Genomic DNA, 144,179 nt, shown 5'->3' with positions numbered 1-144,179 from the left:
AAATGTTATATCAGCATTAAATACTTGATTTGTCAGATTATGTGTTTGATATATGGTATATTATAAAAAAGTAGTAATAATTATTCTCATTTATGAATAGTAAAAGATATCAAAATACTATAATAATTAAATATGATAATAATTACTGATTCAACTGGCATAGTAACAACACTACACACAGACTGAATGACTTCAGATGAATTATAATGACTATAAAAATCTAGTCAATACAATAATTACAAGAAAGAAAGACATATTTAAGACATATTTGAGATTCCATCACAAATAAATGTAAAGAGGATAAAGGATGTTTTTAACTAATTATTTGAACCATCTACACAAATTTATTTCTAAGAACAAAAAAAGATTATCTAATCAACTGTCAGTATATAAAAACATTAAATAGTTATTATTAATATATCATTGTGAAATTGCTGATGAAGTTTATTGAGAAGATCATTTTGACAGTGTCTGAGAAAAGATTTGGTGGAAAGAAAATATACTTTAACTGATTTTTTTCTAATATTCTTGGTCTTAACTTTAATAACAATCAACATTGGGTTTCCACGTTTGTGAATGGACATTTATAAACAGATAAAAGTTATTGACGATGCTTGTTATTATTTTGTATGGTTTCTAGTTTATATGTTAGACTCCTCTGACTTAGAGTTTAAGGCATACTTCCTCTGAGATACATAGTCATAGCTGCACAATTAATTTTTGTTTAAATGAAGGTGAAGAGCTGACCTTAAACTTTCTCACTTCACTGTGTATCAGAAACACCGAGGTCTGTCTGTGTCCAGTGCATTGGAAAGTTCTTGGACTAGCCCTCTGTTCTCTAAAGGACATGTTAAGGAATGCATGTAAGTACTTGTGTTGGTAATCAGTAGGAATGAAATAGTGTATGATCTTACAAATGCTGTGAAATCCCACATTGTTTGCATAAACAGAAAGAAGAAAAAGGGAGAGATACTGTTTATGAGTAAGAATAATTATTTAGACTTCATTGCCGTCAGAAACCCACTTTAGAGCTTTCAGTCGAGGACTTTTCCAGGGCAACTGCAATGGCAGGAAGGGGGATGAGTACAGGGAGGGGGATGAGTACTGGGAGTACTCCCAGAGGACCGCGAGTGGGACACAATCCAAGTGTCCCTGGAAGTGCTATGAGATGTCTAATTATTCAGTGAAAATTGAAGTGCATTTTACGTTCAACTCTATTCTATGTATAGCAGCATTATGATGGTATTCCTTTAAAATTGCTCACTATTTAGTAAGTTGCCATATTAGGAAAATTTTGCCATGTTATTCTATGTTCATGTACTTACCACCATACCCCTCTTCTTCTGGTGGGATTCATGACTCATTTTGAGACATATGGGCTTATTTCTGTTAAGACTTTAAGTCTTGGGCACTGGTGGGATAGTGCAGTTGGTCAGCTGTTGTCCTAACCAACTAAATATGTCAAGGGTGAGGGCTGGATCTTTGATTAGGGCATATACAAGAGTCAATCAATCAAGGCATAAATGAGTAGAACAGCAAATTGATTTTTTTTCCTCTCTCTCTTCTCTTCTCTCTCTCTAAAATAAACTAAAAAATTAAAACCAAGAAATAAAAGGACTGAAGTCATGTTCCTAAGGAGAGTACTTTAAATCTTAACCTAAATACATAAACGCTAAAATGGTGAAATTATAGGCATTGTGGCAGGGAGATCCTTCCACTGCAGCCGTTTAAAGAAAGTCCTAATTATTTTATTCACTTTTTTCTAAATAACTACGTATCTTTAATTTATCATTAAGTACTCAAAGAATGCTAAATACTAGCTCCGAATGGTTCTCGAAGAGGGGTTAAAAACCACATTGCCAGAGATAATATGTAAGTAATATGACATTTCAGAAAGCAGCTCTCATTACAGAAAAAGGTGATCAAATTATTCAGTAATAACACTCTAAGTTTCTATATGAAAATAGGCATCTATCAAAAGAAAACTAGAGTTAAGTTCTAATATACAGTCCTAAGCAACTATGTAAAAAAATTTTAAAGCCTGAGTCAAAAATATATACTTCCACTTTGGGGGGCTAAGAAATTTACCCCTGGCTGGTGTGGTTCAGTGGACTGAGTGACACCCTGTAAACCAGTATTGCCAGTTTGATTCCCAGTCAGGGCACATGCCTGGGTTGCTGGTCAGGTCCCCAGTAGGAGGTGTACGAGAGGCAACCACCCATGGGTGCTTCTCTCCCTCTTTTTTTCCCTCTGTTTCCTCTCTAAAAATAAATACATAAAACCCTTTATTAAAAAAGAAAGAAATTTGAATAGAAATAATGTTACAAAACAAATAAACTATTGGTAGTATGTGCACCTTTGAATAGGAACCCTTTAAAATGCAAAACAGATGGGAATGCAATGTAGCATATTTTTAATTGACCAGGGTAAAGTTTAAATGAAATGTATATGCTATTGCAGATGCAAATCTGAAGCCTGGGTGTTTGACAGTTCAAAGGTGCATAATCCAACCGGACAGGAGCCAAAAGGTGGAAAAACTGACCTTGTTATTCCTACCATTTGTCCTACCAGTGTAAAGAACTTCATGCACTTTTTGTTTATTATAGCTATGCCTCTCAGTACACCTTTTGAAGCTTGGGATACACAACATTAAGCTTAATACTAAAAGAAGAAAAATTGCTTTCCTCAAACAAACTCACTATAGACAATGGGAAATCAATCCCAAAATGAATTGTACTTTGCGGTTCTGCTTTCTGTGATAGTTACAGAATTGCTATTGAGTACAAACACATTGATTACAGCTGCTCATCATCTCTCTCTATGCCACCAGCGCTCTCTACCTTATTTGTCACCTGCTAACCCCCTATTGATTTATATAGGGCTAGAAAATTTGAGACTATTTTGTAAGGTCTGAGTTATGTAAGGAGCTATGACCACATTCACTTAACCAAGAAGAGAAAAAGGCTCACTCAACTAGATTTACAAGGTTAATCACCTGGTTACTTAGTCAATAAGTCAATTAGAGAACACAATGAGTGTTTCTCCTGGGATGCAGAAAGATCTGCTAGCAATATCTAGAATATGTTGCAAGCGGATTTTTTTCTGGCTTACTCTCCAGTCCTCAGTTAATTTTATGAATATGCAATCCAGTTTACACTGGGTTAAGCACCGAAGCCTTTTCCTCAAGCATGAGGAGAAAATGACATGCACCAGCAAAACAAAGGACCAGAGTTTGTCCATTTGCCTTATGGTATTCAAGGTGTGCAGCTGGACAGCAAGATGGGTCTAGCTCTTCTGGAAATGCTAAAATGATATTTACAAACAACTAATATTTTGTTAATATTTTGGTTTCATACTTTAGCCTTCTTAACAGATGACTAGTGGGAATAAGAAAATAAAAGGTAATAGTAAATTATAAAGTATATACTTTGAGGGCAACGAACCATGATCTTCCTTGCTTTGAAAAGGAAAGATCCTTTTCCTTGATCTGAAAAGACTCTTGGAATATAACTCCAAAACTTCCCAAGAAAGTCACACATTATAAGCATTGGTATGAAATCTGTATATTACATCTTTAACTTCTAAATTGATAAATATGAAATTGATCTCCTAGTGTTTCTCTAATTATCAAGTTTTAGATATCAAATCACATACCCACTCTGCCATGTTATGTCAAAAAGAGATGTGACGGTTGACATGGTAACCATCCTGCACGGCAGCGTGTGAAGAGGGATGTATCATTCTGTAAATTGTAGATTAGGACCTTTAATTTTTGAGGCAAAGGGTCAAATAATTATAAAATGCATTAATACTTATTATTTAGCTCATAACTTTTAAATAATTAATATTATTTAGATAATAATTTTTGAAGGGGAATAATAAACTTAAAAAAACACAGAATAGAATTTTACTGAGGAAGAAAACAGGTTTTTCCCCATGAACCCTGTTGGTGAATTATAGGACAACTGAGATATATTTGTGATACTTGCTGACATGGACAATGAAAATCAGGTCCTCTGATTACCCAAAATATAAGAACTCAGAAAACACTAGGCAATCATTTGTTACTACAGAATTGTCTATTACACACTAGCCAGATTCTTCAAAAAGTTTTGATATTGCTAAGTTATTTCATTTCAATCTTTGTGTTTCTTAATAAAAGTGCAAAAATTTAATTGTCTATTTTTAAAACTTCTACAAATCAGTCAAAAGATTTTCATATTGTCCAGAGAAGTGTTTAGTACAGAAATCGTGTCTGTGGAGTAGACAGCTGTGAGCATATCTGTTGCTCCAGGCGGCGACTCACGAAGCATCGGAGGCCCGGAAGCAAACGCACTGACCTTACATCTGTTTGGATTTGGCCTCGCCTCTTTCGGGTTCTTGAGTGAGGACTTTGGGTTCACAGAAGTGGTTCCTGTCTTGAAGATGTCAAACTGACTCCCCAGGATTCCTCCAAAATTTATATTTTTATTAAAAACTGTTTAATATTTGATGACAACCAAACTATTTACTTTTCAAAAACTTTACATGTCAAAGGAATACACGTAAAAGACAGTTTCCAAAACATACAGAATATTATTGTATATAATTTATTAGTCCTAATCAATGTTTTTGAAGTATTTGAATTTCACAATAAACAGTGCCAGGTGCTAGTGCTACAAACATGAAATATATAGATACAGATGGAAGTCAATATATATCTTTATCTATATATCAGTATTTACATGTAGATGTGTATCTATATATCCATGTACTCATTATCCATTAGTTTGCAGGTTATCAATGTAACCTGACAGCCAAGGAGAGTGGACTAGAATGCACATGCATGAACAATTCACTGTTTAGTCAGTGGGGGCAGTAGACAACTGTGGGGTGAGCATGTGTACCGTGTAGCTGTAACCTTCAAAATGACTTAGTGACCCCTGGCTGGTATAGCTCAGTGGATTGAACGTGGGCCTGTGAACCAAAGGATCACAGTTCGATTCCCAGTCAGGGCACATGCCTGGGTTGCAGGCCAATTCCAAGCAGGGGGTGCATGAGAGGCAACCATACATTGATATTTCTCTCTCCTTCCCTTCCCCTCTAAAGATAAATAAGTAAAATCTTTTAAAAAATGACCGAGTGAGTAGAGCAACAAATCTGCATCATATTTTGTGTTAAGCTTAAACACTCCTCTGGGGAAAATATTTGGATGATTCAGAAAGCTGTGGCTGTGGGCAACTGGTGATTGGCAGCTTCATCACCACAATGCACCTGCCCACTCATGCATCACATCTCATGCAGAGTTTTTTTGGGAAACATCAAATCACCCAGGTGACTTTGCCCTTCTACATCCTAGATTTGGTGCCCTGAGACTTCTAGTTTTTCCCAAACTAAAATCACTTTTGAAAGGGAAGAGATTTCTGACTGTTGATGAGATTCAGGAAAATAAGCTGGGACAGTTAATGGTGATTGGGAGAACTGTGTGAGGTCCCCAGGTGCCTACTTGAAGAGGACTGAGGTGCCATTGTCCTATGTATAATGTTTCTTTTTTCTTGTATCATCTTCAATAAATGTCTCTATTTTTGTATTACATTGCCAGATACTTTCTGGACACACCTAGTACGTGTATGTTTGTGTGTAGATGCTATTTGCTATTTCATACTACGTTGGGAACGGCTTTGCTTTTGCTATTTCAGGAGTTGTGGCTGCCCCCAAATGGCTAGGACTGAGTGAATGACCTCCGGAATTTAAGCCACTAAGGAGACAAAGCTTGCCCCCTGCCTCCAATGCTTGGTTAGTTAGTCTATCATGAGTATGACCCCTCAGAAGAGGGGCCACCTAAGCCAGACACAATCACTTGAGAGACCATCATGGAAGGACTGGGGTGGGGGGGGCTGCAGGAAAGAGGGATGATGGACCCTCACCCCTGGCTATTCTGACATAGCCCGAGTCCCTACTTCCATCTGGGAGAAGAGCTTCTGGTCTCGAATCCACTTAAGCCTAAAAACCTATGATGGGAAAGGCAGTTGCAGCCTTTTGCCAGCTGGAGCAGGATCCTGGGTGATCAGGCCTAAGAAAGAATATGTGAAATCCTGTGAAACTTGCTTTGTTTAGAATGCCCTCATTTAAATGATAAGGGTCCAAGCAAGAAGTTTGGTCCTTAAAGTTTTATGGCTCTTTACCTATCGGACCCTGACTGAGAATGATCCCTCATAGTTTTTTGAATGCTATCTATTGTTTGATCCTTACCTGTATTCTTTTGCAAATGAACCCAATAAAAGCCCCTGGAGAAAAAGACTCTTGGCTTTTCTCCTCTGAGAGAGTGACCACCTTTCCTCCCCAAGCAGATCTTATCTTGGTAGTTTCACTTTTACCCGTGGTGGATTGGGGGGGGAGGGTGGGCACCACACGACTTTGCAGGCAAAGTTGCCCCCACAATACTACTCAAGAATGTGAATATTTTATTTCCCATAAGAATAAAAAAGGTCACAAATTAGTCCTCGGTTAATAACATGTATTGTTACCGAACAAAGGGTCCGAGGTGGGGGGCAATACTTGGCCCACCGAGGGATGCCAAAAACTGCTACAGAAAACAGGGGCCCCTCCCAAGGATGATACACTAATATCTATAGGGCTCTTCTGTCCGCCGCCAATTGGAAAGACATCTCTTAATGCCAGAGATTTGTGAAAAGGAAACAAAATGTTTATTTAATGCTATTCAGGCCTAATGCTTTCCTTAAAATATTAAAGCCTTTAAGGGTATACACCTACACACACACACACAGCGCTCCCTTCTCCCACTGTCCCAATTCCGGGTACCATAAATCAGGAAAAGAGCACACGTCCGTTTTTCAGGTCACTGGCACGTGAGCTGTGTCGCCTGCCTGTCCAGGCAGAATCTCCAAGTAATCCAAAGTCATGCGGCACCTTCCACTGGCAAGAGTTCTTTGTACCAAGTCCCAGTCAAAGTCTCTCCTGCTTTCCAGGCCACTCAGCCAAATGGAGCACGCCAAAGCTGCGTGGGCCTCTTCTACCAAAGCCGCACTCCACCAAAAGCACCCATCTTTCTTCTTCACCTGACCACAGGGATCTCCATTCTGGCAAAGCTGCATGGTCTTCCCTTTCACCTGGCCAAGAGGGGGTCTGCACTCTGCTGAAACCGCATGGCTCTCCCTCCTAATGGCTACAGGGGTCTACATCTTTCCAAAACAGCGTGGCTCTCCCCCTCACCTGGCCAAGAGGGGGTCCTCACTCTGCTAAAGCCACATGGCTCTCTCGCAGGCACTCTCTCTGAGAAGCAGCCCCAGTTCCAGCCTGCGTAGCCCCCAATCACTTCTCCCTGGCCCAAAACTTGGCCACAGCTCTTTAACATATCTATGAAACCAGTTAAAGGTTGTAGATATGTTAAATGACCATTCCAGAGGTTAGCTGCAAAACTGTTGCTATGCAAAACAGCTCTCAATGGCCCTGCTCCATTCGTCCCTTCCCCCAACCGACACGGGGGGGGGGGNTCCCTTCCCCCCTGGGGGGGGGGGGGGGGGGTGAGGACATCCTAATATTTCCTCCAATATTCCTGTACACTTTGAGTTCTGGACACCATTCTAAATCTTTTCTGCCCCCACCCCCTTGGCTGCACCCTGTATCAGTATCACTTTGAGACACATTCACATACAGCAGTTATTATACTTCATGTCTAAAACAAGTTTATTTTAATATGTTTTAATAAAACTGGTATCGCAAGATACCTTTATTTGAATAAAACTTAATTAAAGGTATATGTAACATGATATTCAGTTTCTAGTGTATTTATTTCTGAGTCTTTTGGAGTTTCTAATGTTATTTTCTAAGACATTATTTTTTCATCATATATGGACATTTTTATTTGTTGCAACAAAGTGTATTTTTACTACAGCCACTGTTTTCTCATTGGTGAACTTGGTCTTATGTCATGGAGTGTTTGTATTGTTTTTGTCCCTCTGAGTAAATAAGAGAAGCACTTCATCTTAAGAAAACTCATAAAGCTGACTCCTTTTAAAGTGAGCTCATCCTATAAATCTCTTCTAGTCCATTGCAATTTCTTATACTGTTCTTTTAGATTGATAACTGTTCACCCTCAATGTAAGTGAAAAATATTGCAACGTGTACTTCTAAAAAAGTGTGTTTTTGAGAGATTAAGTCCCAAAATTTATATTCATCTCATATTGTTCAACAAAATAAATGCTATGAGAAATGTCATTTCTACCATTACAAGCACACTCGGAGAGTTCTTAATAAAGTTAAAGTGACCAGATGAAGTGCTTTGTCCTCTGTGCTTTTGCCAGAGGAAAAGTGCTTTAAACTGTTTTCTACCATCCCTGTATTTAGGTTAGACAACAGTTAAATAAATTTTAAAAGATATGGGTTATAACAATCCCAGTGAAGGAAAGCTTGCCATGAACTAAGCCACACTTGAGGCTAGCTGTGACGCACATGGATTAGTGAATCCAGGGAACAACCTCAGCTCGACTCACGCAGAACTTCGAACATTAATGTTCTGATGAGGCAACACTTTTGCCTTTGGGCTTAAGTATCTGGATTTCAATTATAATGACAATATGAAAGAAATTATTGCATCAGGAGGACCCTGAAATCTATGGTCATTGCCGAAGTCATTGCTCAATTGACAGCAAGAAATCATGGATAGTCCCTTCTGAGTATCCCAAGGCATTGAAGTCAAGTGTAAAATATATCCCTCTTTATCATCAATGTTTTAAAAGACAGGTGCAACCTACCCAAGAGACAGGAGAGATACTCAAAGATGTCTAAGGGAAGTTTGTGCCAACATCTATCTGAAACTAGTAGAGAGATTATTCCCAGAACAAATAATTTATGCTCAGGTAAGTCACTGCAACTTGATTTCCTCCCTTTAAAACTGAAATATGAATCATCAGTGATTTGTATTGGATTTCTTCACTGCAACAGAAGAACTTGACTTTTTAATCCTATTTACAAGGTTAACCTGAGTATGCTGCTCAAACTTTTATTGATGTATTGCTGAATTAAAGAATGAATTAATGGATGTGCATGTGTGTATTTGTGTAATGTAATTAAACTGAATCTTGGGCCTCCAATTATTGGGGTCCTCTATATTACTTCCTACACATTCCATTACAATTATGTTAATAAATGTATTATAATTAAATGATGCCTCCTAAAAATAGCAATATCTATATGTATGAGGTCTGTCCAGAAAGTGCCCAGCTATGTAATATGAAAGATAGAGACACTTATTGAAGAAGATACAAGCGACAAGAAACGTTGTACATAGGGCAATGGCACCTCAGTTCCCTTCAAGTAGGCACCTTGGGATTTCAAATCTTTTTCCCAATCACTATCAGCTATCCCAGCTTATTTTCCTGAATCTCATCAACAGAAATCTCTTCCCTTTCAAAGGTGATTTTAGTTTGGGAAAGTCTTAGGGTACCAAATCTGGGCTGTAAGGGGGCTGAGTTACTTGGGTGATTTGATGTTTTGCAAACAACTGCACAAGACATGAGGCATGAGGGGGCAGGCACATGGTGGTGATGAAGCTGCCAATCACCAGTTGCCCACAGCCACAGCCTTCTGAACCATCCAAATATTTTCCCCAGAAGACCGTTCAAGCTTAACACAAAATGTGATCCAGATTTGCTGCTCTACTCAGTCATTTTGAATGTGACAGCCACACAGTACACATACTCACTCAAGGGCATCTACTGTCCCCACTGACTCGTACAGTGAAATCATCATTGTTCACACATGTGCATTCCAGTCCACTCTCTTTGTATGCCAGGTTACATTGATGTAACCATTGATGTAAACCACTCTTGTTATGTTAACAGTGGCTGAACTTTTTCCACACAGACCTCATATATCAAATAATCATGTCATATATATATATATATATATATATAATATTTTACTATTTTACTACAAAAAGGTGAAAGTAATTTTCAGAATTTTGTATGTGACGTTGGATTAGGTATATTTTAGAAAGTTCTCACTTTTAGAATTTAACTTGTTAAATTTTTATTTATTGATTTAAAATACTATTATTAATGACTTGAGAGAGAGGGAGAAACATTGATTTGTTATTACATTTATTCATGAATTCATTTGCTGACTCTTTCATTTTCTCTGACCAGGGACTGAACACAATGTTGTCATATTAAGATGATGCTCAACTAACTAAGCCATCTGGCCATGGCTCTTGCTTTATTTTTAAATAAATGAAAGTCATCAATCTTATACACAAATCTCTTCCTTAAAACAAAACACATTTTTATGTTCTTCCTTCCAAGAGTTAACCATGACAATATTCTTCTTTAAATTTCGTTGTTAGTTCAGCAATCACAGAAGAATGATTAAACTGCTTAAAAGTTATGAATTGTTTCCTTCTTTCAAAAGTAAAATAAACCCCCTTTCACCAAGAGAGGTTGTCTCTTAATTGAAAAAAATAATTTCACAAGATATACTTCCTTATGAAATGAATTGTTGGAACCTAAGATGTACATTTTTGTGAGCTCACCAGAAGGGCGTATTTAAGAATTAGTGAAAGTCAGAGCCCTCAGAGTAAAACGCAGCCAATTCCCTAAATGGAGCCGTGTCTTTGGAGATATCTGTATGTGACATGGAAAGCCTCAGAGGTCAATCAATGTATTGACTATGAAAATTGATATATAGTCCTAAAATAGTACTATAATTTTCATGAGGATAAAAGCATTGTTAGTTTTTCCCTGGGTCCATCTGGAACTCTTTCATTATTAAAACTATGTTAACTGTCCAGATGTGATGAATCTTTAAATGAAAGAGCAGCTCATTTGCAAAAGAATATCCTGGCCAGGGCAGTTCACGCTCAGATTCCTGTAGATGGTGTCAATTACAAAGATCTATGTTGGGAGGCAGGGAGAGGGGATAGTGGGTGGCTTGCTGTTTTTACAGAATTTTGCCAAGAAGTAGAAAAATTCCTAGGGAAATCTGCTAATTTTGTGTTTACCTCTTTTCCATCTCTCCTGACACCAAATGTCTATCATAACCTCCCTAAAGATCTCCTAGCGTCATTTCTTATTTCTGCTTTCTTCTTTTTATTCCTGTTTCTTAATCTCCTTTCGTCCCCTCTCTTCATTTTCCTCTCTGCCTCCTTCCTTCCCCCCACTTTCCTTCTATTTCTACTTCTCTCTCTTCCTCCCTCCCTCCCTCCCTTCCTTCCCTCCTTCCTTTTCTTTGAAAGAACATATTTCTTTCTCAAGATTATTAATATAGAGCTTATTAGGTTCTTAAATAGAGGAGTGGAAAAAAGTACATTTTGAAAAAAATAAGGAGCACTGGTTGATTTATTTTAAATATTAGCCTGTGGTATTACAGAAGCCAGAGCAATGGAGAAATAATACATAAGATAATAAAATTTAGCCTAAATAGACAAAGCTAAACATTTTAATTTTGTTATTTACTCTTATGTATTATGAAAAAAATGCATTAGTGGATCCAGGCAAGTTTTGAGGGGATAGTTAATTTAAAAAATAAAAAGGAGGAAAATCCCAAGTAAGATAGAGGTATATTTTCCTTTTTGTTTACTGTTATGTAACTTTGGGATTACTTCCTAAAATAGGAATGAAAATATTGTAAAAGACTGATGTGAAATATCTGATTATCTACATATTACTAACTGGAACTTTATTTTGTAAAAAAGAATTTTTTTTTAAAGTTCAAGTCAAGGAAGAAAATGGAAGAATGAGCTTTAAAGTGGCCACAAAATGTGAAAGAGTTTGTGTTTCACTTACCAAAAACTCGTTTTTATCTTATAAGTTGTACTTTTAATCTATGTGAAACTTCTCTTTCTAAAGATACTCTTGTAGTTCCAAAGTTTTATAATTTCTGAACTAATTTTTATTAACAAAGATAATTAAAACATTGAAAACATTTACTGGCTTTCTAGAGTTAGCTTTCATCCCATTCTCTCTTTAATATCTCTCAACAATTGTAAAGAGAAAAATATTTTTAAGATTTGTATCCTAAGAACTCTAAAACACCAATCCCAAAGAACCTATGCACCCCAATGTTCATAGCAGCACAATTTACAATAGCCAAGAGTTGGAAGCAACCTAGGTGCCCGTCAGTAAATGAATGGATCAAAAAACTATGGTACATATACACAATGGAATTTTATGCTGCAGAAAGAAAGAAGGAGCTCCTACCTTTTGCAACAACATGGATGGAACTGGAAAGCATTATGCTGAGTGAAATAAGCCAGGTGTTGAAGGACAAATACCATATGATCTCATCTTTAACAGGAAGCTAAACAACAAAACAAACAAGCAAGCAAAATATAACCAAAGACACTGAAATAGAGAACAGGCTGACAGTGACCAGAGGGGAGAGGGGAGGGAATTTTGGGGGAAATAAGGGAGGGATTTGGAGGAACCTATATAAAGGATACATGGACAACAGCTGAGAGGGGTGGAAATGGGAGGGATGGGGGAGCATGGGGTGTGGGATGGGATGGGAGTAATAGACAGAAAACTGTGCTTGAAAAATAATTAAATAAAAAAATTGGGGAAAAAGATTTTATTTAAATATTTTTAGAGAGAGTGGAGAGGGAGAAAAAGAGGGAAAGAAACATCCATGTGTGAGAGAAACATAGACTGGTTGCCTCTTGCACATCCCCAACTGGGAACATTGGCCCACAACCGGAACACGTGCCCTGACTGGGAATCGAACCTATAACTCTTTGTTTCTTAGGCTAACAGTCCACTGAACTATACCAGCCAGGACAGAAAAATAATATTTTTAAGTATCTATTGTAAAGATGACAGTATACACAATAAAACCAAAAAAGGATTAATTACGAAGGAAGGTAGATGTGAAATTTTAAAGATAAGCATTTAAGATTTTTAATAGTTTATTTTTATCATATTTTTCCATTATAATGTATCTCCCCTGTACCCTCTCTTACCTCCCCACTCTCAACCCTCCTCCACAGTCACCACACTGTTGTCCTTGTCCATGAGTCCTTTTTCCTTTTCTGCTTGATCCCTCCACCCCTCAATCTGTTCCATCCAGAGTTACCGGACTGCTCTCTATGAGTCTGTCACTACTTTGCTTTTTATTTCAGTTCATCAGATTCCACATATGAGTGAAATCATATGATATTTGTGTTCCTCTGACTGACTTATTTCACTTAACATAATGTTCTCCAGGTTCATCCATGCTGTTACAAAAGGTTAAAATCTTTTTCGTTTCTTTTTTCTTTTTATAGCCAAGTAGTATTCTCTTGTGTAAATGTCCTGCAGTTGTTTTATCCACTCATCTACTTATAGACACTTGGGCTGCTTCCATATCTTGGCAATTGTAAATAACTCTGCAATGAGCACTGGGGTGCTTATGTCCTTTTGTTTTAGTGTTTTGGTTTTCTTCAGATAAGTTCCCAGGAAGGAAACTGCTGCATCATAAGGCAGTTCCATTTTTTATTTTTTGAAGTATCTTCATATGGCTTTCTACAGCGACTGCACCAGTCACTATTCCCACCAACAGTGCAAAAGAGGCCATAGTAACCAAAACAGGAATGAAAACATCACAATCAAAACTGGCATAAAAACAGACACATACATCAATGGGATAGAATAGTGAGCCCCAAAATAAAGGTGTATCTTTAAAATTAATTAATATTTGACAATGGGCTAAAGATAGTTTATTCAATAAATGGAGCTGATAAAATTGGATTGATATGTGCAGAAAAATAAAACTAGACCACCTTCTTATGCTATGTACAAGAATAAATGCAAAATGGATTAGAGAGTTAAATGTTAGACTTGAAGCTACAAAAATCCTAGAAAAAAATAACACAGTCAGTAAAATCTCAGAAATCCATTGCTTATAGCACTGTTTTTTGTTTTTTTTTTTCTGATATGACTCCTCAGGCAAGGGAAGGAAAAGAAAAACTAAACAAATGGGACTACATCGAACTAAAAAGCTTTTGCACAGGGAAGGAACCATCAGCAAAATAAAGAGAGTGAAGATATTTGAAACTGTAAGCAGCATGGTGTGTGACTCAGCATAGATGCTGAGCATGATTTTAGAGCACAATTTGTGCTAAGGGTTCAATGTATAATGAAGCTCTTGGGAATAAGTTCTTGGATACATGTTATTCTGCATACTTGTATTTTTAAATCATGTCAGAGTTGACAAAAGTGTATGAAATACACTTATAGCTAGACGTTTTCCAATTGTTTTCCCCAAATCCCCTAGGCAAAAATAAAATGGTCTCAGAGAAATTTTAAAATATACAGACTTTCAAAAAAATTTAAGTATGATTATAACTAAATCAGTAAAAATATGAAAAAGCCATTTTGGCCCATTCTTAGTCCAAACCTATTTCTTATCTAAAAGACTTAGTTTATGTTTCAATGTTAGTATCAATTTGCATGAAAAATGCAAAAGACCTTGATATTTCACACATTTTGACCTTTTGAATATCCCTAATGAATTTTTCCTACATCTTGTCGTTAAGTTCACTTTCTCATCTATTGTCCACAACTTTAATGGCTATTTAAAGTAGTTTCCAACACCTTTCCATACCAGGGTATTTATTTCTATCTTAGTGTATTACTGACTTTGGAACTTTGTTCTTTTTGTTCTAGAATAAATCATTAGCTATCTCCTGAGCATCCTTTTCTCTCGGACTCCTAATGAAAACAAGTCACTAATGCTTAGAGTCCTGGAGTGGATAGCAGCAGCCTTTCAACTTTCCCACATTACCTTGAAGTTTCAGGTTTTCTGATTCTGTTCTGGTTTTTTTTGTTGGTTGGTTGTTAGTTTTAATAAGCACTTCAGTGCTAGAAAAGCCTGTTTAATTTTTGTTCTTGTCACTTATGATTATGTGAAATTAGAGACTTATTGGCTTTGGGAATTTCATAACAGCTTTCCTCATAGGTCAACACAGCACATAAAATGATGGCAGTATGTAAGGTGCGGTAGAATATTGCTACAAACATACCTATTATTATGAGTCACTTTAGGGTCCAAGGGTGTTCTCATCAGAGTTATTCCTTAGTGAATGAAGTTGCATCACTAGGATCAATAGCAGCAATAACAAAACCAGCCACGTGGTCCTTGTGAACTGGCGTGGAGCCGGAAACTGAGACATCCGCACTGTGGATCCATGAGCCCCACAGCTAGGGAATACTCTTAAAAATAACTTGGGACTCTCCTCCAAACTGGAGGAGACTAGTTTCTATAATCTTACAGAATTCAATATAAATATACTTTTGTTTCTTTGGTCACTGGCTGGTAGATTTGATCATTAAGTTTATGTGATAATGCTAGCAATTTCATCCATTTCCAGATAATATTAATAATGACATCATTGTAATTCGAAAAGGTCAACTTCAGTTTGAAGATATATCCTTACCAAATCACCCGCAAAGTGGATCCTTTCTTATTATTAAATTGTAGATATATTTTTGCCACTCGAAGGAGGGAAGGACTGAAAGAAAGATGAGAGGGAGTGAAATTAACATGCAGGAGTTTTTTGTCTGTTCTGCTGGGCATTTTCACTTATATTACATCATCCTCTCGGCAATCCTATTTCCCGTGGTAGTAATATATACTGGCTTTACAATAAGGCTGCAAAACTTCATAATAACATTTCATATAGTGAAATCACCAGGGTGTCTTGCCTCATAAACCTGGTTTGCCGTACAGCCAAGTTCTCTAACTGTAAAGCCAATGTGTTTTCAAGATACCATTTTTTTCTGGGTTGGTGGGGGGGGGGGCATCTCACCCATCAGTCTTGTTTATTTCTGAAAATAGTCTAAGTAAGTGTCAGCTATTAGAGAAGGTAATTCTTTCAATGAAATTAATGCAGATGAAATTGTCTTGATTATATCACACACTTATCTTCACATCATGATACATGACAGTTTAAAAATTATAAATTGAATGCATATTTCTAAAAACATGTGGAAGACCACAAATGTGATTTTATAAGTTATAATATGAAAGTATCACTCATGTTTTAAGATTACTTCATTTAGGTGCCATCATTTAGATATTATTTAACTAGCAGACTTCCCTGAAATGAGCTAGGATGTTTTCATAGTTTGTGAGAAAGAACTCCAGACTAAGAGAGTAAAATTTACATTAACTCAAGTGTCATATATTACATGTTATGCTTTTTCAGGGACTTAAAAATCTGGGAAAATAGAAATTGTTCATAACCTATCTTTTAGTTATTTTGAAATATGAGACCAACAGTTTTTCTGCAGGGGAGGATTACGTGAGACAGCCTTTGCTTCATTTGAAAACCCTTTACTTCCAATTTTTGTGTTAATTACTAGCAATTTATTTCAGCATGACTTTTTTCATATTCTCAGATACAATATACATGTAGTTCTCAATCATTAAGTATGTTATTAAAGATACTTAAAATAAAACTGCATGTTTGCATGTGTTTTCAGTTTATATGTGTACATCAAAGGATTCACATCCTGTATGTTATGATCAGATTGATAATATATAGTAATGTTAAATTACTGTATTCCTCTAACAAATTTTAATTTAGTATTATTATGTGACAATTACTAGGTCTATTCTAGAGGTCATACAAATAAATGGAATAGTTTTTGCTATCTGAAGAAAAAAGTGAAGAAAGATAGCAACGATACAAATAAAATTACACATTTCGATACATGGTAAATGACATGAAGAAAAACTCCTAGTTTTCTTAAATACAACCGGTTTATTCTCTGTGCTGACATATGTGTGTGTGTATAACTTTCATTTTTAAAATGTCAAGATTTGAATGAAAATTTATATAACAGTAATTGTAATTAATATTTACACAGCCTTTTTAATGCAATCAATCCTAATCGTGATATATGACAAAGATATCTGTCTGAAAGTATCCAACCATGTACAATAAAAGATAGAGACATTTATTGAAGAAGATACAAAAAAAGCAATTGCAGATAAGACAATGAAGCCTCATTCCCCTTCAAAGTAGGCACCTTGGGGCCTCACACAGTTCTCTGAATTTGTTGATTACAGCCTGTACACATTCTGCTTGTTGCAGGACTTCCAGGATGTGGGTCACTTTCAACAGATTCTTGACCATCTTTGAAGCATTTATGCCACTTGTATTTGCACTACACTCATTGCACTGCCCCAGAAAGCCTTCTGAATCATCCAATAGTTTCTATGGAGGAATGTTCAAGCTTAACTCAAAATTTCAAGTAGATTCACTGTGTTACTTGTTCGTTTTGAATATGACAGCCACCTGGGGCACATGCTCACTCAATGGCATCTACCACTCCCACTGACTAGTACAGTAAAGTCGTCATTATTCACACATGGACATTCCAGGTCACTCTCCTTGGCTGCCAAGTTACAATGATGATGTACAAACCATTCTGGTTATATTAACAATGGGTGGAACTTTCCAGGAGCAACCTCGTGTCTTTTTTTGATGTGGTGTTGCTTTCCGCTTGCCAATATCTTTTCTAGAGTTTAATCTTAAGTGAAATGAATGCCAAGGGTGTTCCTTTGTGTAATCTTTATAAGATGTTAGTAACAATGTTATATTTGCTTTCTCTGTCCCTTTCTCTAGCCTTTAGATTATGTGGGTTTTAAATCTGGCAATATTTAGCTATAAAATTATTTTTTGGAGGGGGTTACTTTTGGATAACATTATCTATGTGTTTCTGTTCTTTAAAAAACTTACAGTTGCCTTGTGGGAGTAATATTTAGTAGCTGTAATTTCCTAGAGAGTCGTCAATTTCATCTAGATTTTCAACACATTAACATTAAGTTACAAAACTAATATTTTGAGTTTAAAATTTCTCTCTTGATGGTTACTTAATTCTCCTTATTTTAGATTTTGTGTATGTCTGATTTACATTTTTCTTAATTAGGTTGGTTAGTGATTTGCATAAATGCAGTTTGTTATTTATAATTTCCGAATGCTATCTTTTGTAGTCATAAAATTTTATATTCATAATTTGATATTTCATATATAATATTATTATACATATGATATGCAGTATTTGAATGTTATTCATAAATTTGTTCTGAGCACTGTTCTGCAATCTGGTTTTTCCTTGAAATATATAAAAATTCAGAGGTGTTGGAAGTCGAGCCACTGACTTCCCCTCCACAGAGCAATAACTGCCTTGGTTTCTAGGTGGTAGCAGGAGGGGAACAAAGCTTCACTTTGATAAATTTAGGCACCAAGAAAATCCATAATGTAATTCAGCAGTAATGTTCAATATATAGAAAATTATATGTACAAACAAGATGGTAAAAGAACAACCTGCCTTGGGAAATTTAAGCCACATTTCAGTTTTAAAAGTTCAGCTGAAATGTGACTCATGATATCACACATTTCTTTTTAATTTTAGTTGTAGGTATTCCTCCACTGTCTTTCATAATTTATGTAATTAACTAGGACAATAACAACTTTGATAATTTGTTTTTCTTAGTCATCAACATTCATTCCATCATTATAAACTTCCATCTCTATTATTTCATATACCTTAGAGTAAATACACATGACTGCTTCCAATGTCATTACCCTCATATAAGTCACTATTATTTCTGGTCTGAGTAGTTGCAATAGATCCTTAATTTATGTACCAAGATTCACATTTTTATTTCTCAAAACATTTTCATGGTAGCTAATATGATCTTTATAAACATGGACCTGATATAATGTTTTAATTTTAAAATTAAAATATCTCTATAATAAAACTCCTAGAAAATAACAAATAAAAAAACCTACAGGACCTTGTGTGTGGCCATGACTTTTTAGCTACAACACGGAAGGTGCAGTCCATGGAAGGCATAACTGACAAGCTAGACTTCACTAAAATGAAAAACTTTGCTCTGCAACAGACAATATCAAGAAAATTAGAAGAAAAGCTGCAGACTGAGAAAAATATTTTTAAAAGGGGCATCTGATAAAGAACCGTTGTCCAAAATGTACAAAGAATTCTTTAAACTCCAGCATAAGAAATTAAACAACCTAATTAAAAAAATGGGCCAATGACCTTGACAGATACCTCATTAAGAAAGATACACAGATGGCAAGTAAGCACGTGATAAGCTACTCCATGCCATCTATCATCCAGGAAATGCAAAGTAAAATAACAGTGAGAGACCACAACATACCTATTAGAATGGTGAAAATCGGAAACACTGACACTCCAGATGCTGGTGAGGACGTGAAGCAGCAGAGACGCACTCATTGCTGGTGGCGATGCAAATGATTCAGCCACTTTGGAAGATAGTTTAGATGTTTCTTGCAAAACTAAACACGTAACATTGGATCCAGCAATCATGCTCCTTAGTAATTAATTACCCAAAGGAGTTGAAATTATATCCACACAAAAGCCTGCACATACATGCTTATAGCAGGTTTATTCATAACTACCAATGTTTGAAACCAACCAAGAAGACCTTCAGTGGGTGAGTGGGTAAATAAACTGTTGTATATTCAGGCGATGGAATATTATTTAGTGCTAAAAAAAATCAGTTTTCGAGCCATGAAAAGACATGGAGGAAACTGAAACTCACATTACTTGGTGAAAGAAGTCGATCTGAAAATGTTACATACTTTGACTACAACTCTATGACATTCCAAAAAGGAAAATTATTGAGACAGCAAAAATCCATACAGTGATTGTTAGGGGCTGGTGGGGTGTAGGGATGACCAGGGGGAACACTGAGGGTTTTTAAGACAGTGAAAATAATTTGTATGCAACTGTAATAATGGATATATATTACTACATGTCTGTCCAAAACCATGATATGTACAGTACCAACAGTGAACTGTAATGTAAACTTTAAATTTTGGGTGATTATGATATGTCAATTATGTTCTTCAATTATAACAACTGCCCCACTCTGACGGAGGATGTCGACCGTGGCGGGAGGCTATGCATGTGGGGGGGAAGGGTGTGTATGGAGAATCTCTGTACCTTTCTCTCAACCTTGCTCTGAGTCTAAAACTTACTCTAACACATAAAGTCAAGAACAATCTCAATAGCTTTCCATTCTCTGAGAAGTACATCTGAAATCATTAACATGAACTATTAGGCCTTTGGTGAACAACATTCCCCCTGTGGATCTAATTCCATCTTACTCCACCTTTGGCCTCTCTCAGTGCAGTTATTTTATCAATGTTTTACATGCGCCGAGCTCTTTTTCTGCCTGTGAACCTTGTGCGTGGGGTTCATTTTGACTAAATAGTCACCTTTACCTATTTCTCCTTTACCAGGTATCAATTTTGTATCATTTTTCCCAGAGAGGCATATTCGAACCATGCAGTCTGTAATATCATCTTTTTCTTACATATGATTTATCATAAATTGTGATTTCACATTTGGTGATTTATTTATGTCTCCACTGTACTAACTGCCTTAGTTGACAAGATCTACGTCTGTTTGTCCACAGGTATATGTACAGTATGTCCTAATTTAATAATCAGCCCAGAGTCACTCAAAAAAATAACACTTTTGACTTACTGACTGAATATTAATTTACTGTCAGTAAATTTCTTTCAAATAATTATCTTGTCCTTATAGCAATCATGGCTAGCAGGTTATTAATATTTATATGTTGTATATACAAAAGATCTGAATATTGAAAAGCATCCTAAATCCCAGAGTAACACAAATTCAGATAGTAAAACAAATTTAAATTCTCATTTCCCATTAACACCAGTGGTATTTATTTCTATTCTTTTGAAAATCTATTAAATTGGATCAGTTAAGATGTCATAGCACTCAATGTTTGAGCTGTCTATAAAAATCATTGTAATTTTAAGATTAACAGGTTTTAATTTTTAGCATGAGTGGCATAAAGGATTTTTAAAATTCTTCAGCTTTTTGCTGTTTATTTATTAATTATACTGCCATCTACTTCATAATTATTTTGACATCAAGTCTTGAAATTGGACAAAAGATTTAAGTGTGTGGAGTTATACAAATAAAATAAAAATATGGAGAATAGGATAACAAGATAATATTTATAGGTTGTATATCAAATTTAATATGAAAAATGTATACAAGAAGTGACCCGAAGATTAAAACACAACTCACAAGAAATATAGCACAGGATTTTGAGAGAAATGGCTCTCCTGGGTCACCACAGAGAGGATGCTGTGTCAATTAATGAATGACATCCTCAACACCAGTTCTACAGAAAATACAATAATGAGTTTCATGGAGAATGTATATATTCGGTGCCTGTCAATAAAGGCTGATGGAATGAAAGCAAAATTAGTTCTATGCAGAACAAAAATGATGCAGTCCCAGTAAATGCTGAGTCACCCCTGGGTTTTAGTTCAATCATCTTATTTGAGCAAACACAGAATGGTAAGTTAAATACAAACACATGGTGATCATTCTAACTGCATTATCCCAAGCAATAGGTCTCTTTAAGTGTGGTGGACTCTGGCCAGTAGGATCCACCTGTTGTGGCTGACAAGGAGAATAAATGCACAGGTGCCAGCAACCCTGTGGAGAAAAAGAGGACGGCACGGCTGCTCAGTCAAAGGGAGAGGGCCTATGGGTGCCTCGGCCACTCTCTCAAGAGGGGAGCGCCCCGACCCTTGCCTAGACAGGCTTTTATTGTTTTCCTGGGGTCTTACATCAGAGAAAGGTTTATTACCTATTACATAGAATATTATTATCTACATTTTAGGTACAATCAAGGAAATGAAAATAACACGCAGACAGGGATGGCGATGAGCTGATTAGCTCTGTCCTTGGGAAAACTCATATAGGCTTTGGATATTAGCCTGAAGATAGACAATACACATTTGTCGTTTTATACCAGGGTGATGGATTTTTAGCAAGAGCGAGCCATAACAGTCTGTATGCATTTTCTAAGCCTGATTCCCACAGGAAAACTCAGTTTGAAGGTCTGGCTCCTGCCCACCACTTTGCTTCTGTAGGTTTTCCATACAGAGCTGAGTCACATTTGCCAGGCCAAGACAAACCGGTCCCCTCCACTCAAGCATCCAAGTTAAACAGTTATTACTATTTTACTAAGTTGAATAGTTATTATTATTTTACTAAGTTAAATAGTTATTACTATTTTACTAAGTTAATGTTTTTTGCGACCTGCATATAATAGAACAAGAGACAAGAAGAGCAATTTCTCAGAGGAGCTTTGTACGGCTAACATAAGGTCACCACAGTGACCTTATGTCATACCATGGCTCCTTATTCAATTCTAAGATGCTAAAAGGATTCCTTCATGAGTGGTTTTTACCCTTTGTATGACTATTAATACCCTGTCATATTTAATTTATATCTGATAAACTATAGTTCTAAGAGTTTATTTGAAACACTGGTGCTTTTATTTCATGTTAATCTTGTGTTACATATGATGGCCATTTGGTTTTCAGAAAGAAAGTTTTATTGTATTGCGAGGTCAAAACCATTGTATTTAATCTGAACCAATGCAGTCTCATTTTTTCCCGAACTCTCAAATTTTGCTAGGAGAACACCACAGTATATAATAGCAACTGAATTCACAATCACTGTTTCAAGTCAAATACAATTTTATTAAGTGATTAACTTGAGAAATCCTGACTGAAGTAAAGAATTTAATGGAGAATATTAGAGGACACCATGTACTATCTGGAAAACTAGAAATGAAATGATTTGGTGTATCCATTAGTCTTGTATCAAAGCTTTAGAGGCTTAGGGTCTCCTGTGTATCAAGAAGGAGACAAAAAGAGAAGAGGAGGACAGGTCGTTACAATGCTACCACCCCAAATAGGGCATTATACCACTAGGTAGGTATTTACCGATGATAAATATTAAAAACTCTGATTTATGCTCCCAAATTTGGGTTGACAAAAATTCTGCTTTAGTTTTATATATTACCTCCTAGAGTCAGATTGCTAAAATGTGAGGTGTTTTGGTTGGAAGAAAAGCCAAACATCCCATAACTATTACAATACAGAGTGAAAGCTATTTCTGATACAAGTTATATTTTTTAGGAAATTTGACTAGAGGTTGTAACAATAGATTAAATGTGGTTTATTTTTTCCCAGTGTCAGTGGATAGTTTTATAATTGATTTAATAGACCACCAACTTTATTCCCTCCTTCCCTGCATTGGAATTTGATGTTGTTTCCTTGCATACGGAAATAATGACAAAGCTCATCAGAATAAGCTACTCCAAAAAGAGAACTAACCTAACAGCTCACTTTCTTTCACCAAGCAAACCATGCATGTATTAGACTGTGTGGTTAGTCACTAAGAAATTCAAAGGAGAGTTTGAAGAATGTGGGCAAACCCAGGGTACTGTGAAGCTGAGCTGAGATGCTGCCTGATTGTTTAAGGATTCCTGGGGCTGCATCTCTTGGTCACTGGGTGGATCTTGACATGGGGGAAGATTTTAGCTACTGCCACGTGGAGAGGTGGAAAATACTGAGCTGTCTCAGGGGAAGTGCACAGGAGTCAGAAGGCAGGAAAGTAGGAAACATTGCTGAGAGCATCTGCCTCAGGAAGGACTCGAACTCCCAGAGCACCAGCCCAGGGCGCACATGACTGATGTGATCCTGCCTGTTCTCTTTGGCACAGCAAGTGACAGCATCTCTGCCACCTATTGCAGAGGTGCAACCCTCCGAAGTGGCTTTCCCCACCTTACCTTGGTCCCTTTGGGCAAAAGCTTCCTATTCAAATGCATGCACAGGTCGAGTCCACACAACCTGTTTGGCCCTAGCAACAGCCTCAGCATACTTATTGCTGCTCTCGGGACCACAGCCCAAGCTCATCTCACCAGCAGGTATGCCGGAGGCCACAGTGTCTTAGCCAGTCTTGGCATTCTTATCAAACTTGTCGTCAATGACAGAGTCAACAGGCGAGGTAGTCTTCACCCCATTCTTCTCAACTTTGGATATCAGGTCTGTGAGAACCTTGGCTCCCTTTTCAACAAACATGAAAGTGCCAATCTCCATGTTGTTGAGCATCTAAGGAAGGTAGAAACCACCCCACCATCAGTAATGATCTCAGTGGCTTTGACCAGCACGTTAGTGGTCAGCTGAATCTAGTCTGTAACTGTAGCTCCACCCAGGATAGCCAGGAAGGTCTGCTCTGGGCTCTCCAAGGCTATATAGTTCAGCTCCTTCTTCATCAAAACATCTCTAGCTTTCTGTGGCAGGCTGACTCTCACCATGGAGCTATGGGCCTGGTGAGCAGTGCCAAAAGCCATCATGCACATAGACATCCCCTAGCTTGAAAAGTGTGGCTCAGAAAACTTCTATTTTAGCAGGCTAGGCTCAACCTTGCTCCCAGAAGCATCTTTTCCTTCTTCCTCCACAGAAAAGCGAGGGTTTTCCAGCAGGATGACAGACCAGTGGCTGGATCAGCACAGGCTTTCTCCACTTCAAGGACCACCTTGTTATTCAAGGGGGAAAAAAAGTCCTTGCCCAGCAGAGATTTGAGATCAGCAGCAATTGACTTCACAGAGTACTTGTGAGGTACGGGGACACCATCAGGCTGGCCTAGGCCTAGCCCCCTAGGGGGCTCATGAGAAGAACTGACTTGGCTCCCTTGTCCAAGTAGAATTTGATGCTTAGGGTGGAACCTTGATCCTCTGGTTCTATCATCCACCTGTTCTTCATAGGAACATGGAAGTCCACTCTCACAACAACCCACTTCCTTTTTGCACTCAGCTTGACCAGAGCCAGTTGGTTAGATGGTGACAGCTCGGCAATGCAGCAGCAGGAACAGGCGTGGGGTAGAGAGGGCTGGTCTCAGACGGCAGCCAGACAGCAGCTGGTGCTGGATTGCATGTGGTTTAAATGGAATGTTTTATAAGCCTTTAATAAAGCCATGAATAAAAATCATTTAGGAACAAGGAAACTAGGCTAAAGTTAATTTTAGCTTCCCTCATCATTTTAAATTATTGTTTCCCAAAATGAGAGCTGTTGAACCAGTAAGGCATTTCTGATGTCTTGTGCACATGACAAATAAACATGTTTTTAAATGCATTTGGAAACAATGACAAACAATGAAGACAACTTCTTGTAGTTCTAAAGCTAACAAAGAAGAAAAATTATTTCAGCAGCATATGGTAGAAATAGATTTATTTCCACAGAAGAAAAAAAGAAATGATTGACAATAGATTCAATTTATAAACATATGCATGGAAAATGTGTGATAAGTCAGTAATTAAATTGGAGACAATAGCACGTTCCCAAGTGTAAGTGGCACAAAATGTTATCAACAGCTTGGTGAAATCATTGAACTTGACACATCAATAATAATATGAGTAAATAGGTATGGATAAATTAATTTTTCAAGCTGTATAAAGAGAGGATAGGGAGGGAAATAAGAGAATATAAGTATTCAATAACTACTGATGTTTTTATTACCTGTTCTTTCTAAAAGTGGTAAGTAAATAAAGAACAATATCACAATAACATTTTTTCAGGTTACCTATTATTGGCAGAATACTTTCGTGGCTAGAACATTAATTTGTTTAATTAGCCAAGATTACTCAAAGGATGCTTCATAGTGGATCTAAACTGGATTCGCCTGTTGATTCTACCATTAATTACCAGAGAAAACTAAAAGCAAGTTACTTAAATGCATCTGAACTATACATGTATTATTTTCTCATCTTAATATGGAGACATCATCAAACACAGACATAGGGTTATTGTAAGAATTAAAACATCACAAACTAAAAAGTTCATTACATACTGGTTACTCAGTAATTTTTAACTCCATCTTTCTTCACTCTTACCTATACAAATAATCCAATGAAATAATTAATTTTCACTATAAAAATAAAAGTCATTTGTTTAGTCTATCCACTCTGGGCTAGTTTCTGTGTATACTTACATTAGTAGGTCACTGACAAAATCAAAGTAAAAGAAACAGACAACAACAAAAAATCTAAATGAGAGGTAGTTCTTATTTGAGCATCATTCATATATGTGTTATCTGAGGCCTGAAACTTCCCACCCCCAATTTTTTTTGTCATAGTGATTTTTTTGATCCTTTGGAGCCTTTCTAGTTAAATTTGTAGTTAATGGGCTTCTTTAAGCTGGAATCTTGGGAAAAAGTCAAATTAGAAAGATCTGAATCACAGTGTCATAGTGTGTGGTGACACATGCGAAGTTATCAGTACATTTTGAAACACAAAATTTATACTATTTACACTATAACTGTGCTTCACATTTTACAGTGAACCTAACCTCATCATTAGACATTATGTTTACTCTCGACATAAATGGCCTTCTTACTTTTCACATGTACGCTTAACCAGCTGATAGTCTTTTGATGTATACAAAATACAGGTAATTCCTGGATTAATAATTTCTCATCTACAAATACTTTGGCCTAAATAATGTTGCTTATTACACATCCCTTTAAACTTCATTTATGTTTCTGTATGTCCAGAAATTGTCTTTTTTTCATACTGGTAAGTGGAGGCCACTCCTTGTTAATGTAGCACAAAAAACAGATGGTTCTATACTGAGTTTCTTCATCACATTAATTCACACCAGCTTTGTTTACCTTCTCTCTCTTTTTTGCCGACTCCAAACTCATCAGCAAACCGTATGCCTGTGTCTTGGAAACAACACAGACTTTTCCCACTCTCACCACCCACGCCATTAACACCTTGGTCTAAATCACCACCATCACTGTCTTACAAGAGCCTCTGACTGTATTCCTTGCTACCACGCTTGCTTAGACTTCTGTTGTCTATCTTCTACATCCTGGTCTGAGTAATTTTTTTAGTGTGACACCTGTCACTTTTCTGCTTAAAATACTTAAATAGCTTCCCTCTCTCTCTTTTTTCTGAACCAAAGTCCATCTTTTTTTACCAGTTGCAGCTGTATGTAGTTCCCACTTTTGGGCAAAGTCTTTTGATTCTTGTTTCCCCCAATTGGTGAAATGAGAAAATCTGTGCAATTACATTTCTTTTACTTTTAACAAAATCATAAAAAAGAGAATCCAACATTATTGATGAGAGTAAACAAAGTAATCAAGTAAAACTAGTAGTTAATTCTGTAGTATATTCTTAATTCACCAGAATAAAAAGTAACATCAAATATAGATCATACCATGTCAGTCATTCTTCTTCAGTCAAAGCACTAGTGAATATTAAAAATTATATCTTTTAAGTTTCAATGAAGACTTCTGTGTTTCATTTTTTACTTAAGACAAAAATTTCTGAATTATTTTAATTTTTATAGGCCAATGTATGTAAAATATTTCAGGTTAAGTCTTATATTTACTACAACTAAAAGTAGACCAGTTTTATGTTTGTAATAATACCAGAAGCAGAATGATGGAATAAAAATAATTTTAAAATGACATTTTACGCTTTACTTTATGGAAAAACATAGGAGGGAGAACAAGAATTCAATTCTTCTGTGTAAGAATAAATATAAATTTTTAAATATAATCAACTTACGCTTCAAAAAAATCAGCTACAAATCTGGAGTTTATATGTAAGGGGGTGTGTTTTTCAATACTATGGATAAAATCCCTATAATAATCCCAAATGAATATTAATATTATTATATGTGAAGAAATAGTTGAATATAAATACATCTTGATATTCATGCTTAGCAGAAAAAGAGCATTAAAGAAAATATGAACATAAAGATGTTCTCATTTGTATGAATTCAAATAGAACAGTATTTTCCAAGTACAGAGGCTCTTTCCATTTCTGGTTAGAATCGTTTTTGCAGCTCAAGCGCCTTTGTCCGATCCTGTTGAAATGCATCCTGCCAAATAATTCTCCTATAAAAGTGGCTCATTAAATATTCATATCCTTGCGCCATAGGATTTTTTTCTATTTGCATTTCATTAAACTACATATTCAAATAACCCCCCTATGCCAGCAATCTGAATATTCTCACCTTCGTATTTTCTTTAGCATACATGGGAAGATGGGAGATTTGGAAGAGCAATGCCGTTGCTTACAGAGACTGTATCTCAGTCCTGAGTCTCTTGACAGCTTTAAATTCATTCTGACATGCAAATCCCTGAGGTTAAAGTCTTATTTAAAGTTCACATTTGAGTTTATAATGATTCTGCTTCTGTGCTTACATCAATTTAATAAGAGTATGAAATATAAAAGACCACATAACCTTTTACATCTAAACCAGATTACATTATATCTGTGGTTAATAAGCATTGCTCCATGGTAAATGGCACTCTGCCTGACAGTTCCTTAGTGTCATTCACATAAGTGTTAAATCTCCACATACACACGTGTCAAAGCATTTTCTCTACCTTATAAATACTATTCTTATAACAAATGGTGTAGCATCTGTGAATTGATAATAAAGTCATCCTGGGATTTGGGAAAGAATTCACAGGCACGTAGTTAAAGGACTTAAATCATCAACCTAACTTATACGGGGCCTCCCAAATGCTGTGTTCCCAAAAGGTGAATTTTCAGCTGAGCCTGCAATGTCAGTTTAGGATCCATCAGTATATTGTGAGGTTGAAATATCTGTTTGACCAGTAATGAACAAGACCGACCTCACAATCTGCTGAGTGTGGAATCAAATCAAACTGCCAAGCTATGACAGCTATAGCTAATAGTTTTTGTTGAATAAATGCTCAATTGGAAAGAAGACAATGTTAACCAATCTACGCTTAAAACTTCTCCATTGTCCATTTTTTCACTTCAGTTCAATAACTGAATCTTGATTACATTAATGTGTGTCTCTTTGTACATTCTCTCTGATGTACAAAGGTCATTCTGCCATTCTTTTCAGATATTCCTGCCAAGAGGAAACATTAGTGTTTTCCATGCCTCCCACAATCTCCACAATCTTAAAAATTGTTCTGCTTCTTCTCTTTTAACAGTCTTTGTTTTAAAGATCTTTCACAACAAAACAACCTGTAACATCACAAGGAATTTGTAGTCTTCCTTCCTTCTAACCTTTCTTTTACATTTTCCTTCCTTCCTTCCTTCCTTCCTTCCTTCCTTCCTTCCTTCCTTCCTTCCTTCCTTCCTTCCTTCTTTCCATTTGCCCTTCCCAAGATTTTGAATTATTGTGTATTAGACATAGGGCCAGATACTAATAATAAAGCTTTGAATGATAAACAGTTTCTGTTTTCAAGATTTTAGCCTTCACCCTGTCCCTTGTATTCTTGGAAGATTCATCATCCACATGAAAGTGTCTGCTACAGAACAGACACACAGGGGCCCGGACTCCGGAGGATGGTATAGTAATACCGTCCTCACCACCTACTGGGCTTGACTTGTCCGCTGCCAATTGGAAAGACAACTCTCAATGCCACAGATTTGTGAAGAGGAAAGGAAATGTTTATTGAATGCTATAAGACTTAAAGTAGTGACCTAACATTTTCATTAAAATATCAAATTCCTTTAGGATATCCACCTACACACACACACACAGTGCTCCCTTCTCCCCCTGTCCTAATTCAGGGTACCATAACTCAGGAAAAGAAGCAAAAGTCCAGGATCCAGGTTCCTGCCACTGTCCTCTGTGTCGCCACCCAGGCAAGATCTCTAATTAATCCAAAAACATGTGGCACCTTCTCATGGTCCACTGGCATGAGTTTTTTGTACCCATTTTTCCAGGCAAAGTCTCTCCTGCTTCCCAGGACACATGGCCAAAAAGAGCCTACCAAAGCCACATGGGCCTCTTCTACCAAAGCTGCAGGGGTCCCCACTCTTGCCAAAGCTCTGTGGTTCTCTCTTCTTCCACCAGAGCCAAGAGGGGGGTCCTCACTCTGCCAAAAGTACATGGCTCTCTTCTTTGCATGGCTGCGGGGGTCCCAATGGCTGCTGTTTAAATCCCTGCGCCAATCTTCCTTCGTACCCCATTTCCAACTCCTCCCATAGTCAGTTACACCTGCCAGCATTCCTGTATTATTCCAAGTTTACTGGGCTGCCATTGTAAATCTAGGCAAGTATGGCCCCATGTCCTGGAGCCAATCTTCTTCAAGCTCCCACGCAGGCGCTGTAACTTGGGGGACCTGCCCCTCAGTTACATTTTAGTAGGTGGAGTGACTTCCATCCCTCTGGCTCCAAGCCTGGCCACAGCTATTTAACATATCCAAGTGACCTGCCAAAGGCTATAGATATGTTAAATGACCAGGCCATGGATTAGCTTCAAGGCTGTGGCTATACAAAACAGCCCTGCATGTTCCTGGTCTATGTGTCCCTTCCCCCAACTCACACCTGTGGGGGAAGGGGTGAGGACATCTTATATGTCTCTCCAACATTCCTATACACCTTGACTTCTGGACCCCATTCCAAATCCCTTTTTGCACGCCCCCCCACCCCCTTGGCTGCACCCTGCCTGTATCATGTCTACTGTAGTCCTGGTTCCTTGCTTTCTTGGTCAGTTCAAGCCTAATCACTTCTCTTGCCAATTCATTCCACTTTCCTTTTTTATTCCCACTCTCCACATTCTTGTTTAGACTATCACCATTTGCTTCATTCTTCACAGTTCACCTCAGTTACTTCTCCATAAAAAAATGGTTGAATTTCAACTCTTAAACCCCGAAGCATTTTCTATCTATTTTGTCATAAACTGCATACCCGAATTAAACAGATAATTATTAAGTGCCTACTTTGTGCCACTCAATTGTTACCTTTCATTATCAGCCTCTATACTCATCATGAACTTCTCATATGCAGATTTGCCCAAAGGCCCTTTAAATCTGCAGTTCTGTCTTGCAAACATTCTTGCTAACTATTCAGTTAATATTTTTTGAAGTAAATTTATCTTGTTTAAAGCAACGCTAGTGGTGTTAATGATAACATCATCCATTAAGTTATTAATATACCTAGCATGGTCCAAATTATTCTAAAACAAGATTTTATCACTTGCATCAAGCAAAATAGATTAACTAACATCCCATTAAAAATCAGTATTACCTTTGTCTCATGTATCTTATACTCATATAACAAAATGAATATAGTTCTATAAATATAAAACTACTCATATAAATAAATGAATATAGTGGGATAGTTATCATAGTAATTTATAGTCACCAGGAAAGGCAGCATTTGAATCTGGGAAGAACAATATTTGATTGTCAAACTTCTGCTGTCAAATGTTCCAGCTCGATGAACATTGGCCATGACAGAGTGCTAAGGCCTGGAGTAACCTTTGTCCCTTCCACAACTCTGTAAAATTTCCAAGACTGTGACAAAAGTCTAACTAATCTTAACCTTTCCTTCACTTCTTAAAGCTCTCCATGGCGATGACTGTACCTTATCACTCCTGGAAATCACAAGTCTCCTTTCTTCTGTTCATCAAAGTAGATACTTTGAACTACTCACAGTGAAAAGATTAATAAACTCCTTTAAAAGTATATTCCTAAGAAAGGAAAGAGCTTCTATCAAAGTTCAGAAAATGCAAACTAGATACTCTTAAATTGCTACTTCAGTAAGACATAATACTTAAAAATTTGGCAATCTAAAGAACCATAATGTACTTCCCTTGGGTTGCTTAGGAAATGGGTTGCTTCCATTGAAACAAAAAATTTCATTTCTGACACAAGAAAGAAGCATAAAAAAACCAAAACGGCTGGATCTAAGTCTTTCATGATGGTATACTTTTTATGTTTATATGCAAGTTTAATGTTTACATATTTAAAATTACGGCTGTTCCTATGTTACAAGTAGGCTCATTTTTTGTTCTATACATCTACACTTCATTTTCTTATACACTGAATAATTAAATAATTTGTCCAAGACTGTATAACAGAAAGTTTCTATATATGACATGTATTTTAAAGCTTTCAGCATGGATTGTCACAAGCGAAATGAAGCCAGTCTCCTCCAGCCGTTCCTAGTGAGCATAGCACCAAGCCTCTGCCCTGTGCTCTGGTTCCTTTGGCTGGAATCCAAGATACTACTATATTTTTTTAAATTGTCAAAACAATGAGGCTTTGAGAAAACAGTTGAAGGGGTAGAGGAGAAAAACTGTATAACCTTTTGGCACGTGAGGTAGCTCACAAGAGAGGTGGCTTGTTAGCTCCCTAGATATAAAAATAAATCTAAAATAATAGGGTTTTGTTAACTTATTTCACAGTATTGCATTGTTCAAATGAGAAAATTTAGCTTGAGTTATAAGTAACGGGTTATTACTTATGTATTCATTCATTGGTTGCTTCCTGTATGCGCCCTGATGAGAGACAGAGCATAAACCTGGGTGTATCAGACTGACACTCCAACCAACTGAGCTACTTGGCCAGGGCCCCAGTAGGGCTCCTTGCATTTTTTACAAGATTAACTGCAAACCTCACACTATAAGGTTTGATGGAGTAATGATGTGCCTTTTTTAAACATAAAATCTACTTCATTTTGTCTCCTCTTTCCTACACAGGATGCCCCGCTTTAAAATAGAAAATGAAGGAAAGAAAGCCCATTTCTAAGAAAAAAGTACTCAGCATAGCAACTTAGATATAAAACAGACTTGAAAACTAACTGAATTTTAACTAACTGTGATTAATATATTAAAGGCTCAAATAGAAAAGATGGGCAGCATGAAAGATCAGATGAATAATTTAAGCGTAGAGATGAAAACTATGAGAATAACCCTAATAAATGCAAAAAAGGGAAACCACAATATGAGGTAAAGGAGACCCTCAGTGGCTGTAGTTGGCTTGACCTAACTTGAGAGAGAATCAGTCAAGTTCCAGAAAGATCCCTGAAGGACAAGAGAGAAAGAATGAGGCAGAGATATTTGAAATATTATAGTAAAGTATCTGCCAAAATTAATGACAGAGAATTCTGACAAATAAAATCAGCTCAAGAATATTGAGAAAGATGAACAGCAACAAAATTTACCAATGTATGTCATACGCATTTTGGTTTCAACAAGAGTAACAAAACCTTAAAGGTGCATAGGGAAAAAATTCACATGGCTGGTTGATATTCTTATAACATAAGGCCCTCAGAATTTTATGGAGATTTCTCCAGAAATGCTTAATAAAGAAATGAGTTCTGCTTGAAAAACACTATAGAAATATAAATATGTTACATATTATATATAATATATATATATGTAAATTTGTTGTATATAAGGTAAACATATATAACAAATATATGCATATATATATAGCACAAATATTTTATATAGTTCTATTTCTTCCTATATATGAGAATATATATAATTTGTTATATATAAAATAAATATATAACAGATATATCTACAATATATAATATAGATATATTTTATATAGGCATAATATTTGCATTCCTTCCTGTGCAGGCTCTGGTGAACATGGGCATTTGAATTGCCATTGCTTTTCAAGAGTCATCACCATAGTGATATCTCCCCTCTGTGTGGAAACTGGAATAACAACAAAAATCTGCTTTCTCTTTCCACCAAACAAATGCTATTTATGAACTGCAAAAGTCGCAATCTCCATAATCTGTGGTGAGAAGTGGGGTAAATAAGAAAGTTCTTGAGGAAACCTGTAAAAAGAAAAAAATTTCATCTTTTCAGGAGATTTCATTATCCCTTTACTCCTAAGCGGTCCCAACCACAGTCTCAGCAGCCCCTTGCAAACTGGCTCTCACACGCGGAATATTGTTAGTGGTTGGGGACTTGCCTGACACTTTTCTGTGCTTTGAGTTGTCTCGCAGAGCATTGACTTAAGATATGTTGAGCAAAATGGCTATAAGGTACCTGAAACTGAAAGGTGTTACGTAAGGGATGACTTTTCTTACACATTTATTTTAAAGGCATATTTACCAGAGGACTTTACAAGTAGACCCACGTCAGTTTTGTCTGCTTACATTTGATCCCATGGCAGTCAGGAGAAACAGATATCCCCTTATAAAAGCACTGCAAAATTTTACCACATCTTTAGAGTTGACATAGTACAAGTAATAATAATCAATACATAAGGCAGCTTAATGGATTAAGGTTTATTCATGGTAAAATGTACCTAACTCAGAAGTATGTACACACAGCTAGAAGCATGTACACATATAAACCTTCACTTAATTATTGTCTTTCTGGTTATGTTACTTTTGTTCATTTTGGGTTGTTTGGAGATAGGATAGAGAAGCCCATCTGAGAGAATATTTTTTAATTCATGCTGGGCTTTTTATCTAGAGCACAAAATGAACATGATAGCTATCATTTATTATTTTAAGATTTTATTTATTTATTTATTTACTTATTTATTTATTTTTACAGAGAGGGGAAGGGAGGGAGAAAGAGAGGGAGAGTAACAATGTGTGGTTACCTCTCACATGCCCCCCACCAGGGACCTGTCCATAACCCAGGCATGTGCCCTGACTGAGAACAGAACCGTGACCCCTTGGATTGCAGGCCAGCAGCACTCAATACACTGAGCCGCACCAGCCGGGTGGTATTTTGATTAGTACACAATTCGACAGCTAGTGGATAACAGAAAAAGGAAAGAAAAAATGTTGAGTTTTAAATGAGAAATGTGCATGAGTTTATTTTCAAAGGCCCTGTTAAAAGTTCTTTCAAAAAAAAATTAGAGATTCACTGACTTCCTTTGAGAAAACCGTGAAGGCTTCAATTACATGGACAACTCTACACACACACACTCCATCTCAAATGCCCCCACATAAAAACACATGCAATGAGTTTTTCTGATTTATTTCACTGAAAGTGCACTTCAGCCTCATCCTCCATGGTGTGTGTTATTCTCCATGGTGTCATCCTCTAGGCATGCTCCTTACTGAGTGACAGCCTTCACTCATGACCTTCTCCCAATTGTCACCTTGCTAGTGCTGACAAAAGAGCCATTTCCCAACAGAGGCATCCTCTGACTTTCATCTCACTTTCTGATTTAAATTATGCAACTCCCCTCCACCTTTTTATCATGATTGGCCATGACTTATTCACCTGTCTATGTTTGAACGCCAGTATCCCTGTCCAGATGGTGAGCTCCAACTTGATACAATTATCACGTACTTGGTGAACCGTGTTCTCCAGTTAGTGTAGTTGGGCCTGGTAGAGATGCTGGCACACAGAATACACTGTCCTGCTCCTTGCCTAATCTCCTCACTGGGGGCAAGAGAATCGGGCCCAAACATGGGCTTCCTCACTTTCTCACTTTCTAACCAAACTGTTGGCAATTATTGCCAGCTCCCCCTTAAACTATATTCTACCTTAAAATATGCACTATATTTTGCTCATTTGTTTGTTTTGTTGATTAGGTCCAGAGACTTGGGAATAAAGAACAGATGGATAGTGAGCAGAGGAGAAGGGGAAGGTGGGTAATGGGAAAGAAGAGAAAAGGGCAAGCAAAGGAACAGGAATAGAGGGCTCATGGACACCTATGAGGAAAGGGTATAGACTGTGGGCATGGGAGTTGGGGTAGGGGCGAGCAATGGGGAAAAAGCAGGACAGCTGAAACTGAACAACAATAAATAAATTAAAAAAATTTAAACACACACACAAAATATGCACTATAAATTATACATTAGAGTTCTTTTCATTCCTTTTAACCCTAAATGTGCTAATCCAGCCCTTTATCACCAACTGCCTAGGTTACTGAAATTGTCATCTCAATAGTCTGCTTTCTTCTGGCTCCCAATCACCAAAATTTTTTCAGAGAAACCATGGTAATCATCTAAAAATGTAAAAATGGTCATGTTGCTCCTCTCTTTAAATCTCTCCTGTGTGCCTGGATGACACTGGAAATGAAAATTGCTCTTGGGGATCTGCTTCCTATTCCGGTTTCTGTCTCACAGCTCCTGCTTTTGTACTCCCACCCCAGGGATATTCTTGGATGGACCTAGGGACACCCCCTGCAGGGCCGTTGCAGGTACCGCTCCAGGTGCTGTGACCAATGACTCACGTGGGCATTAGGTCTCTGTTTCAACATAACACCATCAGACAAATCGTGATTGTCCATCCTTTCCAAAGAAGTTCCTTTGCACAATCATCGCTTCCTGGCTTTATTGAAATATTGGCATATCACATGCTTCATTTGTTTTTGTTTCATGCAAGTTCCTTTTCTCTGGGATTGAGTGTTTATTGCTTTATTTTTGCCTCTTTTCAATAGAATATAAGCTTTTAAGTGTATCGACATCTGTTGTGTCCTATTTTAATTCACATGAAATTTCTAAGCAACCATAAGGTTCTTAGTGAATACTGTGAAATGAAGAAATAAATGTCCAACAAACAGTTCTTTGAAATATGAATGAATATGTTATTGAAATAATGCCTGCATAAATGATTCAACAAACAAATGAGGTGGTACAAGCTGTCATTCTCTTTGGCAGGCGATATGCTCTAAACAAGGATGAACAAACTTCCAAGTTGAATGTTCAAGTCTATTAAATATGCATCTATGAATCAAGTTTTATTCACATGTCCTTAATATTTACATGTTATATTACTCCATTTTTTTATGATATCACCTATCTTCCTCATTAAAAAAAAGATGCTGAATTTTTACAGGCTACATGCCTTGCCCAATAGTTTTTCCAAGCATACAAGATCCTCTATTATCTGGCTAGGATCTGCTCTCTTTATCTTATTTAATGAAAAGCTCGTATATCTCTTTTGAATCATCCAAAATATTAAATCATGCTGACACCAAGCACCCATATCTTAGTTTCTAATACCATCCTCCAATGAAAAAAAAATGGAGCTCTTTTTGAAATGACTGCTCTTAGGGCTGGAGCAGGCAAGATGAGAGATGGTACTGGAGCATCTTGTCAGATCAATCAGTGAGCAAGAAAATGTTCAACAAAAAGTCACCATGATAATAAAAATACATCCAAGGGGCCAACCAAAAGACTCCCAATAGCCAAAGCCAGAACAAGTTTTGCATAAATTAACTAGAATTGGATTATAATCAAAATTATAAAATACATTTCCTTGAACTCATAATGATATACACAATGGTTGAATAAATGAATAAATGGGGACAAAGAGACAATCCCCTGTGCAGAAGAATTTCAAGACATATATGTATCTACTCTGCTCTCAAGGACAAAGAACATAACTGTACACCTTAAATATAGGCTATGTATAGGGATTACTTTGCAAAAGGTACAGGATAATAAGAGGATGGAGCAGAATATCTTTACAGTGGGGAGATCTGACAAACACTACCTCAGTCAAAGGTTCAAGGTTAATATCAAGAGATGTCATGTTACTAGCATACACCCTTAATATGATGTGATAAGACTGGCAATTTACCTTTGTAATCTTCCCTGAAACCTAGCACCCCAGCCTAATCAGGACAGAAATATGAAAAAGAGAGGAATCTCTACAAAATATCTGACTGGTACTCCTCAGAGCCCGTCAAGGTCATCAACAACAAGAAAAGTCTGAGAAAGGGCCATGGTACAAATGAGGCTCAGGAAACATAAGGGCTAAATGCAATGTGGTGTCCTAAAGATGAGACCCTGGAACAGAAAAATGCATTATTAGGTAAAACTACAGTAACTAAAGGAACTTAAAGTATAGGTTATAGATAATAAGAATGTATCAATAATTATTTATTGGTTGTCACAATGTGCCATTTCGATGTAAATATTAATGATGAGATATTGGGTATGCATATATGGGAGCTATACTATCTTCACAACTTTCCTGTAATTCAAAAATATTAAAAGAAAATAACTTATTTGGAGCCTACAGATGATACATGATAAAATGCTAAAAGGAATTTGGAACTAGACATGAATTCAAAGCCCATCATTTATCTGTAAAGAAAGTAAGGCCAAAAATCTTTCTTAACTACCTGGAAAATCTTAAAAACCCTTTTACTTCTAAGCATTGCTCTGAAATGTAGACACTTTATTTTGACTTGTGTTTGCCCACTTCAATTCCAAGCATGTTCCCTAATGAGACGACTCTAGGTAACAATCTTGTTCAAGTTGTATGAAGCTTGATAGGTTAGTGAACTGATCTTTGAAGAGCTCAGACATAGGCAACTCTACTTAAAGAGGTGTTCTGCTTTGGTGGCACCGCACGTTGAATATTTTCAAATCAAAGAGCATTCTTTTCCTTTTTCTTTTTTTTTAAATATTTTATTTATTTATCTTTTTAGAGAGGAAGGGAAGGAGAGAGGAAAGAAACATCAATGTATGGTTGCTTCTTGTGCATCCCCTGCAGGAAACTGGCCCCTGCCGGAAACTGGCCTGCAATCCAAGCATGTGCCCTGACTGGGAATCGAACCGCGATCGTCTGGTTCGCAGGCCCGCGCTCAATCCACTGAGCTACACCAGCCAGGGCTAGAGCATTCTTTTTCTTGTCATAATTTTACTCACACAGTGATTTTTGAAAGATCCACTAATGTTTCTTACTACTCTGAAATAGAATGATTCACTATTCTAGTTTCTTTTTGAGGAGTGAGAGCTGATTATTACTCAGAATATGCATATAACAAGTATTTACTCAGTTTGTAAACTCCAATATTTTTCCTGGTGAACTCTGTCATTCATGTCACTGGCATGAGCTGTTAGAAAATCCTTTTTGTCCTTCACAGCTTTGTATCAACTGTCTGTTTCACTTTGACCATGGAGACCTGACAACAATGTAGCGTTTCACCCAGGAAACATTTGTTCGTTTTTATTCCTTCTTTACAGAATTGCTTTGTTTCTGGTACTGGCAGAAGAGGAGAATGCTGACAAGATGATGCTGAATCAGACTCAAAGCCAGCCAGTTTGGTCGTTACCTTACGTGCCAAAAACAGCTTCACATTTGGCCTGAAATCAAATAATTGTTTGAAACTTCCTAGTGCCAAAATTCTCTTTAATAATTTATCCTCCTGTCCCTTGTCATCGTCACATCACCACCGCGGAGATGCCACTTTACTAAGCCTTCAGTTTCATGTTATACTCTAAAACATGTGGCTCAAATTAATTGGAATAAATATAAGTACATTTGAAGAGGTATTATGTCCAAGAGTTTTTACACATATCTTCTCTAAATGGGGTTTATGTCATCTGAAGCTTGTAATTTATTTTTAACACAGGGATTTTATTATTAAAAATGTGTTTATAAAATTATTAAAGACAAAACTTAGAATGTTAAGTGATTTCACAAGACTCATGTGAACTCTCATATTTTGTTAAAGATTTTCTGAATTTGTTCATGCATTTATTTTCAGTAAGAGACAGACCTACATGAAATTTCAAGTCCATTAACATTTAGATGGAAAGCTTACTCTTCTTTCCTATGTCAAGAACTGCTTAATATAAAGAGTTACAATTAGCATAATAATCTACAAAACTTGGCAAGCTATATATCAATCTGTTTGGCAATGTACCGAATTATATCTAACCCTCCATGCCAGAATGTTAATGCCTTTGTGTTTGTAGTAATCTCTTTTAATTTGTCATAGTGGCAGAAAGAAATATCTGTTAACATGTATGGTTCTTTATGTAGCAAACAGTAATGTTCTAATTTTGTTTCATTTGTCTGCTAAATCATTGATAGCAACTAATTAATTCATCCTGGTCAGTTTCATTGTTTTTGTGATGTTGTATTATGGTGTTTCGATGTATAGGAACACACACATCACAAGACCACTTTTATGTGACTGAAATATTCCCTGTTTATTTCATGGTAGTTGTTAGAGGCTAGTTCTAGAGATTACAACTGATTGTGTGGAAGTTCAAAGACACTTATTGTACTAAAGAATTCTCCATTGATGCCATACAATGGCTTCACTTTTATTATTAGAAACGCTATTAGTTAGTTGAATGGTCATAATAGAAAATGTGTTGCACATATATTTTTATTTTTATTTTATACATTCGCAATGGTTAATGTAGCACTTTCCTCTCCAAAGATTAAATTATCTAGTTATTCTTTTGATCATTCATCTGCAGCCTCACCTACATTTTTATAGTGCTTTAGCATTGACCGTTTTCCAAAGCAGTTTAGTCATTTGGTCTTCCCAGCCAAGTGGCAAAGGGGCATCTGGATTCAAACAGTCTGAATCTGTTTTTTCACTCTATGTTGCCTGTTGTCAGAAAAATATTTGAAATATGTCACATATGTCATTTTTATATCTAGTTTCTATTGGGGTGATTTGTAGGCAACTAACATGAATAAAATCAGAAAAGGTTTTACACAGTTTTTCTGTATACCAGGGCTTTATTTTTACTTTCTGTCTCCACCCAATAATTGCTCTGCTAAGTTACAGCTGCTGGAGTTTCATAGCAGGGCATACTGACACTCATCCTATGTATGGAAAGCATGGCATGTGTGTGTGTCTCAACTCAGCATATTTAAATTTATGCTAATATATAAATCAATGGTTAACCAACCAAAGTATGTCTTAGACTCAGTTGTAAAGGGTTTAAAAAGATGTAGATGGCCAGGCACAGGCCTGTGGAATTAAAACCCGGAGGAGCAGTTGAGCAGCTAGAAAGGGAAACTTCGTGTCAGAGTAAAAACTGCACCGTGTATGGACCCCTTGCATGGAATACAACTCAGCCGTAAGAAAAGACGCAGTACTGCCACTTGTGAAAACACGGATCCTGAGAATATCATGGTAAGGAAAATAAATCAGACAGAAAAAGTCAAGAACTATGTGATTTGACTCATGTGTAGGATATAAAACTAAGAGCAAGAAATGAAGAAACAAAATCAAACCAACCAGCACTCACAGACACGGACAATAACATGGTGGTTGCCAGAGAAAAAGGGGTGTGGGGCGAATATGTGATGATGGAGGAGGATTTGCCTTTGGGTGGTAAACACACAATGCAGTATACAGATCATGTATCACAGAACTGTGCGCTTGCAACTTACATAATTTTAAAATCAATGTCACCCCAATGATTTATTTAATTAAATTAGAAAAAAAAAGGTATTTTAACATACAAAGCTAAATAGTTAAGGAAGACTTTATTCAAAGCTACTGAATGAGGGGAAAACTGTTGAATTCAACTTCACTGAAACAAAAATTAAGAGAATTTTAAAGGGCTAAATTGTAGAAAATCGTAGGATACCTACATTTGCTTTTTGACCATGCTGAGAGAAACAGAACAGTTTCTCATATATTCCTACAAAAAATAGTTTTGCGACTTGGTGCAATGAGCTCATGAATGTTAAGCTCCTACCCTCCCAGTGAGACTGAAAAATAAGGATACTATCTTCCTTGATGATTGCTTTCAAAGAGATGGCTTTTAGCTTCTTTAGAAAGACATTTCTGTTTGTAAAACAATAAAGAACATATGTGGAGGGTATAATTCAGTGAGTTTTTCATAGATTATAAAGAAAATAATACAAAGGCATGGATAAAAAACCTAGATAGTCATTCAAAACTAAAAGATTATATTATTAAGTTTACTTTAAACATTTTCAGGGTTTTATTCTGAAGATATTTACTAAAATGTTCAAGTTCTTTTTTCCTAATTGAAGTATTAAATTTCACACTTTTTGACTCTTCCATTTCATAAAGTGTGAGACTGCAATCCTAAGTTCTATTGCATTTAATAAAGTTATCATTTACTTGTAGTAAATTGAAAGTTAAACAATAAGGTACTGCAATAGTTAATATGTCTCACCAATCAAACATTTAACTCCTACACTTCTGGCCAAGATGGAGAGATAAGTGGATATGCTTTGCTTCCTTGCACAACCAAAAGAAAGACAACAACACATTTCCAAACCAAAATAACCAGAACTGCCGGAAAATCAAACTGTGTGGAGTTCTGACAACCAAGGACCTGAAGAAGAAATATCCATCCAGACTGGTAGGAGGTGGGGAGATGGGCAGTCGGGGTGGAGAGGACTCACAACAATGCGGCAGCTGGAGGAGCAGGTAGTCCCACATTTGCCTGCAGATAAACTGGGAGGAAAAGCTGAAGAGCCAGACAGACCGAGCAAACCAGGGTTCCAGCCCAGGGAAACAAAGCCTCAAAATCCCTGACTGAAAAAACCTGTGAGGATTGAGGTGGTAGGAGAAGCTCCAGCCTCATAGGAGAGGTTGTTGGAGAGACTCACAGCGTCCTAGAACATACACAAACCCAACCACCTGGGAGTCAGCACCAGAAGGGCCCACTTTGCTTGTAGGTAGTAGGGAAAGTGAATAAAGCCAGCTGAGAGCTAAGCAAGAGGCATTGTTCCCTCTCGGACCCCTTCCCCACATACACCATCACCCCTTCCCCACATATACCATCACCAGGTGGTTGCCCCGCCCTGGTGAACACTTAAGATTCCACCTCTTACTATGTAACAAGCACGCTGAGACAAAAAAATATGGCCCAAATTAAAGAATAGATCAATGCTCCAGAAAAAATACAACTAAGTGATGAAGAGATAGCCAAGCTATCAGATGCAGAGTTAGAAACACTGGTAATCAGTATGTTCACAGAAATAGCTGAGTGTGGTCACAAAATAGAGAAAAAAAGTGAAGGCAATGAAAAGTGAAATAAAGAAAAATGTACAGGGAAACAATAGTGAAGGAAACTGGGACTTACATCCATGGTTTGGAGCAGAAGGAAGAAATAAACATTCAACCAGAACAGAATGAAGACATAAGAATTAAAAAAAAAATGAGGAAAGGCTTAAGAACCTCTAGGACAATTTTAAATGTTCTAACATCTGAAACATAGGGGTACCATAAGGAGAAAAGAAGAACCAAGTAATTGAAAACTTATTAAAAAAATAATGAAGGTGAACTCCCCTAATCTGGCAAAGGAAATAGACTCCCAGGAAGACCAGGGAGTTCAAGAGTCCCCAAAAAGTTGGACCCAATGAAGCATGTACCAAGGCACATCATAATTTCATCACCCCAAATGAAGGATAAGAAGACAACCTTAAAAGCAGCAAGAGAAAAGGAGACAGTGACCTTCAAAGGAGTTCCCATAAGACTATCAGCTGATTTCTCAAATGAAACCTTGCAGGCAAGAAAGGCCTGGGAAGAAGTATTCCAAGTCATGAAAGGCAAGGACCTACATGCAAGATGACTCCATCCAGCAAAACTATCATTTAGAATGAAAGAACAGTTAAAGTGCTTCCCAGATAAGGTCAAGTTAAATTAGTTCATCCTCACCAAGTCCTTATTATATGAAATGTTAAAGGGATTTATCTAAGAAAAAGAAGATAAAAAATATGAGCAGTAAAATGACAACAAACTCATAACTATTGATGATTAAACCTAAAAGAACAAAAACAAAAATAAAAACAAACTAAGCAAACAACCAGAACAGGAACAGATTCACAGAAACAGAGATCACATGGAAGGTTGTCAGCAGGGAGAGTGAGTGGGGAGAAGGGAGGAAAAGCTACAGGGAATAAGAGGCATAAATGGTAGGTAGAATTTATATGTATGTACAACCCATTCACATGAACAAAGGTGGGGGACTGATAGTGAGAAGGGGGTACAGGAAAGTGGAGAAAAAATGGGACAACTGTAATAACATAGTCAATAAAATATATTTTTTAAAAAAGAAAAGAAAAATTAAAAAAATTACTACTACTAAATGGCCCAGTGAATCTAAATAAACATGCAAGTATGTTCAATAAGGTGACATTTACACATCATTAATATTTTAATGGTTCAGTCAGTATCAAGGGTTTTTCAGTATCAGGGGTTTTATGGTAATATGAATTTGCTTACTGTCTAAAGCTACAAGGGCTTTCCAAAATGGTTTTATACTTATTTTTCATCTCAACAGAGTAAAATATGGTTAAATCTATATGCTGTCACATGTAGTCAAATATTTAGAAATATAAAAATGTGTAACAAAATTTAGCCGCTCATATAAAAAGTGAGCACAATACAAATGAAGAAAACAAATAAGGTCATTTTTCTGTGTGTATGTGGATAATTCAAAAGTAGGCAAATATATACATTTTTTCATAATGCTCTAATTATAAATCTGAATTAGTCATTGTTCTTTATATTAAAAACATGATCTAAGCTCAAGAATACAGGTTCTTCAAATTATCTCCATACCCAGAAGTTGTTACCCAATACCGATCATGAAAATGAGAGGAGGGAGGAAGAGGCACGCTCCTTTTTTCCCTAAAAGACTGAGTTCCTGATGGCTCCTTCTTGGTCGCCTCACTCATTATGATGTCAATGAGGAAATTAAATATTACTTGTGAATGGCTCGTGTTACATCTTATCTGTGTGGGTTCACATACTGCAACTGATAAACTGACACTGAATTGTCATAATCATCCAATTCTACAGTTTCATTAGGGTTTACTCTTGGTGTGTACCATCTGTAGGGCTGAACATAAGGCATATCCATCACCATGGCATCAAACAAACATTCTCACTGCCCTGCAAATCCTCTCTACTCCACGTATTTATCTCTCTTCCTACCTCCAACCTCTGGTAACCACTGATCTTTTTATCACCTCCACAGATTTGTTTTTTTTCCAGAATGTCATCCAGTTTGAACCATACCACAGGTAGCCTTTTCAGATCACTTTCTTTCACTTTTTTTTTCATGAGAGTTTACTTGTTAGAGCAGCCTTAAGTTCACAGCAAACTTGAGAGAGGTATCAAGATTGTGTCACTTTTACTTGGGAAAAACAGGCTCTCAATCACAAGTCAGTTAATGAACCACTTTGACGCCCATCTTTCCGTTCTTTGTTTCACCACCTCAAAGTCTATTCTTTTTTTTAAGGGGAAAATGCTTTCTCCATCTAAGAGATGGTCTGATTTCCTGGATCCATCATGCTATATCTTCTTTTAAACTAATGTTTAATAGAGTTTACTTTATGCTGGTCATATATTTAATTGGTGCCTTATTTGAAGATTTAGAATCAAATTCAAGGAGTTCATCATCACCAAGCCCTTATTATATGAAATGTTAAAGGGAGTTATCTGAGAAAAAGAAGATAAAAAATATGAACAGTGAAAGGACAGCAAACTCACAGTTATTAACAACCAAACCTAAAACAAAAGCAAACTAAGAGGACAGCTAGATCGGGAGAAGAACCATAGAAATGGAGATCACATGGAGAGTCAGCAAGAGGGGAGTGGGAGGAGGAGAAGGGGAGAGAAGGTACAGAGAATAAGTAGCATAGACGGTAGGTAGAAAATAGACAGGGGGGAGGGCAGGAATACTATGGGAAATATAGAATCTAAAGAACTTGTGACACATGGACATGAATGAAAGGGGGAATGGTGAGGGAGGGGTATGTAGGGTAGAGGGGAGTGAAGGGGGGAATGGGACAACTGTAATGGCATAATCAATAAAATATATTAAAAATACAACTAAAAAAGATTTAGAAAAGACAAACACACACATACATGGATGAAGATTTATCCTCTATCCTAGGAAGAGAATTAGGTATAAGAAGTAAAAATAGATAGACAAATACATGGAACATGATTTTCAGTTTGGGGGTAACAGGCAACACAGAATAGTGCATCAGAAAAAAAGAAGTGAGTAATATGCACTCCATGTTTGCACAATTTTACTGAAAACAGCAGTCACGGTAAATTGTGTGCTACAAGAATTTGTAATATGTGACTACTTAGTCAGGGGCACTGACCTCGTTTCCCTTAGGTTGTCAGATATGAAAATGACAACAGCCAACACAACAAACACTATCGAATGTGAATGAATCAGCAGTATACCTGTTTTACCTATTTTTGTCAGATCAGCCCAAACTATATATTTTTGTGTGCTGCAGAATTTAAGTAATTAGTTATGTGTGCCATGAGGTGAAAAGGGGTGAAAATTGCTGGCCTACAGGAAGACCTAGGCCCTAGAGGGGCCCTGGTGGAGCCGGGTGTGCTCCCTGAGATGAGGAGATGAAACCAGGAGTACCAGAAAGCCAAAGTGGCTGGAATTCACAGGGCAAAGCACCCGTGAAGTGAAAGCTGTGCCCGGTATCTGCAAAGGGTCTCACTGGAGTCTTCAGCTAGGTACTGAGTACCAGGAAGCTACCAGATGTGGGGGAAAGAATCACCCAAAAAGAGCAAAGGAAAAATTCCTCAGAGCACAGAGAGATTGGGAATGATCTGTGTTACCACTCGCCATAGTGGAAAGCTTTGGAATTCATGGAGCATCAAGGATACTCGTTATAGTAATATAATGGTCTACAGGATTCATGCACCTGTTACAGAGCTATAAACTATATATGGAACAAAATAAAAAAAAACTGAAGGAGAAATACATGAATCCATACCTGCAATTGGAGATCCTGCCACTTCTCTCAAGCACTGAAAAGAGTTGTGAAGAGAAAATTATTAAGGACTAGAAAACTTCAACAATCCTATAAACATACTTGACCTAATATTTTGTTAAGAAATTTTGTGTCTAATTTATGTGGAATATTTATTTAAAGTGTTTTTTTTACTATCTTTATCTTGTCTTGGTATCAAGGTAATTAATACTGGCCTCACAAAATAAATTTGAAAGTCTTTTTCATATTTTTGTAAAAAATTATGTAGAACTTGTATTAATTCTTGTTTAAACTTGGGATGGAATTCACCAATGAGACCATCTGGGCCTGGGGATTCATTTTAGGAGAATTTTAAAATTATGAATTCAATTTTCTTTCATTATGTTAGGAGGCTATTAAATTATCTAATTTATGTTGGGAGAGTTTAAGATTTTGTCTTTTTCAAAGAATTAGACCATTTTGTCTACATTGTCAAATTTATGTTTATAAAGTTGTTTATAGTACTCCTTTAAATTTCTTTGATGTATGCAGAGTGTATAGTGAATTCACTACTTTATTTCTGATATTGGTCTTTTCTCTTTTTCTGTCAGTCTTACCAGAAATTTGTCAATTTTATTAATCTTAAAAAAACTATTTCATTGATCTTATCAACTTAAAATTTTAATTTTTTGTTATCTTTGTTATGTATTCTGCTAACTTTGGGTTTATTTTACTCTTCTTTTTAAAATATTTTTTTGATTTTATTCATTTATGTTTAGAGGGGAAGGGAAGAAGAGAGGGAGAGAAACATCAATGTGTGGTTGCCTCTCGTGTGTCCCCTGCTGGGAACTAGCCTGCAACCCAGGCATGTTCCCTGACTGGGAATCGAACCACAATCCTCTGGTTCCCAGGCCAGCGCTCAATCCACTGAGCTACACCAGTCGGGGCTACCCTTCTTTTTCCAGTTACTTGAGTTATTGATTCAAGATATTTCCTGTTTTCTTGTGTATATATTTACTACCATTATTTTCTCTCTTTTGCTCCGCTCCAAAAGATTCAAAATATTGTTATAGTTTTTTAAGCGTGGAAGTCTAGGATCCCTACTTGCCCTTTGTTTATGTCATGGATCAGGATAGAGCAAAAGTTTAGTCTGTGCTGCCTGACTAGATTAGAACGCTTGTTATTTTGGTTACATGTCTTGCTAGGCTCTCTCCTGATCTTTCACTAGAGAGCAAAGCTCTTGCCGGGGAATTTTTACTCTGAGCTGTTGGTGTTTTCACGTTACCAGCTTGTTTAGATCTACAAGATAAACATCTCACAAAATTTGTGTCGTTTCTTGAGTCCCAAAGTCCCTAAACATTTTTCTTTCTCTATATCTTTCAAAGGATTATAGTTTGGTTTTCAATTTTAAACAATGTTTGGTTTACCGTATTTTCAATTCTTGAATAGTTTTGAAATATATTAAAATTTGATACTGATACCCTGAAATTACTTTTCTGTTGCCCTATTTATTACTACACGCATCAGTTGCTTGTGGCATTTTAGACTGTCATATCTGACAACTGCAACTTCTGAAGACCTAGTGAGATAAAACCAGATGAGTTGTCACAGACACCGCAAAGTACTTCTGTGAATAATAAACAACATTCAGAACAGAATGTAAAATCAGGTTGGAAAATATTTGTGGGTAAATGATAGCTATGACTCTAAAATGCAAAATGATAATAATAATATCCACAAGCTAAATATTTTAAAAACAAGGGAATTAAGATGTAATCAAAGGATTAAAGGCACATGACTCATACATGCATATGCAAATATTTCCATTGTATTAGCAAACAAAAGTCAACAATAATATTATTTATTCACTAATTCTTTTGAAGGAAGATTCTAGGTGATTCTGATAGGAGAATTCTCTGAATGACATCCTCACTTGTATTTCTTATTCAAATAAAAACCTGATAAAATACTTTTAAAAAGTATTTAACACTATAAAATAATGCCCTGAAATATATTTATAAAGTGGCTCAGTGTATTTACTGATAACAAGTTTATTTTAGCAATACAGCATTAATACAAAAAAACTAAATAAATATCATAGCATTTTCGAAAATCCATCAATTGAAATCAGACTATTATCTAACAAAATGACAATAGTTATGTGTATTATAAAACATATGTGATGTGTGTGTTTGGAAGTATTTATCAAAAGATTTAATGGCAGGGAAATAGAAAAAATTTCACTGTATAGAATGGCATACACAAATGGTGGTGGCAAAATAAGATATATTATAAAACATGCTTATACCCATTACTTAAAACCATTGATTCCTAATGACACAATTTTTGAAAGACCAACATAAGTAAAAACACAATTACTTCCAGATTAAACTATTATGATGTTATGTACTTTGTTATTTGTCTCTTTAAATTTTTAAATACTTTTTATTGCTCTTTCTTTATAGATCTCTTGTTTCCCCTTGGTGCTCTTAAAAACATTGTAAAATCAATTTATGTAATATGTTAACTATATATTTATGAGTTTGTTTTTATTTCTTTTTGTGAGAGATTAAATACATAAATGGTTTCCAATATACCAGTTCTCACAAAGAAAAGTTCCTAAAGACAAATGAAATTTTAAATACATAATAAGGAAGCAATTTTGGCATAAAAAACAGAACTAAATATATCCCAGTTAGAAAGTTAAGCCCTGGCTGGTGTAGCTTGGTAGATTGAGTGAGGGCCTGAGAACCAAAGGATCGTGGTTCAATTCCCAGTCAGGGCACAAAAATATATTTAAAAAAAAGAAAGTGCTGGGTGTTAGTTCAAATATACTTTCCATTTTAATGTGTGAGAAAAGTGTCCATTGGGGTTGTGAAGTTGGCTATAAAGTTTTGTAAGTCACTGTTCTAAAAAAAAAGAGAGAGAAAGTGAACATTTTTGACTAGCAAGAAATATATCAAAAAAGGTTAGAACAAAATTCTGCAAAGTATTAAGATTTACTTGATGCTTGCTTGATTCCCAAGACTATCTATCTGCCTATAATGTCATCTATAATGTCGTCTATAATGACACTTCACTTGTATAGGCTGCCACGTTTTCCCCTTGTAATACGAAGGCCTCAGGAAGTTTAGATTCTCCACTTTACAAGAAGGAAACTGAGGTAAAAAGAATATAATATTGAAAATGAAAACAATCCCTTTATGCTTATATATATATTTAAAGAAGATTTATAAAGTTATATTATTTTTGGAATCATGAAACAATGCAATTAGAGTATTCAAAAAAAGGGGTTGGAGTTTTCCAATTATATTTGTAATTTTATATACTACTATTTAATTTGCTGCAAGCACATTCACACTAATATGTTACTTGACAGCTATACCAGATTTAAGAAATCCATGTGCTTTATTATTGACCTTTCCAGACACATTTTTATGACTATCATTTCAAAGTGGAGCATATCAAATTACTTTGAGCTGGATATGAAAGAAGGAAAGAATTAGTGGTAGCATGAAGAAACTAGAATATATGGGGCAATTTGACATCCAATGATAAACTGCATACCAGAGATCAGTATTTTTCTATAGAAGTCTTATGCAAGCATCACGTTTTTCTTGGCTTTGCATAGTTTGTATGCACTCAGGGACTGAATAATGACGTGCAAAAATAGCATACAAATTTTTGAAAATTAAAACAGAAAATACTGAAGCTATAAATTTAAATGCTTTTTGAAAAATATTTAAGCAGTTTATAACATTTTTAAAAGTTTAAGTTAGGACTATCATTACATTATTTATCTCTGAACTTGCAAGCAAACAATATTTTAAGTTATAGAAATGGAAAACAACTACAAACTAAAATATTATTGTTTTGAATGTCATTTATTGACATTAAGTTTCTAATGCATATTTATCAAAAAAGGTCATTACCTGTGGGATATTGGTTATAAAGAGATTTTGGAAAAAATGATATCTTGTTTTGTATCTTAGTATTTCTGTGACTGTATAAAAATTTTAAGGTCATCAAAATTTTGCATAAATTAACATAACCTCAAACCTGAGATAGTTAAAGTTCCCCTCTAATTTTATGGATTATTTATATTATTTATAATTAAAGTGGTAGAGCAAACAACTGATAATCTAAGAATGGAACCAAGGAGACAAGCTTAGAATTAGGGAAAGTCAGTAAGAACATTAATCACATACTACTATACTGCTAAGTCTCATTTGAAAATTTCAAAATGTGCCAAATTTATGTCCTCTCATAGAGAGGAATCCTGTAAAAGTAAAGCACTACCTTCAGTAGGTCATAATTAAAGAGAGGAACATTGGAAAAAAAGAGAAATGCAATTTGTACACACATCCATGAGTAGATTGTGAAATTCTGACGACTTCCTTAAAACATGTGCTGTTAAACTGTGTTGGAAAACTGGGTACATATAAAAGTTATGTAAACATCATACAAATTATTTTGTACAATTAAAACATAATTAAATTATCCAATAAGATCCCCTCTTTAAAATAATTTTTTTCATATAAGAGACTGGACCATGAGCTTTCCAAATATATTTCTAGCATCTACCACAGACTCTCAGAGAGTGATTTCTGGATAAATATTATGTTATATTCTTCAGATTAGCTCACTTAACACTCACTCCAACCCCCTTCTCCTTATTATTCTTTTGCCAGTGTGGCTGAGCTCTAAACAAAATCACATGGATTCTTTAACACAAAAGATTCACCATGTAATCTTAGTTAAAGCAAGCTGATGTAGCCTCATGAGACCTGGAAGGCAGAAGTGAGTAATGTGGTGTGGTAGCTGTATGGCTACGCATCGCTGACTGATGCCATATGTTCTAACAAATACATCATTAGGTGATTTCATCATAGCACTAACATCGTAGAGCATGCTTGCATAAACCTATGTGGCATAGCCTACCACACTCCTAGACTACATGGTATACCCTATCGCTTATAGGCTACAAGTCTGTATATTTTGTTATTCTGCAAAGTAATGTGAGATTAAATTGAGCACCAGAGAAATGATGCCATCAAGAAATGTGGAAAACAAAATATATGAAGACGCTATTGGTGTGAGGCAGTGTACTGTTTTGCAGCAAACTTTTCTTAATATCAATAGAAAGAATACACTAAAAAATAATAAGGGCATAATGTACCTTTACGTTTTGTATAATGAATACATAAACCATTAATGTCGACATTTTTATCATTATCAAGCACTATGCACTGCACATAATTTACCTGTTATACTTTTATACCACTGACAGTATGGTGGGTTTCTTTACACCCAAATCACCACAAACGTGTGAGTAATGCATTGCACTATAATGTTATGACACCTAGGATATCCCTAGGCCAGAGATTTTCAACGTTTTAAAAAATCTCATGGCATCATAACTACTAAAATTCTTGGTACATCAAAAATGTACTTTTTGCTGATCTTACCAGAAGGTATAATGTTTATTCACTCACACTGGATGGCCATCATATTGGCTATTGTCATTTTAACATCTGACAATCTAAGGGAAAAGAGGTCAGTACCCTTGACTAAACAGTCAGGTATTGTGTGTTTTAAAAATTCTTGCACCACAGCGGTTGAAAATCACTGCCATTGGACAATGGGAACTTTTTAGCTCCATTATAATAATTGTGTGGTCCCACCATCATATACATGGTCCATCGTTAACTGAAATGTCCGTATGCAGAGCATGGCTGTACATGAGAAGATGCAGTACAAACATTGAAACCACATAGGGCACCTCTAGCAAAGAATTTGTTGTTCTTCTCTGATGTTTTAAGAGTCAAGTTACAGCCATTGACTTAGTGGTTTTTCACTAGAACAATCCCAGTTACGGTTGGATACTTCTGGTCCTGTCATTCTGGAATTGCTGCATTGTTTCGTAAGGTTCAGGCGACGCTATTAATCATTCTGGTTGCCTTTGACATGATACGTGCTCATGGAGTTATATCAGCTCAGAAAGAAATCTTTGAGTAATTCATATAAATTTGCCTTGTGGGCTTAAAGGGCCATCTTCATTAGTGAAAATACAGCATCCAACCTTGCATATCTAGTCTTCCTAGAAATTTTGTGGGAAAATATACATCGTAGATTCACGTTTTCAGTCTAAAATGATTACAATGGACTCTGTTTTCTGCAACTAAGGAGGCTAACTGAAATGAAACTTTCTTTTCCTTCATGCCTGGTAGTGACATTACAACTCAGTGTGATTCTCTTTTGTTTTTCTGTGTTTGTGTGTTTCCAGTTTACCTATTTACAGTATCTATTTTGAGAGAAACACTCTACAAAATTGAAAGTGATTTTCTTGGTAGTCATTCCTTTTCCTGTAACTCAGGAAGAAAAAAAAAACATCTGGTATAAAATAGTGTACAAATGCTGACACCTTGTATTTTCACATATTTTTCTAAATTATTGTGTTTTCTTTTAACTAAAACCAAGCATAAAATCCTACGTATGTAAGACCAAACAAAAAATAACTATCTCTCTCCAGGAAATATTTCTTTCAGTAAGATAAGTTGGGAAAGAAAGTGAAAGAAAGAAAGGAGTGAAACACTCCTTACATAAACAATTTTATAAATGATTTCACTCCTTATGAAATATTATAACAATTATTGTCTTTCTTTCCCAACTTATCTTACTGAAAGAAATATTTCCTGGAGAGAAATAATTATTTTTTGTTTGGTCTTACATACGTAGGATTTTATGCTTGGTTTTAGTTAAAAGAAAACACAATAACTTAGAAAAATATGTGAAAATACAAGGTGTCAGCATTTGTACACTATTTTATACCAGATGTTTTTTTGGTATAAAAACATTGCTTATTGACATGTAAAAACATTGCAGTTGACAGTAGTTTATATTATATTCTCAATATTGCTTATTGACGTGTAAGCAATAATAATTTTGTTTTTTCTCTATTGAGAAATATATTTGTTAAAATTAGAGAATATAGTATCCTAGAGATTAAAGTTTTTGATTGTCTTTATAACATTCTGCCCCCAAAGCTGGCAGAATTCCTGCACCTAATTGATAGTCAAATAATGTTTATTTATTAAATAAATGGGGATTAGTACATTACAGTGCTCAGGCAATACCCTGTTAGAAATGAGTGTCATTTTAAGCATGTGATTGACATCGGATTTATATTTCAAAGGTCTTTTAGAAAGTTTTGTGGAAGTTAGAATTTAGAGGCTGGAGAAAAACACATGAAGAAACACTTTATTGGTGGTAAGTGCAACTCATATTTCTGCCTATGTTACTTAGCCTGCTAAGATAGATATATAAAATGATGTTACAGCCCTGAAAACACCCTGTGGATTCCTATTGACCTAAATTTCTCCCAGTCACCCTGGGCTCTGATTTTTTGCATCCACTATTTCTCAATATTCATTCTATATTACATGGCTGATTTTTTCATCTCTGCCGTGCTATTTTCAAAAATATTAGCCCTTGCATCAATAAACATTGAGCCAGAGAAGCAGAATCCCGTGTTTGTGGGTATCTGTGTTCATCTAGGAGGAACAGAGTTTGCCCCAAATGATGCCTCTTTGGGGTATTTTTATTTTTAATTAAGTTTACTGGGATGACATTAGTTAATAAGATTACATAGGTTTCAAGTGTACATTTCTATGGTACATGATCTGTATATTGTGTTATGTGCCCACCACCCAAATTCGAATCATCTCCCGTACCATATTGTTTGACCCCTTTACCCTTCATCACTTCCCACCCCCTTTCCTCTGGTAACTACAATAATGTTGTCTGTGTTTATGAGTTTTTGTTTGTTTGCTTTTACTGTTCCTTTGTGAACTTAAAAAAAATGATTGCATTTTCTTCATTGCCATTTAACCCGCTAATGCCCCCTGTAATCACCCCACATATGAGTGAAATCTACAGTTCTTAACTTTTTTTTGTCTGACTTATCTCACTTAGCGTGATATTCTCAAAGACCAGAAGGCTCAGGAAGGACTTTTGACCTGCCCCCCCGAATGTCTAAAAGAAGCTGAGATGGAAGGCCTGTTCCAGGAAAAACTATCGCCACAGAAAACCATAGTCTAATCTAAACCATGTCCGGTAGGTTGAGAACCCTAGAGAAGCCTACTTAATCAAATCCTGTCTGTTGCCACTGTCTTTAGATCCCCCAGCCCCAGCAAACTATTGTTTACTAAACATTCAGCCTTCATTTTTCACTGAATCCCATTATTCTCCATTGAAATCCCAGATCCCTACCTCCTTTTCTTTAATCCAGAATGACATACATACCTCATATTACCTTACTGTCTTTGGAACTCTTTATGCTTATGAGGCTTCACCATTCATAGATATTAAATTTTATTTCTCCTGTCAGTCTGCCTTATGCCATTTTAATTCTTGGATCAGCCATAAGAACCAAAAGGGAAAAAGGGAAATTGTCCCTCCCCCACTGTATACTCATGCATATATATATATATATATAAGAATTTGTTACAGGGAAGTGGCCATGGATAGCCATGGAATCATGGGAGCTGGATAACTGATCTCTGTAAGGCTGTTGTTTTGACATCTGATGTTGGAACCAGACATCCACAAGGCATTCAGGAAAGATCAGTATAAAGAGGGGAAGAAGAGGGCGAGCCAAAACCTTCAAGAACAACCTGGATTCCCATAGGTTGAACTGAAACCTCTTTCAGCTCCTGTTTCTGATTTTGGTAGTGATAGGATCCTGCGGAGCCAGGCCGCTGTATCAAAGAACTTAACTTACACGTGTGGCCCCGAAGTCAGAGAAGCTGAAGGGGGGATGCGGGGACAGGAAACGCAGGTTCAGACCTGGTGGCTGCTTCCTGTCAACAGTCAGCAACATGTTCACAAGCTGAAACATGTCTACTGCTTCTCTCTTGCCTTCCAAATGCCCCACGGATCTCCGTTGTGGCCCATGCTAACTGGGAACAAAAAAGAAAATGCAATTTGGGGAATGTAGTTCAGCTAGTCAAGACTACGTACTACAAAGCTATCACACTTAAAGATATGCTGCATTCTTGACTGCCTCGCCCCTCTCCCAAACAAGTACACTCTCATGAAGCAGCTGTCAGCAGTACTTTTGTTAGAAATGTTGGAAAAGAGCACATCAAAAATTCCTCCGGCCTCTTACACCAAGTTGGTTCACAAGTCCTTCCTTTTCTTTGATGTTTCTCATTAACATTCTTTGAACAGAAAACATCTGTGCATTCAACAACCATTCATGAACAATACCCTTCCAAGATTCAATAAACACCCTTTTATTAATCACTTTTTTGCATGCACATGTTATAAATAGTTAAACCAATACTACACAACTTAGTATTATTTTCCAGCAATTATAAATTAGTGATTTAGAAAATTGAGCATATTCTCTATCACTGTAAAAAAATGTCACCTTGACAATGCTAAATACATCCACAAAGTTATTAGTCAAGGTTGTCCAAAGAAAGTTTTTTTTAAATAACCCCCAAATAATCACTAGATGACACAGTAAAAAATGAAATACAGGAACAAGAAAGCATTTGACAGGTTAAATAGCTTTTATTCTTTGTCTTGAAATATTTTCCTCTTACTTACAACTTTCCTCAGGGAAAATCCAGCCATGTTGCACATTCTTATTTAAATGTCCTGGAAAATGTTTCCAATGCCAACTATAGACCAATTTGACTAGTTTATGCTCATATAGATGGAACTGTGGAGTTATAAATCTAAGCTCTGCTGAGAGTTCTTACACCATACTCTGCAACTTCCTGTGATCTTCTATTATTTTTCTTAAACTATTTTATGTCCTTGACAGAAGTTCAATCGTGTGTGCATGGTTTGATGATGTTTTGTGTTTTCAAGGTCATTTGCAGTGGTTGGTAGATCACAATCCCCATAAATACACATTTGCAGTTTTGTATCTGTGACTGTAAAAAATTAAAATTTTGTTTTCAGTGTAATCCTGCTATTGCAGATGACTTTTTCTGTAAACAATTATTATTATTATTCAGGAGTTTATGTCCTTCTTGGTACTGATTGTAAAATGATAACTTTTAATTAAATTTATTTGCACAATATTGGTTGATAAGATTATAAAAGCTTCCAGTGTATATTTCTATGATACATGATCTGTACGCTGTGCTGTGTGTCCATCACCCAAAGTCATGTCATCTTCTATCACCATATATTTGACCCCCTTTTTCCTTTACTACCCCCAATTAGAAACACCCAATTCAGTAATTATAAAGCACAATATTTCAATACCTCAGGACAATATTTGAGACAAAATAGAGTAGTGGGTATTTAATCTTCAGTGAGGGTAGATAGATAGGTGTCAGTATGGATATATAGTAAGTATCCTTTTGTAAGTACTTACGTGATGGCTTACATAAAGAAATTTAAATCATAGAAAATTTAAACTCAGGTTGATACTGTATTAATTAATAATCTAATTTTCTTATATAAATTCAATATCCAACCTCCTTGTCAACTTATTTCTTTAAAAAATTCTTGTCCCTTTGTTGTGTGGCTTTTTTAAATGTTTTGTGGAGTCTTTCTGTGCAACCCTATAAAAATTATACAAAAGAGAAAACAAATGTCTCTAGAGACCAACCCCAGCATCAGAAATCATCTTGACACTTACTAGCAGCAAATTTAAAAAATATTTCCTGTGTTATCAAGTCTAACAGCTGAAACCTCTTTTGATGGACACCTGTTGAAAATGTAGAGCAACTATTGTTTTTGATTTTTTAAACCTCAATCTCACTCTTCTTACTATCCCACTTACCCAAGTATAAAACAAAAACAACCCCTTTAAAAAAAAGTTCAACATTTTCATACACCTACCCACAAAACATTTTCATTGTATTATTATGGTTCTTTGAAATAGCAAATATGTTATTTCAGTTAAAAATATAAAAATAAAATGCCCATAATTAGCACTTCCTTAGACACCAAGTGTTTCAGAGTTGGCCCTGGGTGGACAGCTGCCTGTTATAAACTGTTTCCTGCTATGCAGGGAGGGCTTGACATTTTGAAGAGTTATGCGTATGAACCCTGTCCCTAAAAAAGGAGAGTAAGCTTATGAATGATTATTCACTTTAAATTGCTTCCAGACAATATGAGAAAATCATGAACATGGCTTTAGACACATAAACGCATTTAAACAGTTTAGCCCTGACCGGTTAGGCTGAGTTGGTTGGGTGTCATTCCACAAAATGAAGGGTCACCACTTGGATTCCCAGTCAGGGCACATGCCTGGGTTGTGGGTTCTTTACCCTGTTGGGGTGTGTGCTGAAGGCAACCAAACAGCCAGTGTTTCTCTCTCACATGGTGTTTCACTCCCTCTTCATCTCCCTCCCTTCCCTTCTCTCTAAAAATAAATACAGCCCTGGCTGGTGTGGCTCAGTGGATTGAGTGCTGGCCTGCAAACCAAAGGGCTGCTGGTTCAATTCCCAGTCAGGGCACATGCCTGGGTTGCAGACCAAGTCCCCAGTGGGGGGCATGCAAGAGGCAACCATACATTGATGTTTCTCTCCTTCTCTCTCTCCCTTCCCCTCTGTCTTAAAATAAATAAATAAGAAACCTTTAAAAAAATAAATAAAAATAAATACATAAAATCTTTCAAAAAAAAAACAATAAGCAGTTTAATTTATATATTACCCTTACAAAAGATATGTGTACTCTGGTAAAATGTTAAACATATTTTATATTAAAATATTAATAAACTTTAAGAAAAAGTATGTTAATATTTAAACAGTTCATAGCATTCAGTTTAAATGTTTACTGCATACATACAATAATCAATATAGATACTTAGCTACAACAGTCAGAAATTAGTGTTTAAAATACAAAGACATTTGTATCTTTATTGAAATGTAAAATCTTATAAAATCTTTACATTACACATCCCAGAGTGTCCAAAAGCCCAAATTTCTATCTAAAAGCAAAAAACAGCCTATTAGTAATGAAAGTTTCTGCAGTTTAATAGATCATTCCAAAGCATAAACTGATATACATGCAGTGACATAAACATCTCTGTTGAATGTCTCAAACAGCAGCACATTTATACATTTTAAGGGGTCTTTTTTGGTTCCAGCTGAAAGATGGTAGTGGGCCCTCCATCCCTGGGCACGTGTGGCTGAGAGGCGGGCTCTGTGAGCAGCAGTTCTCGCCGTAGGTTCAGACTAGTATTTGGTTTGCTGAGAGACTCTTCGGGGGCATCGACTGCAGCTGTTTGCACCTGCCACTTTGTCTCATAGTGGCGAAGTGCCTTTATCCGAACGAGACTGCTACCGCATAGCAAACCAAATGCTAGCTTCCCTCTTGATTAACAATGAGAAAAACATGCTCTGCACTGTGTACATGTTGAGACAGTGTCTTGATTAAGGGACAAGTCACTCTTCTCTAGGATATCTTTATTTGTGTGTAAATGTCATATATACCCATCCCCAAGCCTCAGTGCGTAGTTAAGAAGTTATAGATAGATCTCTGTAGTTCAGTTATAAACCAACAATCTATTTATGACCACTGAGAATGACGTTTTGAATTCTTGGTACAAATTCTAATAGAATACCTTACTAACATTAGTTTTCAGCTATAATATTGATTTGCGAAAGACTTCCTTCTTTATAAGACTATACCTGGCAATACCTAGTCCCGCTGTTGGGGTTTAATAGTTCATAAATTAGCAACTGTCACTGCTTCACTTATATCGTTTATTTTTATTGCATTAAAAATCTTGGCTTGTTGGTTTAGGTCATTCAACATTTATGCACTTAACCTTAGCACTAAAATCTGTGAATCTTTGGCGCTCCCTCCATAAAGTACATAGTGCTTAATATTTTTGTCCTCATAAATTGGAATATAATTCAGTGGTATGAATTACTTATCTAAAATTGATCTGACTCTGGAAGCTAACAAATTAGGCACCTCATTTAAACGAGTTACTGCCTAATATGTCAGAAGATTTCATTCATTTTTATGGTCTAATTACATTAATCAGTTGCATCTAATAATTTTTAAAGTCAGCTTTCTATAAATTATAATATATGGAGAACAAAATTTACATCAATCAAATTATCAAGAGACGTAGTTTTAAAAGCTAGTGCCAGGATTATGTCATAGCCATTTTCCTTAATATGTAATTAACAATCTATTTTAAGTTTGCCAATTTAAATTTATTTTTAAAGACTTTACAGGTTCAGCAACAAAGAGAAATAAGACTATCTGGACATCACATTGCACTTTGTGCTGTATTTTTATTTTAATCTTCACCACAGATCAATAGTTTAGATTGGAAAATACGTTGATATTGGGACAAACGAAATAAAATAAAAACAAAACAAAACAATGTTCCTTGAAAGTTTTAAATATCTTTTCCATCCTGTTTGACAACTTCTCTTTTCTGGAAAGTTCTTTATTCTGCATGAGTGTCTGTGATGTTCCCTTCTGTCTTGACCAGAGCTGTACTTATCTAATTGTCATCATTGCAAAAGGACTTTCAGGAGCAAGTTTGCTAGAGTGGATGTTGGCCACTCCCAGGTGTGTTTTTGGGGAAGAATCAGTTCAAATTTTCTTGGAACATTCTTCTCTCCTAGTGATTCCCGACAAATTTTACTATTGTTTGATCCTTTTCTTCTTTCCTTATTTGACCCCTCATTTGTTATTCATGAATTATTTCTCTTTTTTTCTCAACAGCAAAATATATTCTGTTTGTTAGAAAAAGTAACTTCATAGATCCAAGTACAGTGCACAGTGTCTATGTAACAGGGAATACAGAGGTTCCCCAAACAGGAAATTCACCCCCTCACCACTAACTTGACTTGGGAAGATGAATGGAGCAGGGCCAGTGAGAGTTACTTTGCATTCTAAAGAGCTTGACCAGTGTTTTAGCAATGCTAATACCTGTGCTTGCTGTGCTGGGAGCCGGGGAGATGGGCCTGACTCTAATCCCTGGCGCAACCACACGGTGGTCCCCTGGTTGCTACCCTACAGGAGAGCAGGAAGGTGGTTCGCTTACCTCACAAGGCCAAGCCTGCCCAGACAAACAATGGCAGCCAAGAAAGGCAGAAAAAACCAGAATACTGGCAGGTGTCACCTTTTATGAGAAGAGTTGGAAATAGGGTTAGGAAGGAAGATCTGCACAGAGATTTAAACTCAAGCATGGCAGCCCTGTGGAGTCTCTTAACCATGAGGTTTAGGAAGGAAAAGCTCTAGACCACGTGGCTTGGGAGAGGTTTTGGCCACGTGGTTTGACAGGATGCAGGACCCTCACCAGACCACCATACGGAGGGGCCTTGTGGGTTTGGATTAAGAACTGGAGCCTAGATGAGCACAGAGGACGGGTAGAAGCTAAACAGGAATCTGCCTAGCTAAGCTGTTACTTCCTGAGAGATGGTACCTCTGACTGGTCAGGTTTGGCAAGGGGAGGCAGGACTGTTTGTGTTTGTGGGTGTTTCTTTTGCTTTTAAGAAAGTGGGATTTAACAGAAAAATTCTGCCTTTATTTTAATCCTGTATAACTCTTAAATAAATAGTTGCTTTTCTTTTCATTGGAGTCACATATTCAGGGGGACAGCAGGCAATAGAACCCAGTGTTTCTGTTTCATCTAGACATAAGCGCTCAAAAATACCCGAAGCATTAAAGAAAATACTTTTGCCCTGGCTGGTATGGCTCAGTGGATTGAGTGTCAGCCTGCAAACCAAAGGATGGCGGTTAGATTCCCAGTCAGGGCACATGCCTGGGTTGCAGGCCAGGTGCCCAGTAGGGGGCACGTGAGAAGCAACCATACATTGATGTTTCCCTCCCCCTCTTTCTCCCTCCCTTTCCCTCACTCTAAAAATAAGTAAATAAAATCTTTAAAAATAAATAAATACGTGCTGTTGTGTATTCATCTTTAAAATTCTAGCTCATATATGCCGAATAAAATATCTGAATTTCTAATGAATATTTCCACACTTTTTTATGGTCTATGATTTCAGCTACATTCTTGGGATATTCATTCTATGCATTTAGAATGTTCCGTAACCCCGGGTTTGCTGTGAAAGAAAGTAAACTAGAGCTACCACTGTTGCTTTGCATGCCAAAATGTGAGATTGTCTGTGTCCAGATACTGATGGTTGTTTGGATAGGTAGAAGGATTAGCCATATGGTGAATGTTATGATGAAGCTGAATTTTGGGGGTGAAGCAATAAGTGAGACAAAGAACACAATGGAAGATGACATGAAAATCTATATGTTTATTAAGATGTGGTTTTCATGGCAACTCTGGGTGTGTTGGGTTTTTTTTTCCTTCTCTTTTTGCAATTGGATTTTAGCAAAATAAAATGCAGAGCAGCATTTGGATGAGAGGAATGAAATGTGGAGTGGTTTATTATTTAGAGATGGAGTGATAACTACAAACACTGGGGAGGCTATAATTTGCTCTGGACAGAGTAGCTATACTACACTTTTTCCATGCTAAAATGGTATTTCTACTATGCTGAAGTTTCTGAGAATACAGATAATTTTATATCAGTAATACATAACTCATATCTCCAATGCCATTCTCTTCATATCTATCAGAACCCTAATTTAATTACATTTTCCTCCCTGACCAGTGTGGCTCAGTTGGTTGGACATCATCCACAAAACAAAAGGTTGCTGGTTGGATCCCTGGTCAGGGCATCTGCCTGGGTTGTGAGTTGTGTCCTGGGTCAGGCTTGGTCCCTGGTTGTGGTACATGCAAAAGGCAGGCAATCGATCTTTCTCTTTTGCATCACTGTTTCTCTTCCTCTGTTTCCTTCCCTCATTCCCCTCTCTATAAATTAAAAATAAATAAATAAATTACATTTCCCTCCATAAAGAATATATATTGATTAAGCAGGCTCACTCACAACCTGATACAGTGAGACTTCAGGGATGGATTTGGGAAGGTAAAGACATAACTCATATAACGTTATCAAATCCAGGGTGATCCAATGTAAGTGAAACAGAGTTTTTATTGAGAATTTTTCTTTCTTTCTTTTTTTTTCCTGACATTAATCATGGAGCCTTTCTTAATCGATCTGAAATCATTTAAATTTTTACGAATTTTGTTTACCGTTACTAAGTCATGTGAACAATTCACCTGCCTAGTATAGAAGAAGAGTACATAAATCACTGAGAAAGAATAAAACACCCCACCACACCCAGTTTTTTGGGGGGGAACCCAATGCATTGTCTTTGAACTCCCTTTACTAAGTGGGTCAATCTTAGGTTCATGACTTGAAGTAGAAAGCATTTTGTAAACTTATGGGAAGCAGTCATATTTCTTGTCCTTTCTATACTAAATATTACCCAGAAAGACCTCATAAACAAACGCTCACTTAGATATTAAATGTGAGATATCTGAAAGAAGAAACTGATTGTCTAAAACTGGACATAGAATGCAACACCTAATATGTACAGAAAAAGTTATATAAATCTGAAAGAAGATTTTAATTGGGGCAGGCAGAATTCTGAGGATAACTTCGCTAAGATTCTTATATCCTGATTATTTAATGAAACAATTCTGGTACTGCTGTGACCAAACTTTGCACAGAGAAATAAATTTGCTGATTAGATCATCTGACCTTAAAATGGGAGATTATCCTGAGTTCTAGGAACATTATCACAGAAATACTGTCTGGGAAGGCCAAACATATGTCAACATCTAAGAATATATTGAATAATAAAATCTCCTTTATCTAATTCTTGATCTTTGTGAAATACTTGAAACTATTAATACATAATGCAATTATTTCTTTGTTTCAATTGTTCTGACCCTTTTCTATCTTTTGGCACATATTTCTTTTCTTCATTATCTTCTATTCTTTACACTACAACTCTCTCTTTTTAAAACTATGCTTTCTAATTTTACTTCTTATTTTTGCTCCTCTATCTCAAATACAGTTTTATGCAGTATTTTCTTGGTTTTATGCAGTTTCATGTCTTTAACTATCAATCACCTCTTCCAGGTATATATGTACTTTCCACATTACAAAAGCCAAATTAAATGGACACATCTTTAATATTTTACTGTTAAATCTAAACACACATTTCGTCTGCTTGTTCTATATTTCTCCCCAGATTTTCCAACAGCATCGTAAATTCAGCACAACCCAATCCCTCTTTCCAATGCAATCAGTTCTTTCTCTTTATTTTGCAATATTTACAAACAGAACTGTTTATTAAAAACATGACTAGATTCCTTTGAATGATCTTTGATCCTTTAAGAGTCTCTCTAGTATCTACTTCTTCTACACTCTCATATAGAGTTCCTTCTTTCCATTCTGAACATTCTCTTACAAAGATTACCCAAGACCTTCTAAATCTCTCCACGTTTGTGTAACTCATCCCGTATAATGTTTTAGTTTCCTGATCACTCTGCCTTTGTTACTCGGTCGAAAACTTCCAACCACACTGCATACAAATTCTCTCTTCCCCAATGTATCCCTACTCAGCATATCATTTTAAACTTTTCTTCCTGCTTGTTTCCTATATAATCATTTAGGTAAATCATTTCTGTAGTTTCCAACGACCACACTTCTAATGTCTTACTCTCCAACTTGGTATCATCAGCACCTGGACACATTTTACCTTTCACCATGAATTCAAGACTAAGTAATGCTATCTTTAAAAAAAATAACCATTGATATTTTTTAATGACGCCTTACTTTGCATTGAAGTTTATTGTGTTCATACCTTACATTCTCCTATTAATGTGTTAGTTTCTGCATAAAGTAATCATTATCTTACACATCTTTGTATGCAGCCCCGAGGACATACCTCTACTCCAAACAGACATTGAAAATATATTTACCTATTTAGTACGTTTAACCAAAGGAACAAGTAAGTAGGAAGAAATACTATATTTACCCTAACAATAAAGAATACATTTACATACATTTTCAAAAGCATTTCACTTTTCTTTCAATAAAAGTGACAAGCCCCCAATTCATTTACAATATTTCATAAAAATTTTAGGACTGCAGAAGGAGCATAGCTATTGATGGATCTCGACTTCCTGAAAATTAGAGTAATAAAAGGGGATCTGTTTTGTTTTGCTTTGTCGGTTATTTCTGAGGAATGCACGTCCTTTCCCTGATCTGGTTAGTGTGTACTCTGACAAGTCTAATGCAGCCTGACACTTCATGGAACTAAATGACACAATAGACTAATATTAGAAAAAGAGGCAGCAGGTGTCTGTTGAGCTATCCATCGGAACTGGCTCAGAAACAAAATGCAGGAGCTAGAGTTCACATTCCACACTATAATATTTATTTTGATAACGGCTTTTTTGCTTTAAAGCAGGGGTGTCCCTCATTTTCACCAAGGGCCGCATCAGCATCGCAGTTTCCTTCAAACAGCCAAATGTAATCTTAGGACTGTATGTATAAATGCACCTACCCTTAACAGCTACTCGAGAGCTCGGTGCTGCAGCTGGGCAGAAGAAACAAGGTGCTGGGCAGGCTAATACAAGACAGAGGGCCGGATTCGGCCCACGGGCCTTGTGTTGGCCACCTGTGCTTTAGAGGAAAGTGTTCTTTAAGTTAATGTAGAACATGAAGAGCAGCAACAGCTACATAGCACAACCAAAAACTCAAAATAACGTCACCCTTTAGAGACTCTTCTAAAGACTTATTAGTTATTTTAATTCCTCATGCCAATTTTGTTTGATTTTCATTAGTTTTTTAATATATATACTATTCAAGAATTCTCAGAATACAAGTGTGCAGGTTTAACCTGAGGGTCAGGTGAATATTCAGAGTCCAATGTGGTGGATCTGAGATGCTGAATTTTTATATGCTCTCAGTTAATGCCAACACTGCTGAAATAAGGAGTGAACTTCAAGGCATAAGAAATAAAACAGTTAAAAGAACTAATAGGTCAATTAGCTTAAATTTAAAAAAAACTTTTAAATCAATTTCTTGAGGTAAGATGAACTTGGATAGAATTCAAAGGGACATCCAGAAAAGTAATGTGTCTTATATTTTAGTATATTATACACTTAGGGAAAAAGTGCATTGTATTGAGTGATTCTTAATCTTAACTATACATTCCAATTATGTGATGAAGTTTGAGAAAACAATGTGGACTTTTGCTCTGTGCATGGTGAATTAACAGGGACTAGACAAAACCTTTATCTTAACCCCAAACTGGACAAAATATATAAAAGAATGTTTCTTAGTCAATTCACAATAAAAGCACGGTATATGACCCTGAGAATAGAAGACAAAGGAAGGGAACCTTATAGATGATCTAATTTTTTAAAGATTTTATTTATTTATCTTTAGAGGGGAAGGGAAGGAGAGAAGGAGAGAAATATCAATGTGTGGTTGCCTCTCGTGGGTCCCCTGAAGGGAACTGGCCTGCAACCCAGGCATGTGCCCTGACTGGGAATCGAACTGTGATGCTTTCGTTTGCAGGCCTACGCTCAATCCACTGAGCTACACCAGCCAGGCCAAATGATCTAATTTTTGATAGGAAGCACATTTTGAAGCATCTCTGAAGCATAAGTTACCAATTAGTTTTTGTGGACTTTCTGAGATGAGGACAAGAAGTTGGTATTAAAAAATCTAGATAGATGAAAGTTTGGAGAAGAGTTCTTGATTTGAGAGAAGCTCCACCAAATGGAGCTCCAGAAACGTGGCTTGGAGGGACTAATTATTGTTAGTGAGGGAAAGAAAATGTAGAAAAGAGAGAAGTATATAAGCATCAAGTTCATTAGTTAAAGGTAAACAGAAGATTGAATACTACTGGGTGACTGAAGGGAAGAGAGTAAAATCCTCAACTGTGTATAGATTCAGTAGGCCATCCTTAATGTTAAAGAAATAAAGATAAAGCTGGCAGGCAAATTTTATTAATTTAATAACCTCAGGAGAGCATGTATGTGCTAGTTTATGCTATCAAAAACAACCAAAAATTATGAGAAAGGAAATGTCTAATAAGCAACTTGTCTCACTTGAAGATATATTTGATTCAAGTTGGACCTTTCCTTATTAACTTATAATAAAAAGGAGGCAAGAAATTTTTATTTAAACTAATTTGCCATGTTTTTAAGAAACATTATTAATATATTTAAAATATTTTTAAATTGTGACCTGGCTGGTGTAGCTCAGTGGATTGAGTGTGGGCCTGCGACCCTGAGGCTCAGGGTTCGATTCCCAGTCAGGGCACATGCCTGGGTTGCAGGCCAGTTCCCAGCAAGGGACACACAAGAGGCAACCATGCATTGATATTTCTCTCCCTCTCTTCTTCCCTTCCCCTCTAAAGATAAACAAATAAAATCTTAAAAATGTTTTTTAAATTGTATTATCTAGCCACTATAATAAGATGTTCTTTTTAAATTAAGAACAATTTGTTCTATAAAATAAAATATTCAGAATATCTAACCCTGAAGGGCACTACATATAAAATGAGTATAATATATCTTCTTTACATATGTGAATATAGTAAGGATGGAGATGTATAGTTGAGATTTTATATTTTTTTCTAAGTAAATAAAATGTTCCTATTTTTTTGTTTTATCATCCACATGTCCATAGAATGCATTCTACCATTCTTTTTCATGTGTTTTTGTTTCTTTTACTTAAGTATTTTTCACATGTTATATTGTCAGCAGCAAAAAAAAAACACTGAAAATAAACTGTATGATACAATACCTAAAATGAAGTTCATGTATTTTTATGAATGGGTGTATCACTTTAGATTTACACCACACTTGAAGTTATGCTATATAATGGATAAATATTCTCTGATAGTTTTTCACTAAAAAGAAGTATGTTGCCAAACAGCAGCATACTAGTAAGCACTCATCTTGTGAAAGTTTGGTAAAATAAGTGTTAATATTTATCATGTTCAAAGAAAGAAGAGAACAAAGCAAGTAAGAAAAATCATAATTAAACGAAAAAACTTTTTGTATATTTTCTTTTTACAAAACATGTTTTTAAGTTTTGATTACACAATAAAAGTTAATTTAATTTTGTTTTTTAAAAAGGGGATTTCATAATTATTTTATTATTATAATCCTATACTTTTATGTCTTGATGAATGTAAAATTAAAAAATAATCTAACCCATTTTCAGAAGTTTAATTTAAGCACTGTTTCTTTTCCCCATGAGGATTTGAGCTTTCACAACACTCTGCTCTGTTTTTCCCTGTGCCATACTTGATTTCATTGCTATTTTCTCTTTTCTTGACTGCTTTTATTAGTCCAGTGCTTGATACAGATGAACAGCCCTAATATTTAAAGCAAAAGAGCTTGCCTACTATGAACTTAGCATTCAGAAATATATTTTCCAGCTTGAAATCCCCAACCTTAACCACTTTGTAAGCATCAAACCTTTAATTTAGAAAATCATATCAGAAAACAACATTTACTTTTTTAAATCCCATCCTGTTTTCTAAAATCATGAACCAACCTAATAGAAGTACATACTTTATTAGAGAATTATTTAAACACACACTTATCATTCAAAACAGTGTTTTTTTCATTTTTGTTAACAATACTTGCAAAGATACTCTTATTTTTTTCCATGTCAACACAAAATTACAGTCATGTCCATACCTTGAATTTATTCAGTTCTTTTGAAGTATCCCCAGTTTGGATAGCCATTCAATACTCTAAAAGTTTAAATAATCTGTTTTTGACAGCATGTGATTATACTAGTTGATATCACATTATTTAATGTACAACAGTAAATCCTTTTATATTTGCTGTTTAAAAATTATTTGAATAAGGCCAACACAGTTGGCTGTAATCAACACAGCCTGATACTAGCATAAAAATAGGGACATAGACCAATGGAACAGAACAGAGAATCCAGAATTAAACCCAACTCTCTACAGTCAATTCATATTCGACAAAGGGGGCAATGACATAAAATGGAGTAAAAATAGCCTCTTCAACAAATGGTGCTGGGAGAACTGGACAACTACGTGCAAAAAAATGAAACTTGAGTACTAACTTACACCATACACCAATATAAATTCAAGGTGGATAAAAGACTTAAATTTAAGCCGTGAAACCATTAAAGTCCTAGAGGAGAGCATTGGCAGGAAAATCTCAGATATTTCATGCAGCAACATTGGATTTTAGGTCCCCTAGAGCAAGGAATATAAAGGAAAGAATAAACAAATGGGATCTCATCAAAATAAAAAGCTTCTGCACAGCTAAAGAAAACAGCATTAAGATAAAAAGAGAACAAACTGTTTGGGAAAACATATCTGCCAATGATACCTCAGACAAGAGTTTAATCCCCAAAGTATACAAAGAACTTACATGACTCCACTCTAAGAAGACAAGCAACCCAATTAAAAAGTGGGCAAAGGACTTGAACAGACACTTCTCCAAGGAAGACATATAGAGGATCCAGAGACACATGAAAAGATGCTCAATATCGCTAGCTATCAGAGAGATGCAAATTAAAACCACAATGAGATGCTATCTTACACTGGTCAGAATGGCTATCATAAACAAAGCAACAAACAACAAATGTTGGAGGGGTTGTGGGGAAAAGCGGACCCTAGTTCACTGTTGGTGGGATTGCAGACTGGTACAACCACTATGGAAAACAGTATGGAATTTTCTCAGAAAACTAAAAATGGACCTGCCTTTTGACCCAGCAATTCCACTGCTGGGATTATATCCTAAGAACCCTAAAACACCGATACAAAAGAACCTATGCACCCCAATGTTCATAGCAGCACAATTTACAATAGCCAAGAGTTGGAAACAACCTAGATGCCCATCAGTAAATGACTGGATCAAAAAGCTATGGTGCATTTACACAATGGAATTCCATGCAGCAGAAAGAAAGAAGGAGCTCCTATCCTTTGCAACAGCATGGATGGAACTGGAAAGCATTATGCTGAGTGAAATAAGCCAGGCAGTGAAAGACAAATACCATATGATCTCACCTTTAACAGGAACTTAAACAACAAAACAAACAAGCAAGCCAAATATGACCAAAGACACTGAAATTCAGAACAAGCTGACAGGGCCCAGAGGGGAGAGGGGAGAGAATTTCAGGGGAAAAGGGGAAGGAGTCACAGAAACTAGTATAAAGGACACATGGAGAACAACTAAGGGGGGCAGAAATGAGAGGAAGGTGGGGAGCACAGAGGGCGGGCTGGGATGGGAGTGGGGGATGGAAAACTGTACTTGAACAATAATTAAATAATAAAAAAATTAAAAAATTATTTGAATAATTTAATTTTGAAAGAAGTATTATATCATGTTTGAGAAATAAAATGAATTGCTTTAATTTGCTAAAGATATTTAGTTTGTTAAGCATTCTATATTTATATCCATGCTTTATTGAGAAAATATAAAGTATAATGAAAAGGAAATAAATAAAAGAAGGCTTTCTCCCACCAGGCACATATTTTTTCTTATACTGCATAAATGTAGGAAATCTATGGAATGGAATGCATAGTAAAGTAAAATGTGTGGCTATATTCATTAGAATCACTGAATGCATTTTATTTGGGATTACTGAATATATTTAAATGAAATAAAAATGTATATTTAAAATCAAAACATGACTTTTTAAAAAATCATGCATGTCATCTTTATCCTTCATTGGAAGGCAGTTTTAAAGACAGAGCATCTCCTTTTGCTGACAAGTAATATGCTTATTTTTTCTTTTTCTTGAGTTTTTTTATTCGTTTTTCTTTTTATACTGTTATTCAAATATAGTTGTCCCCATTTTCCACCCATTACTCTCCCCTGCTCTACCTACCCCCAACCTCCCACGTTCAATCTCCCCCCATGTTTTCCTTGTCCATGATGGGTCCTTTACACATGTTCCTTGACTTGACCCTCCCCTTCTCTCCCATTATCTCCCTCCCCCATCCCTCTGGTCACTGTCAGTTTGTTCTCTATTTCCATGTCTCTGGTTCTATTTTATTCACTTTTTAATACTTATATGTTAATACAGATCCTTTATAGTAAATTAGATTCCCAGCTTCATAATTAAAAGTTTAAGATTAAAATGTAGTGATGGTTTGTTATAATCAATAAGATAGTATCACCAAAATCCTACTCCTTTGTCTAAGAAACCTCAAGGCAGTAGAGAGCCCAGATGACTATTATTCTGATGTGTCTTGTCTTGCCTAAAGTAGTGGTAGTTCTTAAAATGAGGTCCCCAAGGTAGCAGTATCCGCTCCCTGGGAACTAGTTAAAGATGCAAATTCTTAGGCCCCAGGTCATCATGACACATGTTAAATTATGAGAACTATGGGCCTGGAGTATCTCGGCAGTTTCTTTCTCTTACCTCCTTACAATTAGTCACAAAATGGCTGTAAAAGTCTCCCTACTACATTTACAATAATACTTACTTTTCAACAATTGTCTTTCATGAGACATAAAGACATAAAAAGGTTATTGGTCTCAGAAATTCATCTCTGCTAATTTAAAATATATAATAGTTTTAATTTGTTTTTCCTACATCAGAACACAAGTAAAGACTAATGATATATGACTGTTACAGTGAAAATGACACTTTCTAACTTATTTATATCAGGGTTCAATCCCTGGCAGTCTAACATTGAAGCTCTCCTAATTGTACTATCCACAACTATAAAAAGAGAATAAGGGTATCTTGGGAATTTTGTGTAGATTAAGCAAATGGATTAAACGAAGTACTTCTTGTAACATGTGTAGAACATGTAGGTACTCAACACTTATATTCCTTTTCTTATGCTTTTTAATCCATACTTTCTACATTTTTCTCATAAATAATGCCTCAATGGTTCTCAAAGTAAGGTTTCAAAATATTTCTAAAAAGTGTAGTTTCACTCAGTAGCTCTGATAAGTGTAAAACATGACTCCATTATTGTTCTTTGAACACTATGGAGTACTTCCTAAGATGCTCTTATTTTGCCCAATTATATTTATCCATTTGCATGATCCTGTCTAGTTTATTTTGTTTTATTATGGAGGTATCAAGAACTAGAAAGTAAAAAGAAGCATTATTAGCGCTTGCGCTTAATAGTACATTAACTAGTAATGAGCTCTGTACATGGTGTGTGCTCATTCCCAGCAGACCACCTAGCCTCCTCTGCACAGCAGTCTCCTTACCCAGAAAGGAAAAAAAAGTTATTTAGGCATTTTCATAATTATCCTTTACTTAGTTCTGCATTAATACAGTCAGTAACTGCTAGCAAATTTTACTTTTAGAAATTTAAATATTAATCTCCATTATTCCTCTATTACAAAGTTTAATTTATTTTTCTCACATTGGTTTACATCCTAGTGAGTCAGGGAGTTATTTACCATACACATTTTTTTCAATGTTCTACTAAACCCAGAAGTTGACAGTGGAACTCACTTGTTCTCTGCCATATATACCTGAAGATAGTCTACTATTCCACACTTTTCTGAAGTTATAATTTACTTAAGATGTTCAATGAATGTATAATTTAACTTTCTTTTTTCTCTTCATTTCCTACTCTCTATTACGTGCCATTGGCCTTCACCCTAAAACAGTTTTTATTTTGTATTTTCTAATCATGTGTACTTTGTTCCCTCTAGGACCACTGTTACAGCCTACCCACGCTCACTATTTGTCATCTTCTATATATGTTAGAGCATGAATATACTGAATAGGTGTGGAGCACACCGGAGAGGTAATGGCTTTGTTTCTGTAAAAGGCATTCTTATAGGACATTAATTCTGTTATTAAATACTTATTCTTTTGTAAAATTACTCTCTTGCGTATAGATCGAGAACAGCTAGATTTAAATCACAACTTTATGATGATATGTATATGATCTAATTTTTCCAAGCTTTCCGTCCATCTGTTTCATCATCTATAAAATGTGGGTGATAATAATAGCACCTCCTCTCTAAGAGTGTTTGAAAGTTAAATGTATCAATAAATATACAGCCCATAGAAGACATTTGTTAGTACTGGTATAGATAATTATTAAGTATGATTTTGAAAAAAGAACATTTGGGCTTCATGTTAAGGGTAAGAATGGTACAAATACATAGCTGTAGATTCACAGCCGTATTTAAATATGCCAGATACTTAAAGAAATCAAGGATTTTAGGTACCCTATGATGTTATTCATATTTAGGACCATTGACATGTAATGCAAGTATGTATTTCATTTTTAGTAGGAAAAAGCACAAAATTTATCATGGATAATCATGTGTAACATCCTGACTTTGGGAGTTAACAGATGACTAAAATTAGACAAGTTACATAAACTACTCAAAATTTAGCTTTGTCATTGTTGATACAGGGTGCAGCCAAGGGGGGGCCCAGAAAAGATTTGGAATGGTGTCCAGAACTCAAGGTGTACAGGAATATTGGAGGAAATATTGAGATGTCCTCCCCCCCCCCCCCCCCAAGGTGTCAGTTGGGGGAAGGGATAAATAGAGCAGGGCCATTGAGAGCTGTTTTGCATAGCAACAGTTTTATAGCTAACCTCTGGAATAGCATTTAACATATCTATAACCTTTAACTGGTTTCATAGATATGTTAAATAGCTGTGGCCAAGTTTTGGGGGAGAGAGAAGTGAATGGCTGCTAACCAGGCTAGAATTGGGAGCTGCTTCGCTCAGAGAGGGCCGCTTGAGAGCCATGTGGCTTTAGCAGAGTTGGGGCTACCCAGGCTAGAATTGAGAATTGGGAGCTGCTTCTCAGAGAGGGCCTGCTTGAGAGCCATGTGGCTTTAGCAGAGTGGAAAAACCAGGCTGGAAACTGGGGCTGCTTCTCGGAGAGAGTGCCTGCGAGAGAGCCATGTGGCTTTAGCAGAGTGAGGACCCCCTCTTGGCCAGATGAGGGGGAGAGTCACGCTATTTAGAAAGATGTAGACCCCTGTAGCCATTAGGAGGGAGAGCCATGCGGTTTCAGCAGAGTGCAGACCCCCTCTTGGCCAGATGAAAGGGAAAACCACGCAGCTTTGCCAGAGTGGAGATCCCTGCGGCCAGGTGAAGAAGAAAGATGCGGCTTTGGTAGAAGAGGCCCACACGGCTTTGGCGTGCTCCCTTTGGCTGAGTAGCCTGGAAAGCAGGAGAGACTTTGACTAGGACTTGGTACAAAGAACTCTTGCCGGTGAAAGGTGCCGCATGACTTTGGATTAATTGGAGATCCTGCCTGGACAGGCAGGCAACACAGCTCACGTGCCAGCGGCCTGGGAGAAAAACGGACGTGTGCTCTTTTCCTGATTTACGGTACCCGGAGTTGGGACAGTGGGAGAAGGGAGCGCTGTGTGTGTGTGTGTAGGTGTATATCCTTAAAGACTTTAATATTTTAAGGAAGGCATTAGGCCTAAATAGCATTAAATAAACATTTTGTTTCCTTTTCACAAATCTCTGGCATTGAGAGATGTGTTTCCAATTGGCGGCGGACAGAAGAACCCTATAGATTTTAGTGTATCGTCCTTGGGAGGGGTCCCTGTTTTCTGCAGCAGTTTTTGGCATCCCTCGGTGGGCCAAGTATTGCCCCCCCCTCGGACCCTTTTGTTCGGTAACATTGTCAGTAGAGGGTACACCTGTAGGATTTCCTCCCTTACCAGTGATTTTACCTGCTGTGGTATCAGTTAGTTTCTGAAAGAAAAAGGCAAGTACAGTACAACAACGTTTTAAAAGACATAGACCACATTCACGTAACTGATATTATAGTGCATTGTTATAGTTGTTCTATTTTATTATGTTATTGCTGTTAACATCTTACTATGCCTAATTTATAAACTAAACTTGTATGTATAGAAAGAAGGTGGTATACACAGGACTCAGGGCTCTACATAGTTTCATGCATTCATGGGGGATCTTGAAATAAGGGGCAAATACTGTCTTTCTTTTACGATTTTGAGATTTATTTATTATTTTATAACAGATTTTATTTACTTATCTTTAGAGGGGAAGGGAAGGAGAGAAGGAGAGAATATCAATGTATGGTTGCCTCTCGTGGGTCCCCTGCTGGGAACTGGCCTGCAACCCAGGCATGTGCTCTGACTGGGAATTGAACCGTGATCCTCTGGTTTGCAGGCCTGTGCTCAATCCACTGAGTTACACCAGCCGGGGCTTACTTTGAGGTTTAAATACAATCTATATAAAATACTAAGCATGCCAAGTAATGGGAACAGTCTTAATTGGCAAATTTATTATTTATAATTCTAATATCTATTAAGGACACAAAAACAGGATTTGAATGGGTAGAATGACAGGTGGAGTTATTGATACTTATCCTGGATCACAGGAGAACTGAATCAGTTAACTCATTCCAGATACAGGAATCTGTACGCAACACCAAGACTTCACCTGCCAAAACAAGAAAACAAAGTCTTCATTACTGTTATATACTTTCATAACAAATATGTTGTCTTAATAAGAACTTAGTTTTAGAATCAAGATGTAATTGCCCTGGCTGGTGTAACTCAGTGGATTGAGCACAGACCTGCAAACCACACGATCGCAGTTTGATTCCCAGTCAGGGCACATGCCTGGGTTGCAGGCCAGTTCCCAGCAGGGGACTCATGAGAGGCAACCATACATTGATATTCCCTCCTTCTCCCCTTCCCTTCCTCTCTAAAGATAAATAAATAAAAATCTTTAAAAAATGTAATTTATTCTAATTTTGAAATTAAAATATTGACTCAAATTCTGCAATTACATTTATAGGTCACCAATATCTTTAATTACTGATGAAAAGTTTACTATAAGTTGTCAAAAGTAACTTATTACAATAATTAAGTATATTTAGGGAAAAATCAGTGAATGGTTATAACGGCATATGGACTTCTTGAATTAATTTATGAACTGTCATGGTTAATTTTTTATGCATTATTTGTCTCTAATTTACCATAAACCACTTTTGAAACCTTTTTAAAAACTCTTCAAGATCAAGTTATATTTATTTTAAATGATGGCTCATTGACATTCCTGATTCTCTTTCTAGAAACATTTATGTGAATAAATAATGCTAGAAATGTTATGAAGTGCTTAAAAAGGAAAGGAATGAGTTTATAGGGAATGGATAATCTAATCTCTTTAGAGAAAGGCTTAAAACGTATTTCACCCTATTTTTTCTGCTTATTTTCTTACACATATTCAGTCTCTTGCTTTTTTAAATTAGTTTAATTGGATATTTTACATTTTTAAATATATTCCTGAATGAATTTGTCACATTACCTGTCAAATTGTAAATTTCCCTCCCTTCATTATATTATTTAAAATAACTAAAATTGCTCATAAATATTAATTTCCCATCCCACTGACTGTCTAATCCCTTTTTCTTTGATGTTAGCTATGCCTTTTCTTGGCTATTGCAATTATCATCCTGGTAGAGGAATGGAACCTCAGTTACCTAATAATTATATCATTGATTAATCACTGTATAAGTACAGAGGTTTTTCTCAGTGGTCACTAAAATGCAACATTGTTTAATGATCAAAAATAATTTCAAATAGCCCTGGCTGATGTGGCTCAGTGGATTGAGCACGGGCCTGCGAACCAGATGATCACGGTTCGATTCCCAGTCAGGGCACATGCCTGGGTTGCAGGCCAGGTCCCGACAGGGGCCAGTTTCCAGCAGGGGATGCAGGAGAGGCAACCATACATTGATGTTTCTCTTCCTCTCTCCTTTCCTTCCCCTCTAAAGATAAAAAAATAATAATTTCAAATATTTTGAAGAAGTTTTTTTAGGAACTGTATTAGCCAGAGGTGCTTTGATAATATAGATTAAGAACAAAAATACCTCCTCTAAACGCATTCTCTTTAGTCAGAAAAATCTGAAAACAGGACCTGACCTGGATGTACACAGCTCTAAGCCAAAGAAAAGCTCCTAGTAGAGAGAAAGGGTGTTGATTTGTCCCACACAATCCATGAATGAGGGGCTTGCATATAAAGTGCAAACTGCATAGTCAAGAAGGCCTTGGTCTCAGCTTCTTCCCTGCTGCTCCCCCCTCCCTTACACTCAGGAAATTTTCATTAATTGGAGGCATATTTTTAACTAAGCTTTGCAGGGGAACTTTTCCTGACTGTACCTTAAACAGAAACAGCGGGGAAGGGAGGAAAACAGTAACAGAAAATTTCCCCTGTTCTGACAAGTATATCACAATGTCCATATGTAATTTTAAAACAATAAAGGTATAGAAGAGTTTTACTTTTAAAATTGTATTTACAGATCTGAAAAAGGAAGCCTGTAGTAAAATTCATACAATGAGGGAAATACAATAGAATGAGAGAAAACTACAAACAGATAAATTTTTGAGGAATGGTATAACCCTTGTATTTAAATTTCAGAATATTTAAATTTTAAAATGCTTATATTTAATTTATTATATATATTTAGTTGCAACACAAGTTTTATATATACATATATGTGTTTACATATATATGTATATATGTACACACACACTTTACATTTATATGCTGTTTGAGGGGGAGGAACATGGTTTGTTGTCATGTAGTTCTTATTTTTAATCAATTCATTATTCATTTATTTATTTTCATTGTTGTTCAAGTACAGTCATCTTCACTTTTCCTACCACCACTTTTCCCCGCCCCAGCCTCAATTTTTCCCCTCTTTGGCTTTGTCCATGTGTCCTTTATACATGTACCCTGACAACCCCTCTCCTTCTTTCCCATGCTATCTCCCTGCCCCCTCCCCTCTGGTTACTGTCAGTTTGTTCTTTATTGCATTGTCTCTGATTATATTTTGCTTGCTTCTTCGTTGATTAGGTCTCACTTACAGGTTAGTGCATATGGTATTTGTCTCCTGGCTTATTTCACTTAGCATAATGACCTCCAGATTCATCCCTGCTGTTGCAAAGTGTAGGAGCTCCTTTTTTCTTTCTGCTACATAGTATTCCATTGTGTAAATGTACCACAGGTTTTTTTTTTAATCCACTTATTTACTGATGAGAACTTAGGTTGCTTCCAACACCTGGCTACTCTAAATTGTGCTGCTATGAACATTGGGGCGCATAGTTTCTTTAGAATTAGTATTTCAGGATTCCTAGAGTTTAATCCCAGCAGTGGAAATGCTGGGTAAAAGACAGTTCCATTTTTGGTTTTCCAAGGAAATTCCACAGTGTTCTCCACAGTGGCTGCACCAGTCTGCATTCCTACCAACAGTGCACTAAGGTTCCCTTTTCTCCACAACTCGGGCAGCACTTGTTTACTGATTTCTTTATGATGGCCATTCTGACTGGTGTGAAGTGCTGTCTCATTTTGTATTTTATTTGCATTTGTCTGATGGATAGTGATGCTGGGCGTCCTTTCGTATCCCTCTGGGCCCTCTGCATGTCCTTCTTGGAGAAGCGTCTAACAGGCCTTTTGCCCATTTTTACTGGGTTGTTTGGGGGCAGAAGCATAAAATGGATTATTGGAATGTTTTAATGGTTGCCAGATAGGAGGGAGGCATGGGGGGAATTCTGTACCAATTGGTAGTTACAGAATAGCCATGGGGATGTAAGGTATGTACAGTTATAGGAAATGGAATAGCCAAAGAATGTATCTACAATACCCAAGGCCATGAATAAAAGGGGTGAGGATTGCCTGAGAGAGTGGGGTGCTGGGTGGAAGAGGACAAAAAGAGAAAAACTGGGACAACTGTAATAGCATAATCAATAAAATATAATTTAAAAAATTGTGATTAGGTTATTGAGGATAGTGACATGAAGCTGAGTGAAGCGAGGATGAAACAAATGCATTTCTCCAGCTAGGAGTACCGGCATGCAGATATTCTTTGTTATTGGCATGATCTGTTCAGCTCTCAGCTCACCGCTGTTTCTGCATCCTCACTATCCCTAATTTCTTGGTTTTAACTTTGCCAATATAACATGATTCTACATTTTGATAGAGATCCTGCCTTGGGTACTTCAGATTTTTAAGCTTTTAAAAAATATCTTTACTATGCTCCAGGATTCAAACTCTGGCTGCCCTTTGGCTCATAGGTACCCCATCCTGTTGTTCTTCCTCCCTGACTGGCATCAGAAAAGTGTTGGATTAAATATGTATGTGGATATGCACTTCTGAAATCTTATCTGGCATTCAGAAATGATTTCTCTCAGCAAGCTGCGTTTGCCAGAAGTCCATCCGTGAACTTCTTACTGTCACGTCTACAGTTCATCTGTGGTAGATCAGCTTGACGCTGGTTCTAAAGTAGCAATTTTATTAGTCTCACTCTGAGTACATTTTCTAAACCAGTAATAATCTTTAAATTGGGTTTATTACCCAGGGAGCCAAATCAGAAGTTTTCTTAATACAGTAACATCCTGATAAATGCCAGGATTTTCAAATAGTACTGATCAATATGGCCGACCAATAGGTACAAACTGATTAACAAATAATCCTTTTCAATTAGTTTTAGTACCGGCCCGTGAATCAAAGCGTTGCCAGTTCTATTCCCAATCAGGGCGTGGGCTACAGAACAGGTCCCCAGTAGGGGGCATGTGAGAGGCAACCACACATTAATGTTTCTCTCCCTCTCTTTCTCCCTCCCTTCTCCTATCTTTAAAAATAAGTAAATAAATAAAAACCTTTAAAATAGTTTTAATGTGTTTTTAAAAGCATTAACATGTTTACTGTGTCCCAATATTTCAGGAATGCATCTATTATACAGACCAAATATATAGAAATTATATTATTTTAAGAAACAAGTAGAAATAATGCCTTTGAATTACGACCAAGCACAATCCATAGCAATCATAACCTGTCTACAGATGTTCCCTTTAACTGGTGCAATTACCTTTTGTGAGTGTGTATAGATCCTGAGATATTTATTCCTTTTAAGTGTCAAGAAGGCAGAAAGCATTCAGATACAAGCATAATAAAAAGCTCTTATTAGTGTTCATTAAGGCCTGAAATTTGAATGATAAGTCTGGGAGTGGCTGAGGCCCTTCAGATGTGGTTCCTCTTCATCCAGAGACCTATAAACTGAAAAAAAAAAGACAAGTTATGTGTCCCCATACCCAAATATAATGGTGAGCCAATAATAACATAATCAGTATATAAAACTCTGCAGTGAATGCACCAGACAGAATTGCAATGACACCTGGAATTCTACAGTGTATACTTATATATGGCTCTATTAAAGGCAAAGAATATGGTACCAGGAGAAAGGCCACTCAGGCAAAGACAGAAAGGCCCCAGCGCCCCAGCGCAGTTCTTAGAGCTCGATGTCGATTGTAGCAACTGTGCCTTGTGTTTGGGTAGTGAATTGCCAGAATACATCTGAGATACATTACATGCAGGAAACAAGGGCCAAATGTACTGAGAAGTCTTTTACCACCTACTGGTAAGACAGCTAAAATTCAGCTCTATAGCTAGTTAAACCAGGAGTTAGTATTAAGCTTTAACATTCAATCATAACGTTGACAAGCCATGCCTCTAAGACAAGGGGATTTTTAGACTTCAAACAGCACCTTATAATAAGACCTTCTCTAGTACACCTCATCTCTATCTCGGCCAAAAGCGAGTACCGAAGTTTTCCAGGCATTTCTGGGTATCACTATAGAGCTACCACAGACTAGGTGCATGTGAACCCCATGTTCTTGGATTCAAAAACTGTGGTAAGCACATAGGAACCTCTCGTCCAGCAGAGAAAAGGTTTCCAGATCCTCTCTGAGAGTTCTTACCCATTACATTGCTCTCTCTTAATACGGCGTGGGCTCAGTTCTTTCCAACCTTGGTCTGCTCTCTGAACTGTCCTTTCCTTTAATGAGAAATGACCCATATGGGCCTCGGCTGTGTACCTTTCTTAGCCAGGAGACAGTTAGAAGCCCAGAGGACCTTTAGTAATTAGAACAATCACAACTTCTCTTAGCCCAAGTAGGTGGCTTCTTCGCTGATAATATTGTCATACGATTTTTTGAAATGTATGCGTATCAGAAATTTTATCACTTCATATAGCAAAAGCCACACCCATGATTCTTTGCCAGACAGCCTTTTTTCACTTTCTAGTGGCTTGTCAAGTTGTGTAGAACAGTCCCAATAACATTCTCTGAGTCACAGTTGCCTAGATCTCGTTTTGTTTTGTTTCATGTCTAGGGCCCTGTCTAGTAAGCCCTGCTTTAAGCTTTTCGGAGTTCTTACAGGTTTTACAGCCACACTCTTGATCTGATCCTTGGCCCTAGGCCTCAATCACTTTGAGAACTTTTTACTACCTAAGAAGACTGGTGATGGGAGACAGTTGTATTTTTTTCAACCTAGTCCCGTCTCCTCTATACTGCCTCTTAATTCTGCTTGGAAAACTGCAGAATTCTTTCTTTATCTCGTCTCCCTTTGGCAGCTATTTTTCATTCATATTTGGTTAATAAAACCAAAGTTTCACTTGTAACATTTATTTGGTCTGGCGATGTTTCTGGTCAGATTCAAACGCTGACTGGATATTCTTGTTATTTTCCAAGTTACCGCACATGAGAGTCTGACTATTTCTATGTACCATGGGCAGGCTGAATGTGGAAAAGCATACAGGGAACTATTAGCAAGAGCTGACAGTGAGCCAATGGCTAGCAGAGGCTGAAAAATCAGTGAAGTAGTAGTCATTGTAGAAGGCTGGAAATGGGGGCGGGGGGCTTGCCTTCTCCTACAGGCAATACCACATGTTTAATTTTGTTTTTCAGCATCCAACGTATAGAAACAAATCACCAGCCACCCCAAATCTAATTAGCTTAAAATGATGGGCATTTATTAAGATCACAATCCTTCCCCGGCTGGTGTGGTTCAGTGGATTGAGTACCAGCCTGTGAACCAAAGGGTTGCTGGTTCAATTGCCAGTCAGGACATATGCCTGGGTTGCGGGCCAGGTCTCCAATAAAGGGAGTACAAGAAGCAGATGTTTCTCACATTGATGTTTCTCTCCTTCTCTTTCTCCCTCCCTTGCCCTCTCGCTAAAAATAAATAAGTGAAATCTTACAAAACACAGATCACAATTTTGCTGTTTTTATGTTACTATGGGCTGGACTGGGTTCACTGATCTGAACCGACTTGTGTCTGTCTGCTGGTGGTTGTCAAATCAGCTGGGAGTGGCTTGTCCCAGCTGGTCCCACTCATAAGTAAGGAAATTGGCTGCTGTGATGATAACAGTTAACCTCATGCTCATTACCCAGACCGGTTGAATCATATTTACATGATAAACGGGACCCAAAACAGCAGGAAAGGAATTTTCAAGATTCTGGAGGTCTAGGTTGGGATGTCACTCATACCACATTGTAACGGTCAAAACAAGTCATAGGCCAGTCAAGGCTGGGGACTTCAATTCCATGTCCTTGTTTCTGGGGGCGGAGTGAGAACATCTTGTGGCCATTTGTTCAGTCACATCATTGACATGGGTAAAGTAAGGAACCTTACTCTTTGTCCTCAATTGATATTTCTGAAATGATTTTGAAACCTAGAACCTACCTAGTTTTTTACTGATACAAGCCTTTTCCAAGATCAGTAAAATCACAAAGTTTGTGTCACAAATAATAATAATCTCCATTTACATTTGCAAAAAAAAGGTTTATAGAATCACATTGCAAAGGATGTTATCAAATTGAATGAAAATAAAACAATGTATTACAGATTGATATTTTAATCTTTACGCTATTAATTGCTCTCAGCGTGTTAAATATATTAATTTTATGTTAAGCAACTCTACTTAACAAAGAACCCTGAAGTAAGTAGTTTTTGATTAATGAATGAATGTGAATGTGTGTGCTGGATGAGCCCTCTCTGATAATTTAGCCTATACTGATCTGTGCGCGCTATAATTTTTGAAGCAAAAAATAGGTGACAGCTCCATCTAGGCAGTAATATCCCAGAACGATGCTACACCTGAGAACAGTCTAATAGTTGTCTAATGAGCCAATGATACATTTAGCAATAGAAGATCGTTTCAACAATGTTTAAATAGTAACTGCATAGCACACGAGACAATGAACATTCACTGCAACATAGCTGTCATATTTGCAGTGGTTCCATTACAAATGTGAGTAAAATGTTTCTTCTCTTTATTCTTTCTCACAACATAAACCTCCCTTCTAAATATGATAGTCTGTTTAATATAGCTTTCATTAAGCCCCGTTTAATGATAAAATTGAAACTATGCCGATCAATGTTTGTAATATTTTCTTTTTTAGCTTTAGAAGAAATACCATGATACCTAAGTCATCATTAGAATGTAACCTATAGTTTATTTTACTGTCAGTATAGTTTTCAGTTGTATGTTGCTGTATGCTTTAAAACACTTTCATACATAGAAGAAACATCTTATTTAGAATAAGAAAAATAAGGTTATGTAAGTAACCAATACATAGTTTGTGAGGCCTGCCATAATGAAGTGCTACAACTGGGAGGCTTAGAACAGCAACAAATTATTTTTCAGAGTTCTGGAGGCCAGAAGCGTTGGTAGGGCCATACTCCCTCTTAAAGTGTGGGAGGCTCTGCTCCAGGCCTCTCTCCAACCGATGGCTCCTTGACTCATGGCAGTGGGATTCAGCCTTCACATGCTGTTCTCTCCTCTGCCTGTACCTGCCCCTCTCAAAGAGTAAGCAATTTTGTACACCCTTAAGCCATGATATTGAGATTTGTAGTAATTTTATAACAATTCTTTTCTATTTATTTTTATGAGCATATGTAATATACACAAATAAATATTTTGCTTATGTGGAGCAAAATATAGGACCACATATGTGCCCCTTTTTTGCACCAGGGTTAAAAATATTTTTCTTATTTGTAAATGCATATATGTTGAAAGTGTATAGCCCTGGCTGGTGTAGCTCAGTGGATTGAGTGCAGGCCTGCGAACCACACGATTGTGGTTCGATTCCCAGTCAGGGCACATGCCTGAGTTGTAGGCCAGTTCCCAGCAGGCGACTCATGAGAGGCAACCATGCATTGATATTTCTCTCCCTCTCTCTGTCCCTTCCCCTCTAAAGATAAATAAATAAAATCTTAAAAAAAAGAAAGTGTATAAATATAAATATAAAAAGTATAGCCACCTCTTTGGTAAGGAGTAAAGTAAAATTACATAAAATTTAACTGTAGTGAAAAATCTAGAGTTTCAAACAATTACACTTAAGTCATCTAAGGCTTTAAGACTACCAAAAATATTGGTTAAAGTTAAGCAATATTTTTTTGAGTCTTAATGATTGATAGAGATTAACATGGTATTAATTTACCTCAATGATCAAATCTTGACATTGACATATATATTACTCCCTATATGATGAAACTCTCTTAAAGAAGAAAAGACAAATTTGAGGGAGATGTGAGAAAGTTTTGGATTTTGCTCAAATGCAACGCTTGTTGCTACGGGTATTAACGAATGTGAAACTGTGATGTTACTGAATACTTTTGTATGATGTATTTGCTGCCATTCATTTTATCTTCTGTGACAATGGACGATGGGAACGCTGATATAAAATACTCATCCTATAAAAATGATAAAATGAGAAATTTCTGTGAATAGATCCCTTGGATATTGTTTCAAATGAAGAATGTATTAGTATTTTCGATTTGAATGCACTGCTATTCTAGACTATAAATAGAAGAGTAAAATATGTTATCCACCTAATGCAAAAACTAAGGTAGTTACTGTTATTCAGATTTAGCAGCAGCTTATGGATTTCATTGATGTTTCCTACTAAAGGTCATAAACCTCTCCAAGATAAGGTATGAACTCTTGTTCCTGAAAAATCCACGTGTGCATATTACAACATTATTCTGGGAAAAATTACAAGAATTTCATGCACTCCCTCTAGCCAACCTGTAGCCCTGCACTAGTTATGGGACTTAAATATACATTAAAACAGAACTGAATCAATCATGCCTTAATAAGACTTCTGAAGAAGCTATAATCCAAGAATCAAGTTTTGCAGATGATACTGTAGCTTTAAAACAATTTGCAAAAACTATTGTGCCTATTTTAGTATGCGATTTTTTAAAAAAACTGTTTTTTAACTTTGTTCTTATTATTCAATAATTTTTTAAGAGAAATGTAAAGCAGTAATAAGATCTAAGAACTCTACTTGTACACTCTTATTTACATGCTGGAACTGTATGCTATATGGCTTAAATGAAAATATGAAAATTCTAAATACAAAATTAATTTTCTTTTATTTTCCTTGTATTCATTAATCCCAGTGTAATGATTAGCCAAGAACAGAATAATGTCCTTCACAAAGAAATATTAGATAAAACTAATTAGTCTGTGCTGGTTCTAATTAGCAAATAAATTCCATTATGACAGGATTTAAAAACAAAAGAGGAGAACAAAAGCACATTAAAACCTTGTTGAAAAATATAATTGCCCCAGAGAAAACCAATAAATTATTAGATTAAGGTATGTTCATATCATTTGCCCACATTCAATTTTTATCTGATTTCTGTTGAATTAATCACGAAACAAACTCTTACTACTTAATAAAGCCAATTATACACGAGTAGACTTTGAATAATTTTTGGAAAAGTGCAATGTTTCAGAAAGTCTTGACTCTAAAGATTTTTAAGGTAATTTTCTTGACTTTATTTGTCTGCTTATCTGCTTTTAGGATCAGTAAATAATCTCAAATATAATGATTATAAAGTCTATTTTGTCTACTTAAATGATATACTGAATAGGAAATACACATTAAAGTGTTGTTAAAAACATTCTTTGGATTGAACCATGCATTAAAAATTAAAAATTAACATATGCAGGCTCTGCAGCTACTCTGAGCTAATTATCAGTGTCATTTCCATAATTATGCATCAGATTCATTTCACAGAGCAACACTTCATTGGGAAATAACATAATTTAGCATACCCACTGTAATAAACTAGAGCTGAAAATATGTACACATAAATTTTAAGGTATATGTGTTCTTGGAACACAAGTGTCACACAATGTATGAGAAGTAAACCTTAACATGAAATTAGTTATTTTAACCAACCTTCAGCTCATGACTTTTCATAAGTCTTGATTTAAATTCAATACAGTTAAATATGATTAATGCAAATCCCTCTACTCTGAAATCTGTGATTAGATAAATATAAACTGCATTTCATTTTACCCTAGCAAGAAGAGATTAATTTAAATATAAAGATTGTGGTCTTATTTCAGAAAACGTGCTTACATTTTTGATAAAACAAACTTTTTAAATCACTATTTTTAAGCTTAAGGAGTGACTTCTCTATGTGACAAGAAATGAAATAGTGAATTTAGCAAAATTTATATTAAATTAAACTTAAAATTATATTATCAATTATTGTAATGATATTATAATAGCATAATTTATATTATATTAAATTTTAATTTATATTAAATTCTCCAGTAGTTCATATGGTTGCTCAGAAAGAAACCTTCATTGAGCGTGTGTCCATCCTCTAGCCCTGCGCCGAAGGGATGAATGTCATTATCTTATACATTAAAAAAAGTCAAGAATCAGGAGGTTATTTGATTTCTGAAGACAACATGACGGCAGCTGCTTTAAAAATGGGGACACTCTCTTGGGATCTGTGGGGCTCTCCTGGTCCAGATCAGTGTGCCCCCAACACAGTGCTTTGACATAGTTCTGACATTTCACTGAGCATTTTTAAAATGTTTTCTAAAAAAACGTATATCCATATTTTAAATGAATAAAAATTAAGAGTTAGACAGAGACTAAGAGGAAAGCCAGAGATCATAAATATATTGGAAATAAACTTTGCTAATTACCAATTACCTTCCTTGCTGCCCACTCCCCGTGCTCTGCCCTTCACTTTTTTACTTCACTGTTTTGCTCCACCCCTCTTGTTTCATCCGTAACTGACCAGACCCGACTTTGCATTTTCTAATTTCCTAGGCCTTTGGCATGTTATGTGGACTATTCACCATGCTGGTTTTATAATACCTACTACTGATTGGCATATCACTACTTAATGGCTGAGTGAGCAGACTCATTACATTTTAAAAGTTTTGAAAAACACACAACCCAGATTTTTTTCCATCCTCTTTTTCAGAATCTAAAGGTATATTTCCACCCAATTCAAGACAAGATTTAGAAAAAACTCCTCACACAAAACTATAGTTTATGGTAACTAACAACACACATTTTCTTTTTTTTTTAAGATTTTATTTATTTATTTATCTTTAGAGGGGAAGGAGAGAGGGAGAGAAACATCAATGTATGGTTGCCTTTTGTGCATCCCCTGCTGGGAGTTGGCCTGCAGGGAACCGGCCTGCAACCCAGGCATGTGCCCTGATTGGGAATCGAACCGCGATACTCTGGTTTGTAGGCCCGCGCTCCATCCACTGAGCTACACTAGCTGGGGAACACACATTTTCTTAATTAGTATATAGCTGGTGCTTTTATGTGAATAAAGGTAGTCCATTTGCATCTACCCTTTAACTCATAAGTTATTTTGTTGAGAATCAGAAAATGCGAAATGTGTTTTGTTGTGAAAATCTGTAATTATAAAAGGCAAAAGCAACAAATAAGTAAACCATAAAAACAAACAAAAACTCTTAGACACAGACAACACTATAGTAGTTACGAGAGGGAAGGGGGGTGCTGGGAGCAGTGAAGGGTAAAATGGGTCAAATTTGTGTTGACAGAAGGTAATTTGACTCTGGCGGGGTGGGCACACAGCACAATATGCAGATGTATTATAGAGTTCTACGCTTGAAATCTGTATGACTTTATTAACCAATGTTACCTCAATAACTTTAATAAAAAAGGAAATCCCATATATAAAATTAATTTAAAAATTAAAAATATATTGTAATATGTGCTTTATGTACATTAAAGTTAAGAAGTCTTTAACACACTCCGTTTATATCTAAAACCATATCATTTAACATATATGACCAGCAAAACCTTTTTCTCCTTCCTCTATTGTATCACAATTGGCCATATATATGCCTAATTTACCAAATTTTGCTAACCACCAGGTTTTATCATTTTTTATTTTATTTTATTTATTAAATTGCTCAAGTAAGTTTAATATGTAAAATTGTGAAGGATAACATCTATCCTGTGATGCATGCTCTAAAAATTTATCTTCCTTTTGTATATTCCCAAAGTAAAACAATACTTTCTTTCAAGATGAAAAGAATTTTTAATATTTTTTAATGTTGAACAACTAAATGTTTTTTAATTCTCCCTACATGTAAAATACTACGCTAGTCACTTTTCTTTACACATTTCATTCTCATGACCTTGTAATAGTACAGTATAAAAATATGACATATTCATATATTTACATAATTGATTAATTTATTCAACTAACTGGCAACTTTTGCAACTACCATATGCCAAGCCATCTACTAGATTATTCATTAATAGTCTCTACCCTGGGCTTTATTCCCTAGCCATGGGTAGCTCTAAATAAAAGGAAAATAAAGAAAGAAAACGCAATAAATCCTCTGAATAAAGTGTGCAGAGGACATTGTACAAGTTCTGGTAATGCAATAGCCCATTATAGGGGAAAGAAGATCATGACTAGTAGCCATGTGTTCAAGTGAATATCTGTGGGGATCAACATGCAACATGGTCATTGGTTAATAAAAAAATTTTAGCACTGCAAGTATTTTTACTTATAGCAACATTTTATTTTTATTTGATATAGAAGAGTACAATTGACCCCATTCCTCAAGTGATGCTCTAGTTTTTATAGTTCAAGCAATAAACATAAAATACCATTACTACAAAGTCCACAGAAAGATGATAATTTTTTTATTACCAATGCACTGTAGAAATTATGGCCTGGTCTGTAGGATTCAGGCAGATTTGTACCTGGCCTATCTGTAGTGAATTTTTAAAATGGGTGGAAGTAATTAGCAATTCACCAAGAGCCATAGAAGAATCCTTGCTTTTTTTTTTCAGTTCTTTTTGAGTACCATGTTATTTTAGACATCTTAGATATTTCAAGTTTAAAAGTTGAAAATTGTTGAGGTATGTGATTTTGATGTGACTGATCTCTAAAATTTATCTAGGTAAATACCAAATTTGAGAAATCTAAATACGTTAGTGGCAGAACAATAATTCAATGAACTGAATCATTTTTAGTTTTCGAGGTAACTTTATACTGCTTTCCACAGTGGCTGCATGAATCTGAATTCCCACCAAAGGTGCAAAAGGGCTCCTCCCCTTTCTCCACATCCTCCCAAGCACTGTTTGTTTGCTGACTTATTCATGACGGCCATTCTGACAGGTGTGAAGCACTATCTCATTTTGATTTTAATTTGTATTTCTCTGATGTTAATGATGTTGAACATTTTTCTGTATGTCTGTAGGCTTTTTGTGTGTTTTCTTTGGAGAAGTGTCTTTTCAGGCCCCTATTCATTTTTTAATTGAATTGTTTCTCTCTTTCTCTCTCTCTCTTTCTCTCCTTTTCAGTGTTGAGTTTTGTGAGTTCTTTATAAATTTTTGATATTAACCCCTTATCAGATGTATCAGTGAATATGCTCTCTCATTCAGTGGTTGTCTTTTTATTTTGGTGATGGTCTCTTTCGCTGTGCAATAGTTTTTAGTTTGATATAGTCCCATGTATTCATTTCTTTTTTATTTCCCTTACTGAAGAGATATATCAGAGAAAAATATTGCTATGAGGTAAGATTTTACTGCCTATGTTTTCTTCTAGGATTTTATGGTTTCGAGTTTATTTAAGTCTCTTTAATCAAATTTGAATTTATTCTTGCATGTGGTATAAGAAGGAGGTCTAGTTTCATAAGTCTGCATACATCTATCCAATTTTCCCAATATCATTTGTTGAATAAACTATGTTTAGTGGATAGTATATACCTGCCATATGACCTAGTAATTCCACTTTTGGAAATCTAATCCAAAAAACCCAAACACACATTCTAAAGACTATAAGCACCCCTATGTTCATTGCAGCATTATTTATAACAACCAAGATTTGGAAGCAGCTCAAATGTCCATTAGTAGACAAGTGGACAAACAGCTATGGAATAATCACACAATGGAATACTGTTTTGCCATAAGAACACCTGGAGAACACTATGCTGAGTGAAACAAGCCAGTCAGAGAAAGACACATAGCATAGATTTCATTCATATGTGGACTGTAATGAACATACTGAATTAACAAGCAAAATAGAGGCAGATTCACAGAGAGCAAGCTGACAGCTGGGGAAGGAGGGTGGTTAGGGGTGGAAGGATGAACAAAACAGAAAAAGGAGTCATGGACATGGACAACAGTGTAATGATTATGGGGGAGGGGTTGGGTGAGTTGAAATGGTGTAACAGGAATAAATGGTAATGGAAAATTACAATAAAAAATAAACTATTAAAACACCCCAAAATCCAAAAGCAAATAACTGAATTTAGAGAACAAGCAGTGAACCTGCTCCATTTCTCTTGAATGGTATAACCTAGATCATACATATATTGTAAGTTTACTGTGTAAGAACTAAAAGTAGACATACTACTGTCAACACCCAGATATTATTAGTGGAGTACATCCAAAGATCTATGTTCTTTCCCTTCTACGATATCCTTTGTATTCAATACCAAGCAGTCATTTTCAACGTCATTTTCTCAGAGGTCAATATTGTTGGAAGTCAGATAAATTTTATAGTTAGGAAACTTGAATCATGGAAGTGTAGGTGAAGAGTGGTTCCGTGAGTTGTTCATTATCACAATGTCTAAGGTTAAGTAGAGAATTAAAGTGATAAAGGCCTGCGATCTAATTTCCTAGCTGTACAGAGGGACAGCTAACTTTTTTTTAACAGGCAATGCCTTTATCTATAATTACCTATTAGTTTTAAGTCTTTCAACATATGCTATTACAAGTCTCTTAATATTACAAATGGCTGCACTGCTAAAGAGTTTCTAATTTTTTTTCATTTTTTCCCATTGAGTCATCTGGAAGAGAATTAGAAAAGTTCTTTTATTGTTTTTCTATTCAAACTCCCACTGCTTCACTAACTGTAACCAATAAGGTAATTTGAAAAAAACAACAGATTTGGGTAACACCTAGCCACTCCCAAATTCTCATCAACACTGTGATTTCTTCTCAATGCCATCAGTGGCAGAAATCACGCTAGTTGGTAAAGTAGTTTTCTTAAGTATTGCAATTTTAGGCTTTGTAAATTGAAAAAAAAAGGAAAGCATTATGCTGAGTGAAATAAGCCAGGCAGTGAAGACAAATACCATATGATCTCACCTTTAACAGGGTCCTAAACAACAAAACAAACAAGCAAACAAAATATGACCAAAGACACTGAAATACAGAACAGGCTGACAGGGACCAGAGGGGAGAGGGGAGAGAATCACAGGGGAAAAGGGGAAGGACTCACAGGAACAAGTATAAAGGACACATGGACAATAACTAAGATGGGGGGCGGAAATGGGAGGGAGGTGGGGAGCACTGGTGGGGGGCAGGGCTGGGAATATAAGACAGAAAACTGTACTTGAACAAGAATTAAATTTTAAAAAATGGTGAGGTTGCACACATATGTCCAATTTATCAATTACCTAGTTATTAGATGAATATGCTGAACTATCTGACATATATTAAGAGAAATGCAATGTCAAAAATAATTTTCCCTCTAACTATGCAAATTTTATATTTTTGGAAGATATGTCAGACAAAAAAACGTTATATCCCCTGTAACTCTTCCAGGTTTATATTCTAGGAGGAAATGCAAAACATGTATACTAGAAATATTGGGAGTATTACATGAATTTAAAAATATTATGTTGTATTATAAAATGTACAGATTTAACTTTGTCCATCATGTATCTATCACTTGTCAATCTAGATTTAATATGGTATTTATAATCCAAAGTAGATATAAAAGGGACTCCAAGGACAAAATGTATAGGAAAATCTAAATAGTTAGCAAATTAGAAATTTGACCTGGGAAAATACAAATAAAAATATCACATGATGAAAAAACATAAAATACTACAAATAACAAATAACATTGCTAATGATTAAGAGCGAAGACTCTGGACTGATAGTTTGAGACTGAATCCTAATCCTACAACTGGTGTATGTATGTGCTTGGCGAGTTTGGCAGCTCTTTCTTCATTACGGCTTGTAGTGAGAGCTAAATTAATCCACACAGAGAACTTAGAACAGCACCTACAATGTAATAAAAGCGATATGTTTATTGTTGTAAAATAGTCGATAAAGCATCACTGGCTGCCATAGTTGAGTTTAAATACAGCACAGTTCTCTCTAGTAATAAAACATGGAAATGATTTCTATTTTTGAAACTATCTAAAATTCTGTTTTCTCATGTGAGAATTCCTAGCCCAAACAATTATTATAAGAATGATAAAACATAAATTTTGGGCTGGTGTATATTTAGTATTTATAAACTATTCATTATTACTATTATATTTATTATACAATTCACATTATTATTAATAAACATAGTAAGAACTTGAGGTTACCAAAGATTAAATTTATTATGTTTTTTGTGCAGTTAATGTATGGCTGAAATGTTTCACGTGGAGATTTCTTAAGTGTCCTTTCACGAAGGTTGAAGTGACAATGTTTAAGTGCAACACAATAGGTACAATTTCTGAGAGTATTTAAATTAATACATGACAGCGTAGTTCCCACCTCCCTTGCATCTGCAAGATTTGAGTATCTTATTCTAAGCTATCTTACATATCATATTTTTCTCAGGAGGTTTTAGATAACTTGGTTAGCAGACAATTTAAGACTAATTCTATGAACCCTGGCTGGTGTAGCTCAGTGGATTGAGCGCGGGCCTGCCAATCACACGATCTCAGTTTGATTCCCAGTCAGGGCACGTGCCTGGATTGCAGGCCAGTTCCCAGCAGGGGACTCACAAGAGGCAACCATACATTGATACTCCTCTCCTTCCCTCCCCCTCTAAAGATAAATAAATAAAATATTTTTTAAAAGATAAGCATTAGAAATCCTGGATTCCTTGTTACTCGATGTCTGTGGTTAAGTAAAGTGTTGTTCATAAGTGTTGTTCCTTACTAGGAGGTACCAACCAAGAAATTTTGCCTGGCTTATGAACTTCCTTATCTCCAAATAAACAAGAACCCTAGAAATAACTCCTCAGCGATAGACATGCGAATAAAGCAACAATTTTTCTTCAAAACAAATAAGTCGTGATTCTTATTAGCAAAAATGAAAACAACTATATAGTTCTTCAACATTATATAATAGCCTAGAGCCAAGGTCATTTGCGTCTGGTCTTTCTTCATTCCAGTTGTCATTAGCTCTCCACCTATTTATTAATAACGTACTATTTAAAAGTAAAGTTTTGAGAAAGAACTTCCTGGTCAATTCTACTGATCTGAAAATGTATTTCTTTAAAATAAATGTCACAATAACTAAAAGCAAAAAAAATCTTACTAAGGAGTGATCAGATTAGAATCACATTTTGAAATGTATTTTTAAGGATAACTGTTTTTATTATAGGACACAGTGATATAATTCCTTCTGGAATACTATAAGTCAGGCATATCTCTTTTCCCCAACTAGGATCAGTTGTTCTATCATCTTTGAATCTCAAAATATTATTAAAATTCAGGACTGAGGCATGCATTATTACCCAGCATTTTATATTCAGTTAGGATAGATTAGGCAGTAACTAGTTTCTACCCACAGAGTCAAAGCCAATGAAAAATCAATAAAAGTTTCAACCACTTTTATATTATTCCTGATGAAATTATCCAGAAATTGAGTGTGTAGCATAGAAAAATAGTTAAGCTGTGTGTCTATAGTCCACTAACTTTTACTGTAAAAATGATGGTGTAAAATATCTTAGTTTTAAAAAGGAATTCAGCACTCCACTTAGTGGATGCTCCTGAGAGCTTTAATGTAAATGCTATTTGAGTGATTGGACACAGTATCTTTTGAAACAAAAACTGAGTATATGCTACACTTTAAGTTGACCTGTTTGGGAATGTAGCTACAAAATTAAAAATATATATATTTAGCCCTGGCTGGTGTAGCTCAGTGGATTGACTGTGGGCCCGCAAACCACATGATTGTGGTTTGATTCCCAGTCAGGGCATATTCCTGGGTTGCAGGCCAGTTCCCAGCAGGGGACTCACAAGAGGCAACCATACATTGATATTTCTCTCCTTCTCTCCTTTCCTTCCCCTCTAAAGATAAATAAGTAAAAATCTTAATAAATATATATACATATATATATATATATAACCATATTTTGATATCTATATCTGGGAGTCTTAGAGTTTTTTCCTTAGAATAAAAAGAGTAGTGAGAGATAACTTGGAATCCATATTTTTAAAATGATCCTCACAATATTCTGAAAAAATACTCCATACCCCTATATCACCTTCAAAATGCTATTCTGGATGAGAGAAACTGTTACAGCAACTTCAATAGGGAAAGGCAAGTAAACATAGAGGTGGAAGACATATAATAACATCACAGAAATCCAAAGCTGGGCACTTTGGGAAAAAAACCTTTGGGTCAGAAATAATCAGGACATGTTAAGGGATAACATGGAAGTAATATTTGAAAGCAAGAGTGAAGGCCTCCATTTATTTAGCATGAGAAGCCATCTAATGGAAAGGTTGCTTGTCATCTGCTGTGCTCATTCAGGGCATTTGCTTGTGTGGACCAAAGGTTACAGACCAGGGGTCCTGTTATTTACAAATACATAATCGTGCTTATCTGTTTGGGTTTCCACTTATGTAATCTCTTCCCACTCTGAGAGAGACGGCAATTTGCTTTAGGGAAGCTTAAATTCTCGTGAAAGGATTTAAAAGGAAAAGAGAAGATGAATGTTAAGCTTTAGAGATTAAAAATAAAACTTTCAAGCCTACTGAATACAATGATCATGGGATTCCATCTGTGTCTAGAGAAAAGGGAATTTATAACCCCAAATACTTTAACTTTAGACATCTGGATGGAAAATTGGCTAATTCATAAACTGTAGAATTTTAACATAATTCATAAATTAGAAGAAAAGGAGAATATGTCATAATGGAAACTCCAAAAAAAAAAAAAAGGAAAGAAGATTGTCGAAGCCTTTTCTCTCTGATTCAGAGAGAGGGAGGAATTTTTGGTATATATGATGAAAACCAGCACTAGGCTATGTATTAGGAGTCAGGAAATCTAGGCTTGTATTTAATAGATATGAGTCTGAGGTCCTTGGTTTTCCAAACAGATTCCACAGACTCCTATAGGCCCTTGAGAGTTTTTCAGGATGTCTGCAAGGTTTATTTTAAGAAAAATACTAAGAAATAATTTGCTTTTTTATTGTTTTGACATGTTCACTCACGGTACAAAAACAATGTAAGACTATGTGCTGTAGCCAAAAACCAAAATACGCCACCAAATCGTATCCATAGTCCTACTAGATTTTTCACCACCCCAACATTCAAGGTAAAAAAGAAAAATCAAAGAAACAAACAAACAAGAACAAACTGTTTATGTAAGACTGTTCTTAATAAAGCAACAGTAAAATCACTAATTTTATTAAATATTGACCCCCTACATTCCATTTCATGATTCTGTGTCCCACAGTTAGAAGTCTGCATATTATAACTTTGCCAACCAATGTCAGCAGCGTGACTTTCTCTAGAGAACAGACCTGCACAGAGCTGCATTCTCATCTGTTTTTTTTTTTTTGCATGAAAAAACCATTTTTGCTCAAAAAAACAGTTGACAGATGAGATATTATTATTCAGACCTGGGCATCTGGCAGACAGTTTTCCAAAAAAGGAATGAAGTGAACCTGTCACTCTAAGAAAAAAATATAACCGACATCATTTGGTGTCAGTGACAATCATTTTATATCATACTCTTCACAGTTAATCTGTATACCAGATACTATTAGTTTATCGTCTTTTTCTAAAAGTAGAACTTTAGAAAGCTTATGTTCAGCATTGTGACTTTAACAGCTTTTTAATACTTAAAGCTGTCTGATGAGACTGATGATTATATTAACATTTATGACCTTCCTTACATATATTTATAATAAAATGTGGCAAACTTGGTAAGACATGCATAATTCAATGAACTAATATTTTCCAAATGGCCAAGGGCATGATGTTACAAAATCATGCATGAGTAAAAATCCTAAGAGCAAGATAGGACAATGGATTTTAACGTAGCAGAGTACAAGACAAAATGTAATAGGCTTTCTGATGCCACATTACATCTTAAGTTTATGAAACTACCACATGGACAACAGTGTGGTGATTGTGGGGGAGAGTGAGAAGGTATAAAGGGGCTAAATGGTATGGAAAAATCCAATAAAAATAAAGTAAAAAGAAGAAGAAGAAATTATTATCTGTGAAGTTTTAGCAGATTATCAGAGAACAATGTCTGCAGTCATCTGAAAAGAATAGCTTGGAGGTCAGAGAGGTTCATCACTCAGACGTGTCTTCAGGAAAATGTATACCTGTAGCTACTTGTGCAGGGATGTGAGGAGACTTCCGATGCTATAACGAGAAGATCCACTGTGGCAAGTAGATGCAGGCCTTGCTCTCTGCCAGCTGCCCCTCGCCTATGATTGATCAGTGTGGGTTCTGGAGAGGGCTACGTCTGGCGTGGAATTCCACTGACTGTCCATCTTTACACTAATGCTCTTTATCGGTTTAGCCAAAAATTTTTAAAATTTTTTAAAATTGCAGTTTGCGTTCAATATTATTTTGCATTAGCTTCAGGCATACAGAATAGTGTTAGACAATCATGTACTTTATGAAGTGTTTCCTCCAATATTTCTGGTACCCACCTGGAACTATACACACTTATTACAATATTATTGACTATATCTTCTATGCTGTACATTACATCCCTGGGACTATTTTGTAACTACAAATTTGTGCTTAATTCTTTCACATTTTTCTGCAGTCCCACAACCCTCTCCAATCTGGCAATCATCAGTGTCTGTGTCCATTTCAGTTTTGTTGGTTTGTTTCTTCTGATCTTTAGACTTTACACATAAATGAGATCATATGATATTTATCTTTCTATGACTGACTTATTTCACTTAGCATAATCCCTTCTAGGTCCACCCAAACTGTTACAAATGGTAAGATTTCATCCTTTTTTACGGTCAGGTAATAATGGATTGCACATATATACCACCACCTTTTTATCCACTCATCTATTGATGGGCACTTGGGTTGCTTCCATATCTTCTTAGCCAAAATTTCTTAAAAACTACACTGACAGCTGAGATCTTCCATCCATATCTCTCTTCCTTCCCTTTCTCCTTTCTTGGATGTTAGGCAAGTATCACAGTCTGAAAGTTTTTCTTTAATAATCTTGTTCTCTTTCCTCTTTATTTTTTTTAAAGACATCTCCTTCAGTAAATATTTTGCACTTCTTTGTTTTCCTCTACTACCTGGGAGACATTCCCAGTTCCAACTATATGTGTGTGTGTATATATATATATATATATATATATATATATATATATATGTGTGTGTGTGTGTGTGTGTGTGTGTGTGTGTGTGTGTATACTCTCTATTTGTACATATACACACATACACATATATGCATATATATATGAATTACTTTTAAAAAAGTCATTTTTAAAAAATGATTAAGATTTTTTAAAAAAATCTTATTTATTTATCTTTAGATGGTAAGGAAAGGAGAGAAGGAGAGAAGTATCAATGTATGGTTGCCTCTTGTGAGTCCCCTGCTGGGAATTGGCCTGCAACCCAGGCATGTATCCTGACTGGGAATCGAACTGCAATCCTTTGGTTTGCAGGCCTGCACTCAATTCACTGAGCTATGCCAGCCAGGGCTGAATGACTTTTTTATGTATGTCAACCCAAATTACACAGCATAATAGAGTGGATGTAAGCAGGTATGAAAATTCAGTTGTATTCTATCAAGCCAGATGTTAGAAAAATTGCAAAAATGCAAGTAATGCCACTCTCTACTGTATGCAAATATAAATAATATTCAGAAAAGCCTTATATTAATATAGAATGTTTTTCTATTTCTAATTAATTAATCTACATTTTAAAATGTTTGGATCCAATGTGTCTTAGCTTTCTATTTCTGCTGTAACAAATTAGTACAAACTTAATGGTTTCCAACAACATAAATGTATTATAGTTCTGGATGTTGAAAGTTTGCAATGAGTCTTGATGGATTAAAATCAAAGTGTCCACTGCTTGTGTTCCTTCTAAAGACTCTAAGGGAGAATTCAATCCTCTGCCTTTTCTGGCTTCTAGTGGCTGAGCATATTCTTTGCTTCTTGGCCCCATTCCAGCTCTTGCAACATTCCTACCTGTGCTTCAGTTATTCCATCTTCTCTGACTCACGCTCTGGCTTTCTGGCCTCCTTATTTTGTCTTTTGAAGATTTTGGGATTACATTGAACACACATAGACAATACAGGATAATCTATCTTAAGGTCCTCAGAAGTCCTTTTGGTCCTGTAACAGCTATTCACAGGTTCCAGAAATAAAGACATGGACATTTTGAGGGAAGAAACACTATTCTGCCTAATACTCAGTGTAAGTAAGAAATGGTTTAAGGAGGTAAGAAGTAATGGCTTGGGCTGAAAGACTGTGTTTCTCATTGAAAGGTGAAGAAGAGTGTAGAATGTTATCATTGAGATTGTGTTTAGGGCTGAGCACACTTCTGGTGAAAGGTTGTTAAAGCTCAAGCAAAGAAATACCATTAAATTATTATTTTTTTAGAATTGGAAGACAGGATTCTTAATCTGTGCATGACATTTTAAAAATTATTTTGAGTGGTGAACATATAACACAACACATCGATGATGTATAATGGAATTATATATCTAAAATGTATATAATAATATTAACCAATGGCACCCCAATAAATTTAATAAAAACAAATTAAAGATATTTGCCATACCAGTCTTTTATCTCCTGAAAAACAGTAACCTCCTAATGAACTGAACCATTTAAGAAAATACCCTGCTTTACCTACTTAGGATTAAAGTAAAAATTCTCTACTTTCAAATATTGTAGAAACTGCAACAGGTTTTAGTTTTCAGTATTGTAAAAACCGAAACAGTAAATAAGGTTTTATTTACTTTTAGAGAGAGGGGAAGCGGGTGAGAAAGAGAGGGAGAGAAATACCAGTGAGAGAGAAACATCACATCAATCAGTTGCCTCTTGCAGATACCCTGATTGTGGACCAAACCCGCAACCCGGGCACATGCTCTGACCAGGGAATTGAACTGGTGGCCTTTCACTTGGCATAATAACACCCAACCAACTGAGTCACACTGTCAGGGTGAAACATTCAATTCTTTTGACTAACCAATATCTCCCTTACAAAAATAACTGCAATAATTTTTTTCTCACTTCCAGTGGCTGAAGAAAAAATATATTTGCCCTGGAGGATGGGGGAGACAGGACTGACATAGGCATTTATGTGCATTCATAACAGTGATGATGAGGGAGCATTGTCATTTGCCAAAGGCCATTTATCTTGAGCCGAAGTTAGGCTATTTCTTAGCTTCTTTCTCCAAGGATGCATCCAACCATGAATCATTTTCTGTTTAACCTGAAAGTCACTAAAAATAGTACTGTATGCATCTACAAGGTGTTTTGGAAATAACACTGTCATATGAAAGAGTTTTACCTGAAGATACAAAATTATATAGCTCTGTAGCCTTCTGTACATCACTCAGTTTTTTTAAGTGTCTATTTCCCCATCTGTGATGATGACAATAGCTTCACTCTGACATTTCAGGGTTATTTGCATAACCAATGACATCATTTATGTGAAAATACGTTTTTATCACTTTTTAACTACTAAAGAGATTTTCATTAATCATAAAGCTTCTATATATTAACTTTCCTGCTTTCTCTATGAATATTATTATACTAATATCTCAAAGGCTAGTTATTTTATTATCAAATGTAATGAGTGATATTATTTCACTAGATACTGGATGAGAATTATAAGCAAGTGTATGTGATATAATCAGTTTAAATGCAACCCATGTAAAGATTTTGGTTAAGTATTTAGTTATAAAAATAAATTCACTTCATAGCTTTAGGTTTATAAGTATTCAGGCTATCATAATGAAATGCATCTTTTGTAGCCATGAACTAACTTTACAGAGTATTTTCTTTAAGTGTGCATTTAATAAATAAATTACTCCAAAATACATTGTTTAGGAAAACAATCTTAAATATATATGTGTAAGGTGTACATAAAGCTAATTTTCTTAAGGATACATAAAGTCACCTATTCAAATACCACACTGGAAATAAGAAGTAAACTGTGGAGAACCTCAGCTATCAGACTTTTTACATATGAGTTACTTCAAATACAATGCATTTATTCTAAGTGTGTATTTAAAGAGAAAAATATAAATTTCCTTGTGATTAATACCTGCCCCAATACATTTGTATCTGCAAATAAGATTTATGGTTTGCTTGTAATTATGTGGTAGAATGAATCAAGAAGCAATTTCTTCAAATATTTTTAATTGATAATATTCCAGACTTATGAAGTTTTATCTTTATTTTTTGAAGATCACAGGAAACACAGTTAACTTTAAGTTGTTGAATGGTTTCTCCATTGAAGCATATGCATACTTTCTTATATTTAATTACAAAATTCAAAATATATTAATTCCACTTTCTGTACTCAAACAAGTGATAATGCTTTATTTTATTTCATACAACTTGCCATCCCTTCCCTACTACTCATTAACCAGTGTGTGGCCAAGAGGAGATGATCTCTTTGTGGGATGGCCACAATTATTAACTGACCTGCCTTACAGCATTATCATCTGGGAAGAAGTGGGAGAAGTTGAGTCAGAAAGTGTTTTGAGTTGATTATCTTACTGTAAAAAATATACATAACATAAAATGTATCATTTGATTCATTTTTAAGCATACAATTTTATTTAGTGGAATTAAGTGCATTCACATTTTATGAAATTATCACCAGTACCCATGACCAGAACTTCATCATCCAAGGCAAAAATTCTACCCATTAAACAATAATGTCCTATTATCACTTCCACTCAATCCCTGGCGACCAATATTTCACTTTCCATCTCTGTGGGTTCAAGTTAATTTTGAAAAGATCATATCAAGTGAAAAATAACTGATGCCTGAGGATGATAGGAATCATAAAATATCCATCAAATATCTTTATTACAAATCACATGCTTTTTAGTGAGTGTTTGCAACAAAATAATCTTATCGTCAGACTCTTAATGGTCTACAAAGATGAGCATATAACAAAAATTAGTTTTAGAGGCCCTAATAATGTTTTAAGAATAAATTGATTGAACTGGATTAGTAACAACCATGCTAGACAGAATTCTAGTAGGCCTCAAGATTTCACACACTATATACCCCTTCTGCCTCACTCCCAGTAATGTAAGTAGAATGAGTTTTACTACCACGGTTATGCTACATTGTACAGCCAAATTCCACTTGAAATGAGCATTTTGTCCAGGTGGGCCCAACCTAATCACATGATCCCTTTAAAAGCAGGGCTTTTTCTGACAATGACAAAAGAAGAAGCCGGAGGTTCAAAGTATAAGGAGAATTCCACATGTCACTGTTGGCTTGAAGTTATGCTATGGGTCAAGAAACATGTGTGGGGTCTAGGAGCTGGGAGTTGTTCCCTGTGACAACAAGGAAACAGAATAGCTCTGTCTTCCCACTGCAAAGAATGATTATATAAAGAAAACTATGATGGTAAGTGAATTTTTCCCAAGACTAAGCAAAATAAAATATCAGCCTGTCCGATACCTTAATTTTGGATTTGGAATAACCTGGGTAGAAAACACAGCCATATCAAGTCAGACTTATGACCTATATTGAACTAATAAGTGGGTACAATTTTCCTCTTTTTTGTAAGTTATTACACAGCAATAAAAAACAAGATAATAACAGTTTGAAAGAGTGTCAAAAGTGGTGAGCCACCATTAAGAGTTGCAGCAGGGTGTCAAAATTCTGATACAATTAGCCCTGGCTGGCGTAGCTCAGTGGATTGAGCGTGGGCCTGTGAACCATACGATCGTGGTTCGATTCCCAGTCAGGGCACATGCTTGGGTTGCAGGCCAGTTCCCAGTATTTACAAGAGGCAACCATACATTGATATTTCTCTCCTTCTCTCCTTCCCTTCCCCCCTAAAGATAAATAAATAAAATTTAAAAAAAATTCTGATACAATTAATTGACCCAGAGAAGGACAGGGCCACACCCCATGTGATGTGTCTTCCTTCACACTGGGGCAAAGGGACTGATCTTTGGCAGCAGTGGACGTTATGGAAGTCAGAGGTGGCTTCTGGAGTAGAACATAATGTCCTTTACTGAGTGCTGTCCATTGCCATGTTCACTGAAATAATGAATCCAATCATCAGTGGATTCACTAACCATTTGATAAGCAGCTTGATTCCAGAGGATGGGCCTTTATATGAATGAGTCAGACAGCTCAACCAGTAGAGTCAATGTTTTTTTTTTTTTTTTAGAGTTTGTGTCCTCACATATGGTGTCTTTCGTATATCAGTCTTTAATCTGCCAAATTAGTCAGCTAGGCCATTGTCAATAAACTAAGAATCAGTTAAAATACAACACCATTTATCAATGGTAGTATTGACAAAAGCTATGAAAAATGCCTTTTACTTCGGACTAGCGACAAGAGTAACCGTATCTGCTTTTCATTGTACATAGTTGACGCTGAGGTTGAATAAGAATAGGATCACTATAGCCACCCCCAAGTTTTAACTTAGCCAAACAGGCAGTGAATCAGGGCCAGACATTCAGGACAAGCCTATCCGTCAAGGCCCACATAGAGCCAATGCTTTTACTTCAGGCTACATAATGTTTCCTTCAAAGGAACAGCTGTCGCTCTGTTCCTCAGAGTTAAGATGTTACTATGATCAGGTCATATGTACTCTTGAATTTTCATTTGACAAGAGACGTTTTTTGGATCCTTCAAATCCTGTCTTTAGTCGGTGTTGGCTCATCTCCAAAAATGTGACATCAGACAAGAGAGTCACAAGGTCTTCTTTGCGAGGCAAATGTTCAGTTCCAGTGAGATCCATAGCAGGCTGACTGCCAATCTACAAAAGGTATTCACCTGGTAGTTGTGTGAGGGAAGCCCTGTTATAAACCCTAAGGCATGTTTCTGGGAGGAAGTGGCCCACTTTTGCCAAAGGCTCCCATCAGCAGTGTACATCAAAGAAAATACCAAGACTGTTGGGACTCAAAGGTTAAAAGAGTCACACTTTGAAGGTAAGCTTCCCACACAGTCTAGGGATTCAGGCCTGAAACCAAAAAATGCTGATTTCCATGTAGTCGACGTAAAAGGCCAAGTGAAACAGCTGGTGAGGCCCACACTACCTTCAGTACCCAAAGAATTTTATATGATGTTCATTTTTGTTTGTTAATGGATGGCTAAGGGTAAAAAAAGAAGAGTTACAATGTATACTCCCAAAATTGTACTTGGTGATCAGGATCCAGACTTTTGTCAGGGGTTCTCCAACACCCCTTTGGTTGGAGATGTGCTAACACTGCATTTGGAACTGAGACTGGGACTTCAAACTTGGCCAAAAAAAATGGACTTGATCTATGTATTTTTTTAAGTGAATTTCTTAGGGTGGCATTGGTTACTAAAACCATGCAGGTGTCAACCCAGCAACACACCATCTGCATACTGCATTGTGTGCTCAGAGGCTATATAGGCTGTTGTGCCATGTCATGAATCCCAGCAGTGACAAAACACAGGGAAAATCAAATACCCCTATGGGAGCCCTGCAAGATGTCACCCAGGGCATTTTCCAACGAATGTGAGTTAGTCTAACTCCTTAAGTATAAGTGAATTAGAAAATGTGTTAATGTTTACAGCAGCACATCATGTGTTATCAGTTGCAGAAATAGACATGATTGTCATCACATTGTCTAGAACAGCAGGGGCACCGTGAGCCGACATTGAATTCATTTGGTGATATTCCACTCTGTCTCCGGCTCTCTAGTTAGCCTTTCCACTGGCCACATGAAGCAGTCGTATTGTGATAGTGCATCTCTCATTACTTACATTGCTTTTACTTCCTTATTCAGGACTGATTTTCCCTTTACCCCCTGGAATTCTACGTGGTTTCTGTTGGAGCACACAGAGGGGACAGAAATCCCCTCTCCCTGGGCTGCAGTGAAGACCTGCTGCAATCTCTAAATGGGAAGATCCCCTTTGATACTTCATGGGCACTTAAAGCACAAATGTGTAGGAAAAAACACCGAGTATCAGTGATATATTTTTGTTTCAACAGTGCATCAGTTGGTACTAACAGAGTCACTTTTGATCTGTAACTGTATGAGTTGAATTTCTGTAAGTCCAGTGTGTGTGTGTGTACATGTGTGCGTGTTTATGAATTTATGTGTGTTCTTTTACACGGTCACAAAGAAGTCTATCCACCTTCCCAAGAGCAGTAGAGAACAACCAGGAAGGCAGGAGAGTCTAACCAGTGAGGAGTCATCAGGGAGGTTTTTATCTTTAGGTTCTTACTTCCAAAATATCACCGCCTCCTCTGATGTGTACCAGAAGATTTCTGCCATCACGCAGAATCCAGGGTTCATTTGCTCCCATCTCTCCTGCTCCTTGCTCCAACCACTTCTACACATAGCTCCTCATTAGCCACAGATATATACCCCGGTCAGCCGGGGAGTAGGAACTGCTGTCCCATCGTCATGACAACTTACCTTCCTTTTCCTTCCCATCCAAAGGGGCGTGAGCAAAATTTAAAGCACCCGTTTGCTGGCTTGTTTTCACCCTAACTCTTATTGCTCCCACTGTAAAGCTTCATTCACTGTTAAGACGGTGTGGGGAGGAGGCCTTCCTTCATTTAAGTCCTGTGGGATGAGAAAGGACTGGGTTTGGTGTCCACTCTCCAAATAAACTTCATGAGGAAAGCCATGCTGTAGCAGGCACTTCCTCAGACATGAGACGTAAAGTTGCAGCTATCTCGAGCAGTTCTCACTGCCTCTGAGTATATTTCAAAATCCACAGGTTTTGTTGATGGACAAGAGGTGAAATATTAAGAGCAAGCGTAAAGAGAAAAATGACTCCCAGCTTTTTTGGTCTGTTCTACTGTATGAATAGATTTTGTTTATAAAAGTTGGAAAATATAATGAGAAAACTTCATGGCAGGAAGTTGATACAGGATGGGGTTTTTTTAGTAGACCTGGGTGATGAACTAAGAATGGCTCAAGAAAACTGAGGAAAACATGTGGTCATGATTAGCCATGGAACCACAATAAACAAAGAGGGAAGTGAGAGTCTGAAGGTATCTGAGAATAGTGAACGAAGAACAGAACAATAGTTTATATATTTTGACAGCATGAAAGAATTTCAGGTTATGGCATAGCACCAAAATTATCTTGGAATATGAAAGGTATGTATCAGGGTAGAATGATTAAAATTCTGACTACAAAGCGATTTCTGTGAAGAAAATATCTAAGTTATGAGTGATCAAGGGTATTCATTTGTTGCTGTTGTTGCATAGCACATTACCACAAATTTAAAGACTTAAAACAACCCACATTTATTAACTGAGTTTCCATAGATGAAGAGTCCAAGCATGCTCTAAGTTCTCTGCTCAGGATCTCAGGAAGCTGCAGTCAGGGTGGAGACTAGGCTATGACCTCACCGGGAAGGTTAACTGGAGAATCGACTTCTACGCTTATTGAGATTGTTTTGAAGAATTCATTTCCTTGTGACTGTAAGTGCAAGGGCCCTATATTCTTACTGACAGTAGGCTGAAGACTGCCTTCATGTCACATGGCCCCTGTCACGTGGTCCTCGCAAAAGGCAGTTCACTATATGGCTGGGGTTTTTCAAGGCTAGGAGATTCTGTTATTCCAGTCTGCTAAGATGGAGTCTAATATGATGAAAGGTAATCAAGGGACTGACAGCTCATTGTATTTGCCGTATCCTGTTAGTGAAAAGAAAGTCAAGGGCAGAGGATAAAATACTGAGAGTCCCTCAGAATATGTTTGACACACATTATGTTTGGGATTGATTGATTTCTAAGTGACTAATAGTAGATAAACTGGTGAGCGCATCTATTTACACATTAAGTTTGTAATTTTTCTTTGACCTCTGTGATAATATATTAATTTAGTTGATTTTATTAAGGATTTGTATTCCACTTTCACTAATACTGTTGTGTGATGTTCAACTCTGAAGTACCAAAATATGAGCTTCTCAATCTATTAAATAAGTTTGATGAATCTAACATTATTTGTTATCCCCTTATGCAGAAATTTGGGCACCTTGTATACAAGCCAATGGAAAATTCTCATTTGCTGAATCACAGTAAAACTTCAAAAAATATATATAAAATTTAAGAATAAAAGAAGCTTATTTCTAAAGAAGATATACAAATGGCCAACAGGTACTTGAAAAGTTGCTTAACAACACTAATCACCAGGGGAATGCAAATCAAAATTGTAAGACATCACGTCACCCCTGCTTACAATGGCTGTATCAAAAGATAAGGGATATGTGTTGGTACGGAATTGAGGGGGAAAAAAGCCTCTGTGTGCTGTTGGAGGGAATATAGTGCAGCCAACAAGAAAAGAGTATGGAACTGGAAAGCATTATGCTGAGCGAAATAAGCCAGGCGGTGAAAGACAAATACCATATGATACCACCGTTAACAGGAATCTAAACAACAAAACAAACAAGCAAGCAAAATATGACCAAAGACACTGAAATATGGAACAGGCTGACAGGGACCAGAGGGGAGAAGGAAGAGAATCACAGGGGAAAAGGGGAGGGACTCCCATGAACAAGTATGAAGGACACATGGACAATAACTAAGGTGAGGGGCAGAAATGGGAGGGAGGTGGGGAGCACTGGGGGAGGCAGGGCTGGGACTATAAGACAGAAAACTGTCCTTGAACAAGAATTAAGTAAAAGTAAAATAAAATAAAATAAAATGAAATAAAATAAAACATTGAAATGCTAAAAAAGAAAAAAGAAAAGAGTATGGAGGTTTTTCAAAATACTAAAAATAGAACTCCCATATAATTCATATGAAGCAAAAGCAGTCACTATCTGGAGGAGATATCTGTGGCCATGCGTTTATTGCAGCATTGATCACAATAAGTGAGGCATGGAAATAATTTGTGTCCATGGAAAGATGAATGAATAAATAAAATATGGTGCATATATTTACAATGGAATATTAGTCATCCATAAAAAGGAAGGAGATCCTGCCAATTGTGACAGTATGAATGGACTTTGATGGCATTATGCTTAGTAATATAAGATAAAATCAAATTATGATTTCACTTAGATATAAAATCTTTTTTTAAAGATTTCATTCATTTATTTTTTTTAGAGGGGAAGGGAAGGAGAGAAGGAGAGAAATATCAATGTGTATGGTCGCCTCTCGTGAGTCCCCTGCTGGGAACTGGCCTGCAACCCAGGCATGTGCCCTGACTGGGAATCGAACCGCGATCGTGTGGTTTGAAGGCCTGGGCTCAATCCACTGAGCTACACCAGCCAGGGCCATATAAAATCTTTTTAAAAAAACAAACAAGAAAACAAAACCAAAAACCCTCATATTCACAGGTACAGAGAACAGATTGGTGGTTGCCAGAGGCAGGAGTTGGAGGTTTGGGCAAAATGGGTTAATGTAGTCAAAAAGTACAAATTTACAATTATAAAATACATAAATTCTTCAAGTAAAATATACAGCATAATGACTGTAGCAATACTGTATTGTATATTTGAAAGCTGATAAGATAATAGATGTTAAAAGTTCTCATCACAAGAAAAAAACATTTGCTAACTATGCGAGGTATGGGATATTACTAAATTTATCATAGTAATTATTTTACATACCTTAAATCCTTATGTCATACAACTTGAACTGATACAATCTTATATGTCAATTATATCTTAATACATCTGAAAAAAGTCATGTGTCAATCCTATAGACAATGAATAAGTTATCGTCTTTATATTCACAACCTATAAAGGGAGTCTCTGTTGGATTTGACCACCAATAGATGTCCTTTTGAGTTTTCCAGATAATTCCAAAAGCCTAACACTATATAATATGGGGATATATTTAAAACAGTATTTCAATATATCGCTACATATTGATGACATACTTTAAACATTCAAGATCCCTCAAATATAATTCATGTTGAAATATCTTTAAATTTTCAGATCTTGTTACTAGATGTTTCCTCCCGTTTTTTTCTCAGGAATTAAAAAAAAAATTTCTATGGAGTTGATTTTAAATTATATAAGCAAATAGTTGCTTTAGAGGAGCATTAAAATGTTATATAACCAAGGGTTTCTTTTTTTTTTACTTTTGACAGGTATCTAAATTATATAGTGAATTAAACATTTAATAGTCAGACTGTATATTCCAATAATACATGCAAACAAATAAGGTCATTCAAGCTTTGCTGATGCCTGCCTTTCAGAATAATAGCAAACGCTGATATAGTGGCTTTCTTACTAATTACCAGTCATTGTTCTATGTGCATTATACAGAATAATTAATTTTTACAACAAACTTATGAGTTAAGTTTTATTATTATGTCCATTTTATCACTACAGAAACTGAGGTTCAAGGAAATTAAATAGTAAAGGTAACCCTGGAACAATGTGGATTTGAATTGCACAGGTCCATTTATTTGCGGGTTTTCTTTAATAAATACCTGCACTGTTTTCCATCTGTGGATGAGTCTATGGACGTGGCTGGTGGACATTATGAATTGATCTGCGTCATACTATGTAAGCTATTTGAGCACCAGTGAATTTGGTTTATTCAGTTCACCTGAGAAGCTGAAACAAATCCCCTGCAAATTTCCAAGGACAACTAAGTTTTGGGGTAACAAAATTGATATTTAGATTTTCTACTATATAAGGGCTAACATCTATAATGTTACCCCACCCTATGTCCAAACTCATACGGCTAATAAATAACACAGGATTTTAATTAGGTGGTCTGCCTGTAAGGTCTTTATTCTTAATAGTATTCAATACAGAAAAGAATAGATTTATCAATGGTTATTATTTAATATCAGCAGCTATTTATTTAGTGTTATCAACAGCTAGTAGTTAGTCCATCAATTAGGGGCCACATTTATATTTAATTTAACTCTATTATTCCATTGTACACACATGCACACATATATTTTTGTCTTCCTGATACAATGTATTTGCAGTCAAGCAGGGCTGCAATTAAAATTTGTCTTATATTAGGTGATTCTGCAGATATCTTATTTAATGTCAAATTAGAGTGTGATACCCAAACACCTACATCATTCAAAGCCAGAACGACTCTAATCTTTATCTTAAAAGGTGGGCTTAAAAAAAAGTATTTCAGTTTGTGCTTTAAGACTTTTCTATAATATGTCTATCTGTGCCTCAGGTAGAAATAATATTTCTATTTGTGCCTCTGATAGAAATTGGCCAAGTGAACCAAATGAAATATTGATATACAACCATGCAATGTTTTTAAATCATGTTAATTGATTAACTTTCAAAATGGTCTGTATCATTGATACCATTGATACAGGGTGTAGCCAAGGTGGGGGGGCAAAAAAAGATTTGGAATGGTGTCCAGAACTCAAGGTATATAGGAATATTGGAGAGACATATAAGATGCCCTCACCCCACCCCCACAGGTGAGTTGGGGTAAGGGACACATGGATCAGGAACATGCAGGGCTGTTTTATACAGACACAGCCTTGCAGCTAATCCATGGCCTGGTCATTTAACAAATCTATAGCCTTTGGCAGGTCACTTGGATATGTTAAATGGCTGTGGCCAGGCTTGGAGCCAGGGGGATGAAGTCACTTCCCCTCAAGCAGTAACTGGGGGGCAGGTCCCCCAGGTTACAGTGCCTGTGTGGGAGCTTGGAGAAGATTGGCTCCACGACATGGGGCCATACCTGCCCAGACTAACAATGGCAGCCCAGTAAACTTGTAATAATGCAGAAATAATGGCAGGTGTAACTGATCGTGGGAGGAGTCGGAAATAGGGGTACAGAGGAAGATTGGCGCAGGGATTTAAACCCAGACATAGCAGCCATTGGGGGGAGAGCCATGTGGTTTTGGGCAGTTAGGACCCCCTCTTGCCCAGATGAAAGGGAGAGCCACGCATCTTTGCCAGAATGGAGATTCCTGCAGTCAGGTGAAGCAGAAAGACACACGCTTTTGGTGCAGTGCGGACCCCTGCAGCTTTGGTAGAAGAGGCCCACACGGCTTTGGGTTGCTCCCTTTGGCCACGTGGCCTGGAAAGCAGGAGAGACTTTGACTGGAAAAATGGGTAAAAAGAACTCTTGCCAGTGGACCGTGAGAAGGTATCACATGACTTTGGATTAACTGGAGATCCTGTTTGGACGGTGACACAGCTGATGGTACCAGCAGCTGGGAAAAACGGAGGTATGCTCTTTTTCTGATTTAAGATACCCAGAGTTAGGACAGGGGGAGAGGGGGGCGCTGTGTTGGTAGGTAGATATCCTAGAGGACTATGATATTTTAATGAAGACGTTAGGTCTGAATAGCATTAAATAAACATTTTGTTTCCTTTTCACAAATCTCTGGCATTGTGAGATGTCTTTCCGATTGGCGGGGAAGATTGGGCCCAAGGGGGTCCGGATGGTATATACCATCCTCTGGAGTCCCAGCCCCAGTGTATCTGTTCTGTAACAGTTTTTTGGCATCCCTGGGTGGGCCAAATATTGCCCCCCACCCTTGGAACCCTGTTCGGTGACATCATCTTAGAGATAAATAATTATTAATAGAAATTCATCTAGAAAATTGTTGAGAAATTCATCTACAAATAACCATGGAATATTATTTGAAGGCTATATACAAAGAGAATGTTGTTTTGCATTATTTTTGTTGAGGGCAAGGGGAACTAGCTGGAACATAGCTGCAAGGAAGCAAAAGGTATTTTACTAACTAACGCAAAGAGGCTCTGGGACACGCCCGAAGAGCAGGGTGTGTTCCAGGATGTGGTTTAAGAGCAAAGGTTAGTCAGGCAGATAGCCATCTGGACAGTCACTAGGGAGGGAAATTTTGCCCCTGTGCACGAGCTCAACTGACCAATTAGGTAAAGGAGCACGAGCCAGTGCACGAGTTAACTCACCAATGATCAGTAACCCTATTGTGCCCCTGAGCCAACCGCTAACCACCACATCTGCTTCTGTATCCAGCTTGCTTGCGCGCCTCCTTAAAACCCTAAGCCTGTAAGCGTTTGGCGCGACTCTCATTTGCAGCCCTTGCGGGCACCGTGTCTCTGGACACTTTGGAGAGTTCGCCCCTGCGCAGGTTAAACTTGGCCAATAAAGTAACATCTTTGGAACCCCGAAAGTCTCCGACATTTGTTCTCGCAGTTGGTGAATGCAACAATTTTCAGAAAATAAAAAGCCATGGAACATATAGATACACCTAAAAATCTTGTAAAGAAAAACTAAAAAGCATGTACATATAAATATATGTACACATGTGGGTATTAAATGAAAGATACATGGACATACAACAAACCACAATCTCTCATATATCTTATTAAGTGAAAATTGTTTCTCCCATACAATAATACAGAATTTATAAGCCCAAACTTCTTATAAACTGAAAATTGCAGTACTATCTTCATAATATATTTACCAACTGTCTAGAGGTCAGTGGATTCATGTGACCTGAGAAAGAAGTGAGGCTAATAAAACAGTAACTCATAGAGTTTTAAAAGATTATGGCCAAAGAAATAGAAGTACAGTGTTTTCAATTGACAGGTCAGTGTAAACCTACGCCACGAGCTCTGGATATNTTTAATGAAGACATTAGGTCTGAATAGCATTAAATAAACATTTTGTCTCCTTTTCACAAATCTCTGGCATTGAGAGATGTCTTTCCAATTGGCGGGGAAGATCGGGCCCAAGGGGGTCCGGATGGTATTAGTATACCATCCTCTGGAGTCCCAGCCCCAGTGTATCTGTTCTGTAACAGTTTTTTTGGCATCCCTGGGTGGGCCAAATATTGCCCCCCACCCTTGGACCCCTGTTCGGTGACATCATCTTAGAGGTAAATAATTATTAATAGAAATTCATCCAGAAAATTGTTGAGAAATTCATCTACAAATAACCATGGAATATTATTTGAAGGCTATATACAAAGAGAATGTTGTTTTGCATTATTTTCAGAAAATAAAAAGCCATGGAACATATAGATACACCTAAAAATCTTGTAAAGAAAAACCAAAAAGTATGTACATATAAATATATGCACACATGTGCGTATTAAATGAAAGATACGTGGACATATAACAAACCACAATCTCTCATATATCTTATTAAGTGAAAATTGTTTCTCCCATACAATAATACAGAATTTATAACACCAAATTTCTATTTGCCAACTGTCTAGAGGTCAATGGATTCATGTGACCTGAGAAAGAAGTGAGGCTAATAAAACAGTAACTCATAGAGTTTTAAAAGGTGATGGCCAATGAAATAGAAGTACAGTGTTTTCAATTGACAGGTCAGTGTAAACCTACGCCAGGAGCTCTGCATATAGACCTGTCACAGATAAAACTGTGGACCCAGAGAGGAGCAGGAAAATCACTAACTGGCAACAGCCTCATAAAAAAATAAAAATAAAAAAAATGAAGTACAAAAGGAAATTTCTGTTTAATTAAAGCAACGTTGTTTCCTTTGGTCTTCTTAAATGATTAAAAGAAAGACAATCACTTTATATTGTTATAAATTCCTTCACAGGCAAATTAACCCTATGTAATTACTTATTTGATATCCATTACATTAGTTTGAATCTAAGTTAATTTTACGTGGTGTGTTTTAGGGATAGAGGCCTACCAATGTATATATTTCTTTATCTGAAAAATGTTTATTCTAGAAAATGCTTATTAAATTTTCATTTTAAAAATTCTTTTTTACCTTCCTTGAGTCAAGTGCCAATATGATAATGGGAACCAAACTATGACATGTTCCAAATGCCTTTTACAAGATTGATGCACTTAGCCCAGATATTTCCCAAAGGGTTGCTGAAAGGATAGGCTAGGTATAAAATTGTTGAAAATATTAAAAAATATATTTTTATGGGCTAGTTTGAAATTACTAAATTTTATTTAAAAATATGACATTGATTACTATATTTATACATAAACAAGGAAAAGTGAAAGTAACTTTAGCACTTTATATTAAATGGCAAAACTGTACCATGAAGTAAGTAAAGTTTCATATTATAAAAATCAACATTATAGGAAGTGTTGTTTAGGGTTACTTTTTAATAAATTATTCAAAACAAACAAATTATATTTGTTTAATTTTAATTAATGTGAAATAGGGTGTGGTTTTCTGATGTGGACCCTGGCTCGTGGGATCCACGATGTTGTGGATGGGGGAGAGACATTCACACGGACTACTGAGCCCTGTGGAGGAAAAGGGCAGGCATGGCTTTTCCCTCAAGGGGAGCAAAAAGCCATGGCCTCCGCCATGGTGAGCCTTTATCCGGTTTCTCCACACATTACACGATGGTCTTCATTTACTATATACAGGTTGCTTTAGGTGGTTACCTTTTACAAAAAACAAAGGAGGCAATTTCGCTAATCACATCACAGAAGAGGGATATTTGCAAATGAAAAGGAAAGGTGGTTTAACCGGTTACACTGGTCCTTGGAAGATTTAGCAGGGATTCTAGGAAGTCACCCTGCAAATCAGGGTGAGGGAGTTTCAGTAAAAGCAAGTCTCGAAGAGGCCTGGGTAACAATGCAGGCCTGATTCCCCACAGGAGAACTTATCTGTGGGCATGGGTCTTGTGCATCTTCGAGTGGGAGCTGGGCCCATGCCACGCAGAACTGTCTCTACAGTTTTCTGTTGTCCTTGTAGCAAATTACCATATAACTGCTTAAAACTATACAAATTTATTATAAATATAATAGTTCTGGAGGTAAAAAGTCCAAAATGGGCTTCCCCAAAGCTAAAGCCAAGGGGTCAGTAGGGCCATGCTCCTTCCAGAGATTCTGGGAGACAATTTATTTCCTTGTCTTTTCCAGTTTCTACTACATCCTTGGCTTATGCCCGCCTCCTTCATCTTCAAAGCCAGTAGCATAGCTTCTTCAAATTTCCCTCTGCTTCTGTCTTCACGTTGGTGTTCGTTTATAAGAATCCTTGTGACTACATCTGGACCACCTTGATCATCCTGGATATTATCTCAAGATTCTTTATTTTTTTTTATTTTTTTAAATTTATTTAATTGTTGTTCAAGTACAGTTTTCTGTCTTTTACTCCCATCTCAGCCCACCCTCCCCAGTGCCCCACCCCTCCCTCCCATTTCCACCCCTCTTAGTTGTCGTCCATGTGTCCTTTATACTAGTTCCTATAAATCCTTCCCCTTTTCCCCTGGAATTCTCTCCCCTCTCCCCTCTGGTCACTGTCAACCTGCTCTCTATTTCAGTGACTTTGGTTATATTTTGCTTGCTTGTTTGTTTTGCTGTTTAGCTTCCTGTTAAAGGTGAGATCATATGGTATTTGTTTTTCACCACCTGGCTTATTTCATTCAGCATAATGCTTTCCAGTTCCATCCATGATGTTGCAAAAGGTAGGAGCTCCTTCTTTCTTTCTGCTGCATAGAATTCCATTGCATAATTGTACCATCGTTTTTTGATCCAGTCATTGACCGATGGGCACCTAGGTTGCTTCCAACTCTTGGCTATTGTAAATTGTGCTGCTATGAACATTGGGGTGCATAGGTTCTTTTGGATTGGTGTTTCAGGGTTCTTAGGATACAATCCCAGCAGTGGAATTGCTGGGTCAAAAGGCAGATTCATTTTTAGTTTTCTTAGAAAATTCCATACTGCTTTCCATAGTGGTTGTACCAGTCTGCAATCCCACAAAAAATGGATTAGGGTCTCCTTTTCTCCACAATCTCTCCAACATATCTCAAGATTCTTAACTCAATCACACCTGCAAAGTCCTTTTTGTGATACAAGGAAACATGTTCTTCGGTTCTAGATATTAGTACCTGGGCATATTTGGCACCATTGTTTAACACTACCATGCAGTGTTGGGCATAATTTAGAAAAATGTTTCTAATCTAACTAATTTCTAACCTACTAGCTCTAAGTATTTCTAAGGATCATTAATTAAGTAATTAGAAAAACCAAAGAGCATTTAAATGTAAATAATAGCTATTATTTAACCTGTAAATTTATTTTTCCTATTGCAAGAGATTTTTCTTTCACTTCCCTAAATATTTTTATAGTTTACTCATACAACATTTCAATAAACACAGATTGACACAATAATAAATAGTATATTAAAGAGAATAAGTATGAAATACATTTACTTTATATTTTGGTGGTTTTTATGTATAATAGGCAAAAATTGACCACATGAAATAAGGCACAGTCATTTTTTGTGTATAGTTTTAAATTTACTGTTAGAAAGTCATTATCAAACATGTATACAATTAGCANTAGTTTACTCATACAACATTTCAATAAACACAGATTGACACAATAATAAATAGTATATTAAAGAGAATAAGTATGAAATACATTTACTTTATATTTTGGTGGTTTTTATGTATAATAGGCAAAAATTGACCACATGAAATAAGCATAGTCATTTTTTGTGTATAGTTTTAAATTTACTGTTAGAAAGTCATTATCAAACATGTATACAATTAGCAACTAAAGTAATTATAGAAATTCTATTTGAATTTCTATTTTAGTTCTATTAATATGCCAGTAGGGTACATATTCATGCATGAGAGAAATGTAAGTGTTAACTACTAGAAATATTTAAAAAACACAATAAAATACAAGCTTCAGAAGTAATAGAAATGTATATCCTCCAAAACAAAGTACATTTTATTTTGTTATTTAATGACTGAAAGTATTGAATGTACCTACATAAAAAAAATTTTTGTCAAAAAGTCTCATCCAAGTCATTGATTGGTCTACATTCCAACATTTAAATCAGTGATGTATTAATGTGAAAAAGAAATTAAAATGCAAAAACCATCTTATTTGAAAAAAGTGTATATTCTAAGTTATAATATTAGCATAAATAGAGGGTAAAAATCTCAGGTTCACAGTCAAGACAGGGAAGAAATGGTGTTTAGAGTCTTTCCATCATACATGACATCTTCAACCAATTCATAATACATCTAATTACTTTCACAGAATATTTCTGTAAACCAGAGCATTATTCAAAAAATTTTAATCTATACCATTTATAAACTTATTGTTATTTTATAGCAAATTATATTTCATATACTCAGCATGTTTCTTATGTCTCATAGAACCACATATTGTCTCAATGTAATAATGAATCCTAAGCTCACTGAGGACAGAAATCTCTAACGTTCGTGGTGTCCTGACCATGAGGACAGAGCCAATACTTGATGACTTAGTGATTTTAAGCTATAAAATTACCTTAGATATTGTTGTAAAAATTAACTTTCTTAAAAAATTTAGGGCACTTTTTCTGAATCCCAAACTTAGCAAATCTCCGTAGAATACACAGGAAGAGCATGTCTTCGTTGGAGTTAAAAGTTGTTCAGTGATTCCTAAGCCCAAAGAAAAACAAATATAGACTTCAAATTCTATCATACTAGCAATTCAATTTTAATAATGTGTTGTGCAATTTTTCTGGTCATACTAAAACAAATATTGAATATATATGCGATTTATTTCAACAAGAACAGCATGTATCATTCACCCTCATTCAAGTTTAAATTGATAATAATGTCTTTTTGATAGGTCATCTTTGTACATACCGGTTCAATCACCATCCCAGTACACTATCCGTTGAAAGACAAATAGAAGAACAGCAAACAAGTCATGCTGACAGTAAAACTCTAAATGTTCTCTGTGCACCTTCAGTAATAAAAGACTAAGAGAGAGAAAAATAAGTCCTAGCTTATGTAAACATCAAGAAAAACAGACTGATTTTTTTCAACAGTCTGTGTACTGAGATCTACTCTTGTAGCTTAAGGAACTGCATGTCAGAATTGCAAGAGGAAAAAACCGTAGTCTATATTTATGGCAATAAACTATTTAAAGTATGAAACAGTGTTTCTGAGTAACTATATTATTACTAATACATAGATTTTAATGTATATTACATTCATATAGATGTGTGCTTATAAGTGGGGCTGTATACATACGGAGCAGGGCACATACATGTGGAGTGTGGTGTATATGTGCCGGGATGTGAGTACAGGTGCTTGTGTGTATGTGTTCTGTGTGTGGCTGTGTGAATGTGAACATGTTGGACATAGATATATGTGTATATGGGTGTTAGGGGCTATATGGAACTAAGTGGGAGTATTGTGTTTACATATGCATATATAAGTGTGTTTATGACGAGTATATTTATGTCAGTTGTTCTCAATGAGGGACAACATTGCCTTCCCAGGGGACATTTGGGAACATCTGGATTTATTCTTTGGCTATTACAACTGTAAGGGAGGTGTGCCACTGATTTCTGGCCACTAAAGGCTAGTTAACTACTAGAAGCTGCTTGAGCATCTATAATGCATAATGCAGACGTGCCCAACAAAGACTTACCCAGCAGAGAGTAGGGTGCTGGTGGGGTGGAACTTTAGAAACACCGGCTTGCTCGTGTTGGGGGTGAGGTGGTGACTTTTACGAGGATGTTACAAATCTTGTGCAGGGTAAGGAATTAATCATCTTTTCTGTGCTTTTATGCTTCATGTCATAAACAAAACCAGAGACCATCTCATTTGTTCCTTTGCATCACTGGTACCCAACATTCCTGAGAATCTCTTGCTATTTTTGCCTGACAAACAAACCATCTACTAAAAAACATTTAGCACCAGTGTACGGTGTGTATGAGACATACTTTTCCAAAATCATAAACAAACATACCCTAAGCAAGATTCCTTTATACAGACTCTCAGAGAAGCAACTTTTTAAAAATTACTGAAATAAGCCCATTATATTGTTCACGAAAAAATGTAATGCCTACTTAAGATTGTCACTATGAAAATGGCTGATTTATTATTATTTGCTTCAATAATATGTAGATAATTGAATCTATTTTATGTTTGGAATCTGTGTCTATTGGATGTAGCATATGAAATAGGTGAAAAACAGGCTGTCAGGGCCCAGAGGGGAGAGTGGAGAGAATCACAGGGGAAAAGGGGATGGACTCACATGAACAAGTATAAAAGACACATGGACAATAACTAAGGGTGGGGGGTGGAAAGGGGAGGGAGACGGGGAGCATGGGGTGGGGGGCGGGCAGGGTTGGGAATATAAGACAGTAACCTGTACTTGAACAAGAATTAAATAAAAATTATATTTAAAAAAAAAGTCAAATTTTCTTGTATGTATACGTTCTTCTCAGGTACAGTCCATAAAAGGCTTCCAGTAATAAAAGTCCTGCCATTCCCTAATTACATCTGCTTATTTCCAGGAGAGTTCTCCTTCCGGCCACATCCTGAGTCATGCACTAGGCAGGTGATCCAGCGCCTCTCCTCTCAGTAGGATTTCTCTTTCCTTCCTTTCCAGCTTTTTCGGGCTCATCCTGGCAGAAGAAAAGACTGAAAGTGATGTCTCCAGTTTATTACTTTATTTGTCTAGGGGCACCTCTCTGATGGAAATGACACTAAATCCACAGGGAAGTAGGAACTGGGATTTTGATGAGGAGGCCACCCACACAGCTGTGATCAAACCTCTGACTCTGTTACTACAGCTGTCAAAATAAACTGATGTGAAACGTGAAAAAAGAGAGACGCCTCACTTTTAACTGCCAAATACACTGCTCTAATTCTCTCAAAATATTTTCTGTTCCTTAAATAAAAGAAGCAAGGACGTATACTTTTTCTGTCATTAAGTTGTAAAACACATATCTATAGAGATTTGTGTCCATGTCATAGGTAAGTTGATAAGCCTAAGACCTGCATGCTAAAATTTCATAAATCTGGCAACTTACATACAGTTTATTTTTAAACCACAAATTTACAATAGCTATGTGCTGTCAATTTTTCTAAAAATGATAATGCAAATTGTCACAGTTGATATTTAGCTATTATTACTATACAATGTTCCACACATAAAACACTCTTTTGTCCCCGCAGGAGAATACTAACTACAGGCATCTTACGGTTTATAGGAAAGATTCACAGTTGTTTTATTTACAATTTCTTGCACATGTGTAAAGGGACCCAAGTAGAAATATAACCATTAGGATAGTTTTACATCTCTTTTCTAAGGAAGTTACTGTATTATTTGATATACTGACTTTGTGTAGTGGTTTTCTGGTCTGCCTAGTTTTAGGCTACAATTTTCTTCTCTTTAAAAACATTTTACAAATGCTTCAAAAAGATATTAGAGAGAATGGACAATCAGACTAAAGTTCTGCCTGTGGGCTCATCTTTAATACATTATTATCTGTCTAGCATTTCAGTTTGATAAGCAAGGCAACCCAGGTGACACCAAAGTCATTTATCTCTTCTGGTTACAACCAGTTCATTACTGATTTCCCGATGAGCAAACATATTCAGCGCAGAAAGAGATGCATTGACTGTTTATTTCAGATTAAATAGGATTAGACAAAATAATTATAAACTGTCAATCACTGGTCATTGGAAGTAAAATTATTCTGCTTTCAGCTCTAAAAATTTCTTGATTTAGAATTGTTTCATAGTCGTGAAATTGAGCATCAAAATGGATAGCAAGCATCCCATAAAATGGACAGTATTGTAGAATATGTAAATGGATGTAGAAACTTGTCAGATAACTAACATGAGAAAAATGGCTCTCAGATAACTATTAACACAGGAAATAACCCTATTGTTGATTATTAAAAACTACATTTTAACTTGTGTGACCAGTGATTAATGGGTGATTTAAAAAGCCAGTAGTAACCCATACTGTATATAAGGACATTGTACTGACCTGCTTATCATAAAAATTTTCTATTTTTTTCATATTGCCCAGGTCCTTGGAGCAGATTTTGCAGAGGGAGGATACAGTCACCATTCCACCAAATGGACCAAATCCAGGGAGGCATCATACTAATCATTACAGAAAACTGCATGAGACAAAGAATCTCTTTAGAATAAGAGGTTTAATCTTAAAATGAGACCACAAAGATAAAAAGCCATTACTTTCTTCCTTATTAATAATATAGCTGGATTAATATATGAAGGAAACTTTTAGCAGCATTATTTACAGTAGCAAAATCTAGAAACGATCGAAGTACCCATCAGTAGATGAGTAGATAAAAAAGCTGTGGTATATTTGCACAATGAAATGCTATAAAACTGTAAAAAAAGGAGCTCTTACCTTTCATGACAGCATAGATACACACAGAGATAATTCTGCTAAGTGAAATAAACCTGTCAGAAAAGAAATACCATGTGGTCTCACTGATGAACAGAGTAGAAACAGAGGCATGGATACATGGGACAGATTGACAGTTGTCAGAGGGGAGGGAACTGGTTGAAAGAAAGTGAAGGGATTAGCCACAGAACATATATGCATGACTCATAGACACAGACAACAGTGTGGGGATGGCCAGAGAAAAGTGGGGGGCATGGGCTGCGTAGAGGCAGGCAAAGTGAGGGGTAAATTGTCACATCTGATAAGACAGAAAGCTGTACTTGAACAAGAATTAAGTAAAAAAATTATTAAATAAATAAATAAATAAATGGTCACATCTGTTATAGTGTCAACAATGAAGGTAAAGCAAAAAATAAAAAATAGTTTAATTACATTTAGCACATATTTAAATATTTAATAAGAACAACATAAAAGAAAGCATGAGTGTACAAAATGGTGAGGGTTGTCTTTATATATCATAGAGAAATTGACCAAATTTAAAGTGGTCAAAAATTTTTAACCATGATGCATAATCAATATCCTAAAATTATTGCTAGTTACCTCAGTAAAAATATATATTATGTAAAGTCATGAATTATTAAGTAAAGTTTTGGTTTTAAAAAAATTCTTAAAAATCTACATTTGTGTGTTCAAATAATTATCATTACTGGTTTACCTTTGCACTGATTTTAGATGTGGAAATGCATCCACTATAGGCAGTGTCTCACTTGTATGTCACAGAGAGAGTGAAACTGTCACCAGACTAATTCAGACTCAAGTATTTTGTGCACTTTTGTGGAGTGTGCTTGCACATGACACTTCATCTAGGTCTTCATTTATTCATCTCTCCAATGTGGGGAATGATACTATTCTGGCTTAATTATTGTAATAACAAAATGAGACAGTTTGTGTTCAAGTATTATGAGAGACTGAAACACGTCAAAAAATTAACAAGAATTTATTAAATGCAAGTTATGTACCAGAAAGTGTGAAACATGCTGGAAAACACAGAGTTAAATTTAACACAGTTCTTTCTTTCAGGTAACCCAACATACCAGTGAGAGAAAGAGAGAAAGGGACAGATTGTATCTGTAACATCATATGCTAAAGGCTAAATGAAGAGCCACTGAAATAACTCTGAGTAACTCTGCAGCCTGGAGAACTTCTTTCAGTCATTTTTCTAGTGAAAGGCAGATAGCAAGAGGTATATTCTCTTCACCTTCTTTTACTTGAAAATGCTTTTTATGTTTTAGGCACTCTTGGGTATTTTCTTCTGAACAAAAATCCTGGATTTGCAGAGTGTTTCTTTTTCTTTTTTTTTCCTTTCAGCCCCTAAAGTTGCTGCTCTACAGTCTTATGTCCTTCACATTTCTGAATGGTCAACAGTAGTTAAGTATTTATATTATGGTCCTACATGTTATCAATTTTTCTCTGGCTCATTCCAACATGCTCTTTTAATCTTTGTTTTTCAGTAGTTTGATCATGATGGCTCTACATGTGGTTTTCTCCGTTTCATCCAGCTCAGGTGTCACTGGCCTTCAAGAAGGTGCTAAAATTTAGGTCTTCAATATACAGCAAAATTCTCAGCTATATTTTAAAAAATATGTCCATCAATATCTCAGCTAACTATAGATATACACACACACACATACATATATACACACACACACACTAGCTAACTATATATACATATGTCTTTTATAGTTTTCATAAGTTCCTGGGGCTCTTTACATTTTTCATATTCTTTCCTAATATATTTACATGTTTACTGGTTCTTTCCTTCATTCTCATTTTCATTCTTCTGTTCTATACCAGAATTGAAGTTTTTCCTTCCAAATTCCATTTTTAAAATTATTTTTAATTTACTTTTTACAAATGTATTCATTGAATTTGTTGGGGTTACATTGCTTAATAAAATTATGTAGGTTTCAAGTGTACAGTTCCATAATACATCATCTGTACACTGTACCATGTGTTTGCCATCCAAAGTTGATCTCCGTCCATCACTATTTGTGCCCCTATACCTTTTACTCTCTCCCTCCACCCCCTTTACTACTGGTAATCACTATACTGTTGTCTGTATCTGTGAGTTTTGTGGGGCTTATTTGTTTTTGTTTGTTTGTTTATTTAATAGTTTTATTTAATCCTTTCACCATTTTCACCTAGTCCCACAACCCCTCCCCCCATGTTTGTATTTTTTAGAGTTTTTTTTTCTCTGCTGGTATTTTTTGAATTTTCATTTACTATATCATATTTTCCTTTTTACTTGAGTATAATAATAAGAGCCACAAATTCCAACATTAGGGTCATCACAAGATTAGTTTCCATTAATTGCCTTTTTTCTTGAGAATTTGTCAGATTTCCTGTCTCTTTGAATGTTGAGTAATTTTGAATTATGTCCTAGATATTGTGAGGTTTTATTTGGAAACTCAGGGTTCTGTTGATAGTCTTTCTTTTTTTATTTCATTTTTGCTTTTATTTTCATTATATTTATTTATTATGCTATTACAATTGTACCATTTTTCCCCTTTGCCTCGTACACTCAAAAAGCTCCTACAAGCAATCCCTACCTCATTTTCATGTTCATGGGTCATGTATATAATTCTTTGGTTTCTTTGTCTCCTACACTGTACTTAACAGACCCATGGCTACTCTGTAATTACCTATTTGTACTTCTTAACCCCATCACCTTTTCACGCATTCTCCCACAGCCTCCTCCCATCTGTCAACCATCAAAATGAACACCGTACCCATGATTCTGTCTGTTCTTGCTTGCTTAGTTTGTTTTTTAGATTCAGTTGTTGATAGATGTCTGCTCATTGCCATTTTATTGTACATAGTTTTGATCTTATTCTTAAGACCCTTAAACATTTCATATAATAATGGTTTGGTGATGATGGACTCTTTTAGTTTTTTCAAAGGATCTTGCCTTCGCTAATCTCTCTTGTCCCACACCATCCAACTTCTCTCTGCTTTCTCATTCTAGCAGACGAAATTATTTTCAGTGGCTTGATTATGTCATTTGAGATTGTGATTATAATTGCAACATTTGACAATGTAATTCCTCTCAAATATTAGAATTGTTGTGTACATAGATCTTCTTTGTCATACTTTAAGTATTGTATATTCTTTGTTTGACCAACCAAAATATCCTGTCAAAGGATTTAATTCTCTCAGTTTTTATTTTATGTATTTTAGACAATATTAGGACAATTTTCTCTCTGAGATGATGAAAATACACATTTCTACAGTCCTAAAATGGTTTTGACTGGGATAGTACTGGGGTGGGGGGAGGTGAGAACAATGTTCGCCTCCTCTATTATCTTGACAAAAAGTTCTTCCTTGCAATTTATTTGTTAAAAAAATCACAGCATTTGTCTTTTTGTTTTATTTTCAAATTGCTGATTTGTCCCAATAGTTTATTTCCCATGTTCCTCTGTCCCTTGTATTTCCTAAAAACTGGCAGCTATGGGAAGCTTTCAGAAGTGCACATGTTCAGACCCCAATTTTATCTCTAATTTTTCTAGATCTCTAGATGTGTCTGAGTTTATTTGTCTCATGCTTGGCAACTGCCAACCCATCTGACTCTGCGGGTAACCTCAGTCACAGAGAGAGCATCAGGGACAGACACTGAGTATGTACAATACTTAAAGTATGACAAAGAAGATCTATGTGCACAACAATTCTAATATTTGAGAGGAATTACATTGTCAAATGTTGCAATTATAATCACAATCTCAAATGACATAATCAAGCCACTGAAAATAATTTTGTCTGAATGAGAAAGCAGAGAGACGTTGGATGGTGTGGGGCAAGGTTCTAATCTCCAGCGGTGGACAGTAGGGGGCAGTTGATGCAGGAAAAGGCATCAGCTGCTTTTTGTGGGTTAACTGAGACTCACAGTGGAAACTTTCTGGGAACCCTGGGGCCTGGGCCTCCCTCCTCTAACCAATTTAGGGAAACTCCTTAAGTGATCAGGACCTTCCCTGGCTTTGAGGCTGTATGTTGAAGGGGGAGCAATGGAGAAGTCCTTGCTTCCGTGGTCCCTGAATTCAAGTGTGCTGTCCGCAGGCAGGATGATTTAGGTCCAGCCTGTGGGCCACAAGCTTTTGACAATGCTCCCTTTGGTTCTGGACTGCGGAGGCAGGTGGGCTGGGACACAGGCCCAAAGCCTGTGCTCTCTCTCGCCTGCTGTTGCCGTTTCCCCTCCCCCACTCCCTTGGGCCAACTGTCCCCTTAACTGCTGAAACGGTCCACAGGCAGCAGCCAGCCTCCCAGCCCCGAGACACACCGCAGTCAGAGGATCTTTCTATCGTCTACACCAGGTCACTCCACTGCCTTGGTCTCAGCCCACCCAGCCCCCATCACACTTAGAAAGACCCACAGTCCTCACCACGGCTGACAAGGCCCACCATAGACTGGGCCATGTCTCCTTCTCCCATCGTGTCTTCATTCTTTTCTCTTTCCTCCCCTTTCTGCTGGTCCTGGGACAGGCTGGCCTCCTTCCTCCCTCAGGGTCTTTGCATTTGCCATGCTGTCCTCCAGGAATACTCTTCCTCCAGCTCCTCACACGACCCGTGAGTCACAGCTCCACTGAAAACCGGCTCCTCTCAGTGGTCTCCCCTGACCCCCACGTATAACCTAGCCCCTCTCCTCACTCTGTCCTCTCATCCTGTTGTACTTCCATTTGGAACAGTTAGTGTTATTTGAAATTATACTGACTTGTCTCTTCCTCTCGTGTGTGCATGCTCTGAGGGGAGGGGCTGCATTCACCTCAGTCACCAGATACCCTGAGCTACAAGCACCTGTGCTCAATAAATATTCGTTGAGTAAATCGATAGTTGGAGGGGTGGGTTCACAGATGAAAACAGCACTTTCTCAGTCCCAGGTCTACACACACATACAAACACGTGTACACACACATGTCCCACAGGCTTTGGTTTCAGCCCAAGTTCCACCCCAGTTTGCACCGGTGTCATGACAGGAGCCACAACTGACACTGCACCCAAAGGTCCTTTTCAGGGCCAGAAGGTCTCACTGGACCAGGCTCCCCACATGGGAAGGTGCTTCAAGGGGCCAGGGAGGTATGGGGTCCGCACATCGGACAACTGCATTTCAAATCAAACACTGGCTTTAACAGAAAGTTATATTTACTGATCAGGAAGGGGCCCCACGTGAGGACAGATAGGCTGGGACTAAGAAAGCAGGTGAGTGAGCCCTGGGGGCAAAGCGGTCGCTGCTCAACACTTTCCAGGGAGCAGGACGTCCTAAGTCTCCCTATTCTGCTTTTAGACCCCAGACTAAAGGCTGCCTGGGTTACCACAGACTGCTTCTTTCAGTTTCGAAAACCTTCCTAGTTTGTGTTGGTGCCTCTGGGAATGACTCAGGGCAGGGGCCCCTCTGGAAGACTAGATGGGCCTCTACTAAGGTCGTGCTGCACCCTCTCTTTGCTGCTGCATCCTACTTGGCTCAGAGAGGACAGACTTTTTTCTTCTGCTCAAGGACAGACTCCAGAGCACTGAGCAGAGGAGCCTCAGGTTTTCTGCCAGGCCAGCTTCAGCCTGGGATGTTGAGAGCAGCCTCCATTGGAAAGCTCAGGCTCTGAGGCCCCTTGCCCATTGCTGCTTAGTGCAGGAGGCGGCTCCTGGCTGAGGAAGGCTCGGACAGAATGCCTCAGATTGTAATGGCCTGTGGTGGGCAGGGGGGCAAACAAAGGAAGAGGCCTTAGCTGTCTCAGGCTGTTAAACGCTTGTCTTCTCTGCAGAGTGTCTCCGCCAGCAAGCCAACATGCGTGTTGCAATATAGTCTTTCCTCTAAGTCAGCCTTCGGTCCCTGCTCTGGCCATCTGACTTGAGTGAGCCTCAGGAACAACAACACCAAGCTGCCTATATGATCACCAGCCCAACAAGTGACAATGACACTGAGGAATAACAGTGAATCTGAAGAGGTAACTATGTCATTCACTCAGATTTTTATCACTGAATGTTCAACCCAAATCCATACTACCCTAATAAAAATAATAATCATTCAGAAACAGCAATAGCATCATACAAGAAAATTTGGGAATATGGAACCTGAGTCCCAAGGCTTTATTTAGATTAAGTCCAGGTCCCTTGGGGCAACCCATTCCTATAAGGCAGAGTCAGAAGGAAAGAGTCACAGTGCAGCTCTTTCTGTCCCAAGGTGGAACTCTCAGGACACCACACAGTGACATTCTCTCTGGATGCCTCACCCTAGGTCTGACGCTGTCTGCCTTTATGCTGCTTTTGGTGTCTGTCGCCCTACTGCAGGTGCCTTGAGAGGGTGATGTTGCCTTCGGATGGGCACGTACTGTCTGCCAGGCTGCACCGTGCGTGCTGCGGGGCTGTGTCCTTTCTCTGGCTCGTTGCTGCCCTGCACATGCTCTGATGTTGCAGAGCATGAGGCTGCAGAGCTTGATGTTGCAGAACATGTCAATCAAAATTTTCCCCAGAATGGTGGTCTTTTGAGTATGTATCTATGGACTCTTGGGGCAACCTTCTTTGATGTCAGCTTGTCCTCAAGGTCCAGTCGTGGGATTTTCACTCTGGGACAGCCCAGATCTTCATCGCAATTTTCTTCAGGGTGGCGTCTCTTCACTCCTTGTCTTGGGATGGAGTCTTCCGTTCCCACATCAGCTGAAGTGAGTGTCTGTTGTATCATCATGTCAAAAAGATCTAATCGTGGGATTTTGGTGCTGGGACAGCCCAGGTCTTCATCACAGCTTTCTTCCGGATGGTGTCTCTTCACTCCTTGTCTCGGGATGGAGTCTTCTGCTCCCACATCAGCTGAAGTGAGTGTCTGTTGTATCATCATGTTGTCAAAAAGCTCTAATCGTGGGATTTTGGTGCTGGGACAGCTCAGGTCTTCGTCACAGCTTTCTTCCGGATGGTGTCTCTTGGCTCCTCGTCTCCCGACCGGCTTCTCCACTCCAGCTGCTGTTGGGGTGAGCGTCTGGGGTGTCGGCCTGTTTTCATAATATTCGAGTCGAGGAATTTTGGGGCTGGAGCAGCCATCCGGCTTCCGTCGCCGAATTCTGACAGGTTTCTCCTCAGGATGGTGTCTTTTAGGTGCCCGTTTGGGGACAGGCTTCTGCGATTTAGCCTTAGCGGGGGCGGTGAAAGCCGCATCCCCACAGGACCGGTAGCCACCAACCAGGCAGGGGACCTGGTGGCCACCAGATGTGGAAGGAGAGATCGGAGTCGCAGCTGCTGGAAAGAAAATCGGAACTGATCAGTCACTTGTCCTGCACGTAGTCCTGCCAGGATGTGTACTCTCTCCCAGGTTCTTGTGGAAGCCTTCTACTCTGCCTGGCATCCAACACACAGCCTTAACCCACCCACACCTTCTATGAGCCCCCGAGAGGAGGGGAGTGGGCTGCAAGAGGAATTCTGTGGGCCCCAGGGCAGCAGCAGGAGACTGGAACATCTTCCCCATTCCCTGAGAAAACNGCCACCAGATGTGGAAGGAGAGATCGGAGTCGCAGCTGCTGGAAGAAAAATTGGGACTGATCAGTCACTTGTCCTGCACGTAGTCCTGCCAGGATGTGTACTCTCTCCCAGGTTCTTGTGGAAGATTTCTAATCTGCCTGGCATCCCACACACAGCCTTAACCCCTCCCTCCTATGAGCCCCCGAGAGGAGGGGAGTGGGCTGCAAGAGGAATTCTGTGGGCCCCAGGGCAGCAGCAGGAGACTGGAACATCTTCCCCATTCCCTGAGAAAACAGAACTCGAACATAATTGCAATCAGGACTCTTCTCCCATCTCTCCCACAATAGAGACAAGTTTCTTTATAGCCTGTCACTTCTGAGGCTTTAAGAAATGCCTTTCAGCCCTGGCTGGTGTAGCTCAGTGGATTGAGCATGGGCTGTGAACCAAAGGATCACGGTTTGATTCCCAGGCAGGGCACATGCCTGGGTTGTCTGCCCAACCCCAGTGGGGGCCATGTGAGAGGCAAACACATTGATGTTGCTCTCCCTCTCTTTCTTGTTCCTTTCTCCTCTCTCTAAAAATAAAAAAAAAAGAAATAAAATATTTTAAAAATACCTTTCAAGTTTTAGGGAAAATATTTAATGTAAATTGGTTTCACATCCTCTCCACCTTGGCAACTCGTCTCAGGCCCAGTTCATGCCTGTTTGTTTCATCACACTGAACTGTAGCCCCTGGTATTTTATCTGGATCAGAAAAAGGCCAAATGCTGAGGCAGAGTGACCAGGAGGTTCAGAACACGATTCTGGGTACCAGGTCTAGGCTTATGTCAGCCCAACCCTCTGGGATGCTATTTCCTTAGCCCTCCAGTCTCAGAATCACTGGTCAGTCCCTTTGGCTCCTTTGTTCTTCCCATGCACTGAGCCCACCCTTCCCCCAGGACTCAGCAGCTCAGTCTGGATGTGTGTGAGGGGAACCCTGTGGACGTATATGTGACAGCACAGTGAGTGGGACTGGGTTTGAAAGAGAGGTTCATGAGCCGTGCTCAACAATTCTTGCTCAAACTTCTCCATTTACCATTTGCCAACAGAAATGTGCTTGACATTTGCTAAGAGAAAAACCAGTAAAGGTTCTAAATGGAAGTATCTTATAGCCCAAAGAGGAAGGTTACATTGATAAAGATGAGAACTTTCTGAACATTTGCCCAGGAATGGCATTGCACTTGCCCTCAGCAGTGAGCAGAAACACTATGGGTCCCTGAGGAGTCCCAGGCCACTGGTATTATGTATAGCTAGAGTGGTTCTCGGGGGTGATGGCCAAGCCCAGAAGGATCGTGTGGCAGCCAGGTGAGGCTGTGCGCACCCCAATGCCTCCTTAACAGATGCCCAGCCCAGGCCTACCTGCTCTGCTGCTCTCCAAAGGGACAGTTGACAAAGTACATTGGGGTTTCAAGTAACAATGGCTCATCATCTTTCTCAACCTAACCGACCGGTGTCTGGTAGAGAACTGAGAGGCAGATGCCCAGAACACCACATTTATGCAGTTACCCTGCCATGGAAACCGTGAGGTCATCAATACTCAGTGAGGTCACAATAGAATCTGTGACTTGATGCTCTCCAGATTTTGTGGAGAGCAGGCTCGGGGCAGGGAGGCACCCTGCCTGTGCCCTCACACCTGGCCATCCCCACCTATGCCCTAGTGAAGTAACCACTCCCTGTGAAGCACAGCTGTGGACTGGCACAGGTCTAGGGACCACAGGAAAGCAAGAGAACCCCCTTCTTAGATTGGTGTAGGAAGCAAGATTTGCTGAGAGAGCTTTTTACATGGCACTGACCCTTAGTATCCAACAGTTGGACAGGCAGTGATTCGTGTGGACTGGGGAATCGGGAAAGGTTCCTTTATGGTGGGCAAGTGAGTTTTGGACTCATGAAGAGAATAGGGAAGACAGTCCAGCTGGGAAGAGTAAAAGCAAAGACAAGCTCTTCTTGACCTTCTTCTACCTCAAATGTCAATTTGTAAAACCCTCAGTTTCTATGACAAAACGGAAAGAACCAACAGGTTCAATAACCAACCCCAGGCTGCACAGGTAGCAGAGAGGTAGTTGTTCTGCTCAGCAGTAGGGCTTCGGGCTGAGGCTATGGATTTATAACTGACAGGAATGTGAGGACAAGCTCTCACATTTCAAAGTGACACAGGCAGAGATGATCAAGGTACTCCAGGGCAAAGTGAGGGTCCTGAGTGACTTCACAGAGTGGGAATGATGGGCCCATTTTAATACCTCACTGAAAGCAAATCCATGACACAATGACATAATGCAAAATGACAACCCAATCAACACCCTCCTCTCCCCCACAAAAGGAAAATAATGACAATGCCAGCGCCATGAAAGGGTAAAATGGGGCTGCAGAAGTCACCCAGGTGAAAATCATAGTCAACATTTTGAAGAGGTAATGGTAAAAGACAATTCGGTTCTCCTTAGAGGAAGAAATAGACACCATTGACCTTAGCATGATCAGGCCCATAGAAAAAAGTCACATTTTTGGCCCCTATGGTGTGGCCAAAAACTTGCTCACAATGAGAGATAACCTTCTTTAGGAGGGGGATTCCTGTTGCTGACCTTTAATAATCAAAGTTGGGACATTTGTTTGCTGAGACTGTTGCAGAGGAGATGTGCCCAGGAGGTGGATGGCCACTGTAGAAGGTGGGTAACCCTGGTTGAAAACCATAGGCCTTCTTACACTACTAAGTGGTTTGAAGAGCACGGTGCATGTTTGGACAAAGTCAGGACTAATTGGAGATGACCACTTTTGGAAAGCGAGAGGAGTTAAACTAAGAAGGGAAGGCTCTGGAGGAGGTGTGTCCTGGTAGGTGGGCTAGTATGAGACCACTCAGAGTCTCCAAGGGTTCAGTGAGATTACTTGTCTAGGATCATCCCTCTCATCTAGGGGGGTTCCGACACCTTCTCAGGACCTCCTTGAGCCTCCGGGGAAGGCAGAATAACATAGATAAATGCTTTATCGCCTTAAAAGGGTTTGAGAGTCACAGTTTAGAAATACCTGTAAGTGAATTCTTGGACCAAACCTCAGAAAACATTCAGATCTGTAGCGGGGCTCAGGCTTCTGCACTTTTAACACGCTTCCTGGACAGCTGTGACACAGGGGTGCATGGATAATGTCCATACTATTGTCTAAAGTGAGTGGCTTTTAGTGTCAATGTTGGCAATATTAAAAACTGTGCCAGGCATAGATGTGAACAGGGACTCTTCCAGGAATGCAGAGGAGTGAGCCATAATTCTATGCATGAATCACATTTGGGAAAAGCTAGCACACAGTGGTGAAGGACACAGCCCTGGGTAGAGACAGACCAGATCGTGATCTACTTGCTGTGCACATTTTTTATCCCTCTGAGCCTCAGTTTCTTCACGAGGAAAAGGGAGTTTGCCTCAATATTCCTTTGGTAAAGGTTTCCCTTGGGCCCCTGTCTCTTGTCTACAACCTGATCCTTTTTGGTGTTCAAGGAGCTCTATGTTGTTCTGTGAAATATTCTCTTTGACTCTGAACTCTTCCTTACTTCAGGCAAAGCTTATATTAGACTGTAGAGCCTAGAATCCAGGAATTAATGAGAGGATACCATACGCTTATTTTGCCGGTTTGTTAAAAAACACCATAATCCTCTTTTCCCTTTCGCCATCACCAAGAGCCGGGCACAGCCTGGGAATGCACACCGAGCAGTGCTTCCTAGTCAGTCTGCCTTCCATCTCCCACCAGAACTTCCCAGTCTGATCTCATCAGCCATTCGCAAGCTCTCCAAGAGCAGCTCTGGGGGATAAAATTTCTCTCTACTGCAGTTATATCTCCTTTCCCTTCTTATGGGGGTTTGAAAGATGCTTTGGGGGCAGGAGATAGTATCTAAGTATTAACAAATTAAAGCATCAGTTAAAAAAGCCTTTGTCCTTGGTGTGGTACTTTGGAGTGTGAGTTCTCTCAATCCAATGAATGCTGCAAATCAGAACCCCACTGTGCTATCACTTCCTCTTAGAATGTTAGATATCACCTCACACCTATTACCAAAAAAAAACAAAGAGCAAGTTTTGGCAAGGATGTGAAACAAAGGGAACTTTTGTGCACTGCTGGTAAAAACAGTGTGGAGGTTCCTCAAAATAATAAAAGTGGAACTATCATATGATTTAGCTATTTCACTGCTGGGTATTTATCTGAAATAAACAAAAACAATATCTCAAGAAGATGTTTATGCACCCCTGGTTCAGTGCAGCGTTATTTACAATAGCCAAGATCCGGAAATGACCTATCTGCTCATTGATGAGTGAATGGGTCAAGGGTATGTGGTATAGCCCTCACCAGGTAGCTCAGGTAGCTGGAGTGACATCCCATATCCAGAATGTCTGTGGGATCCCAGCTTAGGGCTCCCACAGCCCACACACACCTGGGTTGTTGGTTCCATTTTCATTTGGGGCACGCACAAGAGGGAACCGATTGACATTCCTCTCCCTGACTGATGTGTCTCTCTCCCTCTCTCCCATTCTCTCTCTCTCCCCACCTTCCCTCTCTATTTAAAATCAATAAATATATCATCAGGTAGAACATTATTCAGTTATAAAAAAATACAGAAATTTTGTTATTTGTGACAACATGATGAATCTTGTGAGCATTATGCTGAGTGATGTAAATCTGACAGATAAAGGCAATTACCACACGATGTCATTTATCTATGGATTCTAAAAATGAAATACCAAAAATCAGCTCATGTGTACAGAGAACTGATTGGTGGTTGCCACAGTGGTGGGAGAGAAATGGTGATGGGGGTTAAACGTCACAAACTTCCAGTTATAAATTACATGAGTCATGGAGATATAGTGTGCAGCAAGTTTACAATAGTTAATACTATATACTGTGTAGTTGAGATTTGCTAAGAGAGTAAATCTTAAAATTTCTCATAATAAGGAAAAATATGGTAACTATAATGACCGATGTTAACTAGGCACATTTTGGTGATTTTTGCAGTCTATACAAATATCAAATCATTATGTTGCATACCTGAAACTTATATGTCCATTATATCCAAATAAAATATAAATAAAAACAGACAAATCACTTTACTCTCATACCCAAGTCAAGAATACTTTTTAACATCATAAATTACCTACCATGGTTAGCCCTGGCTGGTGTAGCTCAGTGGATTGAGCGTGGGCCTGCGAACCAGACGATCGTGGTTCGATTCCCAGTCAGGGCACATGCCTGGGTTGCAGGTCAGTTCCTGGCACGGGCCAGTTCCCAGCAGGGGATGCATGAGAAGCAACCATACATTGATGTTTCCCTTCCTTTTTCCTTCCCTTCCTCTCTAAAGAGAAATAAATAAAATATTAAAATAAATAAATAAATAAATAAATTACCTACCATGGTTGAATTTCCCAGATTGCTTGATTTTTAATAATTGATTTGAATTATAATGTAAATAAGACTTCTCAACTCCACCCAAACCCCGCCACACTGTATTTGGTGGTTATAACTCTTAATTTGTGGGTTGTTCTTCCTTTTTCCTTCTTTGTAATTCTTTAAAATATTTTTTATTTTTCATATTGCCATGTAATATTAATTCCAGTTATACAACATAATTATTAGACATCTATATACCTCACAAAGAGATCTTCCCCATAAGTCTTGTTGTCATTTGATACTATACATAGTTATTACAATATCCACAATATTCACTCTGTTCCGGTTGAGGCACTTGACATCTCCTTGACTAAGCTCATAACTGAAACTTCCTTAATTATTTGTAATTTCTTTACCTTTTAAACTGATTTCCCTACCACCACTCCCATCTGGCAATTATCAAATAGTTCTCTGTATATAGGCGTTTGTTTCTGTTTCGTTTGTTCATTTATTTTGTGTTTTAGATTCTACATAAAAGTGAATTATATGGTACTTCCCTTTCTCTGTCTGACTTATGTCACTTAACACAATACCCCCTAAGTCCATTCATCCATGTTGTCACAAATAGTAAGGTACATTTTGTTGTATGGCTGAGTAATAGTCCACTGTATCCTCTCTTCTTTATCCATTTGTGTATCTGTAGGAAGTATTCTTTGCTTTGGAGCATTTAAGCCACTTATATTTAAAGGAACTACTGATAGGTAGCTAAGTTGATTGGAGAAAGGTCTAACAAAAATAATACAGAAAACACTGGCTTCTGCCCTGACTTTGTCTGAGAGAGAGAGCTGTTCCTCCCACCCTTACTCAGAAGCCAGACAATGCAGTTCCTCCCTGTATGTCCCTGTTGTATTTCAAACTCCTGTTTCAATGCGAAAGCTCAGATCAAGTGAGTCTCTCAATGAGTAAACGCATGCATGGGCCCTTTAAGGAGAACCTAGGACTCCAGCAAGCAGCTCTCTCTTTCAGTCAGCCACAATCCCTGCTGGTTCTCACAGCCAGAAGGTATGGAGATTTCTCTTCTTGGCAATGGGACCCTGGGTTTAGGAGCTTGTGTGGGACTGGGACTCCTGGAGAAAAATCCTGGATATCCCTCCCACCACCATTTGTAAAGTGCCCACTCTGAGCATAGGGCCTGCCCATTCTGCATCTCCAACCCTCCTACCAGTATCAACGTGTCTTCTTCTCAATATCCTTTATTACTTAGGACTTCCGTTTAGCTACTTTTCTGGCTCTTCTTAAGAGGGTATGGGGTGTGCTGTGGTTGAGTTGCAATTTTGATGTGGTTGTGAAAGATTTCAAATATGATATTGTCCTATTCATCATCTTGACTGGTATTTATTTTATTTTTATTTATTAATTTATATTTAGAGAGCGGCAGAAGGGAGGGAGAAAGAGTTGAAGAGAAACATCGATGTGAGAGAAACTTTGATTAGTAGTCTCTCGTATGCTCCCCCACAGGGAACCTGGCCCGCAATCTAGCCTGCAACAAAGGCATGTGCCATGGCCAGGAATTGAACTGCTGACCCTTTGCATTGCCAAATGATGCCGAACTAACTGAAGTACACCGGTCTTAGCATTTTTTATGAGTTTGGAATATGTTGTATTAAGATTTAATTGTACTATTTATATTTTCTGAATGTTACTTTCCCCCCTCATATTTGTAACAGGGTACAGCCACAGGGAGTCCCCAAATAGGGATTTATAATGGGATCCAGAACTCAGGGTGTTCAGGAAATATTAGTGAAAAAAATAGATATGATGCCCTCACCCCCACCAGTCTGAGCTGGGGGGTGGGACACATGGAGCAGGGCCATTGAGAACTGTTTTGTACAGCAACAACTTTGCGGCTAACCTCTGGCATGGTCATTTAACATATCTATAACCTTTAACTGGTTGCATAGATATGTTAAATAGCTGTGGCCATACTTTGAACCAAGGAAATGGAAGTGACTTCCACCCAAGATGTATTTGAGAGGCAACTCTGCCTGGTTACAGCACCTGTGTGGGAGCTTGGAGATGATTGGCTCCATGCCATGGGGCCACACCTGCCCAGACATACTGTATCAGCCCAGGAAAGCTAGAGGAATACAGGAATGCTGGCAGGTGTAGCTGATTGTAGGAGGAGTTGGAAATGGGGCTGAAGAAGAAGATTGGTGCTGGGATTTAAACCTAGGTACGGCAGCCATGCAAAGCAGGACCACCAGGCTTTGGAGGAGTTGGGACCACATGGCTGTGACAGAGGTTCGGACCGTGCAGTTTGGGCGAGAGTGAGGACCACATGACAAAGGGTGCTCCCTTTTGCCATGTGGCTTAGGAAGCAGGAAAGACTTTTCCTGGAAGAAAAGGGGTGAAAGAACTCTTGCTGGTGGGCCACTTGCTGCAAGTGCCACATGGCTTTGGGTTAACTGGAGATCATGGTAGCAATACAGCTGCTGGTGCCAGGAGCCTTCTACTTGTTTTTCCTGAGATACGCCACCCAGACTGGGCAAAGGGAAGAAGGAAGGACTGTGTGCATTTGTGGGTATTCTAAAGAAGTTCAGTATTTTAATGAAAACATTAAGTCATTACTCAAATCTGTATAACTTTTAAATGAATAATTCCTTTCCTTATCACCAGTCTCTGGCCTTGAGGGACGTCTTTCCCCTGGCGGCAGGCAAAGTGAACCTAGTATAGGAGAGGAACCCCTGGAGTCAAAGCGGGGGTCTTTTTGGTAATAGTATATCATTCACCCCCACCCCCGGTCTGTTCTGTAACGTCTTTACTAAATTGTTATATTTGACTAATTAAGTCAACTTTTCTCCAGATTTTAATGTTTTGTAATTTTTTGTTATTTATTTTCTTACCTTGTTCTACCCATATTAATGTTTATTATTATATGAGATTGTTTAATGTCACTTCAGTATCCTATGATTTAAGGATTCTCAACTTTGTATAATTTGAGTGAACCACTGAAAAATACACAAGGGAAATTTAATGCTGTGTCTAGAAATCTTTTCATTCCATGGAACATCATCTCCATCACAGACAATACAAATTAAGTTACAATACAGACAATACAAAACTACGATTTTAAGTAATAGTGTACAATTCAAAATTAATTTGCATTGGGCTAGGTAACACATTAGAAAAATGTTATAAGTGACAATTGAAAAATAAGATATAAAAGTAAATACTTATTGGCACCTTTGCAAGACACTTTAAAATAGATAGTTTCATATAATTCCAAGAAAAAACATAAGAAATAATTAATACTTCCACTTCTACAGAGACTTGTCACGTACATAAATTGTTAGCACATGGCAATAAGTGATAATAATTTGAACTCATAATTTGTGACTTTAAACTCAAAATTATTTTTGAAATTTAAGCTTTATTCCTAATGCTTCTCATTGAAGATAAATGGGCACTTACTTGATTTCTTTTCTCTTTACTCATTATTTTCACAGAACAATCTTTTCTCAATCATGTTCTTTTTTAGCTTAAGAATTTCCATCAGCCAACCAGTCACACTAAAAGACCCAGAGACTTCAAGCTGTCCTCTTCCTGACTGAGCCTTCCTGGGAAATATTGTCTCAGGAGACAGGAGATCTTTCTGCAAGAAAAATGAAATAGATGCATTAGACGGGAAGGGGCTGTCAAGCAGAAAATACCAGAGAAGTCCCTTATCTCTTTCCCCTGTCAGTTTTTTTACTTCCTACAGCACAGGCTTTGTTTTAAGGTTTTAGGCAAGAATATTAAAAACATTTAAGAATTAAAAACACTATTTTATACAGAGTAAAATAAAAATGTTTACAATTTACAAACATTTTTATCTAAGGCTTTGTTACAGTATAATTTTAAACTCAGTCAAATGTTTATTTGCTCAGTCTAATTATATATTAGACATAACTTGATGCACACTGCTTCAGGCATTGAATTAAATCAGATCAATACTAGAGGGGAAAGACTCTCTAGTTAGGGAAATAGCTCTGAGATTGAGAAAGTCTCTCCTTGACCAAACTGTAGTCAGTCTCCTCTAAATTTCCTTCCCTACTAGGACTTGACTTTTGGATTTCCTTGTCAGTTTTTGCATTGCCCAATTTTAGCAAGAATCCCATTAAGTCGGTTTAGCCAGAATTCCTCACCTTCAATACATCACCATCCTCAATACTGACCACCCTTCATCTTCAATATTCCTCGCCCCTCACCAGCCCACAGGTGATATCTGACTAACCTGGCCTGCCTTCAGCAAGAAGTTTACACTACCTGTTAGGTAAGTGTAAAAAACAATTACCCTATTCTCTTTACTAACTTTCCTTTGGCAAATCCCCCAACTTTTCTCTTTGCCTATAAAACTCCATTTTCTTTGTTGTATTTGGAATTAAGCCCAGTTCTATAAGAACTGGGTTTTCTTCCTCATGGTAAATATATATATATATTTTTTTTCTTTTATCACTTTAATTACTATCCAGTCATAGGGGTTTCCTTCAATACAACTTCATCACACATCAGAACTTTCAGGAGTGAGGGAAGAGTTGGAAAAGGTATTCAGCTTCAATAGTTTTATGGTGCATATACAGTAAATTTCTAAATCTCAAGGTACTGAAACAACAGTTATTTTTTTGTCAGATTACATAAAGTTTGTGCACAACTACAGATCTGCAGAGTTCAACTGGCCTTGGTTTGTCTGTCTATCCACAAACCCAGGGTGCAGATTAGGTGTAGGAATGGAAAAAAAAGAAATTAGGATTTTGCTCAGTTAATTCCTTCGGAGCACAGGATTGGGTTCTCGATAGAAAGACAAACCTGAGTAGATAGTGGGATAGTTGATTCACTTAAGTGCGACTTTCCTTTTCAAGATGGTGGAGACAGGTTGAAATCACATCTTGCAGGTAGTTGTTAATTCCCAAGGATTATTAACATCTAGGGAACCGAGGTTTCTCTGCCCCTTCTTTCTACATACAAAATATAGTTATCCCTTTTCAAAACATCCCTACAAGTCCTTATCCAATCACAGTGGCAAGATTAAAATCAAGGTTTGTATAAAATCAAGGCCAGATCTAACTCGTTTCTGAAACTATCCTCTCTTGATTCAGATCATCTGCTTTGCCTGCGCACACATGACACAACGCTGTACAAAGGAAAAGAGAGAGAGGATGACTAAAAAAACTATAATATTAAAAATGATGCATTATGGGGACCACACAGACACTGTCTGGTTCATGAATATTTTGAAATCCAGCCAGGAGGACAAATTTTGCAAAGTCATTCTATTCTTTGGGTAGAATAGAATTTTTGATTGGGACTTATTTCTGCTCCCTGAGGTTAGCTATTCTGTCCTTCACAGTTTTTGGCTTCATGCGTAACCTTTTCCATTTTCTTTTCTGACCACTTGAAATAAGAATTTGGGAATATACCTTTCTTGGCAGCTGTGATGTTGCTTCTATCTGCTTGCTTCCAAAGATATTTGAGGTCTCTAGGGTTATCTCACAGTATATTGAGTAAACGTCTTTTTTTAACCCAAAGCAAAGGCACTTTGAATAAAAGGACCTCTTAAAATATTTTGGTGTTTATTTTAGTCCATCATGTGCAAATAGCCATACATATTTTTTTGAAACTCTGTCTCTCTCTCAACTTAACAAAGATTCTCTAAGTTTATCAGCCTTTTATTGGGATGACACAATGATTATTTACCTGGACCATTTTATTTAACTGAAAAGATGTATTAGGATCACTTCATTTAAATTAAATCTAAGTTGTTGCTTTTTTTTTAAGACCTAAGTGTCATGTCCTTGTTTGGCCTTTGCTTCTATGATGTGTCCTAATTTAGAATGCTGGCAAAATAATGGTGTATTGTAATATGCTTTATACTTACACATGAGTATGGGTTTGAATAAAAAGCATGCAAATTATTGAAATTTATATTAGCATATTATACTATACTAATCATTAATCTAGAAAAATAATTTTATTGTGTTTCAGGTGTTCTTTATGACAAGTTTGGTATGCAAATATTTTAATAACTATTTTGCATTTAATTTTAAACTGAATAATTTAAGCAATTATTTCTAGTGTCCTTCCTTGTAATGTGATGATGAAGTAAATTTTTGTCTTAATTAATGACCATTTTGAGAAACCCAAAGATGAATCTGGCATAAAATATCTTGACAGTTTTATTATTCAGAATGTGGAAAAGGCAAAATCAAGTATAGGTATTAGAGAAAAAAATGTTTTTCAGAAAAATCTAAACACAAAAATTATTACAAATAATGATAATAAACAGCAGGTAAAATAATTGTTATTAGGAACTTAGGAACCCTCTTTAATGCAAGATATAGTTTTTAAATGTCTTTAAAGTATATTAAAAGCATTCACAGTTAACAATAATTTGGTGACAAAAAAGGTCTATTACTGTGAGAATAAAATAATTTAGTAATTTTATACAAAAAATACCAGAATATAATCTTTTTCCTTTACTACATTATTCATATAACAACATGCCATGAAGAATTTATTGTTATAACTTTATATGTATGTTTAGGCAGACTCAGTCAGACACATACATATAAATTTTAATAATGTAAAACTTTCAAATATAGCTTTAATACATAATTACCTTAGTATATTACATAAAGCTACACATTTTATATTAGAATTTCTGTCTGAATAAACTATAATGACAGTTCTAATAAACAGGAACTGTCAATTTCTTATTTTTAAATTCATTTTAAACTTTATTTTTCTGAAATTATTATACTTAGTATAATTAAGAATTTACAGTACTACATTTAACCAAAGTAATCAGTGTTTCTTTTCTTCAGACAGAACTGAAAGCTGGACCTAAGAAATTAAAATGGCTATTTTTTTCTATGTAAACACTTATTTCATATTATTATTAAATTTAGTGAAGCAAGAATAAGCAATTTTAGCCAGACAAGGGGTGCTTTCTGCTGTAGAAACACTTCTTTATTCCTACATAATACAGAGCAATCAGAACAGTTCATGAGTAGGCTAATAAAGAAGCAAGGAAACTTTACTCTCTCAAACAGATTCTTTTTTTTAATTTTTATTTTTATTTAATTCTTGTTCAAGTACAGTTTTCTGTCTTATATTCCCAGCCCTGCCCCCCCAGTGCTCCCCACCTCCCTCCCATTTCCGCCCCCCACCTTAGTTATTGTCCATGTGTCCTTTATACTTGTTCATGTGAGTCCTTCCCCTTTTCCCGTATGATTCTCTCCCCTCTGGAACCTGTCAGCCTGTTCCATATTGAGTGTCATTGGTCATATTTTGCTTGCTTGTTTGTTTTGTTGTTTAGATTCCTGTTAACGGTGATATCATATGGTGTTTGTCTTTCACCGCCTGGCTTATTTGGCTCAGCATAATGCTTTCCAGTTCCATCCATGATGTTGCAAAGGGTAGGAGTTCCTTCTTCCTTTCTGCAACATAGAATTCCATTGTGTAAATGTACCATAGTTTTTTGATCCAGTCATTTACCGATGTGCATCTAGTTGCTTCCAACTCTTGGCTATCGTAAATTGTGCTGCTATGAACATCAGGGTGCATAGGTTCTTTTGGATTAGTGTTTCAGGGTTCTTAGGATATACTCCTAATAGTGGAATTGCTGGGTCAAAGGCACATTCATTTTTAGTTTTCTTAGAAAATTCCATACTGTTTTTCATAGCACCCTGTGGCTGTCAGCTTGGGAAACTGAGAGTCGCCCGTGCGTTCCCTCTAAAACATATTCTGTTGAATTCTAGGTCATATTTTCATAGCTTCAGCTTTATTACCCAGGGCCAGGCTGCATTATTTTTATAAATCTAACAACCATTTTCTCGTTTTTGGTAACTGTGCATGTTACTGTTGGCCGATGTATTGTGTCCAGAGTCTTAAATGCTACAATGCAGCCATTGTCACACCAGAGCATTCGACAACTCATCCAGGGAAAAAGAGAGTTAGGAAGGCAAATCCAAGTCCAGATCCACACGATGTTCTCTGAACCAGTCCCTGATCAGCAAAATTGTGATAATGTTTAAACTCAGAATATCAAATACTAATGTTTTTCTGTGTCTTACTTCATCTTCCATTGACCTAAAAGTGGGGAGCAAGGGAAAAAGAAGGGAAGTGAGAAGGTTTCACAGAGATAAACAGTCCCTAACGTCCAGCCTCTGGCCTGATATTAGCAACCGGGCTGGCATTCACACTGGAATGCAGCGTTCTGTTGACTAGATGAAAGGGTGAAGTAACCAGAATAAGCTCAGAGAAAAAATACGAGAAACAAAAACAGAAATAAGGCCACTGTGCAAATTACGAAAGTCTTAGCTGATATGACTACCTGTTGCATCTTTCTCAACTCAGGCTTTAACTTCATTTAGTTTTTGAACCTTACAGATAAACTAAGATGTTCAGTCATACAAGTGCCCGAGATCATCCAATCAAAAGCAAAACTCTGCTTCCTGAAGCCCCCCCCCCCCAAATCACTTAGCAAACATACAAGTCCTGTAATACACTTTTTCTAATGCCCTCTCACTGAGACATCCAATACTTCCCTCTGGTGTATTGTAGCAAGCAGTAAACGTAACAGTTTGACTAGAGAAATTATGACAGACGAAAATGATTTTGTTTGAAGGATAGCTGTTGGAAGAAAATATGTACAGCTTTATACTTACTTGGAGATTCTGTCTTCTATTTAGTGGCATCAAACTTGTGACTGAATTCTGGCAAAGTCAGACTATCACCATACAATTATCTTTACCATTGGTGTCGTGTAGCAAAAGCAGTGCTGAGAGGGAAATTTATCAAAATAAATGCATATGATAGGAAAGAAGATAAATCTAAAATCAATAACCTAGACTTTTATCTTAGGGAGCTATAAAAAAGACCTTAAAGCCAAAAGCAAGCAGAACAACAGAAATAATAAAAATAAGAGCAGAAATTAATGAAATTAAGAAAAAAACAGTGATGCAAAAGTGCATTCTAAAGAGGGCAGGGAATAACTTTGCAACAGAGACATCTGACATGCCCTTCCTCAGACAGGTGATCAAAGTTAACAGCAGTAGCTGTGTTGATAGTGTGTATACTTGATTCGATATGATGAAAGTACCATTTTGTCTCCAGGATCTTCCTCCCTAAGACCCATTGACATAGGCTGATGATGAGAAAAACGTCAGAGGAATTTCAATCTAGGGATATTTTATAAAATACTTGACCAGTACTCCTTAAAACTGCCAAGGTCATGAAAAACAAGGAAATTCTAAGAAGCCATCACAGCCTAGAGAACGCCCGAAAAACATGATGTATCCTGGATAACATCACACAACATAAACAGGATGTCAGATAAATATTAAGGAAATATGAATGAATTGTGGATTTTAGTTGATAGTAATTAGCAATGTTCATTCATTCATTGTGACAGTTATCATACCAATTGCCAATGTAAGAGATTAACACTGGGGAAATTGAGTATGAGATATGAGAACTTCCTATCTTCCCAATATTTCTGTAAGTTAAAAACTTACAACAAAAAAAGATTATTTAAAAATCCCAAATCACCACCTAAAATATAGATATCCTACATATATAACCTACAAAATGTTATTGTATATGTTTAACATTATTACTAATAAATTTATTTAACGATTATATTACTGGCATCATGGAAATATTGAGAGCTCAACACTAATATGTTTTTGACTACTATGAGGCCATTTTGGTGGTGACCACAGTTTGTTTTTTTTTACCTTATATTAATAGTTCATCTTTATGGAAATGTGATATTAAACTGACAATTAACTGTGCATGATAGATGTTTATCTCAAATTACTCTTGAACTTTAAATTGTGGATTTCACACCCATTGCATGCCAGTGTATGTTGACAACAAATGGAAACCACCTCTGTGTCATGGCCAACTACATGATCTTGGTTAACTGGATGGTCAATGTTCCTTCGTGCTGTGTCTGCACAAGCAGGGCACACATTACAGATCAGGTATATGGGAAATAGCTTTAACTGGGTATCCATGAGACTGACGTGCACACGAAAAACACATCATTAACTTAGGAGAACATTTGAAGGTTATCTCATCTTTTTTTTGTACAAGGAGTTTGTATCAATTAATAATACTCTTTTGTATTTACATAATGTTCAGGAGTTCCCTCTTTTAAAATGAATATGACAATGGATGGTATCAACAAAAGGTTACTTATTACTCAAGCCAGGTGTGAAAGTTTGCATAGATAGACCTGCTTTACTGTAGTCACTCCCTTTAAACACATGAACTGCTTGTTATGAACAATGTTAGAAAAATTATATGATTATCCCTTACATAATTAATCATTCTAATATGAAAATGTATCAATTATTTATTAAATAAATCCATATAAAAATGAAGAAGGTCTTTTGGAGGTATATATTTGGAAGCTCATTTGGAGCTGGTATATATTTTCTTTATAATAGGAACACTGAAGTTCAGATAAACTAAATCACTCAAAGACAAAAGTACTTTACAGAATTGAAAAAAAAAAAAGGGTGTCCATGGTTGTAGGTCTCATTTCTTAGCACAATCCTTATCTAAGGGCTTGGAAATCCTGACCCTTCAAATTTTTAATCAGATTAGATTCTAGATTGAATACATTTTAAAGTCTGGGATTTGTTCCTATTCCTAATGTTTTGCAATAATTTGAAAGTAGCAGATTTTTGCTAACATCTGATCCTCATAGATCCTCAGAGAGCAGGAAAAAGATTTTCAAAATTTTAAGAGCTAATGACCTAGACACCAAGCATTGCATTTCTGAATATACCTCTTACAGCCAAATTCCTTAAAGAATGAGACTTTTTCAGGGGCCAGATGTGGAACAGCTCTGAGTACTAGCTGCTTTTCAGAGCCAGAATCAATGAGCCATGTGCTGTTGGCCTAAAAGTGCAAAGGCCAGGGTTCCTATCTCCTCTGGAGCTAATTATGAGCTCTCTTTAGTTGTTTGGCCTCAACTTCTGTCTTTGGGCAAAACCACCTCCATTTGTTGGATAATTGTGATGATAAAAAGGGTTGTATTAACGTTCCTCAAGAAAACCTCTCTGTTTCTATGTGAGTGAAACATAATTAGCAATATATATACATATAAGTATTTCAGAGTGAGGGTGAGTTAAGAACTCTTTGTATATTTATTCCAAACAGACGTGTGTGTGTGTGTTATGCTGGTGAATCACAGAACTAACAAATTCAGCTTCCTTTGCTTGAATGTAATGGAATGTGTTGTGGGCAAAATGACCATTAACCATCATACTATGTTTTGTGCTACAAGAAACTTTTTAAAAACAGAAAGGCCAAAAAGCATAATGTATTTATGTTTTCTCTGTAGTGTATCACTTTTCTGTGAGATTACTGAAACTCGCTTTGAAAAACGGGGAAGTTTTAAATAATCATATCAGAAATGAAAGGTTGTTTTGGGGACAGACTAGAGTTTAGGGAGTATTGCTTTTCTTTTTCGTTAAGTTGGCTTGCTATGGCTCTCTTTGTTTGGAGCTGTACCTCTAGGGAACACATGGGTACCATTTGGTTTGGCATCACCAGATGGCAGTTGTGCTTTTTAGGAGCAGAGCACAGCCATAAACTTTAACCTCTCTTATTTATGTATGGATAATCAGAAAAGTCATAGACTGCCACGTCCTTGCTTTCTTTCTTTCAATTCATGAGTGGTGGAATATTTTCTATTTCCAAGGTGACCCTCACCTTTATCATTCTTGCACCTCTCCTCTGATATTGCACTAGTTTTGACAGTTTCCTTAGGCTCCTGTAGTTGCTCAAATCTTGTCTCATTATTATTATTTTATTTCATTTTATTGTTTACTTGCTGACATTATCAGAAAAACCAAGTAAGGAAAACCTCCTGAAAAAACGGGTAGGATCTCCTACAGCAGGTTTAGGGAACAACGAGTGGAACACAGGGACAGTGCAAACCATGTCACTTTACACTCGCACAGCTCCTACCTAAATTTGTGAGGATGCTTGAGGGGA

General features: G+C 36.9%; 1 pseudogene; it reads right to left on the bottom strand.

Annotated features, from left to right (window-relative positions):
* Positions 1 to 23,468: 23,468 nt before the first annotated feature.
* LOC118981802 (phosphoglycerate kinase 1-like) lies at positions 23,469 to 125,741 on the bottom strand (annotated as a pseudogene).
* Between the last annotated feature and the right edge of the window lie 18,438 nt (positions 125,742 to 144,179).

Source organism: Sturnira hondurensis, unplaced genomic scaffold (genome assembly GCF_014824575.4).
Source record: "Sturnira hondurensis isolate 20B ecotype Veracruz unplaced genomic scaffold, ASM1482457v3 Scaffold0024758, whole genome shotgun sequence".
NCBI classification, from domain to species: Eukaryota; Metazoa; Chordata; class Mammalia; order Chiroptera; family Phyllostomidae; genus Sturnira; species Sturnira hondurensis.
The sequence above is the reverse complement of the archived record's forward strand: the minus strand, read 5'-3'. Positions and strand labels throughout refer to the sequence as shown.